The sequence below is a fragment of the Sciurus carolinensis genome, chromosome 16 (genome assembly GCF_902686445.1).
Source record: "Sciurus carolinensis chromosome 16, mSciCar1.2, whole genome shotgun sequence".
NCBI classification, from domain to species: Eukaryota; Metazoa; Chordata; class Mammalia; order Rodentia; family Sciuridae; genus Sciurus; species Sciurus carolinensis.
This window is the reverse complement of record NC_062228.1, coordinates 65,877,127-66,017,172: the sequence shown is the minus strand read 5'-3', so window position 1 is coordinate 66,017,172 and position 140,046 is coordinate 65,877,127. Positions and strand designations below refer to the sequence as shown.

Sequence of the window (140,046 nt, the reverse complement as noted above, 5' to 3'; positions counted from 1 at the left end):
GGTTCAGCATTTTCTGGTGAGCTTTTTAAGAAATTATATTTCTTCTCTTTATTGTCTGTCCTTCAGTCATTTGTCTATCTTTAGTCTTTTCCTATTAGTTTGAACAATTTCTTTGTAGAATAAAGATACTGATTCTTTGCCTTTATTATGACTGTAAATGTTTTCCCAACTTGTTTGGCATTTTCTTACAATTATTGTTTGACAGGAATTCAATTTTTTATGTAGATTTTCTTTTCCAAGCCTAAAAAAAAATCTAACCTTTGTAAACATTAGAGTGCTTTATTCTGGAGTTTTTATTATTTTAAATATGCTTTAACCATTCTTGAATTTACTTGGGAGGTTGTATGAAAAGAGGATCAGAATCACCCGTTCTCCACAATAACTGCTCCAACATCAGTAATCAGTAAATGATGAATATAGTCAGGTGGACCAGGACCTAAATCTGGACCATATGCTTTGTTTTACTGGATTTTCACCCTATTTTGACCTACATCTATATTCTTCTAATTTTTATATATTTAAGTAGTCTCCCAACATTATGTATCTTGAAAGTATATACATGTATGTTTATTTACATGAAGATTATAGTTTCATTATACTTCCATATGTAATGTGTTTATTAATCAAAAGTGGCCTTTTGATCATTGCAACTAACTTACAAATTAATTGAGATTAACACTGTTAGACTTATTCTTAGCATCTAGGAATATGAGACTATCCTTTCAAGTGTTTGAGCTTTTGTATAAATCAGTAAAGTTTTGTGGTTTTTTCTTAGAGTCAGAGTTTTCTGTGTTCATTCCTACATGTTTCTCATTAAAAAACAAAACAAATCAAAACAACATCACAGGGATGGGGTTATTTCAGCATTGCCAAAGAACTCTGGGATTTCAGAACCAGACTGACAACATTTGGTGTTTCGTTGAAGCGTCCCATGATAACCCCCAGTGCGTGCCAAATTCAAGCCAGCCAGATTCCATTCCTACAGAAGCAGAGAGCTGATCACTCTTTGACATGTGACTAGCAGCTGGACAGCCTCACTCTGACATCCTCACCCAGGTAACTTGGCAAGATGGGAGTCGCAGATGTCCTTGAAAGGATGGAGGCTGAAACCCCGCGGGGACATGCAGAGAAGCCTAGGAGCCTGTGGGCACATGCATGTGTGCGCCCACGCACCACACGCACACTTACGGTCACCACCTGTGGTCAGCGAGGGCCCCAGCCTGGGCCTCAGCTTGCACTCTCCCTTCCCTGCCAGCTTGGGAAGATCTCACACACGTGACATGACACCTTTAGCCAGAGACACATCTTCAGAGGCGCCCACGTTCCCACACGCACCCAGCTGTGACAGCTATTTAGAGTCACTTCTCATCCTGGTGCCCCTGCACCCCAGCCCACACACACACACCACTCACTCTCTAAGGCAAGGCCAGTTGCCCCTCACACAAACACCTTCCTGACCTATCACAACCAGCACACAGCCCCCTCGGACAGAAGTCACCTGCAGGTCACATGGAGCACACTGAATTCCCATCAGTCTTCCCCTGAACCTGACACAAAATCCTACTCAATCACGAATGAACACAAAATAAACCATACCCTACCCGGCTACGGTCTCCACTGAGGCTCAGACACACCAAGGGGAGGCACCCCACCAGACAGAACTGGGTCTCAGCCCCAAATCAGTGCGCCCTCCCGTGTGTCCCTTCCTAAATCACACGGTACACAACAAGCTACGCGACCACACGCCACACCGAGAACCTGCCCGGGGCAGCTTCACGAACCCAGTTTCGCAGAAGAAACGGGACCTCTGCAGAGGAGCCCCGCACAGGGCAAGACGGATGGAGGCGGGGAGGCCCGGAGTGTGCCGGGGCCCTCGCCCCTGCAGCAGGAGGCGACCACAGCTGGCTCCCGTGAGGACACTTCACTCTCCTTGGCAGGCCGTCCTTGGCCTTCCTCACCCCAACACAGCTGGAGCACCTGCTGGCTCGCACGGCTGCGCCCCCGAGGGGCACGGCCCGCGCCTGGGGCCACCGTGAGTACGAACCGCCTTCCTCCCGCTTAGGCAGATGAGGAATCTGTGTCGCCCAGGGCTCTCTGGAGTGGGCTCTGCCACACGCCTCAGCTGTCAGCGAGATGATGACCCCAGGACAGACCTGCCCCGGGGACTCCAGCCAGAGCTGCATGTGGCCGCCACTGCGGCAGAGCCCGAGGTCTGGCTGCAGGCGCTCTGCGCCTCTCGACGCCCTAGTCCGACGACGCGGCTTCTCGCTGCTCGGTTACGTCCCAGGAGTGGGCACGCAGGTCAGCGGCCCACCCGGGCCGCGGGCCGGGGTGACGTGGGAGCGCCCGCTGCCTCCCGGCCTGCGGCTCCGAGCACTGCAGGGTGGAGCCCGTCCCCGCCGCACCTCCTCCTCAGAGCGGCGGCCTGCAGCTCCGGGCGCGGGTCGTGCGGGGGTGGCCCGCGCCCCGGGCGCCGCGCTGACATCCTCGCCCTCGCAGCGGCGCCGCCGCTCCCCACCCCTCAAGCTCGCGCTTGTGCCCAGCGCCCATCGCCCGCACCGACTCAAGCGTGCGCAGGTCCCGCTGCGAGGGCACCGGACACGCGGGCTGGGCACGAGGCCATGCGCAGGCCCGCCCGCCCAGCACCCGCGGAGGGCACGCGCTGCCCGCTGCCGCCCTGGAGAGCTTGCAGAGCCGGCAGGACGAGCCCTGCCCGGAGCAGAGACTGGAGTCCGGGGGCGTCGACCACGTGGTTTCAGATCACGGCGAAGGCTCGGAAGGCTGGAAAACCGGGTGTCCGGTTGGGGAGAGGGGAGGTACTTAGCCACGTGGCTAGGAAAGGTCTTTCCAAAGAGGGGACATTTGGAATGAAGGCCAGATACGAAGAGGCAGCTCTGCCCTCCACGAGGAAAAGGTATTCTAAGCGGAGAGAAGAGCAACCGCAAAGGTCCTTGGGCAGGGAGAAGACGGGGGTGTTGGAGACCTGAGGTGAAGACAGCACCGCTGGGCATAAAAGATGCAGGGGTGGAGGAGGCTGGAGGAGGCTGGAGAGCTGGTGGGGTCCGTGGAGCATGAAGAGCCCAGGGAAGTGCCAGGGCACTGGGTGGCCACAGGGGATGACCTGGCCAGATTTGTGTTTTTAACAGAATCCTGTGGCCTATGGGTGGAGCTCGCATTGGGTGGGGGATAGAAGTGAAGGCAGAGATCAGGGAGGAGTCTGTTGTCACCACCCAGGCCAGAGATGACGGGTTCGGGTTAGTGGATTGGGGAGGGTGGCAGGAGATGATGTGGAGGTACAGGGCAGCAGAACTGACAGGACTCTGGGCGGACCAATTGGGAGGGTGGTGGAGAGAGGTGAGGGAGAGAGAGGAGAGGGATGCCTGCTAGATTTTTGCCCCGAGTGACAGATGGATGGCAGTATTGTCAACTGAAGTGAAAACTCGGGAGGCAGAGGTGTGGAGGAGAAGTGAAGAGTTGTAGTTCAGATGTGTTCGGTTTGAAATGCTGCTACACGGTCAGTCAGAATGATTCAATAACAATCCACTCATTCAGGAACCAGTCATTAACTGAACTTATATTATGTGTAGCCAGGTCGACTATATGCTGGAACAAGCCAGGACCCGCTCCTAAGAGTCAATTTGCAAATATTCAGGAATATTGTAAACTATTGGTAGCTTGCAATCAGCCATGGTGATGATATTTACACCATGGAAATTGGCAGATGCCAATTTTCCCCAGAGAACTGGTTTATCGGCTCTCCATCTAATATCTACTTTTCTTCAGTTTTCATTATAATGTTGAAGAGAGATTTTAAACTAACGGTTACATGATTAATTAAAATTGCAATGCATGTTTTGGAGAAATCTGAGTGCCGAGAGCGGGAAGGAAAAATGATCTACCTTGGCCAGCAAGGGCCGTGGGGAAGGGACTTTGGAACTGTGATCGGAAGGCATAGCGACCCGCTCAGATGTGGGGAATCGGCATGTGCTTTTTGTTTATTCGCTTGTTTGTTGAGACAGCTTCTTTATGCTGCCCAGTCTGGCCTCAGACTCCCGGGCTCCTGCCTCAGCTCCCTTATGTCTGGGACTATGGGCTCACGCCAATGTGCGCCAAAGAGTGTCTTTTTAACGGGATGTCATAGTTTGATTTGTAGTGATTTTTTTTCCTTTTTAGTGAAATGAAAATAATGGAGTATCTTTCAACCAATGAAGGCTTAGGCTCGATAGCACGCATCGATCTGATTAGCGCAGGGGTATTGAACCTGGCTTGCTGACTCCACATATCCTACACAGCTGCTGTGACTGGGGATAGGGTGGGGATCCACCTTATGTCCAGGGGTCGGCGCGCTTACCCTTGCTGACGTCAGAGAAGCTCTGTTCTTCTGTTTTTCGTGGTTTTTCTGTTGTTCTGCTTCACATTTGCTTGTTCAGAAGATTGTGTGGCTACCGTCATCCACAGTCCAGTTCTGCCAGGGCAGTGGGGTTGGTTGCAGGAAAGCCAGAGAACGTGCCCAGGGGCAGCAGAGGAGACGCGTGGTCCACGGGGGAAGGTGTACAAGTGGCAGAGGGCGTGGTGACGGCCGAACCCAGCGCCCCGCCCTCGCCGCCTTTGTCCAGGGGTGACTGGCTGGACCGTGGAGTGCGCATATCCTTCCCACCTGCCGTCACCACAGGAAAAGGACTTCACAGGTTAGTCAGTGGGGCAGTGGCATTGTGAATGCACCGCTTCATCCTCGGTGGCCGGCGTTCCCAGGAGTAGCTGCCTGGAGGAGAGGCGAGCAAGCAAGCTGACGAGCAAGTCTCCGCTGATGAGCGAGGTTCCTCCTTGGTGGTGCTCACCAAATCCCGGCCTGCCGCTCTCCTCCCTGCCTCGACCTTGCGGGGTCCTGGGAGACAGGGCTGCCTGGGAACCTGGCGTTCTCTTGTTGCCGTCCACCTTTAAGGATGAGGCAGGGACAGTGTGCTACCACTGTCCAGGGCCACAGCACTGGAGAAAACAGACCCCGTCCCTGGAGAAGACCATGTGGAGGACGAGGGAGCCGGGGGAGCAATAACTGGATGGTGTCAAGAACCCTGGGTGGGCAGCGAGTGCAGCGGAGAAACAAGCAGCCTGCAGAGAGAGTGACGTGGAGGGAGCTGCCCTCGCTGAGAAGGCCAGGGACGGTCCCTGGGAGGAGGTGACACTGGAGCCAGGAGCGGGCCAGCCACCCGGGGGGGAACACCGCGGGCGCCAGGGCTCAGGCAGTGGTGGAGCGACAGCCAGCCTGCCGTCTCCTTGACGCTCTTTTGGCTGAAGGAGAATCCCGGTAGCCCCAGGTAGCCTCCGCCGTCCCACGGGGGGGGGGGGGGTATCGTTTGTGATGTGGCCCAGGGGGGATCGCTGATGGCGCATCCTCCACATCACAGCCGTCCCCAGAGGCTTGCCTGGTGTGGCGGCTGGCCCCTTCCCTTTAGCCAATCCACATCTCTCCCAGGAGATGCACTTTATGAAGGTGATGAAGTTCCCAGGGAGTGAAGAACTGTTTGACCTTCAAGAATGTGCTGGTAAAAACCAGACGCGGTGTGCACGCCTGCAATTCCAGCGGCACACTGGGGAGGCTGAGGCAAGAGGATCGTGAGTTCGAGGTCAGCCTCGGCAACTTAGGGAGGCCCTAAGCAACTCAGTGAGACCCTGTCTCTAAATAAAATGTTAAAAAGTTTGGGGATGTGACTCAGTGTAAGTCAAGCACCTCTGGGTTCAATCCTGGGTACAGAATGAATAAAAGAAAAAAGAATAGCTGGTAGAACTGTAAACCCCTCAAAAGCTTGCCAGAGTAAGGTAAGGTCTTCAGGTTCCGGAAGGCACGCAGTGGAATCAGTTATCAGGTAGACCGTGGTTCTGGAGGGCGTGCACAGCCGTCGTGGGCGCAGCTCACGGTGGGACACTGCCCAAGCGCTCTGACTCTCATTCTCCTCTGAGCAGCAAGGAGAGTGGGGCTCCCTGGGCTGCGGGAACTCGGAGACAGCAATGTGCACACCACGCGGAGCGTGAGCCCGGCGCCCCTGAAGGCTGTGCCCGCGGCCTGCAAGGCGAGAACGGAAGCGGCCCGGTAGGTGCAGAAAGGCCAGCGGCGGCTCACCCAGGGTGGGCCGCGGGGGTGGTGAGGCTCCGCCCAGCACCCAGAGGACACGTCCCCAGCCTCCTTTGTGTGTCAGTGTGGCACGTGGCCGACTAGGCCCAGAGGTGTTGGCGGGGGGAGGTGCCCACCCTCAGGTGGCCTGTGGGGCGGTGGAGGGCGCGAGCTCCTGCCCTGCAGAGGCCGCAGAGCGGCCAGAGGGAACTCGCAGGCAGGGACGCCCGGGGCAGATGGGGCACGAACCTTTGGTGCCATTCAAGTTCCTGAGGGTCTGTTAAAGCCGAGGAGCCAAAAGCAGCCCTGGCGACACCGCGGAGAGACCCCGCAGAAAGACGACGTGCCCGTCCTCGCCGCGGGAAGCGCCCGTGAGGCCCGGCCCTCTCTGCCCGTCCAGCACGGCCTGTTTGGCTTCTGGGATGAGCGCTGCTTCTTCTGGTGAGCGCGGCAGTGGGTGGAACGTGAGCCGCTGGGAGGCAGGACTTCCCGGGAGGGCCATGGGCCTGGGGAGCCCCGGGCCTCCTCCCCGACTCGCTGTCCCGGGCACGGGTGCGAGTGACGCACACCACCTACATTGGTCCCCTCCTCCGTCTCCCCTGCACGCGTCTGGTGCCACCTGCCTCACCCAAACGCCCTGGGCTGTCTCCGCCTGTCCGACTTCCACTGGGGCCTCCTGCCTGGCTTCTCTTCATCCAAATCTGCCCCACCTTCTTGTCACTTCCTGGTCTGCCTCGTGGTTCCTGGAACCGTCCTCACCTCCAGCACGGCCACAGCACGTCCTGTGCCCGTCAGGTGCCAGGTCCTGAGAGGCGCCTGGGGGCAGAGCGTCCTGGGGCTGCGTTCACCTCCTTGCTGCTCAGGCTGCAGAAGAGCCGATTCAAGGTGGGCGTGAGGGTGCAGAAGACGGCCGCAGGTGCCTTTGCCGTGGGGCGGGACAGGCCACCGGCTGCCATGTCGGCAGAGCTGCCGGTGCCACAGAACAGCAGCACCATGGCCAGGTGGGAGGGGCAGGTGCAGCAGGCCTTTCCGCAGACCTGGAACACAGTGGCCACGATGCAGATGTGCACAGCAGGGTGAGGCAAAGCAGGCCCTGCTGGCACAGCCACTGACCGCAAGCCGGGCAGCGCAGGCCAGGCGCTGCAGAAACGGTCCTTCACACGGGACCACAGAAGAGCAAGGAGGAGGTGTTGGCCGTGCAGGAGGCAGAGAAGAGGAGCCCACTGACCAGGCCACTGCCACCGAAGAGGCAGGTCTGGGAGCCCAGGGCGGCCCGTACCTCAGGGGCCTGTGGAGGGCCACACAGGGTCGCTGGCCCCGGCGGTAAGGAGAGGGCACTGTGGAGCCAAGGCAGACGAGGGCACAGAGCTGGGGCAAGGTGGTGGGCACAGAGCAGCGTCCTCCAGGAGAGGTGCTGAGGAGGATGCGGGCGTGTGCAGGCAGGTGTGGAGGGCCACGGCAGCCGGCTCAGCCGGGCTCCCCAGGACCACGGCCGGTGGGTGAGGAGTGGCCAGCAGCTGCCACTGGGCGCTGAGAAGCCGCCGAGGACGCACACGGACTGGGCAGTGAGGTTGGCCATGCTTGTCATGGAGAGAGCTTCTGAAGGGCACAGGACACGCCAGGAGCCTGGCCACGAGAACGTGTCGGTGGACTCTGGAGAGGCGCTCACGGTCAGCTTCCGCTCCCATCTAAACCCAAACTCCCGCAGAGACCTGGTGCCCATGTCCGCTGGTCTAGCTGGGCGGGATGCAAGAGGCAGTGGTGCAGAATGTGGGGAAACCGATGTTCTGTCCACAGGAGGCAGCCGCTCGAGGCTTTTGCCAGCTGCTGTTGGTGGAGAAGCCAGGATTCCAGATTTTTCTGTAGACCTCCTGACTGTGTATTGGTCATTAATCCAAATGTAGAAAGGCGTGGGCATCCAAGAGGCCACCAGTCTTACCATGCTGCATCGCCTCCGTCTCAGCGGGAAGGGCCACCCAGGCCTCCCAGAGCTCTCTCCCCTCCCCGACAGGAGTCCGCCCTGTGCAGGGACCCCTTCTCTGCCGCCTCTCGGGCTCCCGGGGTCTAGCTCGGGAGGCGGCAGACACCTGGGTTGCTGTGTGAGTGTGTGAGAAGTGTAGAACCCCACACAGCAAAGCAAATGGAACCAGGGCGACACAACGGCACCCTCCTCTGCGGGGGCTGCTGTGGCTCCTGCCATTTCTCTCCCCACCCCACCCACCGAGCTCCTCAGGAGGAAATGCCTGCTGGGCTTCCCTCAGCAGACGCCGCTCCTGGAGAGCATCTCGGCCCAGGGAATGGCTGCACCCGCCTGTTGTCCGGCTGTGATCTGTGTCAGTGGCACCTGGAGAAAGCACCAGGCCACAGCTGCTCAGCTCTTCCTGCCTGGAGAAAGGAAGGGGGACTGCCGGAGCTCAGAAACAGTGACAGACTGCCCTGGAGGGAGGAGGAGCTGGCATTGCCAACCTGTCCCCAGGGGCCACCCAGGCCAGGGGTCCCACCTCTCTTCTTCAGCCACGGAAGGCTCCCTGCTTCCCTGTTAAATTCTTGTTGGATCATTGACTCCACTTCTTTTGACAGCAGGATCCAGCCACAGAAAAAAGCTTGAGAACCAGGAGACGCAGTGCCCACACCCCAGGGGCAGATGGGGTCGTGGCTTACAACCCACACCCCAGGGGGAGGCCGCAGGCTTCAGTCCCAGCCCTGCCACTTGCTAGCTGTGTGGCTGTGGGCATGCTACTTCACCTCTCTGTGCCTTGGCCTCCTATCTGTAATGTGAAGAACAGTGTCCTTCTCGCGAGGTCGCCAGAGGACTAAACAGGGTTAGTGTGTGTGCGCGACACCCAGCTTGCCTGTCTTCCCAGGTAGAGGTCTGCATTCCTCAGAACCCTGGGGTGCCACGGATCCGCCACTCTTCCCCTGAAAAATAATGCAGATTTCTTTCCCACCAACAGTGCAAATGAGTTTCCTTTTATCCACATCTTCAGCAACAGTGGGCATCCTCATTTTAGAACAACATGGCTTAGGCAGGCACATGGCCATGCTGCAACCACACAGCCAAACTTGCAGGTTCTGGAACGGGGGTGGTAGGGAAGTAGAAAAATAGACTCACAAGCGCAGATTTGGAAGACTAAGCTGGGGTCAGGTGGAGCTCTGCCCTCTGATGGAGATGCAGCTCTAAAGAGTCTCACCAGCAATCTTTATGCATACAGGTCTCATTTCAGGTTAAAGACCATGCAACAGTGATTCTTTCCACTCAGCAACGTCACAGAGACCAGGACATCCCTGCAGCTTTTCCCAGTCGCAATCCACAGTGCAGAGTGCACCGTGAGGAGCTTGGTGCAGCTCTCAGGAAAGCCCGTTGTTAAAGTCACTGTAAGGCGGCAGGGACCTGGGAAGTGAGCTGCTGAGACACTGTGGCTGTCTAGCTTGAGAGTTCCTTCCTTCCCGGAGCTGCGAGCCTGAGGTCAAGGTCAGAGCCCACAGGACCCTTGCACAGCCTCCTCACGCAGGGCACTGCCACAGCAGCTGGGCATCCTGTGGCCTTGCACAGGAACACCCCCAGGCACCAGGCACGCCACACCATGAGGCCACCAGAGACCCCAGTCCCAGTCACTGCTGTCCCACCCTCTGTCACCGCTCTCCAAAGCCCACAACTGTAATCGCAGCTACTAAGTGACTGAGGCAGGAGGATCACAAGTTCCAGCCAAATCTGTCTTACAATCAAAAAATAAAGGGCTACATGAAGCTCAAGGCAGAACACCCCGAAGTCAATCCTGATAACAAGACAATCTGCCCTTTGAACAATACGACACCATGCATCATTACTGATGGACACACCACTGGGCACCATAACATGATATTTAACTGAACACAGCTCAGCTCTCAGCAGGTGGCCTGTCCTGGTGTAAGTGGACACAGCTCAGCTCTCAGCAGGTGGCCTGTCCTGTTGTAACTGTACACAGCTCAGCTCTTACCAGGTGGCCTGTCCTGGGGTAATGGGCACAGCTCAGCTCTAAGCAGGTGCCCTGTCCTGGGATAATGGGCACGGCTCAGCTCTAAGCAGGTGCCCTGTCCTGGTATAAGTGGACACAACTCAGCTGTCAGCAGGTGCCCTGTCCTGGGATAATGGGCACGGCTCAGCTCTAAGCAGGTGCCCTGTCCTGGTATAAGTGGACACAGCCCAGCTCTCAGCAGGTGGCCTGTCCTGGGGTAATGGGCACAGCTCAGCTCTAAGCAGGTGCCCTGTCCTGGTATAAGTGGACACAACTCAGCTCTCAGCAGGTGCCCTGTCCTGGTATAAGTGGACACAGCTCAGCTCTAAGCAGGTGCCCTGTCCTGGTATAAGTGGACACAACTCAGCTCTCAGCAGGTGGCCTGTCCTGGGATAATGGGCATGGCTCAGCTCTAAGCAGGTGCCCTGTCCTGGTATAAGTGGACACAGCTCAGCTCTCAGCAGGTGCCCTGACCTGGTATAAGTGGACACAGCCCAGCTCTCAGCAGGTGGCCTGTCCTGGGGTAATGGGCACAGCTCAGCTCTTGGCAGGTGCCCTGTCCTGGTATAAGTGGACACAACTCAGCTCTCAGCAGGTGGCCTGTCCTGGTGTAAGTGAGCACAGGTCAGTTCTCAGCAGGTGGCCTGTCCTGGTATAACTGGACACAGCTCAGCTCTCAGCAGGTGCCCTGTCCTGGTGTAAGTGGATATAGCTGAGCTCTCAGCAGGTGGCCTGTCCTAGTGTAAGTGAGCACAGGTCAGTTCTCAGCAGGTGACCTGTCCTGGTGTAAGTGGACACAGTTTAGCTCTCAGCAGGTGGCCTGTCTGGTATAAGTGGACACAGCTCAGCTCTCAGCAGGTGGCCTGTCCTGGTATAAGTGGACACAGCTCAGCTCTCAGCAGGTGGCCTGTCCTGGTATAAGTGGACACAGCTCAGCTCTCAGCAGGTGGCCTGTCCTGGTATAACTGGACACAGCTCAGCTCTCAGCAGGTGGCCTGTCCCGGTGTAAGTGGACACAGCTCAGCTCTCAGCAGGTGGCCTGTCCTGGTGTAAGTGGGCACAGCTCAGCTCTCAGCAGGTGGCCTGTCCTGGTGTGAGTGGGCACAGCTCAGCTCTCAGCAGGTGGCCTGTCTGGTGTAAGTGGGCACAGCTCAGCTCTCAGCAGGTGGCCTGTCCTGGTGTAAGTGGGCACAGCTCAGCTCTCAGCAGGTGACCTGTCCTGGTGTGAGTGGGCACAGCTCAGTTCTCAGCAGGTGGCCTATCCTGGTGTAAGTGGACACAGCTCAGTTCTCAGCAGGTGGCCTGTCCTGGTGTAAGTGGACACAGCTCAGCTCTCAGCAGGTGACCTGTCCTGGTGTAAGTGGGCACAGCTCAGTTCTCAGCAGGTGGCCTGTCCTGGTGTAAGTGGACACAGCTCAGTTCTCAGCAGGTGGCCTGTCCTGGTGTAAGTGGACACAGCTCAGCTCTCAGCAGGTGGCCTGTCACTTGCTTGTTTCTCCATGCCATTTGTCACCCTCAGGTGCTCCCAGCACCCCTGTGGTCCTCAGCTTCGGGACAGTCTTAGGTAGGAACCCTCCGTGGGTCATGGATACTGTATCTACATGGGTATTTAGAGGCCCATTGAGGGAACCAGTCATGCCTCTTCAGCTGGACCGGGGCAGGAATCGAGCCTCTGCGCCAGGCAGACCAGGGGCCTTCCATGAGGAGCTGTACCCAGGCCGAGTCCTCGATCTCATGGAGAATGGATCTGGGAGACTTTTGGCAAAGCACCTTCTAGGGAGGGAACAGCACAGGCAAAGCCCTCCAGGTCACCTGCAAAGTCCTGAACAGGCCTGCGTTGGGGGGCGCCTACTTGTGTCCTATCTGCCTGCTATCTTCCTTTGTCCTCAGAAGAACTGTGTGAGGTAAGTCCTAATAATATACCCATTTTACAGATGAGGAAACTGAGGTGCAGGGGACTTTTTGCCCATGACTCTAACTTTAGCCATCAGGCTTCAGTGCTGGGTGAGTTTTAGGCTCTTATTCTAAGCCTAGACGGACAGTGATACCATTTATTGGAGCCGGTGAAAACAGAGCAGATTTGGGGACACACAGGCATAGCTCTGACCTGCTCCCATCAATCTGTTAGCTGTAAGTGGACGAGCCCAGCAGGTCGGGAGGGTCCATGCTGGAGGTCAGCCTTGGGGGAGTTGGCAGCACATCACCAGTAACTAAAGCCACGGACCGCGCGCCTGCGGAGGGGAAAGGTGGCATCAGGGTGCACATCCTCAGCATGGACACCGAAGCCGAGTGCTGAGTGCAGTGTCCCCAGAGAGGTGAGGGACCTGATTAGGAACAGCACCGATGCTGACAAACTGCAGACTCCCTCGGAAGTCCCTGGAGTCCCGCGAGGTGCCTCCCACTGCTCACAGAAGTTGGAAACACAGTAGCCCCAATCCAACTTAGCTCAACACTGCAAACCACTCTTTTCAGGCTAAGAAAAGCCTCATTAACTTGAAACTCCCAGGGGCTCCCCAAGGAGCCTGCTAACTGGCTCGGCACCCGGGGGGGATGCCAGCAAGGGCCCCTCTCGGTGACGCAGGGCAGGTAATTGCCTCCATCTGGCCTCCGGGCAGCCTCTGGGGACAGGGACCCTGCACTCCTCAGGCGCAGGCAAGCCAAGACTGGCCTGGGAATTGCAGAGAAACTTTCTGACTCGTTGAACTCATTAGTAAAGAAACTGATGATCTTACAGGGCCCTCCCAGGGGCAACCCGCCGTCTCTGTGCGGAGAACACACATCCAGAGCCGCCCGAGGCCAGAAAACTTTTTCCTCTTTGTATTTCTGCATATTAACTGTATGGAATGGTGACAGGGTGGCCTAGTGTGGCCGCTGCTTGCTGTGTTCCTTGGCTCTGTGAAAGCCTATTTTTCTTCTGTACAATGGGCACAGGGGTAAGGGTGGGGCCGAGCTGGGTCTCTGATCTTGAGGGTCTGGAATGGCGTCCAGGGCTCAGCACACACTCGGGAACACTTGCTGAACACCCGCATGCTTCACAGCAGTGGTTCCCGGCTGGGGCCTCTGCCCTCGAGGCCCCTCAGCAGTGTCTGCAGGCAGCTGGAAGCGGGTGCACCCGAGCCAGGATTGCTGCCTACACAGGAAGCCCCTCACCGTGAGGGAGCTGACCCAAGGTCTCGGGGGTTCCAGGTGGGAGACTCTGATTTGCTGTCATAATCTGGCTCCAGTGGCTGGAGCTCCTGACCCCCAAGAGCGGGGGTGATCTGTCTGCCTTGCTCACTGCTGCGTCTCCTGCACACAGAACTCCATCCGACAAAACGGGTTCTCCTCAAACCGGTAGTGAAAGCAGCACTGTTTACAGTAGCCAGGCCAGGGAACCAGCCTGGGTGGACACCAGCGGACCAAGGCAGAGAACGTGGAACACAGGAATGAGGCTCCGCCTGGAGGAAGATGGAGTCCTGTCGCTGGCAGCAGCATCGGTGACACTGGAGGACACTGTGCCCAGGGGAGAAGGCCAGGAGCAGAGGACGGAACCACCCAGTCTCACTCACGTGGAGCCTAAGACCACCGAGCTCGGCAGCAGAGCAGGATGCTGGCTGCCAGAGCCTGCGGGCAGGGAGTGGGAGGTGGTGGTCCCGAGCACACAGCGGCTGTCACAGGAGTAGGCAGTGATTAAGGTGGGAGGCAGGTTAATCAGCTCCACTGAAGCATTCCACACTGCCTTGCCACCACCGCGCACCCCTGGTCACAGCTGTAATGGGATGGGGACGGACGGCTCCCCCCACAGCTTCGGATTTCTCCCCCTCCCTTCCTCTTCACACGCTCAGTGCGCGTTCCCTTGGAGCAGGCCCAGGACGTGCACTGGGATGAGCGAATAACGGCCCTGGCTCTCAGGAGGTGCTCTTTCTGTGGCCAACTGGCTATTAAAAGGCTCAACACAATCCTGAGGGAAAGGCCAGTCGAGCCCACAGTGAGGTCTTCCCTCACCACAGTTAGAGTGGCCGCCATCAAAAGATGAGAGGTAGCAAGTGTTGAAGAGGAGATGGAGAAAATCACCTTGCCCAGGGTCAGCACAAGCATAGATCAGGATGACTGTCATCAAAAGAGTACGGAGGGTCTTCACAGAGCTAGCCAAGGAATGGCCACATAATGCAAAATAATCTCCCAGGTGATACGCAAGGGGAAGGGGTGTCTCAGGGAGGAGTCCACATCCATGTCCACCGCAGCACCAACACCTGGTGGCCAGGAGGGCAATCGAACCAAGTCTCCACCAGCGGATGAGCAGGCAGCTCGTGTGCATGCTTCCTGTGCACAGCAGAATGTGGTTCGGCCTTCAGAACACTGACTCCTGTTATTTCCAACATCACGGATGAACCTGGAGAACATCACGTTAAGCAAAATAAGAAAGACCCAGACACATGGTGTGTGGGCTCAATTCCATACATAATCTCTTAAATCCTGTTGAACACCTTAAACTTTCACAATTAAAAAAGAATGACTCAGAGGCCTTGATGAGAGGGTGACATTGGAACAAAAAACAAATGAGGCAAAGAGAATGCAGCCAATGTGGCATCTGGGACACGTTGAGGGAATAGTCTGAAAAAAGTCCCCACAGGAGACTGGGAGAGGAAGGAAAAACCACAAGAGAAGGGGTGATGGAGAGGGGGAGCAGCAGGGGCAGCAGCAGAGGTGGGCCTCCCAGGGCTGAGGAGACGGAGATGAGGAGGAGAGGGGACAGGAGCAGAGGTGGGCCACCAAGGTGTGAGGAGACGGAGATGAGGAGGAGAAAGGACAGTGACAGAGTTGGGTCTCCCAGGGGTAAGGAGATGGAGATGAGGAGGAGCAGGGACAGGAGCAGAACTGGGCCACCAAGGGGTGAGGAGGCAGAGATGAGGAGGAGAGGGGACAGGAGCAGAGGTGGGCCACCAAGGGGTGAGGAGACGGAGATGAGGAGGAGAGGGGACAGGAGCAGAGATGGACCACCAAGGGGTGAGGAGACGGAGATGAGGAGGAGAGAGGACAGGAGCAGAGATGGGCCACCAAGGGGTGAGGAGATGGAGAAGAGCAGGAGCAGGGACAGTGACAGAGCTGGGCCTCCCAGGGGTGAGGAGACAGAGATGAGGAGGAGAGGGGACAGGAGCAGAGATGGGCCACCAAGGGCTGAGGAGACGGAGATGAGGAGGAGAGGGGACAGGAGCAGAGATGGGCCACCAAGGGGTGAGGAGATGGAGATGAGGAGGAGAGGGGACAGGAGCAGAGACTGGGGCATTAGAAAACCTTCTGGATGCCCCTGAAGGACCAGGAAGAGAGGACAAGGCCACAGCATCAAGGACAGAGAAAGATCAAGGACTGTGTAGCATGGAGGATAGTGAAGGGACAAGGGCGGCCTGCACAGACATGGAGAAGGAGTGGCCATGGTCACCACTGCCTGTCATTGGCTCCCTTAAGAGAGGCACCTAGAACTGAACTCTGATGTTTTGGCCACAGCCGAGGGCTTTTTCCAGCCGGGGATGCCCGTTTGGTTAGTGGGGAGTGGGATCAAGGGCCCGTGCTGGGATGCAAGGTAGGCCTGCCTTGCAGCGTGGGGGGACCTGCTAGGTGCCCTCGAGCAGCCCCCCTCTCTTGGCGACTGTGGAGGAGCCAACCAAGTCCTCTGGCAGGAGCTGAGGATTCTGCAGCGAGGGAGGCAGTCTGCCTGCAGGGAGCCCAGGGGCCGCCGGCGTGAGGGACAGAAAGCCTCTAGTAGGAGCACTTGCAGGTGGGCAAAGCTGCATGGCCAGGTCCACAGGCTGGGCGTGTCCAGAGGAGGGAACTGGGCAGGAGGGGCCAAAGAGCAGGTTGTGTTAGAGGGAGGCCGTGTGACCTGGCCCCTTCTATGTCAATTGCTACGCGTTATAGACGAGGCCTGGGACTCCGGGGGACGAGGTGACAGAAGGTCCTCCCAACAGGGTAGCTGGTATTTGAGCGGAGGCTTGAATGGGGCGAGGGATCATGGGAAGGGTATTCCCGACAACAGGAACAGCAGTTGCGAAACGCTGGGGTGTCTGAGGACACAGTAGAGTCCAGCAGGAACTGAGCACCGGGAGCAACTGCGATAAGGCCTCAGGTCAGCCAGCCCGCGTTCAGGCTGGTTGAGGTTGGGCGGAGGTCTTCGTCGCTCCTTTTCAGGGCTCCCCAGGGGGGCCGCCCTGCCCACGACGCCGTCTGTTACCCGTGCACTTCTCCGCCCGGCAGCCTTCTGGACCTCTGCCGGGGCCTGCCGGCCGTCTTTCTCGGCTGAGCCTGGAATGTCGGCGTGTGCAGCCCTTTACTTGCTGGACTCCACGACCGCAGATTCACCCGGCTGCAGAAGGAAAGCGTTTGGGAGGGCGCCGCGTCCGTGCTGGGCGCACGGCGTCCCCCGCCTCCATGCCCTGGGCAGCGCGCGTGGTTGCCAGCCGGTTGTGGCAGGCCCGGCGTTACCGGAAGGCGTGCGGGTCACCCGCGAAGGCTCCGCCGCTCCTGTAAGGGACTAAGCGCCCTGGGTTTTGGCATCTGAGGGATCCTGGAATGACCCCCGATTTGTGTCAACCTAATGTCTCCCCATGGATGAAACCACAGCGGTTCTTGTGTCTACACGGGGGAGGAAACCAGCTCCGCCAATCTGGTGTCAGGGCTGAATGTTGTCCAAGAAGTGGCGAGTCCAGCACACGCCCAAGCTCACGTGCTCAGAGACGCCACCTCTGCTGGGTTTAGTTGCCCTGCACAGAGCACCCATGTCATCCAGGCTGGGCATGGGACAAGGCGAGGGGGGACACACTCGTGGCCACTGACGTGCCTGGCTGCCTGTGTCCGGTTAGAGCTTCCCAGATTCCCTCTGAGCAACCGGGGACCTGGCCACCAGCTTTGAGGAGGCTCACTCCGCCCTCGGGCCTGGGCCGCAGCGATTGGTCCGGACTGGGGCACATGATCCACGGGAGCCAATGAGCGAGTGGCGAATGGAATGGAGCTGGGGGTCGCTGGCAGCCCTGCCTCACTCAGGTTCGCCCACCCTGAGGATAGCGGTCACGCCAGCGGGGTCAGATGCCAGGTGGTGGCCATCAGGGCAGGTCTGTGTGTGCAGGACTTCCACGCGCCAGGGGCTGGACACCCGCAGGGCGACAGCGCTGGCCTCTTGTGGCTGCCAGCCACCTGCAGCGTGGTTAGCACGGCTGAAAAGCTGTATTTCAAATTTTTTTCTTTTTTAAATTTTATTTTTATAAATTTGTTCTAATTGGTCATACATGACAGTAGAATGCATGTTGACACACTGTACACAAAGGGAGCACGACTTCTCGTTCCCCTGGCTGTACATGGTGCAGAGCCACACCAGTGGTGTTGTCATACATGTATCTAGGGTAACAATGTCTGTCTCAATCAACTGCCCCCCCCCCCGCCCCCGCCATGGATCAGCATCTATTTATCAGAGAAAACATTCGACCTTTGGGTTTTTGGGATTGGCTTATTTCATTTAGCATGATATTCTCTAATTCCATCCATTTACCTGCGATGCTATAATTTCATTCTTCTTTAAGGTTGAGTAATATTCTATTGTGTATACATACCACAGTTTCTTTATTCATTCATCTGTTGAAGGGCACCTAGGTTGGTTCCATAGTTTTGCTATCATGAATTGAGCTACTATAAACACTGATGTGGCTGCATCACTGTAGTATGTTGATTTTAAGTCCTTTGGGTATAAACCAAAGAGTGGGATAGCTGCGTCCAATGGTGGTTCCATTCCAAGTTTTCTGAGGAATGTCCATACTGCTTTCCACAGTGGTTGCACCAATCTGCAGTCCCACCAACAATGTATGAGTGTACCTTTTTCCCTACATCCTCACCAACACTTATTATTGCTTATATTCTTGGTAATTGCCATTCTGATTGGAGTGAGATGAAATCTTAGAGCTGTTTCAATTTGCATTTCTCTACTTGCTAGAATGTTGAACATTTTTTCATGTTTGTTGATCGATTGTATTTCTTCTTCTGCGAAGTATCTGCTCAGTTCCTTAGCCTATTTATTAATTGGGTTATTTGTTTTTTTGGTGTTAAGTTTCTTGAGTTCTTTATATATCCTGAGATTAGTGCTGTATTTGAGGTGTATGTGGTAAAGATTTTCTCCCATTCTGTGGGCTCTCTCTTCATGTTATTGGTTGTTTCCTTTGCTGGGAAGAAGCTTTTTAGTTTGAACGCATCCCATTTATTGATTCTTAATTTTACTTCTTGCACTTCAGAAGGCTTGTTAAGGAAGTCAGGTCCTATGCCAATATGATGAAGACTTGGACGTCTTTTTTCTGTTAGGTACAAGGTCTCTGTTCTAGTGTCTAAGTCTTTGATTCACTTTGAGTTGATTTTTGTGCAGGTTGAGACACACAGGTTTAATTTCACTGTTACATATGGATTTCCAGTTTTCCCAGCACCATTTGTTGAAGAGGTTATTTTTTCTCCAAGGTATGTTTTTAGCACCTTTGTCTAGTATGAGATAACCATATTTATGTGGGTTTGTCTCTGTGTCCTCTATTTTTTACCATTGGTCTACATGTCTATTTTGGTGCCAATACCATGCCATTTTGTTACTATAGCTCTGTAGTATAGTTTAAGGTTTGGTTTTGTGATGCCTCCTCCTTCACTCTTCTTGCAAAGAATTACCTTGGCTATTCTGGGTCTCTTATTTTTCCAAATGAATTTCATGATTGCCTTTTCTATTTTTGTGAAGAATGTCATGGGATTTGAATAGGAATTGCATTGAATCTGTGTAACACTTTTGGTAGTATGGCCATTTTGACAATATTAATTCTGCGTATCCAGGAGCATGGAAGGTCTTTCCATCTTCTAAGGTCTTCTTCACTTTCTTTCTTAGTGTTCTGTAGTTTTCATTGTAGAGGTCTTTCACCTCCTTTGGTAGATTGAGTCACAAGTATTTCATTTTTATTTTTTTGAGGCTACTGTGAATGGGATAGTTTTCCTAATTTCTCTTTCAGTTGATTCATCACTGATGTGGAGGAATACAGTTGACTTATGGGTGTTAATTTTATGTCCTGCTACTTTGACAAATTCATTTATGAGTTCTAGAAGTTTTCTGGTGGAGTTTTTTTGGATTTTATAAATATAGAATCACGTCATCGACAAATGGTTATAGTTTGAGTTCTGTTCCTATTTGTATCCCTTTAATTTCTTATTGCTCTGGCTGGAGTTTCAAGGACGATGTTGAATAGAAGTGGTGAAAGAGGGCGTCCCTGTCTTGTTCCAGTTTTTAGAGGGAATGCTTTCAGTTTTTCTCCATCTAGAATGAGTTGGCCTTGGGCTTAGCGTAGATGGCTTTTACCAGCTCACCCCTCTTGAGAGGAACATGGGCTTCACACAAGTATGCTTTTGTAAAAACTTACCAAAGTTTTGTTGACGATCTGCGGCTTTCACTGTAGGTGAAGCTTACCTCCAAACCCGGAACTGTGCAGGTGTCGACGTCTAGACAATGCTGTGCCCGCTGAAATACTAGAGAAAGTAGTGATAACTGCTACTGACTTTGAAATGTGTCAAAAAGAAGCTGGTGGGCGGGTGTGCAGCGGATGGACAGACAGGAAGGTCGGTGGCAAGGCAGGCATGGCAGTGTGAATTAAGGAGCGGTGAGAGGACAGACCCGCTGGGAAACACCGTGGAGGTGTCCGCACGTTTGAAACGCTTATACAAAAGACCTGGATCCTCACTCTTTGAGGTGTGCAGATAATCGATCAGATGCCCCTGCAGCAGACGTGGAAATGCATGCGTGAGAGGCAGGCGCTCCGAAGGAAGGATGTGCTGCCCGCTGTGCGCCCGCCCGGCCGAGGTCCAGCTGGGGCTCCCGTCCCTCCGGTCCCCTGCCTTTGCCATCTTTCTTTGACCCTCTGACCGCCCCCACTTTTCCAGCTGCACGATCTAGAAGGCTCCGTCTGGCCTCTCTTATTTGAGCTGGGTTTGGGTCTCATCGCTTCTACGGGAAACCCGCGGGTCTGGGTCTGGCCGCTCTCCTTCCCCCGCCAGCCCCGTCCCCTCGTCCCGCTCCGGGTCCCCTCCCGGTCCCCTCCCGCCGGCGCCGCCGGCCTCCGGCAGTCCCTCCTCTGGACAGTAGAGGGAGCCGGCCCGGTTCTCCAGGACGGTGTGCTCGAGGCCCTTCCTCCTGGAGGCAGAGACCGCACCCAGAGCCCGTCCCTGGCTCCGGGGGCGAGGAAGGCCCCGGCCCGCGGCGCCAAGGCGGGCGCGTAGGGCCAGCGGCCCCGGCCTCTGCCGCCTCTCCTCGCCATGCACCCGCGCCGTGAGAAAGGACCCACCCGCCTACAGCCGCAAAACCTGACCCAAAATGACCACATTCTCCTAAACCAGAGCCCTGAAAGTCCAGGTCTGTGAAGGGAAGTGCCTGCGGCTGACCCGCGGTGGGGCGCCTGCCCTGCATGTGAGGCGCTGGGTTCGAGTCTCTGCACCACAGAAAAGTAAATAAGCTATGGTGTCCATCTACTGCTAAGAATATCAAATAAATAAATGGGTCAGAAGGCGGTCCAGCACAGCGCCAGGTCTCTGGTCCTGTTCTAGAGCTTTTAAAACCTCGGCTGCAAACAGCACTCCTGGGACAGCCAGACCTGGCACTGACCACACCCTGAACGGTGGGGCTGCCTGGCTGGGAGGTGTGCCTAGGAGAGTCCCCTGGAGTGGGGGGTCTCAGTGTCCGCAGCTCATCCTCAGGCAAGAGTAGTGCTTCTCCACCTTGGGAGGCTGACCCTGGGGCTGGGCCGGGGCTGGGCCGGGGGGCTGTCCTCTGCACTGTGGATGTTTGGCAGCATCTCTGGACTCTACCCAGCAGAGGCCAGTGCCCCGCCCCCAAGTCATGGCAATCACCAGTGTCCCCGGTCACAGCCAAATGCCCCTAGGGGCAAGATGGCCCCTTGCGGATTCATCCATGGGTGTTCGTCAAGCTACTATCTTACTTTTATTGTAAATTTTAAAAATTTCAAAAGCCAAGCAAGTGGTTTTAAAAGCACTGACCCTTTGAAGGTCAGTTACTGGTGCTGGACACTGTCCCCAGTGACGTGTTCCCCACACTTCCTGTTGATCAGGTCCTACATCTGCTCCCTGTGCTGGAAGGTCCGTCAGAAAACCGACAGGAAACAGGGAGGCAGCTGAGGTTTCACTGGGGTCCTGTGTTGTACCTGGGGACCTGGGAGGCCGTAGGCAGGCTTTGTCCCCAGAGAACAAGAGGTCAGCGGCTGGGTGTCCTTGGACCAGTCTGGACCTGGCCTTCCTGGTGGGGTAGCCTTGGGTCTCACTCACCCTCTCCTCATCCATGGGCTCCTCAGTGACCAGGAGGCAGTGCCCCATTATCCATCCATGGGCTCCTCAGTGACCAGGTGGCAGTGCCCATTCTCCAACCTTGGGCTCCTCAGTGAGCAGGTGGCAGTGCCCCATTCTCCATCCATGGGCTCCTCAGTGACCAGGAGGCAGTGCCCCATTCTCCATCCATGTGCTCCTCAGTGACCAGGTGGCAGTGCCCCATTCTCCATCCATGGGCTCCTCAGTGACCAGGAGGCAGTGCCCCATTCTCCATCCATGGGCTCCTCAGTGACCAGGAGGCAGTGCCCCATTCCCCTTCCATGGGCTCCTCAGTGACCAGGTGGCAGTGTCCCATTCTCCATCCATGGGCTCCTCAGTGAGCAGGTGGCAGTGCCCCATTCTCCATCCATGGGCTCCTCAGTGACCAGGTGGCAGTGTCCCATTCTCCATCCATGGGCTCCTCAGTGACCAGGTGGCAGTGCCCCATTCTCCATCCATGGGCTCCTCAGTGACCAGGTGGCAGTGCCCCATTCTCCATCCATGGGCTCCTCAGTGACCAGGTGGCAGTGCCCATTCTCCTTCCATGGGCTCCTCAGTGAGCAGGTGGCAGTGCCCCATCCTCCATCCATGGGCTCCTCAGTGACCAGGTGGCAGTGCCCCATTCTCCATCCATGGGCTCCTCAGTGACCAGGAGGCAGTGCCCCATTCTCCATCCATGGGCTCCTCAGTGACCAGGATGTAGTGCCCCATTCTCCATCCATGGGCTCCTCAGTGAGCAGGTGGCAGTGCCCCATTCTCCATCCATGGGGTCCTCAGTGAGCAGGTGGCAGTGCCCCATTCTCCATCCATGGGCTCCTCAGTGACCATGTGGCAGTGCCCCATCCTCCATCCATGGGCTCCTCAGTGACCAGGTGGCAGTGCCCCATTCTCCATCCATGGGCTCCTCAGTGACCAGGAGGCAGTACCCCATTCTCCATCCATGGGCTCCTCAGTGAGCAGGTGGCAGTGCCCCATTCTCCATCCATGGGGTCCTCAGTGACCAGGTGGCAGTGCCCCATTCTCCATCCATGGGCTCCTCAGCGACCAGGAGGCAGTGCCCCATTCTCCAGCCATGGGCTCCTCAGTGACCAGGTGGCAGTGCCCCATTCTCCATCCATGGGCTCCTCAGCGACCAGGAGGCAGTGGTTTTTCCTTCCTCTCCCAGACTCGCTTCTTGACTGTGAATCGGGCGAGACCCAGTGATGATGTCCACACCAGGGCCTCGCTGGAGTTCCATTGATGCAGACCACGACTGGTCCACGCGCACTGGGTGAGTGCTGGCTGCTGTCAGACACCCAGGCTGGCAGCCGGCTAGCCACCTCCCAGCGAGTCTGAACCTCAGCCTTGAGGGTTTCGCGATTTCTCATCTGCAAGGTAGAGCAGGTACCCCTGCGGGGTCGTTATGGGGAGATCACGCGGGACGTTTCAGAGGAAACGTAGCGCTTGGCCCCGGGAAGCCGTTAACCTAAGCTGTTATGCTTTTTTTTTTTTTTTTTGGTACCAACTATTGAACCCAGGGGCACTCAACCACTGAGTCACCTCACAGCCCTTTTTTTAAAAAATATTTTGAGACAGGGCCTCACTAAGTTGCTGAGGCTGGCCTTGACCTCGCCGTTCTCCTGCCTCAGCCTCCTGAGCCCCTGGGATTACAGGTGTGCCCCACTGCTCCCAGCATTACGCTACTTTTTAAGTTATTTTATTTCTTTCCCTGACCTTTTTTAGGGCAATTTTAGGCTTTCGGCAAAATTGTCAGAAGGAACGGAGTCCCCGTTGGCTCCGGGCTGCTCGCTCCCAGCCTCCCCTCCACCCACATGCCACCAGAGTGGCATCACTATGAGCCAGAGGTCACTCCCTCTTTCAGACAGGTCTCCAGTGAGCCCTGGGCTGGACTCTAACTTCTGGGCTGCAGCCATCCTCCCGCCTCAGCCTCCCGAGCAGCTGGGACTGCAGACACCTGCCTTGGCGCCAGCCAGGCTCACTCTTGGTGGTGCGCATTCCATGGGGTGGACGTATCCACTCTGTGCCACTCTGTGCTGCGGGGTTTTTCCGCTTCCTGGAAGCTCTCCACCCTCTGTCCGGGCAGAGCCCTCCCCCCGCTGCCAGGAAGCGCTGACCCTCGCAGTGCCTCCATCCTCTGCCTTCTCCAGACTTCCCAGGTTGGGATCCGCGGGAAGGCAGTCTTCCCGGCCGCCTCCTTCTCTCCGTGAGTGCTGTGCGCTCCCCTCACTCCAGGCCCCCTTCCCTGGAACGTGCCGGCCGCTGCATCCACCTCCTGAAGGACATCTCGGCTGCTCCCACGTTCTGGTAATCGTGAAGAAATCTCTAAAACCCCGTGTGACGTTTTCCTGTGGACATAGGTTCCCAGCTCCTGAGGCCAGAGTCCATTGGCCAGTAGGAGGACGACAGAGGGTCCCAGGGCAGCGGCGCCCCTCGGCCCTGCCTGGTCCTTCGGCTCTGGGGCTGCCAGCGCACTGTCTCAGCCTCTCCTTGGAGAGCAGTGTTCTTGTTGCTCAGCTTGCGGGTCCCCAGCTGTAGGACCTGACCGTCTTCCCAGGCCAGGTGTGGCCTGGCTTCCCTGCGGAGCTGTCTTCAAGGACGCTGGCCTGCCCGCGGCCCTTGGCTGAGCCTCAGGAGCTCCTCACATGTTTTGCAGACACCCCTTTACTGTGCCTTTTGCAAAGGTGTCCCCGAGTCTGTGGCTGGCCTCCCGTTCTCCTGAGGGTGCCGATGGACAGCAGGACCCTTCCACCTTCAGTGGCTCTGCTCACAGCTCCTGTTTCTTTGGTGTTGTACCTGCAAGTCCATCAGAGTCGAGGTCACTGACTTTCTCCTGTCCCTCCCAGGAGTGCCCGGCTGGGTTTCATCCTGGCGCCTGGGTCCCACCCAGAGCCGACCTGGGGACAGGGCAGGTGTCTGCGTCCACGGCTGGTGAGCAACTCTTTCTGAATCCTTCCACGGCTTCCAGAAAAGGGTCCCAGCCAACCGTCCGCTTCCATCCTCCCAGGTCAGACATTGACCATCCTCAGGGTGCCACATTTGGACCCGGCATCTCCACTGCAGAGGTGTGAGGAGCCCATGGCTGGAGAATGGGGCACTACCTCCTGGTCACTAAGGAGCCCATGGATGGAGAATGGGGCACTGCCACATGGTCACTGAGGAGCCCATGGATGGAGAATGGGGCACTGCCACCTGGTCACTGAGGAGCCCATGGATGGAGAATGGGGCACTGCCTCCTGGTCACTGAGGAGCCCATGGATGGAGAATGGGGCACTGCCACCTGGTCACTGAGGAGCCCATGGCTGGGGAATGTGCACTGCCACCTGGTCACTGAGGAGCCCATGGATGGAGAATGGGGCACTGCCACCTGGTCAGTGAGGAGCCCATGGATGGAGAATGGGGCACTGCCTCCTGGTCACTGAGGAGCCCATGGATGGAGAATGGGGCACTGCCACCTGGTCACTGAGGAGCCCATGGATGGAGAATGGGGCACTGCCACCTGGTCAGTGAGGAGCCCATGGATGGAGAATGGGGCACTGCCTCCTGGTCACTGAGGAGCCCATGGATGGAGAATGGGGCACTGCCACCTGGTCACTGAGGAGCCCATGGATGGAGAATGGGGCACTGCCTCCTGGTCACTGAGGAGCCCATGGATGGAGAATGGGGCACTGCCTCCTGGTCACTGAGGAGCCCATGGATGGAGAATGGGGCACTGCCACCTGGTCACTGAGGAGCCCATGGATGGAGAATGGGGCACGGCCTCCTGGTCACTGAGGAGTCCATGGATGGAGAATGGGGCACTGCCACCTGGTCACTGAGGAGCCCATGGATGGAGAATGGGGCACTGCCTCCTGGTCACTGAAAGCCCATGGATGGAGAATGGGGCACGGCCTCCTGGTCACTGAGGAGTCCATGGATGGAGAATGGGGCACTGCCTCCTGGTCACTGATGAAACCATGGCTGGAGGATGGGGCACTGCCACCTGGTCACTGAGGAGCCCATGGATGGAGAATGGGGCACTGCCACCTGGTCGCTGAGGAGCCCATGGATGGAGAATGGGGCACTGCCTCCTGGTCACTGAGGAGTCCATGGATGGAGAATGGGGCACTGCCTCCTGGTCACTGAGGAGCCCATGGATGGAGAATGGGGCACTGCCTCCTGGTCACTGAGGAGCCCATGGATGGGGAATGGGGCACTGCCACCTGGTCACTGCGAGCCCATGGCTGGAGAATGGGGCACTGCCACCTGGTCACTGAGGAGCCCATGGATGAGGAATGGGTCACTGCCTCCTGGTCGCTGAGGAGCCCATGGATGGAGAATGGGGCACTGCCTCCTGGTCACTGAGGAGCCCATGGATGGAGAATGGGGCACTGCCACCTGGTCACTCAGGAGCCCATGGATGGAGAATGGGGCACTGCCTCCTGCTCACTGAGGAGCCCATGGATGGAGAATGGGGCACTGCCACCTGCTCACTGAGGAGCCCATGGATGGAGAATGGGGCACTACATCCTGGTCACTGAGGAGCCCATGGATGGAGAATGGGGCACTGCCTCCTGGTCACTGAGGAGCCCATGGATGGAGAATGGGGCACTGCCTCCTGGTCACTGAGGAGCCCATGGATGGAGAATGGGGCACTGCCTCCTGGTCACTGAAAGCCCATGAATGGAGAATGGGGCACGGCCTCCTGGTCACTGAGGAGCCCATGGATGGAGAATGGGGCACTGTCTCCTGGTCACTGATGAAACCATGGCTGGAGGTTGGGGCACTGCCTCCTGGTCACTGAGGAGCCCATGGATGGAGAATGGGGCACTACCTCCTGGTCACTGAGGAGCCCATGGATGGAGAATGGGGCACTGCCTCCTGGTCACTGATGAAACCATGGCTGGAGGTTGGGGCACTGCCACCTGTTCACTGAGGAGCCCATGGATGGAGAATGGGGCACTGCCTCCTGGTCGCTGAGGAGCCCATGGATGGAGAATGGGGCACTGCCTCCTGGTCACTGAGGAGCCCATGGATGGAGAATGGGGCACTGCCACCTGGTCACTCAGGAGCCCATGGATGGAGAATGGGGCACTGCCTCCTGGTCACTGAGGAGCCCATGGATGGAGAATGGGGCACTGCCACCTGCTCACTGAGGAGCCCATGGATGGAGAATGGGGCACTACATCCTGGTCACTGAGGAGCCCATGGATGGAGAATGGGGCACTGCCTCCTGGTCACTGATGAAACCATGGCTGGAGGTTGGGGCACTGCCACCTGTTCACTGAGGAGCCCATGGATGGAGAATGGGGCACTGCCTCCTGGTCGCTGAGGAGCCCATGGATGGAGAATGGGGCACTGCCTCCTGCTCACTGAGGAGCCCATGGATGGAGAATGGGGCACTGCCACCTGGTCAGTGAGGAGCCCATGGATGGAGAATGGGGCACTGCCTCCTGCTCACTGAGGAGCCCATGGATGGAGAATGGGGCACTGCCACCTGCTCACTGAGGAGCCCATGGATGGAGAATGGGGCACTACATCCTGGTCACTGAGGAGCCCATGGATGGAGAATGGGGCACTGCCTCCTGGTCACTGAGGAGCCCATGGATGGAGAATGGGGCACTGCCTCCTGGTCACTGAGGAGCCCATGGATGGAGAATGGGGCACTGCCTCCTGGTCACTGAAAGCCCATGAATGGAGAATGGGGCACTGCCTCCTGGTCACTGAGGAGCCCATGGATGGAGAATGGGGCACTGTCTCCTGGTCACTGATGAAACCATGGCTGGAGGTTGGGGCACTGCCTCCTGGTCACTGAGGAGCCCATGGATGGAGAATGGGGCACTACCTCCTGGTCACTGAGGAGCCCATGGATGGAGAATGGGGCACTGCCTCCTGGTCACTGATGAAACCATGGCTGGAGGTTGGGGCACTGCCACCTGTTCACTGAGGAGCCCATGGATGGAGAATGGGGCACTGCCTCCTGGTCGCTGAGGAGCCCATGGATGGAGAATGGGGCACTGCCTCCTGGTCACTGAGGAGCCCATGGATGGAGAATGGGGCACTGCCACCTGGTCACTCAGGAGCCCATGGATGGAGAATGGGGCACTGCCTCCTGCTCACTGAGGAGCCCATGGATGGAGAATGGGGCACTGCCACCTGCTCACTGAGGAGCCCATGGATGGAGAATGGGGCACTACATCCTGGTCACTGAGGAGCCCATGGATGGAGAATGGGGCACTGCCTCCTGGTCACTGATGAAACCATGGCTGGAGGTTGGGGCACTGCCACCTGTTCACTGAGGAGCCCATGGATGGAGAATGGGGCACTGCCTCCTGGTCGCTGAGGAGCCCATGGATGGAGAATGGGGCACTGCCTCCTGGTCACTGAGGAGCCCATGGATGGAGAATGGGGCACTGCCACCTGATCACTGAGGAGCCCATGGATGGGGAATGGGGCACTACCTCCTGGTCACTGAGGAGCCCATGGATGGAGAATGGGGCACTGCCTCCTGGTCACTGAGGAGTCCATGGATGGAGAATGGGGCACTGCCTCCTGGTCACTGATGAAACCATGGCTGGAGGATGGGGCACTGCCACCTGGTCACTGAGGAGCCCATGGATGGAGAATGGGGCACTGCCTCCTGGTCACTGAAAGCCCATGGATGGAGAATGGGGCACTGCTTCCTGGTCACTGAGGAGCCCATGGATGGAGAATGGGGCACTGCCTCCTGGTCACTGAGGAGCCCATGGATGGAGAATGGGGCACTGCCACCTGATCACTGAGGAGCCCATGGATGGGGAATGGGGCACTACCTCCTGGTCACTGAGGAGCCCATGGCTGGAGAATGGGGCACTGCCTCCTGGTCACTGAGGAGCCCATGGATGGAGAATGGGGCACTGCCACCTGGTCACTGAGGAGCCCATGGCTGGGGAATGGGCCCTGCCACCTGGTTGGTGAGGGGTCCACAGCTGGGAATTGGGGCTCCGCCACCCTGTGACACAAGATGTTGGGAAACCCAGCCTCTGAGTCTGGGTTCCTGAGCCTTTGCAATGGGCTCCTCCGTCTTGTCGTGACACCCTAGGTCAGCAGCACAGCGTGCTGGTGTCTCCTCCGCAGGGGCCAGCCCGCGAGGAGACTCCTGAGCCTGCTCCCAGAGGCCTGGTGTCTTCGTGAGCTTGGCAGTCCCCCTGTGCTGGCGTGAGTCCAGAATAGGATTTCCAAGGTCTGCTTCTGAGGAGTGGGGTTCGCCGTGCGATGGCCCCTGGTGTGGGCAGCTGGCTGCCTGGCTGTCTTCTCTGGCTGTTTCAGTCAGATTTTTGGCTGCTGTGACTAAAGGACGTGACCAGCACAACTGTACAGGAGGAAGAGTTTATCTGGGGCTCATGGTTTCGGAGGTCTCCGTCCACAGGAGGCCGACTCCATTCCTCCAGGTGAGGCTGAGCCTCATGGCGGAAGAGCCCGGCAGAAGGAAGCCGCTGGCATCGTCAGGAAGCAGAGAGAGACTCCACGCTCCAGATGCAAACGCACTCCCCAGAGCCACGCCCCCTGCCCCCTCGCCCCCCACCTCAGTTATCCCGTGGGGATCAAGTCACGGGCTGGGTTAAGACCCGTGACCCCGCGGTTTCCCCTCCTAACCTTCTGCACTGCCTCACCGGGAGCCTCACATCCAGACCTTGACCCTGGCACACGGGAAGGTGGTGCCCTCGCTGCAGGATTGTTCCAAGAATTAAATGAAGCACCGCAGGGCGGGTGCTGGAAACAAGTCCTGCCACACAGAAGAACCCGCAGAGGAGTGGTGGGCCTGGCGCCAGGGCAGGAGGGCCGGGAGCGCCGGGTTCTGACCAGGGCTGTGCAGGCCAAGCGCGGGTTCAGCAGGGACTCGGCCGGCCTAGGGTCCGCGAGTTGTTTCTGAGCTCCGGTCCTGGAGTACGTTCCAGGCGTGGAGCCCAGGCCTGCCTGGCACAGGGCGGATGCTCAGCCTGCTCGCTCCCTCAGTGGACGTGGCTGGCACCTTCGTCACCCGTCACTACCACCAGCTCAGGCACCAGATGGGCATCCCCAGGCGCCTCCACGGAGCGCGTCCACTGAACACCGACCAGGACGGACCACTTCTAAACGGTGTGGTTATCAGCAGGTCAGTTACACTTCTCAGTGGGCTTGTTTTGACATGGCCACAGCTGCACACAGCAGCTGGCCCGCTCCAGGCCCGGCGCATCCTCCCTCCCCCCTCCTCCTCGTTCCCTTCCTCCACGATGGCCGGAAGACCACTCTCAGCTCCGTGGCATCGCAGAAGCACGGTCCACAGAACCTAGCTCCTTAAGACATTTGGGCAAGAAAACGAAGTCTGTGGTGGACGGAAATAGGCTTGGGCAGCAAGCGCGTGGAAGTTCACCCGGTGAAGAGAGTGCTAACCCTCAGCCGCGAAGTCCTGCGGAAGAGAACCTATGAAAAGTCCTTCATTTTTTAATCTAGGAAAGATCATTTTTCAGGTTTTTTTGTTTGTTTGTTTTTGTTTTTTTGATACCGGGGATGGAACCCAGGGGCACTTAGCCACTGAGCCACATCCCCAGCCCTTCTTTGTAGATTATTTAGAGATAGCATCTCACTGAGTTGCTGAGGGCCTCAATAAGTTGCTGAGGCTGGCCTTGAACTCTCGATCCTCCTGCCTCAGCCTCCTGAGCTGTTGGGATGACAGGCGTGGCCACCATGCCTGGCTTGTTTTTCAAGCTATACTGAGGTCTAATGGAAAAAGGAGAATTGTCCGTATTCAGGGCACACAGCTGGGGACTTGACACATGTGTGTGCCGTGACACGGTCACCACAGTCAAGTTCATTGACATGTGCATAGCCATGTGTGTGTGCATGCGCTCCAGAGTGAGCGTGCCACGCAGTGTTGTGACGAGGGTGTCGACAGAGGTGAGGTGGCGGGGTGCAGTCGCCTTCTGTCCTAAGTTTGCACACTGCCCAGATCTCTGGCCCCCTGGAGCCCCTCTGTCCTCTGCCCTCTGCTCTGTGTGTTGGGCTTCTGGGTTCCACAGGAAGTGTGGCTCAGTGGTGCCTCCCTGCCGTGACTTACGGCCTGGGCCTCCAGCTCCCTCGGGCTGCAGAAGGCAGCTCCTGGGCCCCTCTCGGGGGGCTGTCCAAGTGATTTGGCCTCAGCGGTTTTCTGGAGCTCTCTTATTAATGTCTGTCTGCAATGCCCAGCTGCACCACGTCCGTGAACAATTCTAGTGGATCTGGTTAGATGACATTTGTTTTCCAGACGAGGAAGCTTGGGTTCAGAAGAAAATGAGGCTCCTTGCCCTGGCCCACAGCTGCAGTCAGCAGAGCCGGGACTCAGGCTGAGTCTCGGATTCTAGCCAGGAGTGTTTTGAAAATACCAGGATGTGATAACACTCAAAAATAATGCATGCAAAAAAGAAGTCACAGTGTTCCTGAGAGGGCTGAATTCTCCTCTTAGTCCCTCTCCTCTCGGTCTCCTCTTCCTGCCATTTACCTTCACATGGTAAAGTCTCTGATAAGTCCTGCAGTCAAACAACCTGCAAAGCCTGGTTCAGCTACCTATCAGCTCCCAGAGGCAATGAGGGTCTTTCCTGGGTATGTGCATTTGTACGGCTATCACCAGAGAAAATGCAGCACTGTCCTCCTCTGCGCCCCTCCTCCTCGTTGTGAGCTCGGCTTTTCCCACCACATCCCTCTGCAACTTGCTCGTTCTGCTTAATGGCGGTCTTGGAGACGCTTCATGTTCAACGCTATGAACCTACCCCCTCCCTGACATCCATGGGGCTTTCTACAGCCTGAGTGGACCACTGCTGTCCCTGTGGTCCCTATCAACGGGCGTTCCAATGCTGCTCTCTGGACTTGCTTGGGAGCACCTGCCGGCCCCGAGGGAGTGCTCCCGGGTAGTGCTGAGGAGGCTTCACTTCTGACTCCAGGCAGGCTGTGGAGTTGGCATGCCCCAGGAAGCAGGAGCAGACCCTTCAGTCACACTGCCAAGGTCCAGCGTCAAGCGGGGCTGTGGGGAAGGGCCTCTGCACAGCAAGGGGGACTCCAGCCCACCTGGGGGCAGAAAGGAAAGGCCCGGCTGGTGTGCGGGGCAGGGGTGCGGCACTTGCTGGCACGCGCACAGCCTGGCCTCCAGCCCCAGCGGCCCGGTGGAAAGAAGGGGGGCACCTCCCCTGCTGCAGCCGGGCAGGGAGGTGGATAATGAGGCGGATCCCAATCCACCGTCTCCAGGGAGAAAGTACAGCCTCCAGGTCCCCGTCCGGAGGTGGATATCTCCGGGAGCCTGCCTTCCGAGGTCCTGTCCAGAGGTGGATATCTCCGGGAGCCTGCCTTCCACCAGCCTGGGCCGTGCGTGGCTGGAGGTGAGTACTCACCGTTGGGTCTTGGGGACCAATACTCAGTGACCGATGGTCCTGCTGAGGATCTCCCTGCAAATCGGAGTGTGGATGTCCTACTCTGCACATTGGTGGAGCCCTGGGCTGCCATTTCCTGCTGGCTCCATTGCCCGAGTGTGACCTCATACAGCAGAGGGGTGCTGGGAACCTGGAGTGGGGAGGGAGGATTGCTGGGCCATCTGGGCAAAGACCCACCCTCTCTGGGCTTCACATGTTCTGATCTGGAAGTCGACACTGGCTGACCTCCAGGGAAACGTGACTCTCCATAGCCCTGAGACAAGCCCGTGCTTCCTCCCCACCTCCTTGCTCCTCCGCTCCCTTCTTCCTTCCTTCCCTTTTCCTCCTCATTCTCTCGATGCTCTTCCACCACCACCTACTTTAGAAGGTAAGACAAGCCTAGGTTTTTCGATGCAGCGTTCTTTATAACTCGATGAACTCTGAGCGACACTCCACAGCTCTGAGCCGGCTTCTCCTCCTCTGCTCCATCGACTCTCAAAGAAACTTCCTAAAATAGGGTTGGCTGCGTGTCACTTGCCATCTAACAGGATATGCCCCGCGCTGTTGTTGACGTGGGAAAACGTTCCATGAGTGAACAGAAAAGGCTGTGAACGTGACTGAGCTGACTGAGAGTTTGCTTTTAAATGAGATCATTCTAAGTGGAGCACGTGCATCAGAGTGCTCAGAGTGAGCCTGAGAGTGCTCACGGGCAGCCTCCCTGAGAGTTCACGGGCAGCCTCCCTGAGTGCTCACGGGCAGCCTCCCTGAGTGCTCACGGGCAGCCTCCCTGAGCTTTAGTTCGACGACAGAGGGGCATCTGCTGAAGAGAACTTCGTGTGCTTGGCCGACAGCAGGAAGGCGAGAGCCACAGTGAACTCGTTGCCTGGGTGGGACTCTGGGTGGGCTCTGGGGCTGGTGGCTGGTGGCTCCCTTTCTGCTTTGCGAACACCTCTGTTTTCACAAACGTGCTCTGAACTCCTCACCCTATTAAATCACGATCAGCACTCAGTTCCTGGCCATTCAGGAGCAGGGCGCAGTGGAGTTAAGGGCTTTCACGCTGACCAGCCCTGTGTCCCCAGACCATCTCTACCTTGCCAAACCCCGAGCCCTGTCCCCATGAGTGAGGACACCGCCCAGGCTGGCCACCGCCACCCGCTCCGGTCCTGGATGAATTGGACTATTCTCAGGACCCTGGGCAAGGTCTTAGGATCAGACATTTTTACAGCAAGGTTGTGAGGGCTTTCGTTCTTTCTGTCCTAAGTTTCAGCAAGTTTTCAGAAGCATGATAAATGGCCATGTACAAAATCTAGAACATTCCAAGGATCCGTGCGGATGGATGTCCCTGGCTTCCCCAACTCCAGTGAAGAGCACAGAGGCGACCGCCTGGAGCGGACCCTGTGGGACATTCCAGAAGCATCCGTGGCGCGTCCGCGGCCCGCCTCGCTGCTGTGCTGCCCTGCCGTGCGTGGATCTGCAGGCTCTCAGGTTCTGCTCCTGCTCCTCAGGCACCAGGTGACTCCTGCCCTGTGCTGCAGGGTGAGCACACGCCCAGTACCTTCCCAGTCCCCTGTGAGTGGACATGAGGCAGGAACGATCCCTCTCCTCGGGCTCAGTGCACTCACCCAGCAGAGGCCCGGAATCCTGCGGGACCACGTGGGGCAGAGATTTCCTCAGGCTCGGGGGCAGACATTGCCAGTGGCCTCTGCAGATTCCTTCCAGTCCAGCCCACTGCAGGTGTGGCAGGAAGGTCTCAGCGGCCGTCCTCGCAGTCGGGTGGACAGCTGCCCCGGGAAGGTCAGCTTGAGTGACTTGGTGGGGCGTTGGATTGGCCGTGGCTTCACTGGGCTCCTGTGGGAGTGCAGCCCAGAAGTGGCGTGAAGCCCCTCAAGGTCACACAGCAGAAAGGGGAACAGGGGTTTATGTGAATGTTAGGGGTGACGGCTACTACTGAGCCCTTCCCATGCGCCCTGCACTCTTCTCCTGACCACCATCACGAGGAAGGCACCGTATCAGACAGGTGAAGCCATGTGATGACTTGGTGGGATATAAACACAGTTTCCTCAAAAGCTTAAAATTTTTTGCAAAACTAGCATTGCATGGGTCAGTCCTCTCCACCTGCAGGGGCAGGGTGACCTCCAGGGCAGAGGCCTCCTTGGTGCTGGTGACGGGTGCCTGAGAGGCCCCTCGCTGGGTTCTCCCAAGCCAGTGGGTCAGCCCATGTTTTCTCTTCAGATTACTCAGGTATGACCGGCAAGTGAGAGCTGTGTGTGGCTCACGCGCACACCTGGGCCCGACGTGTGCCAGGCCGTGAAGTAAGTGCCCTGATCACACCGGGGAACCTGTCCTGTGAACCAATCATCCACCCTCCTGCAAGTCTGGGGAGAACTGCCCCCGACGCCTGCTGAGGCCGCATCCACTCTTTTCTGAAGAAGGCCGTCCCGGCTTCTCTACCAGGGAAACACGCTCACGGAGCCCAGGGCTCCCCACGTGTTCCCTCGCACGTCCAGGGACGGGTAGGTCCCAGACTGGAGCCATGTCTGTCTGAGCTCCGCCCACGAGCCCCCGGTTCAGGGGAGTCGGGGCAGGAGCCTCGGCTGGAGGCGCAGCCCCTCTGGGTTCGTGCAGATGTGGTCACTCCAAGGGCAGTCCAGAAGCAGATTCTCTCTCTGAGGAACCACCTGCAGGTGGGGAAGGCTTGGTTACAAACACCATCGGCTTGCCGGCTGGCAGAATAGAGCTTAACATCCAGCTGTCTGTACCCGGCTGTGGAGACAGTACCACGTGATCTGAGATGGTCACAACTGTGGGGCTGCGTGGATAAGGGGGCAGCAGGGTGCCTGTGGTGGGGAGCAGTGTGAGGAGCCAGCCAGAGGCAGGACTGAGCAGTGAGTGCGGATGTCGGGGATCTGAGAGAGGGACCTGCACAGACAGCAGGGGAGATCAAATGAGCACATGTGCTCTCCGTGGCTATGCCAAAACTATTTCCCAACCTTGGTCACAAGTGCCGGTCAAGGACTGATCTGAGACCCCCCCTCCACCTGGGACCCCGGCTCCGTGCTGCCACAGTGCCTGTGCAGAGAATCCCTCCTAGCTAGGATGCGTGAGTGCCTGCGTGCATGCGGTGGGCTGGAAGTTAACTGGTGCGGCCCTGGAGGAGGGGAAACAGAGGAAAAGATCCCACCTGTCTGCGGGGGGAGGGGACAGCAGGGCAGAGGCCCTGAGGTGGGGGATGGAGCTCCGTGGAGCAGAGTCCACAGAAGCAGGCAGGCGCCAGGCCAGCGGGTGAGGTCACTCGACTTCATTCCCGGCTCCTGAGCGCTACAGGGTCTGGTCTGCCCTTGGCCGAGATCCCCAGGGCTCTGCGCCCCTTGCGCCCAGGCGGCGGTGCGCAGCAGACACAGCCGCACCAGCGCCTCCTCCTTCCTCTCCCCTCCCAGGCTTCCTCCGCCGGCCACGCGGCAGCACAGCAGGCCCATGGCCGTGGCCCGGGCGCCCCCGGGCGGCCCCGCAGTCCCGGCCTGGGCCAACCAGAGCGGCGCGCGCGACTTCGTGCTGCTGGGCTTCGCGCACGTGCCCGCGCTGCGCCCGCTGCTCGCCGCGCTCTTCCTGGCGCTCTTCCTGCTGGCGCTGCTGGGCAACGCGCTCATCGCGCTGCTGCCCGGCCTGGACCCCGCGCTGCGCGCGCCCATGTACTTCTTCCTGCGCCAGCTGGCCCTGGTGGAGCTCTGCTTCTCGCTGGACGTGGCGCCGCGCCTGCTGCTGACCCTCCTGCGGCCCGGACTTGGCGTGTCCCCCGCCGCCTGCGCCCTGCAGCTGCTGCTCGTGCTGTCGTGCGTCACGTCCGAGTGCTTCCTGCTGACCGCCATGGCCTGGGACCGCTTCGTGGCCATCTGCAGGCCGCTGCGCTATGGAGCCATCGTGAGCGCCCGGCGGTGCCGCCTGCTGGCCGCCGCCTGCTGGCTGGCGGGAGTCCCCGTGGCGCTGGTCTTCACCATCTGGCTGTTCAGCTTCCCCTTCTGCGGGCCGCGTGGCATCCGCCACTTCTTCTGTGACATCGCCCCTCTGCTGAGCCTGGTGTGTGCGGACACCAGGGTCTTCGAGGCCAACGTGTTGGCGGCCACTGTGCTGGTCATCATGGTTCCCTTCTGCCTGATAACTACATCCTACGCCAGGATTCTGGCCGCCGTCCTGCGGATGCCAGCAGCCTCAGGGCGCCTCAAGGCGCTGTCCACCTGCGCCTCCCACCTCATCGTGGTGATTCTGTTTTACGGCACCACGGGGGTCATCCACTTGCGCCCCAAGGCCAGCTACTCACCTGAGAGCAAGCAGGTGGTGTCCCTGTCCTACACCCTGGTGACCCCCATGCTCAACCCCCTCATCTACAGCCTCCGGAACAAGGAGGTGAAGGCTGCCCTGGGGCGCATGTGCCAGGGCAGATGTCAGTCCTAAGGCGGTGGCTGAGCTCTTCTGGAACACTGTGGGAGTCAGAGTTAGTGTCCACTTCTGCCCAGGATCTTCCTGGGAGTATGTGTGGATAGTGCTCAGACTTCCTCCAAGGAGCAAAATCCTTCCTTTAGCCTCTGTGGTCCTTGTAGGATGGATCACATCTTCCGCCCAAGCCAAGGTTTATGACCAAAGCCTCCATCCCCGTGGTCACCTGGCAGCTGGGGACAAACAAGTGTGTGGACCAGCAGCTGCCACTGGATCGCGTGTAACAGGCACTCAGCGCCTGAGATCTGCCACCTATTCTCGGGAACCTGCCCTCTGATGTGTGCTCATAATCCAGGCTGGGCTGCCGCTCATCAGGGTGACATTTCTGATATCCAGCAGACTTGCTCATGCAAGTGGGTGTTGGCTGGTGTCGGCGGGGCTAGCTGGAGGAGACTTTGGTCCTAGGGTCTCTCCACCTTCTGAAGAGCTGGTTCAGGCACTCTTCCTGCATTCCAGCAGCTGGGCATGCCTGAGGAGGCCCAGGGATCGCGGGATCTCCAAGACATGGTTCCATGAGTTAGCCAGTGCAAGGCACGTGGACAATCCAGCCAGGGGCAGCAGAGCACCCTCTTCCTTCTTACGGGGAAACTGCCAAGGGACTGGACAGTCGACATTCAAACGGGGACAAGTGAAGAACCTGAGCTGCTCGTAGAGTCTACCTCAGGGAATCAGATCCCAGGATCTTTGTCAGTGGACGTGCAGCTGTGCACACATGAGCCTGGGTGTCGGGAGCTACCTGGCCTGATTTAACAGGGAGTTCCTGCGCGATGATGGAGTTCATCAAAGAAAACAAGCCAACAGGGACGGAAACCAGGTTCTGATGACCGTGGAGTTCCTGGATCCCGCCACGTCTGTCTTGCCCATGGGAAGTCCTTTTATGTAACCAAATAAATTCTCTTTTACATAACCTGTTCAGGCTGGATTTTCTATCCTTTGAAGTGACCTGATTTCCTGAGTTTTATCTCTAATAGCTAGCCTGGTACAGGGGTTAATTTACTTTTTCAAGCCAGTTAAAATTTTTTTCTAAACACAAGTAAATAATCAGAGGAACAGTTTTCTCTCTTCTACTATTGGAGATATCTGATTTTTCTAGAACACAAATTCATTTTCCTTGAATTTGATGTGTAACTCTTTCTTTAGATATAGGAGCTGGAACTTGACTTCCAGCCTCACTTTCTTATAGTGAGAATAGTAACCATGACTACCACACAGCGTTATTAACATAAAGCAAAAGGATAAAGGAAGTGCCTAGATCCGTGAATGTTCTCTACTTACTATTCCCATAGCCAACCCCATAGGTTAAACCCCAAGTCTTCTTTAGAGGAGAACATCCAGTAGTATTCCCAAAAGGCTGGACTTGGAATTGGGAGACTTAGGAGTTCAGATTCTCATGAGCTTCAAAGTACAGGAAAGTACCCTGTGAAAACATGCTGTGAATTTAGTTATACGAATTTGAAAATCTGCAGAATCTGTAGAAGTTTAGCCACCATAGGGTATATGCCATGTGTTTGCTGATGATGGTGATTGTGATCGTGATGATGATGGATATGGTGGTAATAATGGTGGTGATGGTGGTGATATACTAATGGAGATGATGGTACTAGTAGTGATGGTGGTGATAGTGGTGATGATGGTAAAGATGGTGGTGGTGATGATGGTGGTTGTAGTAATGGTGGTGGTTGTAGTGATGGTGGCGATAGTGATGGTGATAGTGATGGTGGTGGTGATGATGGTGGTGGTGGTGGTTGTAGTGATGGTGGTGATAGTGATGGCGATAGTGATGGTGGTGTTGGTGGTGGTGATGATGGTAGTGGTGGTGATGATGGTGGTGGTGGTGATGGTGGTGGTGGTGGTGATGATGGTGGTGATGGCGGTGGTGGTGATCATAGTGATGGTGGTGGTGATCATAGTGATGGTGGTGATGGTGGTGGCGGTGGTGATAGCCACAATGATGGTGGTGGTGACAATTACTTTCACTATATCATAAATTGAATAATTCTGGTCTGGAAAACTACACCATCAATCTTCTCAGTTAAAATGGCTTTGGATTGAAATCCAGGATGGGTTCAGGTCAGGAGAGCCACACACATACGTTAGTGTTGGGCTCCTGTTGCACTATAGGGATGCATCGTGGCCTGTCCTTTGTCGCTGGCATTGCACTTCATTAGTACGTATGTGCAATGGCTGTGTTCTACACAGATGGGCTCTCGCGGCTCCACGGTAACCCTGGGTGGCCATCCCCACACCACGTCCCGTTCACAGAGCACGAAGCTGAGCCTCAGGGAGGAGGCGTGATTTGTCCAACACTCTGCATCCTGGCTGCAGTGCAGACCTGAACACTCTGGTTTTCTTTCCTTCTGCCCCCTGGGAACCAGCTATTTCAGAAGAGGAATCTGAGCATGTGACTGTAGTACACTACGCCATTATTGTTAGCTTGGGGTGGAGGCGGATTAGTATTTATTGATTTATTGAGTATATTAAATTTCACTCATCATACTGAAGTGTGAAACGCCGTGAACTTTATTTTCTAGAATGTGCGTACGGCTTTATACCTGTGTCATGTGATGAAACAGATGCTCCTGTAGGGAATGGAGTCACACTGGGCCAGTGGCTGCATGAGTTAGCTGTTGCTGTCCTCCTGATGGTCAGGGAAGAAAGGCAAGGCTGCCTCCTTTCCTACGGAAGGCTTGGCGCCAGGCGGACTGGTCAGGGCTGTGTGCTATTGCAGTGTGGGTCAAGAGCTGAATTTCAAGTCCAGAGGTCAACACTCCAGAATGTTCTTCCATCCTCTCTGGCAGGTGACTGCCTGGCTCACATTAACCAGGTCGACAGCAGGTCCAGAGGTAACTTCACGCTCAGTGGCTTGCCAGGGGAGGGAGCCAATTTTGTGCAGCTAGAGGATGTGGGGGCTTAACAACATTTTTCAAATACAGTAATGTCTGGCTTAAATTCTGAAGGAGAAAGGATGACCTCTGGTCAGAGGGGCAGCTAAGGGAGGAGGGGGGCAGCACAGAACGCTGGGTGGGATAGAAAGGCGAGGGAGGGCGAGTCAGAGGTTGCGTCAGACAAGACTCGTGGTTTCCGTCACATGTGGGGCTTCCTGCTGGTTGCAGGAGGCGGACATCAGTTTCACCATTTTCTGGAGAGCCCTTTGTGGCAAAGCGCGAGGACGTCGCGGCTGTGGTTCTGCGTCCTCCCTCGGGAAAGCCAGCCTTTGCTGAATGCCTGTGGAGACCCTGAAGCACTGTTTATTTCCCTGTGACCTAAGAACCTGTGAAATATGCAGTGGTATCACTCCGCACGTCTCCCTGTGGCTGGCTCTCCGCTTGGCACAGGTCTTCAAGGTCCGTCCTTGGGTGGCATGTGTGGGCTCCCCCACTCTCTGAGTCTGGACGATACTCCCAGGCGTGCCCCTGTGGACACCTGGGCGGCGTCCATCTTTGGTTTCCTGATACTGCCGCTGTGACCTAGGTGCACCCGTGCCTCCAAACAGCACTCTGGGCTCTCGCCCACCAGCTGCTCCTCGCCCCTGGTCCTCAGCCCCGTAAGTGTGGCTGGCCACGGCTTCTGACCGTCTGCATGGTGGCCGTCCGTCCTCAGGACTGATCATGCAAGCAGGAGCTGCTTCTCACTCACCCGCACACCCCGCCTCTGCACCTCTCCCCAGCCCTGCAGAACCCTCCTCTCCGCCTCTTCTGCAAGTCCACAGAGACAGGCCGGGTCTCTGAGGTCCAGAGCTCTGGCTTAAGCTTGCCTCCCGCCTCCTTCTGCTGTGGGTAGTCAGTCCCACCTCCAGGAGCCAGAGCAGGAGGAGACGCGGGGCGGGAGGGTGTGTGCCTGCCTCAGGACCCAGGTCTGCTCCTTCCAAGGACTGAAGGGCTACTCTCCCCTCCTCTGGGCAGGAGCTGAGTCCACCCAGGCACAGAGTCTCCTCTAGGTGCAACTTCAGCAGAAAAGCTGGGCACCGTTGTCTTCCCTCCATCAGGTGAGAAGACCAAGTGCCGCTCTTTGGGGTGAGGATAAGAAACAACAGAGAGAAGTCTTTTATAGAACACCCAGGGAGAATCAGGTACAGATTCCAAACACTTGAGAGACATTGTGTTCACTGGTTGAATCCTCGGGAGCAGTAGTTCCCCTCCTCTCTCTCTCTCTCTCTCTCACACAGACATGCAGCATAGGTTGGTCAAGTGACTTCCTGAATATCATATAATTAGTTAATTAGTGGTGGAGGAAATCCTATTGCTCAGAGTTACTGTCAAGACTTTGGCTTTAACTATCACTTTCTTTTTTTCTTTTCTTCTTCTTTTTTTTTTTTTTTAGGTACCAGGGATTGAAATCAGGGCATTTAACCCCTGAACCACATCCCCAGCCCTTTTTTGTATTTTATTTAGAGAGAGGGTCTCACTAAGTTGCTGAGGCTGACTTTGAACTCACAATCCTCCTGCCTCAGCCTCCCGAGCTGGGATCACAGGTGTGATCCCAGCTTTACTACCACTTTCTACTGCTCCAAAGTGTTGGCCATGTGGTTCTGGCTCTTGCAGAGAATCGATGAACTCTAGAAGGGACAACTGCAGAATGGGCACAGGAGGCTGGGGCAGGCGCACGGCGCAACCCCAGGAAGCCCAAGCCCAGGGCCTTTCGTGCCCATATGTCCCCTGTCCCTGCTGCTCTGCTTTCTCTGCACAAAGTCTCTGCCCCCTAAGTGTCTGGGGGACAGAGCAGAATTAAACATTACTGAAGCCTCTCCCCACCGAGAGCCTACTTCTACCCCGGCTCAGCTATGGGTAAGCAGCAATGGGACAGAGGTTTTAGGTGGAATGGTCTCTGAATATTCTAGTCCTGGGCTTCAGAGTGCTGATGAGACCATTGTGTGAACTCATGAGCATTTAAAACGGACATCCCAGAGGACTCTCATCCACACGAAGTCGCCAGCCAGCAGGACCAACGGTGATTCACAGGGAGGGAGGGTGGGAAGGAGAAGGCGGGTCGGAGTAGAACCGAGGAGGACACTCATGCTGGGAAACCTGGCTGGGAGGAAGAGCTGCAGGGGAGGTGTAGCCACCAGCTCGGCGGGAGGAGCCCAGCAGCCCACACTCAGCCGGGGCTAATACTCTAATACCAAGCTGGAGTCTCCTGAGAGCCAGCGGGCCGGGCTCCTGTTCCTGCTGCAGTGAGCTCCACGGCCAGAGCCAGAGCCCAGCGCCAGGAAGCCCTGCTCAGCACCAAGGACAGCTCTGCCATCCTGGAAGGTGGGGGAGGGGGTCCCCGGTGGGACCAGGAACAGGCCCGCACCTCCAGGACCGACTCAGGCCTGAACTTTCACTTATGTATGTATTTATTTATTTATTTCATGGAGAAAGAATTTTTATTTATTTTATTTCTTTTCCTGGGGATTGAACCCAGGAGTGCTTAACCACTGAGCCACATCCCCAGCCCTTTTTTTAATTTCGAAACAGGGTCTTGCTAAGTTGCTTAGGGTCTTACTTAATTGCTCAGGCTGGCTTTGAGCTTTCGATCCTCCTGTCTCAGCCTCCTAGTTGCTGAGATGACAGCCACGCACCACCAGGGGTTGGACCTGGGCTTTTATAGCCACCGACAACAGGGCTGTGTTTTTAATTTTCCCCAATAATCCCCGGAGGATTAGTGGCGAGTGACACTGCATTGTGACGGTTTGGAAAGGGTTCAGAGGTACCGGGGGAGGTCCAGAGCCGGTGGCTGGGATGAAGCACAGCTGGCACGTGGACGCGCTGCCGGGAACGTGACTGGGCCTACACCCAGGGAAGGTTTCCAGTGTACGCTTCTCGCTCCTGGCTACGTGCACACGCCTCTGAGCCTCCGCCTCCCCTCTGCGGTAGGTGAAGTGATGCTCATGCCTACGAGGAAGTTACTAGGGGTCCTCAAACAGTGCCCAATGTCCAAACCCAGCTCCCTGGAAAACCCTGATGTCCCTAGCTAGAAAGCAGGGCACAGATCTTGCACACAGGCGGCTCCTCAGGGTCCCGGCCGACAGCATTTGGGAGGCTTTGTCTCCAAAGCCCTTTCCTCCCTCCAGAAAGCATTTCCTGACTTTGGCACATCTTTTATTTTCTGACTAAGCCACTCCAGTCGACATTTAAATATGTGACATGGAAACTCTATTAGGCTAAAGAACCAAGGCACAGCGACGGGAGGGAGATAGGAGACTGAGGGTGAGAGGCAGTGCCCAGCTCAGGGCAGTGTCCTGGACAGCAACTGGCCTCCAAGCATGGTGCTCACCTGCAGCACAGCACCAGCCGCAGCAGCTCCACAGAGGTCAGCGGGTCTCCTTGGAAAGCATTTGGCACAGAGAGAGCAGGCTCTGTGGCTCTTACCATCAAGACCACCACGTGGCTACCCTTCAGCCCTGCAACGCTGTTAATGATGGGGGACGGCAGTACACCCCAAGAAATTATCTGCCTTTCCAACTGTTTGCATTTCTTTATTGGTCAGGACTTAGGACATGTGGCTTCACTTCCTGACCGTCAGTCATTTTCCTTGTAAAATAAGGAAAATGAAAGCATTCCGAGGTCCTTGAGCTGAGTGAAGTATCTCAAAGATCCCTGGTGTATGCCATGGAGCCCAGGCGCTCTTAGGAAGCCCCTTGGCCGTGGGTGTGCCGTGCGCGGTGGCCCAGGCTGCCAATGCCTCGGTTCCCGGCTGCATGTGAGCCGCCCCAGAAACCACCTGGACCTCAGGAGGGCCTTCGTGCCTGCTCTTCTGCCCACAGCACGTTCCCTCCGCCTCCTGCATCCCTGGACCTTGGCATCTTCCACGTCTCCGCCACACTTCACCGTCCCTGGGGGCAGAACTCAGGTGGCCCACCACCCCTCCACCATCCACAACTCCTGGAACCGCGTTCGAGTTGTGCTTCTGCTTAACAAACTGTTTGCTCCTGTGGAATTCGAAACCCACTGAAATTCCCGCAGTCCCGTTTGTGCCCAGCACAGCTCTGGCTGTCAGAGGCTCTGTAGGCTCTGCGTCACAGGGGCTTTTGTGACAAGTCGGTGAGATGCCACGCAGGCACTCCCAGCACCCGCCAGGCGCAGAGTACAGGGTGACGCTGGAGAAGGGCCCACAGGTGCCGGTATTTGCTAATTGCCCCAAACCCTCACCTGTTCAGGTAATGCGTGTGAAGCTCAGACGCTCTTTCAGTTCAATCCCCTCATCAGTTCATTTATTTTTATGAAAATGCAGTTTCTGTGCCAGGCGCAGTGCTGGGATCGGGGATTGGAAGGTGACTTACGTCTGCTCCCTGATCTCCACAGCGTCCTAGGAGTCTGCTCCACAATGACACAGAACTCATCTCAAGACAAATTCTTAGAAAAAAGAGTGAGAAATTGAACTCAGGGGTCAGGGAGAAGGGCAACCTTTGCCTGGACACTTTCAGTATAAACGTATTATCTTATCATACTTAGGCACCAATAAAGTGCCTACTGCTTAAGAGGAAGAGAGAGAGGGAGGGGCGAGGGATCCAGCCCTCCCCACGGGGCTGTCAGACTGTCAATCACCTCGGGGTCTGGGCCCAAGTCTGGAGGTGCAGCCTCTGACATCCTCAGCTGGACTTGGCTCAGAGAACGGCCAGGGGAGGTCAGGGGCAGTCTTCCCCGAGGGGGCCACGGAGCCATGGGGAAAGGTGATCACCATGCAGCCTGGCATGATTTGTCCTCGGGAAAGGGCTGAAGGAATTGGGGAGTTTCAACTGGAGAAGGAGCACATTAAGCGCGGGAAGCCCACATGTGTAAGAACTGTGGAGAGGAGGAAGCAGGCTCCCAGGCACCGACGGGAAACTTCCTCCCACCTCAGACCATCCCGGTCCATGTCTCCTCAGGAGATTTTCAGGCTTCTGCACTGAGACTGATAACGTGATGCAATGGAACCAGCACAGCACTGAAGGCAGGTCCAGGTAAGCTCACCTGCTCAAGGCCACAGGGCTGGGAAGTTGACTTCAGCTTGTTCCACCAACAGAACCAAGAACGAAAACAAGTTGTAAGGACAAGTTCCGGACTCCATGGCTCCTAGGAGTCTTCATGGTCAGAGTCTGGGCCTCAGTGCACCAGCAGGTTCCTCTGTGGGCCTCAGCTTCCCAAAGGACCAGTGTGCAGATAGCAGGGCCGCGTGTGTGATAGACTTTCCTGATCGGTTCTATATTTTAGAGAATACTCCCAAACCAGTGGGTGAAGTTTAAGAAGAAAATAACATGTGATGGAAACAGGACAGGGTTTGAGTGTTTTGGGGTTTTTTTGTTTTTTTGTTTTTTGTTTTTTGTTTTTTGTTTTTTGTTTTTTTTTTGGTTGTTTTGCAAAAAAACAACATGAAAAGAGTTCTAATTTTTTTTTTTTTTTTTTGCGGTACTGGGGATCGAACTCAGGGCCTTGTACTTACAAGGTAAGCACTCTACCAGCTGAACTATCTCCCCAGCCCCAAGTTCTAATTTTTATAGTAAATTTTAAACTACTCCTTCACTTAACTTCATGGAAGCAAGTGTTATTCTCCCATTTCTGGTGGTCAGATTCTTCCTGCAAGTCATATTTAGTAAGAAAATTAACTTGAGTAACCACGTTCATATTTTGTCTCTGGAGCCTACAGCATCTCTCTCGACAGTTTCCAACAGAAGATGGCTGGTCAGGCCACCAGAGTCTCCAGCCACTGTGGATACCTTGTAATTATGTTCTCCCTACTGTGCCTCTGCAGGACAGAAGTCAGCAATCTCTTTTGTCTCCAAACAGATGGCGCCGTCTCTGGAGCTGGCCAACGTGACCAGGGTCCAGCAGTTCGTCCTGCTGGGCTTGTCCACCAGGCTGGGCATCAGGGACGTCCTGTTTGCCATCTTCCTGGCTCTCTACCTGCTGACCCTCCTGGAGAACACGGTCATCGTCTCCCTCATCTGCAGCCACAGCGAACTCCGCAAGCCCATGTACTTCTTCCTGGGCAACCTCAGCTGCCTGGAGATGTGCTACGTGTCCGTCACCATGCCCACCCTGCTCCTGGGGCTGTGGATGGGACCCTACCACATCTCCTTTGTGACCTGCATGACCCAGCTGTTCTTCTTCATAGTCCTCATCTGCACGGAGTGCACCCTCCTGGCCTCCATGGCCTATGACCGCTACGTGGCCATCTGCCGCCCTCTGCACTACCCGCTGCTCATGAGGCCTCAGGTCTGCAGGGGCTTAGCCCTGAGCTCCTGGCTGGGGGGGCTGGTGGTCTCGGTGGCCAAGACCTCGTGCATCGCCAGCCTGTCCTACTGCGGCCCCAACGTGCTCAACCAGTTTTTCTGCGACGTCTCCCCTCTGCTCAACCTGTCCTGCACCCACGTGGCCCTCACGGAGCTGGTGGACTTCATCTCGGCCATCGTCATCTTCTGCGGAACCCTCCTGGTGGCGCTGGCCTCCTATGCGGCCATCGGCACAGCGGTGCTGCGCATGCCGTCCGCCGCCGCGCGGCGCAAGGCCTTCTCCACCTGCACCTCGCACCTGGTGGTGGTGGGCATCTTCTACTCGGCCGCCCTCTTCATCTACTGCCGCCCCAGCCGCATCAGGTCCATGGACCTCAACAAGGTGCTGTCGGTCATCTACACGGTGGCCACGCCCCTGTGCAACCCGGTCATCTACTGCCTGCGCAACAGGGAGGTGCACGCAGCGCTGCGCAGGACTCTCTGCGGGCCGTGAGGGCGCCGCCCGCCCGCCGGGGCGCTCCCTGGGGGCAGCGCTCCCCCTGCGCCCCACGCCCTCAGTGACCTTGAGACCAGAGGAGAGGCCAGAGAAAATGTCTTCCAGACTGAGTTCACAATGGGCAGCGTCAGCTGACCCCCGAGGCCTGGAGCCCAGACCCTGAGGAAGGAGTCGGACCTCCGCTCACGACCAAGTGCAGGTTGACGACCCACCCCTTCCACTCCCAGGAGCCCGAGGCCTGTTTACCGAGCATTCTGCGTGTTCCCAAGATCAGACAGTAACACGGACAGGGTCTTTGTTGCCTCGTTGTGTGTGAGGAAGTCAGAAGAAGCCCCAATGTCCAGTCTTGGGTGGTTTAGATATATTACATTAGTTATGAGATAAAATTGTGCTCTAAAACTAAATGGATTTTTATGACATGGAAATAAAACCAAGGTATACAAGCTAAATTTAAAAATCAAGTGAATTGGTGTGAAAACTTTTTTGCTTTACATTTTGTTTAATTTTTCACTTGTATTGAGGTGTAGTTGACAAGCAAGCGTGGTCTGTATTCAAAGTGTCCATGGGGTGCTTGGCACAGTGCGTGGTGTAGGGAATGACCACAGTCAGGCTCCCACTGTGTCTTACAGAGCCCGCCTCCCCTGGAGAGAATCCTCAGGCCTCCTCTCATCAGGTCCCCAGGGCCACCACACCATCTCCACAGCAGGGTCTCCTCCTGGCTGGATCTCTCCAGTCAGTGTCTGGTGTGAGTGCCGGCGGTGTCTGTGCCCAGCCCAGCAGGTGACGGGGCACTTGGGCTGCTCTCCTGTTGACCTGGGGAGTAGGGCCGAAGACACCGTCCTTCTCAGGGCCCTTGTCAAAAGTCACTGAGTGTCCCTGCCTAGGGGTGCTCGGGCTGTTACTCCCCTTAAGGACAGATGTCATACTGTTTTGCTGGCCAGAGCTATAGGGTGTCTTCCAGCCCAGCGGGGTGAGGGAAAAGGTTTCCGTGGGAGGGATGAGCCGGCTGTAGATCAACCACTGAGAAACCCATTTAATAGAATAGCCACAGGAGACAATGACCTTTTTTAAATCAAAGGGGGCGTGACGGACTGAGCCATGACAGATCTGGCTCTACCCAAGATGGGGAACCCACCTTCCCTGTTTATAGTCCTGCAGGTGAAGGGGCCCAGGAGGAGCTGCTTCTGAAGGACAGGATGGGTGGAGTTGGGGAGCCACTCACTCCAGGTCATCCCAGCAGGACCAGCACATTCCCAGGGGTGAGCCCCTGTGCACAGAAGGCGCACACCCCTGGCGATCTGGAACAGTCTCGCAACTGCCAGTTCCTGGAGGTCAGACTTCCAAGTCCCACGGCTCAGCCGAGCCTGATTCTGCTCCTGGTGGACGGTTTCCTGCACAGAGCCTGTAGTGCAATCTGAAACCAGGAAGTGCCACCCCCGTCCTGGCCTCCCTTCTCAAGATGGCCTTGACTCTTGTAGTCTTTTGTGGCTCCGGAGGAGTTCTTAGAATTTTTTCTATTCCTGTGAAATCTGTCACTGGGACCTTGACAGGTATTGCCCTGCATGGGTGGCTCGCTGTGAGAAGTGGAAGTTTCAACACCATTTCTTCTGGTTCGTCTCCAGGTGCCTCCGTCTCCCTGTGCCCTCTCTGACTTCTCTCATCAGGGTTTCTTCCTTTGCAGTTGGGCGCTCTTCATTCCGCTCCAGGTCGGGCGACCCTTCCCAGCACTCCCAGAGTGGACGTCCTCACACGGTTGCAGGTCCCACAGGAAAGGCTGGTGGCTGCCTTGGTCTCCGTGTCAGCTCTGGTCTTCTGAAGCATGTGGTTGAGAAGAGCTCCTTCTGTGCACATTTCTGAGCGTCTCTGTCCGGAAAGGGTGTTGAACTTCATCAAATGCTTTTTCTGCATCTACTGATATCATGTGGTTCTTGTCTGCATTCTGTCATCATCACACAGACGGATTCGTGTATGTTCAAGGTGAACTAGCCCCCGGCAGGCCCTGGCCACCGCCCACGCTCTCCTGGCGTGCTGGTGAGGTTGCGTGTGGTGCTTCCCGGGCTGGGTGTCTGTGCTCAGCAGGGTGCTGGGCAGCAGGTTCTGTTGGGTGACGCCGGCCTGCGTGGGTTTGGAAGGCCCCTCCGCTGTCACCTTTTGGAGGCACGTGAGGGCTGGGGTCAGGTCTTCCAGTGCGCTCCAGTCCGGAGACCGTCAGGTCCTGAGCCTCTCCTCTGCGGATGGTTTAGATCATGGTTCCCACTTCTTGGTGGGATTTGTTCTTCCTATTTCTTCCTGAGTCAATCTTGCTAGGATGTATGTTTCCAGGAATTTGATTAATTTCCTTTTGGCTATCAAGTTTGGCATATGGCTGTTTGCGATCGTTCATTCCAACCCTTCTTTCCGAGCTGTCCGCCGTGGTCTTGGACAGGTTGCAGCCTGTGTCAGAACTTCCTCTCCCTAAGGGCTGGACACAGAGAACCAGGTCTGGGTGCTTCCGGTGCCTGGGCTGTCATTGCTCTGGGCCTACAGGGGCCAGAGACGGTGTGTGTGTGCATGTGTGCCTACAACCACACATGTTCATGTGGCTACATGCATGTGCACTCGCATGCATGTGAACATGTGAGGACAGGGTGCACTCAAACACACCAGCACACACGTGCCTCTGTCTGGCCGTTTCTCAACAGGGCTTTGTGCGCCCTCACTACCCGAGCCTCTCCACACCCCAGGGTAAGCCCAGAGTTCTCCTCTCTCTTCATCAGAGGAACCTGGCCCCACATCGTCATCCACGCATTGAATCATTTGCTCAGGATTAAACTCAGAAACTAATTGAAGATTTCCAACCCATATCACTTTGTGAAGCAAACCAAAAAATAAGAAAAGAAGGCAAACTTCAAAAAGAAAAAACAAGAGAAAGATCGGTAGAGCAGAAGGAAGGGAACAGGGAAAGGGAGGAGGAAGGGAGGGGAGGGGAGGTACTGGGAACTGAATCAGAGCAGATTATATTCCACGCTTTTGTCAAAATAAATCCTGAGGCTATGTGTGACCAAAAAGAGCCAATAAAATTCTATATGTAAAAATATTTAAAATAAAATGCAGACAGTATTGAAAGAAAAAAATAAGAAAAGTCTAAAAACTAAGAAAAGAAAAACAAGCCTAGGAAGTAAGAAAAGACTAGAGACTCAGAAAATGCATCCCATCGAGAGCAGAGACAGATTTTTGCACCCCTGTGTTCATGGTGGCACAGTGGCCAGAGTGGAAGCAGTCCAAGTGTCCATCAGTGCAGGAATGGACTAGCAGAACATGGCACACACACGGGAATATTACCCAGCCTGGGAAGGGAAGGCCATTCTGACACGCGCCACACAAGGCTGAACCGGGAGGGAAGACACAGGCTGAGAGAGGCTAGCCTGCACTAGTGACCGCACTGTCCACTCACACAGTGTGACGGCACCGAGCTCATGGCAGGGAAAGCACGAGGGCTGTGGCTGGCCTCTGAAGCTGCAGGGAACGGGAGCTAGGGCTTGGCGGGGACAGTTTCAGTGGTGCAGGTTGGAAAACTCCGGAAGTGAGTGGAGTGACCACTGCCCATCGTGGTAAAGGCCTCGGTGCCGGAGAACCGTGCACCTAAAGCCAGCTGTGATGATGAAGCTCGTGTCGCGGGCAGTGTGCCAGAGTCGAATTTAACTGACTCGCGTGAATGCTGCTCAGAGGAGGGCACTTGATCTGAGCCTCCACAAAGGCTCAAGAACACGAGAAGCACTCAGTGAGAATCCCACACACGACGGGACGGCTCTGCACACCTGATGGCCCCCGTTGAGACTCGCAGGCCCCGAGTGCTGGTAGGCGGGGGCTCCCCCACCTCTCACGGCTGCGGGGCCTGTGAGACTGCTCGAGTGTCTGAACTACGTTTGGGTGGTTTTCAGTAATGCTAACTGTAGCCCAGAGGCCCTCCCTGGAGCCCCAGTGCCATCAGGGCCTCTCAGAGCAAGCTGTGCCCTGTGCTTCCAGGTCGGCATGCTTGCCTGCACCCAGGGCGGATGCCTGAAGGCTGGACTGGTCCCCATCGCTTGATGCCCCAGGCTGTGAGCACACAGCCTTGCACTGGGGCGGACAGCGGTCAGTGCCTGCTGACTCCAGCTGAGGGGGTTTGCAGACAGCTGTCCTCTGCAGCCTTCCTGCCTGAGTCTCTGCAGAGCATCAGTAGAGCTTCCTCCCCGCCTCTTCTGCAAGTCCACAGAGACAGGGCAGGTCTCTGAGGTCCAGAGCTCTGGCTTAAGCTTGCCTCCCGCCTCCTCCTGCTGTGGGTAGTCAGTCCCACCTCAGGAGCCAGAGCAGGAGGAGACGCGGGGCGGGAGGGTGTGTGCCTGCCTCAGGACCAAGGTCGGCTCCTTCCAAGGACTGAAGGGCTACTCTCCCCTCCTCTGGGCAGGAGCTGAGTCCACCTGGCCACAGAGTCTCCCCCAGGTGCAGCATCTGCAGAAACAGAGGGCCCCTCGTCTTCCCTCCATCAGGTGAGGACACCAGGTGATGTTCTCTGGGGGTTGAAGACAAGGAACTCTTTCATAGAAACCTCGGGCACTGCAGACAGTGACTCCACTTGGACATATTGATCAGTTTAAGCCTCAGAGAACCTGGTGACAAACTGCACCTCTGGTTCACATGATGGCAATGACCACAGCTTGGCGAGGTGGTTTGTAAAGGCCATGTGACTAGGAGACGGTGCCCCTGTGACTTCAGAGCTGGGACCTTTGGCCCTGGTGCCCCACCAGAGGGTCTGGCACGCAGCAGCCACGCCCCCTCAGAACCGGCAGAGGAGGCGTAAACAGATCCCACTCGGCTTCAGAGTCCTTCGGCACCTGAGCCCAAGCCGCGGTCCTCGGTGCCACTGCTGCGTCCTTCCCTACACACCCTGCTCAGTGGAGTCCACCTCCCCTTGGGACCTCTACCAGGTGAGGCTGCTTCCTCGTGAGGGAGGTTCTGGGTCTTGTTGAGGACGCCGGTTCTGAATGACATCTGAGCTCCAGCCTCCAGCATGTTCTCTCTCCTCCATCCGAGAGAGGCTGTGACTCAGGAGGGACCGGATCCTTACTTGTGAACGTCCTAAGCTGAAGAATGAAGAGCTTAGCCCTGCTCAAGGCTCTATCTGGAAGACACCATGACCCGAATGCCTTTCGGGAGCAGACACCAGATCTCGTTCACTGCTCCACTCCTTCCTGCCAGCGGGACTTGCACACAGCACACAGCTCGCAGTTCACAGCTCAGATCTATTTTAGGATGAAATAGCCTCTGATTTTTTTTTTTTTTAGTTCTTGGGCTCAAGGTGCTGAACTTTGGGGTGCAGTTTTGGGTAGTTCTACAGATAGCCCAGTACATTCAACTTCCAGGTCACATTAGGAAACCCTAAAAAGTATTCACAATAGAGATGAGTATAGAGGGGATGTGGGCAGTAGAAGAAAGAAGACCCGAGGCAGGGACGCAGCATCTCAGGAGGGGAAGGAGGAGGCGGAGGTCAGAAGGCTCCTCAGAACACGGCAGGAAGAAGACCAGGGTCCAGGTGAGACGGAGAATGAATCATCACTACCTGAGAGCCAGAGACTTACTCCCTGAGTACCAAAGCCAATTTCTTGAGAAGTTCATGTTTACTCAGCTTAAAGAACAGCTTCACCAGCCAGGCCTGGGGACGAGTCCTGGTCTGGGACAAAGGACAGGCCCACCCTCCAGGACTGGCACCAACCTGCACTTTTATACAAGTTCAGACTATAGCTACCAACTATGTGGCTATACTCCCTTCAGTAGCCCTGTGGGGAAAGTGATAATATACCTGCTGCACTGATTTGTAAACTGTTCAGAAAGATCAGGGAAGGACCAGAAGCCACACAGACCACAGGCTGCACCTTGCACCTGTCTGACTCAAAGCCTGTGCAAAGAACGACTGAATTTACAACAGGAAGTGGTATCACAGAGCAGGTTCTGATCGTTGCCTGGAAAATGTGGGCTTCTGGATCAGCTCTCTGAGCCTTAGCTCCCAAATGTGTATAAATGAAGTAACGGATGCAGAACTTGTATGTCCCAAGGACTTAAGTAGCTCATAATCCTTACCCTTTCTCCAAAAGCTTGTGATCTAACACTTCCCCACATCTCCAAATCTGGCTTCTCGGGAAGCTCTGACCCTTTGTGACGAGAAGGTGGTGGCAAAGGATCTTACAGGCATGGTGCTCCTCACAGTCCCTGCCAGTAGAGCAGGAAGAGCTTTCTCAAAACCCTCTGGCGCCAGCACGATCATGCAGAACAGGCGTGAAAAATCGGCAACAATTTCAAGTTCTCGTTAGCTTGTCCAAGTTGTTATTCAAACACCTGAGATGGAGACTCTTCCAGAACTAAAGGAAGGACAGGCACAGGACATGGGGGAGCCCAGTCTGCACCCAGGTCTGCTGGCTCCTGCTCTGCTCCCAGGGAAGCTGCTCATTTCCGCAAGCTCAGTTCCCCACCTACAAAGCAGGAGTGACACCAGCCCCTTCACAGAGGTCTTGTAGGAATTCGGGGCGCTCACTGGGAAGCCTGTGTGCAGGGGCTGGCTGGGGAAGGAACCCAGAAGTCCTCACCATCATCTCCATGGTGGCGGGTACCCACCTGTGCCTGGAGGGCTGGCTGAACGCGGGCTCACCAGTCTGAATTTGTCCCCTTTGCCTCACATGCCCTAGGACTCTGTGCAAATCACTTTGACTTTCTGAGCATCCATCACCTCCCTTGTGAAGTGAGAATAATGACAGCATTTTAGCATATTTTAGTGGTCCTTCAAAGAACCAGGGGGGTGGAAGAGGGAGAGAGGGAGACAGAGTAGGAAGATTGAGCCAAGGGCTCCTGCTCATCCAAGGGTCTCGGGCGCAGATCTGGGGGCGGAATCCGTGACCTCCCACCTGAGCTGGCCCAGGGGAGAATGAGCAGCTGGGGGGGCCACGTGCTGCACAAGGCGGTGGTCTTGCTGGGAGGGAGGGGGTGTTGGGCTCCGGGGCCTGCTTGGCAGAACCGGTTCACCTGGAGAGAGGACGTGGAGCCCAGCAGGGGCAGAGGCGGGCGGAGACTTGCGGCTCCTGCCCCAGCGGCTCCTGCCCCAGCGGCTCCTGAGCCTGAGCAGGTCCTCCTGCTGGACCGCCTCCCACCCTCCCCTCAGGAGGTCCCACCCTCCCGGCAGGTGGTCCCCGCGGCTCACACTGGCATTCTCCATCACTCTTCCACTCCCCGTCTCAGGGCCATCCGCAGAGCCCACCTAGCTGCTCCCTCTTTCTTCGCTTCTCCGTTGTCCCTCTTCCCAAGCAGTGACCATCTGTCCCGTGTTCCCAGTGCCCCATGGTGAAGGAGCTCAGCAGAGCCGTCCAGTGGATTCTGGGCCGTTAGCCTGCACTGAGGAGAGGGCACTTGTGTTGGCGGCTGCTCCAGCGCTCCAGTCCCAGACCTGGGACAGGGTTCCACATCCCCCACCTTGAGTTGGCGCGCCGGGAACAGAAGCCCACCGGCTCTGACAGCTCGTCCAGTTCATTCCGGACCTCACTCTCTGGCTGTGTGCGGGCAGGCTGGTGACTTTGCCTGTCTGAGCCTGCCATCTGTCTAATGGGACCAAGTCAAAGAAAACACTAGGTTTTTTGGCAGGCTCCTGGAACTTACAAAAAGCTTGCAAATTATGGAAGTTTTATTATTAGATTGTGTGTCCTGGTTTACATCAATAGTTTCTAGGCCAGGCACAGTAGTACACACCTGTAATCCCAGCAACTCTGGAGGCTGAGGCAGGAGGATCACAGGTTCCAGGCCAGCCTCAGCAACTTAGTGAGACCCTGCCTCAAAATAAAAAATAGAAGAGGGCTGGGGGTGTAGCTCACTGGTAAAGTGCCCCTGAGTTCAATCCCCAGTACCAAAACAAAAATAAAATTATTTTCTATGTGAACTGTGACTTCCTCAAGTGTAACAGGGAAATAATGTGAGTGTCTATGAGCACAAAGATTGGGTACACTTCACGATTTTCTGGCCTCCTGCTAAACATTGTTTCAGTTTTTGTGGGAATCTTCCATGACACAGAAAACTACTTCTTGTCCTTCTTGGATATTACCATTGCTGACCCCCAGTATAATATAATTCTAGAAAATAAAATCACAATAAGAGTCATGTTTTTGGAAAAATAGAGCTAACAGTCTTGCTCTACTCTGGATTTATAGATACTACTAAATTCCTTTGTGGAGTTTTAAAAGAAATTTTATATAATTTAGAAAGAACACATGTACTGCAAAGCTCAGAATGAAAAGAATTTGTGTTTATTTGTTATAGACACTTGACATTTATTGCTTCACTTAAGTAAACCACCTCAAGAAAGGGAAATGTTGTTCTCTCATGCTGCATTTGGTGAAATTCTTTCCACAGGTAAGAGATTTAGTAAAAACAGTGACCATGTACAGAGTGTGCCTCAAAAGTCCCCATTCCTCCGAGTTGCTCTTAGCAAGCAGTTTCCAGCAGAGGTTGGGCTGGGAATGTCACTAGTTTCCAGGCGATGAGAACATCCTTCTCATATTGGAGTACTGAGCTTATTCATGCGCCAGACTTTCAGCAATCTCTTTTGTCTCCACACAGATGGAGCCATCTCTGGAGCTGGCCAACGTGACCAGGGTCCAGCAGTTCGTCCTGCTGGGCTTGTCCACCAGGCTGGGCGTCAGGGACGTCCTGTTTGCCGTCTTCCTGGCTCTCTACCTGCTGACCCTCCTGGAGAACGTGGTCATCGTCTCCCTCATCTGCAGCCACAGCGAGCTCCGCAAGCCCATGTACTTCTTCCTGGGCAACCTCAGCTGCCTGGAGATGTGCTACGTGTCCGTCACCATGCCCACCCTGCTCCTGGGGCTGTGGATGGGACCCTACCACATCTCCTTTGTGGCCTGCATGACCCAGCTGTTCTTCTTTGTCTCCCTCATCTGCACAGAGTGCACCCTCCTGGCCTCCATGGCCTATGACCGCTACGTGGCCATCTGTCGCCCTCTGCACTACCCGCTGCTCATGAGGCCCCAGGTCTGCTGGGGATTAGCCCTGTCCTCGTGGCTTGGGGGGCTGGTGATCTCGGCGGTAAAGACCTCGTGCATCGCCAGCCTGTCCTACTGCGGCCCCAATGTGCTCAACCAGTTTTTCTGCGACGTCTCCCCTCTGCTCAACCTGTCCTGCACCCACGTGGCCCTCACGGAGCTGGTGGACTTCATCTCGGCCATCGTCATCTTCTGCGGAACCCTCCTGGTGGCGCTGGCCTCCTACGCGGCCATCGGCACAGCGGTGCTGCGCATGCCGTCCGCCGCCGCGCGGCGCAAGGCCTTCTCCACCTGCGCCTCGCACCTGGTGGTGGTGGGCATCTTCTACTCGGCCGCCCTCTTCATCTACTGCCGCCCCAGCCGCATCAGGTCCATGGACCTCAACAAGGTGCTGTCGGTCATCTACACGGTGGCCACGCCCCTGTGCAACCCGGTCATCTACTGCCTGCGCAACAGGGAGGTGCACGCGGCGCTGCGCAGGACGCTCTGCGGGCCGTGAGGGCGCTGCCTGCCCGCCGGGGCGCTCCCTGGGGGCAGCACTCCCCCTGCGCCCCACGCCCTCAGTGACCTTGAGACCAGAGGAGAGGCCAGAGAAAATGTCTTCCCGGCTGAGTTCACAAGGGGCAGCGTATGAGTCTGCGTGTTCCCAAGAGCAAACTGTTGCACGGACAGGGTCTTCGTTGCCTCGTTGTGTGTAATGAAAAGTCAGAAGCCCCATGTCCATCAAAAATGTTTGGATTAGCCAGGCAAGGTGGCATACAGCTGTCATTCCAGTGGCTCCGATGGGGGGGGCAGGAGGATCGCAAGTTCAAAACCAGCCTCCACAATTTAGCGAGGCCCTAAGCAACTCAGCGAGACCCTGTCTCTAAATAAAACATATAAAATGGCTGGGGATGTGGCACAGTGGGTTCAATCCCTGGTACCAAAAAGAAAAATGAATAAGAAAAAGGTTGGATTTAACTATATTATATTACATTGATTACAGGAGAAACCATGAGCTATTAAAAAGGGAAGAGATTTGTGTGTTTTGACATGAAGTATGACCAAGTTATACATGTTAAGTACCACAAACCAGAAGAGAAATCGGTCCTGTGTGAGTTAATAAAAGGCATCAAGTTAACGGAGGAAATTCTCTCTGAGCTTTGCTAGTTTTTTAACTTAGTTGAGGAATAATGGCCAACAACGTCGCGTTGGTCCGTAGGCTTGGCGATTCCATGTGCGTGTGCGGGCACCACCTCCCGCGGCTGGCTCTGGGTGCGGGTACTTAAGGTCCACTCGGTCTGAGTTCTGCTCTGCAGTATGTGTTGAAGGTACAGGGACCGCTGCACAGAGGTCTAGTTCATGCCCGTGTCTGCAGCTTGCGTCCTTGGCCCCCACCGTCTCCCCGTCCTACCCACGGGCTCCCCAGCTCTGTTCTGGCAGTCCAGCCTCTGCATTCTGCATGTAAGCCCCTCGCCCTTCTGTGCAGCTCATCTCACGCAGCATTAAGGCCCTCCACCTGTCCATCCACATTGTCCCACATTTCCTTTTTTAAGACTAAATAATTTCAATAAAGATAATCTGAGGCTCTGGAGTGAGGATATCAGTTATTTTGATTCTGAGTTCTTGTGAGGGAAGTTCCTGTGTAACTCTGGGTTTCTTGATGTTTCTGGGGCATTGTTTGTCTCTTTTTATTTAACCAAATGTCAAAAGTATGGAACGTATGAAAATATGACCCAACTGTTTGGAGGTTCTCCCTGGGAAAAGCTAACACAGCATCAGGTTCCCTGATATTTCCTTAGCACGGGTCGGTTCTTTTCTTTTAACCCCCCAGAAAAAGGGGGACTGTGATTTGAGGAGGCCTGTCTGCCAGCTCACTGCTGTGAAGTCACGCCACCGTCTCACACGTTCCGGGAGGGGGTGAGCCCTGTCAGAAGGAGCGGGAGATGCGGGAAGGCGGGCGCGGTCGGAGTGCTGAGGTGCTCCCAGGTCCAAGGTCGACGGAGAGAGCTGGGAGCATCCCCTTTGCCTGCGGCTCGGTCCGTCTTCACGTGGCTTGCTCTATCACCTGTTGACGGTGAGATGATCATAAGTGGGTTTCAGGAGACCCAGATCAAGTGCTCCTTGTCTCCAGGGTCCCTTCACCTGGTGACTGTGTCAAATTTCCTTCTTCCTCAGGATGAATACCGTGCCACCGTGCATCCCTCCGCGGCACCTGGGCTGCTTCCAGCTTTTGACTCCACACCGCTGTGAACACAGGAGTGTCTCTTTACATCTCTTCTTTCAAGGTGAAGCGCATCTGAGCCCGCATGTGTGCTGGCCCTCAGCTCCATGAGTGCCTTTCAAAACAAGCCCTGAACGTGTTTCCACACTGACGCTGACCCACGCCAGTGCTGGCCAGCTGAAGGCTGGAGCGGTTCCTGCCCATCTTTACATCCCGGGCGCCAAGCACAGGGCCTGGGGTCTGGGAAGACATTACAATACATGGCGACCTGACCGCCTGTGGCTGAGAGGCGGCCTTTCCTCTGCACCTCTCCCTAGCCCTGCAGAACCCTCCACCCCGCCTCTTCTGCAAGTCCACAGGGACAGGACGGGTCTCCGAGGTCCAGAGCTCTGGCTTAAGCTTGCCTCCCGCCTCCTCCTGCTATGGGTAGTCAGTTCCACCTCCAGGAGCCAGAGCAGGAGGAGACGCGGGGTGGGAGGGTGTGTGCCTGCCTCAGGACCCAGGTCGGCTCCTTCCAAGGACTGAAGGGCTACTCTCCCCTCCTCTGGGCAGGAGCTGAGTCCACCCAGGCACAGAGTCTCCTCCAGGTGCAACTTCAGCAGAAAGAGTGGGCCCCTCGTCTTCCCTCCATCAGGTGAGGAGACCAGGTGCTGGCTCAGTGCTTGGGGGTGTCCGCTGTGAAGACAGCTGTGGGGGCACACACACTGTGCGCACGGCCATTCACGGCGTGGCTTCCTGAGGCCGCAGGCGGGGAAGGGAGAGAGCCCCTCCGCCTGACTTCAGTCTCTCATTCAGCCGAGATTCTCCTCCATCCCTACGAGTCCAGCCCGCAACGGCTGCTATCACGGCACCTACTCTCCCTCAGGAAAACTCGTCACCTAAGGGTAGGTGAGGAAGAAGGGGAAGTTATACTCCAGGTATGCTGCGTACGTCGAGATTCATTCTGCTGTCATATGTAACTGGAAAGGACGAATCAAAACTTTAAAAAAAGAAATGAACCAAAAAAAAAAATCAGTAGGTGAGGCTCTGGGTTTGGTCCTCAGCAGCACGTAAAAAATAAATAAATAAAACAAAGTCACTTTAAAAGAGCAGGAGAAGTGGGTCTGCGGGTCAGGAATCTCCCAAGCGTCCGATGGCCCCAGGCTGCGGCTCAGGCCCCGCGTGCCCGCGTGCCCGCTGACCCTGGCGCTCCACAACTCTTACCGGATAAGCTTTTGTGGAATGGAGTGCAATTAAAGACGACAGAAGATTTCCTCTGGTCGAGAGTCTGTTTCCTCACGAGGAAACGTCTGGGTTTTGTTTCAGACAAGGGGTTCCAGGCCCAGTCCAGTACGCCCTCTGGCCACCAGGACTCTGTGTTCCCTCCCTCAGCAGGGAAGTCACCTCCGTGCCAGGCAGACTGCGAGCAGCACTAACTCTGCAAGTCCACTGAATCTGAGGCGTCCAGTAGCCTGCTCGAGGGACAGAGCTGGGAAGGATGTGGAGGCAACTCCCCTGGGCAGCAGAGCCAGGCTCACCGGCCCTCACCTTCGAACCTAGTGCAGGTGTCAACGAGTAGTTCGTGGGCAAGCTTTGAGGTGGGACTGGCTCTCAGCACCCTGGTGCTGGACTCGAGGTGCTGGGGTGACCCTTGGGGTGCACCTGTAGGTATTTGAATGGACTTTCCAGGAGTGCCTCATCGCATCTGAAAGCATCAGCCGGGAAGAGCAACCCAGGAAAAGACTCGGGGAGGAGCTGAGCATCGGAAGGGTGGAGGGGAGAATGAGGGGCAGAGCCGGGCCCGGAGGAGGGCTGTCCTCAGGGAGGCACGGAGGGGAGATGGAGCCCTAGCCACAGCCTGAGCCTGGACAGGGACAGCTGGTCCAGGAGGACAGCTCCCCTGTAGTGTCAGAGACCAGTCGGTGGGAGCTCCCGCTGTCGGCGGCAGAAGGACCCTGCCCGGGCTCTCCAGTGGACGTGGGCCCAAAGCCCAGCTGCACTGTATCTGGGCGATGTGAGGTGAGGCCTCCCCCGCATCTCGCCCTGCCTGGCTCTCCAGACCAGAGCCACGGGATAGCACCCTGGTCCTCAGCAGGTAATCGGGAGGATGCAATTAAAAACACAGCCACACAGTGGATCACTGTTAAATTTGAGGTATTTTTAGGGTTCGGGGGAAGTATTTAAAATAATGATCAATGAATGACTCACATTTATAAAGTCCATCATTGTTGTTTTTTATTTTTATTTTTTATTTGTTCTTTGAGATCTTCTCGACAGTAGAGTGTACTTTGACACATTATACATCCGTGGAGTATAGCTTATTCTAATTAAGATCCCATTCTTGTGGTTGAACGTGATGCGGAGTTACACTGGTCATGTATTACTATATGAACATAGGAAAGTTATGTCTAGTTCATTCTACTCTCTAGCCCATTCCCATCCGTCCACCCCTGCCTCCATTCCCCTTTGTCTAATCCGATGAACATCTATTCTTCCCCACCTCCCCCCTTTGTGAGGCAGCATCTGCATATCAGAGAGAATGCTTGGCCTTCTGGTTTTTGGAATTGGCTTATTTCACTTAGCATGATAGTCTCCAGTTCCATCCATTTAGCAACAAATGCCATAATTTCATTCTTCTTTATGACCGAGTAATATTTCATTGTGTATATGTACCATTTTCTTTATCCATTCTTCTGTGGAGTGTACCTAGGTTGGTTCCATAGCTTACTATTGTGAATCGAGCTGCTATTAACAGAAATTTATTAGAATACTAATTTCATGGAAAATGCTTTTGTGTGTTGAGATAAGATAATAGAGCATATAGTTAAAGAGAAGTCACTTTCCTAGGACATGTACACACATACACATGCACACACCCTGGTAGATGATCTAAAGACAGCAATATTCTGCTTGGATCTGGCCTAGATTTTTCAGTTGTTTATATTCAACATAGCCAACTAATATCACTGTTTTTCTTATTGAATAATTGAGACTTTAAAAGAGAATTGGCCTTGGGGTAAAAAATGGATTCTTTATTGATAATTCTAAACAACAGATGGATGCAGTTGGATTTCCAAATGAGTCAGTTGACATGAAGAATGCAGCTGAAAGAGAACCGCTCTTGGGTCATTTCGAAAGTGCTAAAAGTGACTCTTTTTTTTAATAATTTTTGATCAGTTCTGAATTTTGGATTTTGGGGAGGCGTCTTTATTCAATGAGAGCCAGTTTGCTTCTGCACCTGTGGCATCGCTGGGTCCTGGGCAGGTTGCTCATGTCCCAGTCTCGACTGGCCACCTGCAGCAGAGGCTCCTGTGGAGGTGCCCTGGGCTCCCAGGAGCTCAGCCCCGACCAGCAGCTCACAGGCAGCCAGGGCTCCTGCTCGGGGAGAGGGCTCGGCTGAGCTCCCCCCGACCTTCTCTGTGGCCAGCCGAGCGGGGACAGGCCACTCCTAGCTCCAGCCTACAGTGGGCACCGTCAGCAGTAGGGCAAGGACAGCATTGTACCCGTCCTGGACTGAGGGGAGAGGGGCTCAGGGCTCCACACCTCACGGGTGGGCAGGTGCAGGCTGGAGACCCGGGGACCCTGGGCCCAGTCGGTGGTGGGTCTGGACGTGACCTCAGGCTGGTCCAGCAGCGGATGGCCAGGAAGAGCTGCATGCCCGGGTCCTCCTGCTGACCACCTCGGGAGCGCAACGTCCATCCCTGTGGAGAACCGGAGGATGGTGCAGGAGGAGGGACCCGGCCGCTGAGTGCTTCCCGGAGAAGAGACGGTGCCGTGAGCCCCGGGGAAGAGGCGTCCGGTCAGAGCGCATCCCCAGGGGGCCACCCCGGGCGTCCAAGCCATCGTCCTCCCCACCTGTGCCTGCCTCCTGAGTTCATCCTCCTGCCGTCCTCCTCACCAGAGTGGGATCCCGGCAGGCACTCCACCTTCAGGAGGACCGTCCAAGCCTCGCGTGTGAAGGGAGGTCAGCCATGTCACTGGAGGACCCGCCCTGAGCCCTGAGCCCTGAGCCCTGAGCAGAGAACCGTCCGCTGCTGTTGTGCTGCACTCTGCTCAGGTGTGGTGAGCGGCTGCAGTGGCTCAGGCCAGCTCTGAGGACGGCCGGCACCTGCTCTCCCCCGGGCCTGCCTCTCGGCTGTGCAGCTGCTGGTAATGAACACACATGTCTGAGCCCCAGCCTGCCTGGCCGAATGGACCTGAGGAGGTGGGCTAGGTTGTCTGCAGGCCCTGCAGAGCCGCAGTCCACTACAGAAGTTTCTCCATGAGACCACATGCCCGTTTCTTCTGTGGGCCTCACTCTCCGCACGGAGAGCATGAAAAGCAGGAAATGTACACAATCGCGTAGACCAGCACAGGACGCGGGGTCCCCACCTCCTGCCCGCACAGGCCAGCCTGTGTGGGAACCCTGCTGTGACTCTGCAGACACGGCCTCCGTGCTCCCCTGGGTGACACAACACAGGGAAGGCTGGAAGATGCAGTTCCACTAAAAAAGGAAGCATTTGGGGACAAGGGAGCTGGCCACGTTGCTCTATGGGAGGGTTTCATACCTGGATCGTAACAAAAGAAACGCATCTAAAAGACCACACGGATTCCAGACTGAGGAGAGGTGACCCTCCGTCCCATGCAGAGCAGCTGGCCGTCAGTCACTTCACCTGGTATATTATAACAAACTCAGGGGCAGCAAGTGCTGGTCTCCCAATGTTCAGATGGTTGAATCGTTGTATAAGGTCACAGGTTTAATAAGAAAAGCCACGAGGCCTCATGCTCAGAGTTTGTCCTGGGATTCTACCAGAAGGACAAAATGAAAAGCCCCAGCACACAGACCGGAAAGGCACTGAGTCCCCACATGCTGAGCAGCCCCAGTACACACACTGGAAATGCAGTGAGTCCCCACATGCTGAGCAGCCCCAGCACACACACTGGAAAGGCAGTGAGTCCCCACATGCTGAGCAGCCCCAGCACACACACTGGAAAGGCACTGAGTCCCCACATGCTGAGCAGCCCCAGCACACAGACCAGAAAGGCAGTGAGTCCCCACATGCTGAGCAGCCCCAGCACACACACTGGAAAGGCAGTGAGTCCCCACATGCTGAGCAGCCCCAGCACACACACTGGAAAGGCACTGAGTCCCCACATGCTGAGCAGCCCCAGCACACAGACCGGAAAGGCAGTGAGTCCCCACATGCTGAGCAGCCCCAGCACACAGACCGGAAAGGCAGTGAGTCCCCACATGCTGAGCAGCCCCAGCACACACACTGGAAAGGCACTGAGTCCCCACATGCTGAGCAGCCCCAGCACACACACTGGAAAGGCACTGAGTCCCCACATGCTGAGCAGCCCCAGCACACAGACCGGAAAGGCACTGAGTCCCCACATGCTGAGCAGCCCCAGCACACACACTGGAAAGGCACTGAGTCCCCACATGCTGAGCAGCCCCAGCACACACACTGGAAAGGCACTGAGTCCCCACATGCTGAGCAGCCCCAGCACACACACTGGAAAGGCACTGAGTCCCCACATGCTGAGCAGCCCCAGCACACACACTGGAAAGGCACTGAGTCCCCACATGCTGAGCAGCCCCAGCACACACACTGGAAAGGCACTGAGTCCCCACATGCCGAGCAGCCCCAGCACACACACTGGAAAGGCACTGAGTCCCCACATGCCGAGCAGCCCCAGCACACAGACCGGAAAGGCAGTGAGTCCCCACATGCTGAGCAGCCCCAGCACACACACTGGAAAGGCACTGAGTTCCCACATGCTGAGCAGCCCCAGCACACACACTGGAAAGGCACTGAGTCCCCACATGCTGAGCAGCCTCCCCGTTTGGTTTCCACTATGCATCTCCAGGAACCAGATGTCGACAATCTCTTTTGTCTCCACACAGATGGAGCCGTCTCTGGAGCTGGCCAACGTGACCAGGGTCCAGCAGTTCGTCCTGCTGGGCTTGTCCACCAGGCTGGGTGTCAGGGACGTCCTGTTTGCCGTCTTCCTGGCTCTCTACCTGCTGACCCTCCTGGAGAACGCAGTCATCGTCTCCCTCATCTGCAGCCACAGCGAGCTCCGCAAGCCCATGTACTTCTTCCTGGGCAACCTCAGCTGCCTGGAGCTGTGCTACGTGTCCGTCACCATGCCCAGCCTGCTGGCGGGGCTGTGGAATGGACTCTACCACATCTCCTTCCTGGCCTGCATGACCCAGCTGTTCTTCTTCATAGTCCTTGTGGGCACAGAGTGTATCCTCCTGGCCTCCATGGCCTATGACCGCTACGTGGCCATCTGCCGCCCGCTGCACTATCCGCTGCTCATGAGGCCCCAGGTCTGCAGGGGCTTAGCCCTGAGCTCCTGGCTGGGGGGGCTGCTGGTCTCGGTGGTCAAGACCTCGTGCATCGCCAGCCTGTCCTACTGTGGCCCCAACGTGCTCAACCACTTCTTCTGCGACGTCTCCCCTCTGCTCAACCTGTCCTGCACCCACGTGGCCCTCACGGAGCTCGTGGACTTCATCTCCGCCATCGTCATCCTGTGGGGTTGCCTCCTCATGACCTTGGCCTCCTACGTGGCCATTGGTAGGACTGTGCTGCGCATGCCCTCGGCTGCTGCCCGCCACAAGGCCCTCTCCACCTGCGCCTCGCACCTGGTGGTGGTGGGCATCTTCTACTCGGCCACCATCTTCATCTACGCCCGCCCCAGCCGTGCAGAAGCCATGGACTTTAACAAGGTGCTGTCTGTGGTCTACACGGTGGTCACGCCCCTGTGCAACCCCGTCATCTACTGCCTGCGCAACAGGGAGGTGCGGGCAGCTTTCCGCAGAAGCCTGCACTGACCTGAGCTTGCCCTGGTGGCCTCGGCTGGGCAGTCTCAGAGGGCCAAGCCCCTGCTCTTTTTAAAGATGTGATTCGCATGTCATAAATGTCACCCTAAACACACAGAATTCAGTGGTGTGTTTAGTAAGCTCACACAGTTGTACAACCATCACTGCTGTCTGATTCCAGAACATTCCCATCACCCCAGGAGAAACCCGCGTGCATTAGACATCATTCAGAAGATCTTCACACTTAGCACTAAAGAGGCTTTGGAAAAGTGGGCACTCTCTCCCAAATGTTGATGGTTTTGGCAAAAAAATGTTAGCCCCTTCTTGAAGAGCACCTGGTGGCGTCACTGAAAGTACAGGGAGCCGGCCGGCCTTCCAGGACAGGGCACCTGGGTGAGGCCAGTCAGGGCCAGGGAGTCTCTTAGCTGCTCAAGAACTGTCTTCGCTCTCAGGATTTGCTCTGCACATGGCTCGTCCGAGTGCCTGGCTCTTTGGTGAAGTTCAGGCTGACTGATTCCGCTGGTCAGGAGGAAGGAGACAGGACTGGAATCCAGACCACACATGTGGCTTGCTCTCATAGGCACCCTGTTCTCTTGGCCTCTACAGACATGAGCATCAGGATCTTAAGATGAGCAAATGCATCTAGAGAACCTTCATGGAAAGGGGAAGCCAAAAAAGGAGGAGAGAAAGGAAAAAGAAGCAGTGTTGGCCCACTGAGAGAAACTCTCTTCCTCCGTGACTATGAGAGAAAGTATTTTCCTTCCCTGAGTTAGAGGAATATGAGCAGCCTCGGTGTAGGTGACGGCGGGGACCGACTCTCCCTGTACCGAAGTCCAGTTCAGTTAAACGGTGTCTGGCTGCTAGGCCCAGTGCTGCACACCTGGACTCCCAGCAGATTGGGAGGCTGAGGCAGGAGGATTGAGAGGCTGAGGCAGGAGGATTGGGAGGCTGAGGCAGGAGGATTGGGAGGCTGAGGCAGGAGGATTGCAAGGAGCAGACCAGCCTCAGCCACTGGGCAAGACTCTGTCTCACAATTTTTAAATGTGAATTAAAAAGGTCTGGGGATGTAATTTAGTGGTGAAGTTCCCCTTGGTTCAATCCCCAGTACCAAATAAAATAAAAAGGTGCCTGGTTTCTTACACACACACACACACACACACACACACACACACACACCCTGCCTGAACTCTGAGCCAGCATTGCCACTGTGCGAAGACCTCGCAGGACACGGAAGCCATCGTCAGTGAAAATATTCACATAAAAGTATCTCCTGCAGCATTGTTGTAAATGCCTCAAACTGGGAAAATCAATAGGTTAATGACTTGGTTAGTTATGATAAAACTCCATGATGTGAATTATTAAGAAGCTATTTTGAAAAGAATCGTTTGTATCTCTACATTTACCATGAAGTCCTGAAACATGGTAACTTTGGAGTAAAGTTCTAAATGCTTTGCTGAGGAAGAGCTCGGGGACAGGAAGGACATTTGCTTTCACAAGGAGGAAATACAGGCTCTGCAGTCACCATTTAAAACGTTGTTTAAAAGCAAAAGCTGCATACATCCATGAATGTTTTCATGGGATTTCTAGAGGATGCATGCACTCAAAAATTAAAGGAAAACAAGAATTTTTTATAAATTTCAGTAGCAATAAAAGCAAAAAATAAAATAAAAACCATCACTCCTTGTCCTATACCCAAAGGACTTAAAATCAGCATACTACAGAGATACAGCCACATCAATGTTCATAACTGCTCAATTCACAATAGCCAGACTGTGGAACCAACCTAGATGTCCTTCAATTGATGAATGGATAAAGAGACTGTGGTACATATATACAATGGAATATTACTCAGCTATAAAGAATAATAAAATTATTGCATTTGCAGGCAAATGGATGAAATTGGAGAATATCATGCTAAGTGAGATAAGCCAATCTCAAAAATCCAAAAGGCGAATGATCTCACTGATAAGTGGATGATGACACATAATGGGGGGTTGGAGGGGAGTAAGAATGGAAGAAGGAGGGACTGTATAGAGGGAAAAGAGGGGTGGGAGGGGTGAGGGGAGGAAAAAAATAACAGAATGAATCAAACATCATTACCCTATGTAAATGTATGATTACACAAATGGTACGCTGTTACTCCATGTACACACAGAAACAACATGTATCCCATTTGTTTGCAATAAAATAAATTTTAAAAAATAAATAAATAAAATAAAATAAAAATAAATAAAAACCAGCTGCCGGCCGCCTCCCTTACCGAGTGGGGCAGGTGGCGAGCTCACCCTCCCGTCCTACGCGGCCCTCGGTTCACACCAGCTGGAAATGCAGAGCCAGCCACCCTGGGGCAGCATGTCCCTCTGCTCCTGCCCGGAGCCCCACTTGGAGCAGCGTCTGGCACACCCAGGAGCTTCCGGAGGTGGTCGGGACAGGGATCACCTGCTGAAGGAAGGCCACGTCCTGGATCCTCAGGTGCAGCGACTGCCGCCGTCCTGGCACCCACTGTTTCTAGAGAGCTCTCTGGACTGCTGACCATCGGGGGGTCACCAGGCAGGGACGGCAGGCGGAGCCGCTGAGCACCTCGGCGCTGCTGCTCCTGCCGAGTCTCAGCAGAAGGCCCTCCAGGTCTCAGCCAGGACCCCAGCCACTCAGAGCTGCCCGGGCCTCGGGGCAGGACGTGACCCCAGCATGAGCAGGAGCATGGCGACCCCGCCCACACACAGAGGGACACTCCTGGACACTGCCAGCTCCAGGGCTGGCCTGGGCCCAGGATGGAGGAGCAGGGAAGGGCCGCATGGGGGGCCTCGCAGAGCCTGGGCCTGAAGCCAGACCTGGCCACGTGTGGACCGTGAAAGGAGGGGACACCCACAGAGAGGGCAGCGAGGACTCTGGAGCCCACCCAGGTTGGCGCCAGGCTCCTCCCCACCCTGGAGCGTCCCTGACGTCCTCCACGGTGGTGAAGCACCGCCATCCTTTCAGCTGAGTGGAAGTGAATTTGAAGGTTCGGATGCACCCTGGCCCATTAACTCCCCTGCCTCCGTCTGTCCTCAGGAATATTCCCACTCGCGGCTCAGACGGCTGTGCGCGGTACCAGGGCCAGCGCCACGTTCCTGACCACAGCCTGCGGTCCAGGACGAGGTCATTCCTCGGTGACCCGGGCCTGCTCTCCGTGGGACACTTCCTCCTCCACCGCTTTTGGACCGTAAATCCCGATGTTCGTGGTCCAGAATTCCAGACTTAACATGGAGGGAAAGCTTTCTAGGGGTCAGGGCTCCTGTCTTCAGCTTCTCGATCCTCAGTCCACAAACGTTTCAAAGACCTACTGTGAGCAGACCTTGAAAGGAAGGCACGGTCCCTGCTCTGAATGAAGTCACAGGTTGCTGGTCGCAGAGAAAAGTGAGCAAATACGTGCAGCACAGGTAACACCAGCCGGCCAGTCAGGCCCGGCGGCCTCCAGCCCTGAGGGGACAGCGTCGCGGACCACCTCCCGGCGCGTCCTCACCTACGAGGTGGGCACTCGCTTCCTGACCTCCGCCTGGTCTCTGAGAGGCGAAGGGACCCCACCTCACAGCTCTTCGTGACAGCAGCAGCCCGTGGCTGGGCCCCTGGGGTGCTGGGATCGGGCCGGGGCTGGTGAGGCAAGCTCGCTCTGCGGGACAAGTCCAGACGAGCTCCGCCGTCACCTTACAGGTGCCGCCAAGGACACGCGATCGTAAAGGTGGCTCAGGAGCTCAGATTCAGGCTCTCACGCTCCACGTGACCAGCCACCTCTGCAGCGTGGTTTGGAACCAGACATTCGGTTGGCTTTGGGTACCTGAGCGGGAGCACGCCATTTCCACACCAGCACGCAGCTCCCTCAGAGCAGGAAGGGACCTTCGGTGTCACAGAGGAGAGAGCCGAGGGACACTGCTCTGAGAGGTGCAGCTGCTCTCCAGGGGTGAGCGGGGTTCCTGTGGGGAGGGGAGAGGACGTGGGGCAGAGGGTCCTCACGGGCACAGTGGGGACACGAGCAGAGTGTGTTGGTGTGTGTGTACATGTGCGTGTGCATGTGCAAGTGTGTGTGCTTTGTGTGTGTGCTAGTGTGTGTGTGCTCATGTGCATGTGCATGTGTGTGTGCATGTACACGTGTGTGCTTGTGTGTGTGCTTGTGTGTGTTCATGTGCATGTGCACGCATGTGTTCATGTGCATGTGCACGTGTGTGTGCTTGTGTGCACATATGCTTGTGTGTGTGCGTGCTCGTGTGAATGTGTGTGCTGGTGTTGTGCGTGTGTGTGTCGTGTGCATGTGTGCGCTGGTGTTGTGCATGTGTGTGCGTGTGTGTACATGTGTGTGTACTAGTGTGTGTGTACGTGTGTGTATTCGTGTGTGTGCATGTGTGTGTACTTGTGTGTGTGCTCTTCTGTGTGTGTTCATGTGTGCACGTGCTTGTGTGTGTGTTGGTGTTGTGTGCATGTGTGCGTGTGTGTGCATGTGTGTGTACTTGTGTGTGTGCTCATGTGTGTTTGTGCACATGTGCTTGTGTGTGTGCTGGTGTGCACTCATGTGCATGTATGCTCATATATGTGCTCATGTGTGCATTTGTGGGTGTGCACTCATGCATGTGCTCATGTGCACGTGTAGCAGAGGCAGGGGGTGGTGTTAACCTGACCCGCAGAGGCAGGCGGTACGGGGATGCAGGCGAGGACCCGGGCCACACCTCTGCCTCGTGGCTGCTCGGCTGCACAGACTGCAGCATTGGCTCCTGAAGGCATTGGTAGTCCCTAGAAAACAGCTACCCTAGAGTCAAAGGCAAAGGTACATAAAAGGGTTTTATTGATTCAAAAAGGGAAAATAATAACATTAAGTTTGATAGCTAAACTGAGTTGACAGTCCAAATTTTGCATTCAGTGTTCCAAAACAGAGAAAATACCCGTGGGAGCCCCAGCGTGGAGGGGAAGGGAGAGGTCGCACTCACACAGTGCTGGGAGGGACCTGGTGCAGGGAGCTGTGTGCCCGGCAGGCTGTGGGAGACCTCTGGTCTTCTCCGAGCTGGTGGGATTCCTGCCTGCCTGTTTCCCTCCTGTCTCACGTGGGGCAGAGGTGACCGTGCAGCACTGGCAAGAGGCTGCGCTGGAACACCCTCCCACAGCCCTCCCCAGTTTCCAGGCTCCCCTCGCACACTGGCCTGGCGCCACTTTCTGCAGGATGCTGCACACGCCTGCCTCGGGCTCAGAATCCCTCAGCACCTGGAGCAACCTGGGAGCAGGAGTCCAACCTCAGCGACTTCCAGACGCCAGCATCCAACCGAGTCCTGGCTCCCGTCAGGGGTTCTCAGCTGCAGGGGAACTGATTTGGAACCAGCATTACCTTTGGGTCACCTTCCCAAGCCCCACATGCACTCATGAAAAGTTTTCACCTGGACGTCTGGTCTAAATCCACAGAGAGCAGTGGCCCTCCAAGGCCCAGCTCCTGGGCTTTAGTGGTCCTTCTCTTGCAGTTGATTATAAGAACCAATCTCAGCAGCTCGGGGCTCACAGAGGCAGAACCACAGGGAGAGGCGTAGGGCTCAGGCAACCTCGTCCACCACCTCCCAATGGGGAGAAGTCCTGGAGTTCGCTGGCTGATTTTCAGGTCGCTGCATCTTCACCTATTGGGAGGAGAAGCAGAATCTTTCTGGTCCCCAGAATTTCCTTCAGGAAGGAAAAGCAGGACCTGCCTCACCTTAGCTGAGAGGTAAGAAAGTAAGATCACTTGGTTTGGGGAAGAAAAAGGAGAGGCAAAGGTTTCCCCGCCTATAGGCGGCCTGGGTGCCACAGAGGCCTCACTGGGTGGACCCCACACAGAGGAGAGAGGTTAGCGGTATCTCAGGTTGGAGACGGAGGCACAGGCTCAAGGCCAGAGCCCTTGACCAAGATCACAAGCCAGCTGGGGTCACAGCTGGTCCAGAACTGGTTCTGACTGATCACCATGCTATTCCTGATTGGACGACAGTATATTTTAAATGAGATTCAAAAAATGAATTTATTGGGTCAATACTAGCATTTAAAATGACCAGAAAAATAATACCAAAATATGGAATTAAATTTAAAAACGACACAGACTGCAGTGTGAGCGGGAAGGTGGAAGGACTCAGGGGAGGCGTGCTTGCCCGTGGGTCACAGGGTCTCATCGGTACTGCGAGGCGTGCTTTCTGTCCTGAGCATGGTGGAAGGCCTCGGGGCTGCTGCCCAGTGGAGCCCCCTCGGCACCCCACACGCAGCAGGCAGACCCCAAGGTCCGGCTGCTCCCACGTGCCCCATTTGGGCTCCCGAGGCACATGACCCACAGGTGACAGGCAGCCCAGGCCCGGAGAGGCTGAGGACCTTTCAGCACAGTCCTGAAAGTTGTGGTCAGGGTTCTCTGGGCGGCAGAGGCCAAGGGTCTCGGGACCCGCCTGTGGGACTCATGCAGTTCAGCTGTGGCCAAAGTGTGCAGATGCGGAACCCTCGCATTGGCCCCACATGGCCCGGTGCCTTTCCACGCTGGTCCAGCAGGCTGCCCGGGGACACCCTAGGGTGCCTGAGTCATCAGAGAGGCATGATAACACAAGGGAGCCCTGGGGGCTAAGTCAGGTACAGGGGTTGACTTGGGAAAGGAGGGCAGAAAGGACCAGCACAGAGCTGACCCAAGAAGGACACCAATCCAGCCCAGGAGGGAGAGTCCTCAGGCGGCTGGCAGGAAATTGTTCAGTACTAAGGACAGCACCATCACCCAACACCGGGGGCAGCCCAGTGGGGCAGAGTCCAGGACAGGACCAAGCTGTCCACCAGGGCCAGGTCCAAACTCTCCACTGTGGGCAGGACCACCCGCCTGTGCACGGTTAAGCCCTCACCCAGCAGCACAGACCTGGTCCTGAAGGCTCCCAGACCAGCTTCTGCAGACTGAGACCTGGGTCTGGTATTCCTAACAGTCTAAGGACAGGTAGCCCAATGGGAGCCCATTCTGCACTTAGGGATGCTCTCTGCCAGGGTGGGCTTCCGAGGTGGCCTCCGGCGACATTAGAAGGGACTCGCTCACTCGCGGGCAGAGTTTCACCCCACGCAGAGAATGCAATGCTCTCACCACTCCACGGGCACCGGGGAAGCCTTGTTTTTGATTCTTGCTGGTAACGGGGGGCTGCTGAGATCATTACTCCGGGCACAGGCTCAGGGGTAGACTTCGGGTAGTCGCCGTTAAGTCTTACTCGGCAACACCCAGCTCGTTTTGAACGGGCTCCTGGAGCAGGGCTGAGATCCCCGCTGTCCAGCTCAGGAAGCTCAGGGGCTTGTGCTCCTGCCCATGCTCTGGCTGTGAAGTCGCTTTGCTTTTAATTTCTGCCTCCTTGGTTCTTAACGAGATGAGCCTATTTTCACGTTTTTAATATTCTTCAGGTGTTTCCCCCATGTTTCTGCTGAAACACTATTTTGCACATAGACTGGTAAATGTCTCCAGACAGTCTACAGAGGAAGCCCTTGTCACGTGTCACATAAACATGTTTTCTGGTTCCTGACTTTTAACTGTTGTGGTGGTCAGACTTTCTTTGGACGATCGGAATTTTTCAAATTTAAGGTGGACAGGTTTAAATGACTTTCTTTTTTGTTGTTGTTTCCTAGGTATCCCAGGTCATAAAGAGATATATCGTTTCCTAAGACCTTAGGGATTCTCACTTCACATTCATATCTTTAGTTCACCTGGGACTGTGATCATGTGGTGTGATGAGGTGTCCAGCGTGGATTATCCGAGAGCAACTCACTGAGGTGTCCACTGACCTGCCCAGCCCCAGTGCATGCCATAACAGAGCCAGCCAGTGGGCAGGTGTGCCTCTGGGCTTCACTCCATCTGTTACTCTGTTTACCTGTGAGGTCTAATTTTCACTGGGAACATGTAACGGGAAGAAATAAACACCAGGAGAGGCTTAGAACAAGCTGGGTGGAGGCGCAGCATGGTACGGGGAAGCAGGGAGGAGACAGAGTCCCCCCCCTCCCTCCTCCAGCCTCCCTCCTCCAGCCTCCCTCCTCCAGCTGGGCTCCTTCCTGATGGGGTTGCACTTTCCTGCACCTGGAAAGCTCACCCACCCACTCAGGCTCAGTCAGGGGCAAGCTCCAGGCCCAGTCCCGCCCCTACGTGCTCTCTGACACCCCTCTGAAATGGACCCCTCCAGACTGGCCCATCCACTGCTGTGCTTCTTCCTGACCAGTATCACCTGAGATTCTCTCTTTGCCTGTTTCTCTCTCTCTCTCTATCTCTATCTCTCTCCAGAGTATAAATTTCTAAAGATCACAGACATTGGTTTTGCTCCCTGTTTCAGGCACCTGATACTTAGTGCATACAAAATGACTATTCCATATTGAATACATGTGATAAGGTCACAAATGTGCCCAAATATCCTACTCCGAGTGTCTCACGTTGGATCCCCATGGTAGTGGCACAGAGAAGGAACGTGCTTCTACACCTCCATCCCTTTGAATAAGGTCCTCACTGCCTGAGTCACACGTATGGAAAGAGATTGATCTCTGCGTTTAGAAAGCCCAGAATAGGACACATAAGTGAAGCTCAGTGTGTGTAGTTTCTCTCTTTCCTTCCTGGACGGAGCTGCCTTTACAAATATTCAGGGAGGAAATTGCTCATGGGTCTTTTTAGGAAAACATTACTTCTTGTGCCTTTTTCTAACAAGCATTGGCAAATTTGCTTTGGAAACTAACCCAGGTAAGAGGGGTATGTGGTCAGAAAATACTTGTGAGTCCTGCTTTATTGAAGACAGCGCACACAATCTCTGAGGTCCTGGGAAATTTGGGAGGGAAAACATCCAGCCAGGACACACCACTTAGGGTCATCGGAAGCAATGGAACGAGGTTCCCCCACTGGGCAAAGCTCCTCCTCTACTGCTGTGGGTAGTGGATTCACCTTCACTTTACAGACACAGTGACTGAGGCTCCTCCAGGCTAAGGGTCTTGCACCAGATGACAGGCGCAGCAAGCCCGGGTGTAACGTTTCCATTTCCAGCCCCAAGAATTTGCCATGGTTCCTCCCCACAGTGGTCAACCCACGGCAAGTCCCGGGAATCTTCAGGGGTCTGCCTTCACGCTGCACAGGCAGGGTCCCTACACACCTGTTTCTCCCTCACTTAGATGGAGCGGTCTCTGGAATCGGCCAACAGGTCCAGCAGCCATGGCTTTATCCTGCTGGGCTTGTCCACCAGGCTGGGCGTCAGGGACGTCCTGTTTGCCATCTTCCTGGCTCTCTACCTGCTGACCCTCCTGGAGAACGCAGTCATCGTCTCCCTCATCTGCAGCCACAGCGAGCTCCGCAAGCCCATGTACTTCTTCCTGGGCAACCTCAGCTGCCTGGAGATGTGCTACGTGTCCGTCACCATGCCCAGCCTGCTGGCGGGGCTGAGCGCCAGTCCCTGCCGCATGTCCTTCTCAGCCTGCATAGCGCAGCTATTTCTGTTCATCTCCCTCATCTGCACCAAGTGCACCCTCCTGGCCTCCATGGCCTATGACCGCTACGTGGCCATCTGCCGCCCTCTGCACTACCCGCTGCTCATGAGGCCCCAGGTCTGCAGGGGCTTAGCCCTGAGCTCCTGGCTGGGGGGGCTGCTGGTCTCGGTGGTCAAGACCTCGTGCATCGCCAGCCTGTCCTACTGTGGCCCCAACGTGCTCAACCACTTCTTCTGCGACGTCTCCCCTCTGCTCAACCTGTCCTGCACCCACGTGGCCCTCACGGAGCTGGTGGACTTCATCTCCGCCGTGGGCATCTTCTGCGGGTCTCTCCTGGTGGCGCTGGCCTCCTACGCAGCCATCGGTAGGGCGGTGCTGCGCATGCCCTCGGCCGCCGCAAGCCGCAAGGCCCTCTCCACCTGCGCCTCGCACCTGGTGGTGATGGGCGTCTTCTACGCGGCCGTCCTCTTCATGTATTCCCGGCCCGGCCGCGTCGAGTCCTCAGACCTCAACAAGGTGCTGTCTGTGGTCTACACGGTGGTCACGCCCGCCTGCAGCCCCATAGTCTACTGCCTGCGCAACCGGGCCGTGCGCACCGTGATGCAGCGGGTCCTGCGCCCCCGCCTAGTCTCACCGGAACTGCCGCCCGCTGCCCAATGGAAGCGCCAGGTCAAGAGCGCGGGTGGAGGTTTCTAGGCAGGTAGCAACCCTGAGGAAGAAAGAAACGCCGCAGGAAGGACCTGAGCGGAACACGACGGATGAAGAGACCGCGGGCGGGAAACACGAGGCTCGCGGCCTCTGCCCCGGGAGCGCGGAGACCGCCGGCCGCCCAACACCCTTCCTGCGCGGAACAGCGCGGCATCCCGCGGTACCGCGGGGTTTTGGGAAATGACTGGTAATGACGGAAGTGACCGCCAGTAGACCAGTTAATACATCCACGCTTCTCTGAAAACGCGCAAGCATGGACTACTAAAGCAGACCTGGGGTCACCGACGGGGGAGGCGACCAGGTGCGTCCTGGAGTCAAAAGTAAGAGATGCGCTCAGGTGAGCAGACAGGGCGGTGACGCAAGGGTGAGGACGGGGTCCCCAAGGGCGCGGCCCACGTGCATGCACGGGAACCAGCCCCGACGCCCGCGGGGCAGGGGCGGCAGGTCAGAGAGGGACCCCAGGAGCTTCGTTTCTATTTTATGTGTCGAATACTTTGGATTGCTTGTGTTACCCTTATAACTGAATAAATAGATCATCAGAGAAAAGGGAAGCAGGAAGACTGAACTTTGTTTAAGGGAAGGTTCATGCTGACGCTGCCTGGGGTGAATGTGGGTGTCCGGGGCTGCCTGTCCTGGTGGCACATTCTGTTGGAAGGCAAGTTGTTAACATCCCAAAAGGCAAGACGCTGAGTGCCCTGGACTCATCAACCCCACGGCAGAAATTCCTCCAGATGCAAAGAATAAGGCAGGGGCTGGCGGGTGGGGTGCACCGGCAGCTCCAACCTCTGTGACCACGTGCTCACTCTCACTCCCACTGCAGTGACCAGCGGGTCTGGACACCGAAGAGCCTGAGGAGGTCTGAGGCTCCTGGTGTCTCCAGCCCTCTGCCTCCAGGCACAGTGTAGGGTCGGGCCTCCTGGACCAGGGAGGACAGGTCCTGGCTCTGGCCACTGATGTTGCTTCCAGGCCAAAGCACTTAGCTGCCGTCTTCTGTCCTGATGGAGATGTCAGAGTGATCTGTGCCTGCCTCTCCACGGGAGCTCCGGCCAGTGGCTGGCAGAACCCTCCACACCTGGCCACCCGCAGTGGACAGAGCCATGCAGAGTTGCAAACTAGGCAGCTGGGGTCCAGGATCACAGTTCTCAGCACCCCCCGGCCTCCCCAACACAGTGCACCTGAGGTGGACGTGGGTACTGCAGAGACTCTGCAGGGCAATTCGCCATCACAGAACGCTGGACACAGGGAGGAGGAGGAGGAGCCGGGGACTCCACACCCAGGAGCCTTAGCTGGGCAGGGGCTTCCTCCTCCTGCCTCTGCTGCAGACACCTCTCTCGGGGACAGCAGGCTGCCAGGGTGTGCGCTGGGGCAGGGGACAGTGCAGGGCTGGCTGTTTAGGAGTATGTGGGCTCCCCCGACCTGAGTGCAGAGCACTGTGTGGGTTTTGCCTCAGGCAGCTGTCAGTCAAACATGCTGGGGCAGTACCACCATGATCCCAGGGCGAAGAGGAGCCCGAAGTTCAGAGAGGGGCAGGAGCTCCAGGTCACGTGGGTGGTGCTCTGCAGCCATGGCCACTCCAGTGCCCATCTGCCCTTGTGGTGCCCAAAGCGGGGCCAGGCCTGTGACATTGTGGCTCCCAGTGAGGAAGGGCGCCCCGTCTCTGCTCCCGCGTCCCTCCTGGAGATAGCGGCTGCACCTCCGGCTTTTCCATGGAGTCTGTGGTGCATCTCTGACACGGAGAAGACGTGGTGGCGAGTGAGGACAGGTTGGTCCCCGAGGGGCAGGGCAGGGGGCAGGCTGCAGTGGCCTCAGGACCCTGGCTCCTGCCCCCGGCACCCGGGCTCCAGGTTGGGGAGGAGCCTGGTGCCAGCCTGGGTGGGCTCCAGAGTCCTTGCTGCCCTCTCTGTGGGTGTCCCCTCCTTTCACGGTCCACACGTGGCCAGGTCTGGCTTCAGGCCCAGGCTCTGCGAGGCCCCCTGTGCGGCCCTTCCCTGCTCCTCCACCCTGGGCCCAGGCCAGCCCTGGAGCTGGCAGTGTCCAGGAGTGTCCCTCTGTGTGTGGGCAGGGTCACCATGCTCCTGCTCATGCTGGGGTCACGTCCTGCCCCGAGGCCCCGGGCAGCTCTGAGTGGCTGGGGTCCTGGCTGAGACCTGGAGGGCCTTCTGCTGAGACTCGGCAGGAGCAGCAGCGCCGAGGTGCTCAGCGGCTCCGCCTGCCGTCCCTGCCTGGTGACCCCCCATGGTCAGCAGTCCAGAGAGCTCTCTAGAAGCAGTGGGTGCCAGGACGGCGGCAGTCGCTGCACCTGAGGATCCAGGACGTGGCCTTCCTTCAGCGGGTGATCCCTGTCCCCACCACCTCCGGAAGCTCCTGGGTGTGCCAGACGCTGCTCCAAGCGGGGCTCCGGGCAGGAGCAGAGGGACGTGCTGCCCCAGGGTGGCCGGCTCTGCATTTCCAGCTGGTGTGATCCGAGGGCCGCGTAGGACGGGAGGGTGAGCTCGCCACCTGCCCCACTCGGTAAGGGAGGCGGCCGGCAGTGGGTCTGGCAGGGCGAGGAAGGGCAGGGTCTCCTCGCAGGCGGAACAGCAGGTGCGAAGCCACCAGGAATGTGGAGCAGGCGCACTGGGAAGGCTGGTGCCGCGGAGCTGAAGCTGACCCCCAGCAGGGTCCTCCATGCCCAGTGAAGGGCTCCACTCTGTCCCTGACAGAAGTTGTTTTCAATATTACAAAGTAAATCTTTCTTCCCAAAGCAATACGTGCTCACAGAAATTGTCAACGGCCAGCAAAGGAAGAAGCACAGCCAGGCCTGCGAGGTCCTCCACACCAGGAGGGTCACCCCGAAATGTCGCCACACTGATGACCTGATGTGGCAGGCAGAGTGGAGCACAGCGTTGGCTGTTTTCAACCTGACTTCTCCACAGCACAACACGCCTCTCAGTCATAAGCTCATTTCATAAGCGGCTCTTGGTTGCCCGGGTGGACGTGCTGGTCTGTTTTAATTGGCTTGGTCGATGCACAGAGAGCTCTTTCCACCGTCCTCCATGAAGGGCACCAAGCCTTATGACATTCTTGACGACAGTCATCAAGAACACCCTTCACTATTTTTCTTTGCACGACGTTCTTGTAGCTGTATGCTGCGTCACGGTTCATACACACTCACGCGTTGCCTAAGCGCCCTTGAAAACATCATGCCAATTTTGGTTCATAATTTAGTTACAGAAATTTACCAAAAATCCTCTCTCTCCCTGAATTATTTCTGTACCTTCCAAAAACCCTATGCCGATATATGCGGACATATATAGTTTTTATTTAAATGCTTCTAATTCAAAAATTCAATGACTCTTTGAAATTATATTCTAAAATTCTCATTTTGATTTATAAATACAGTCTGGCTTTCCACCAATACGTAGAGATACAACTGATTCTTTTTTCAGTAGCTTCAGGTTTGACGATATGGAGGTGCCACAGTTCATTCACATTTTACTATGATTAGTGATTGTCTACGCTCCTTCTGGTGTGTATGCCTAAAACAATGTGATGCAGAACAGCTCGTTTATTTTTATGGATGATGCTTTGATTCTTTTTTTTTTTTTTTTTTTTGAGATATTTGCAGAAGTGCAGGCCTGGGTCAAAGTGCAGACACTATTTAAAGCTGTTAAGTGATGCTAGCAGGTGGCCAAGAAGATTCAGGTGCTCATACCAGCACCCAGGAGTGCACAGGGGCTCTCCCAAGACCCCTCAGCACTGGGTGAAGCCGGGAGGACGGGCCATGATGTGGTTTGCTGTTCCACCAGGACCCGAGAGCTTGGCTCATGGCTGCAGCCCTCAATCTCCTGTTTGTGACACCCACCTGCCCTCACAGGGGCATCTTAATATCATTAAAGCATGGTATTGTCCACTTTGGAAAAGGGTCTGGCATTTCCCCAAAAAGTTAAGTGGAGTGCTGGAGAGTTGGCCCTGTGGTGGAGGGCTTGCCCGGCACGTGCGAGGCCCTGAGTTCCATCCTCAGCAACACTATAAATAAATGAATAAAATAAAAGACCCATTGACAACTAAAAACAATTAAAGAGAAATGAACTGGAGTTAACCCATGACCCAGCACATCCACACCCGGCAGGAACTCAAGAGAACGGGAGCCCTGACCGCCCGAAAGCTCATGGGCAAATGTGCACAGCAGCATCAGCCCCACAGCCAAGGCTGGACGCAGCCCCGATTCTGTCAGTAGCTGATGAAAATCAGACTATGGAGCACCATGGAACATTCCAGAACGTAACTCAGTCCTTAGAAGGAATGAGTACTCAGCACCCTGTATACACAGGAACCTCAGACGTCACACCAGGGGACGATGCGTCACCAGAAGCACAGATGATGTCTGGTTCCATCTCCACAAGAGCCCAGGCAGGTGCCTCTAAAGAGCTGGCAGGGGGACAGGGGGTTCTCAGGGAGGGACCTTGAGGCAGCTGTTGAGAATGACGTCCTTCCCTTAGTTTCTTCCAAGGCAGCGAGTGAGACAGTGGTGACGGTGCAGGGCTGTGAGAAGGTAGGTGTGGGGAGGGCGCGGCTCTGGTGTGCCTCACATCCCAGGGGAAAGCAGGGGCTTGGCCCTCCGAGGCTGCCCAGCCGAGGCCACCAGGGCAAGCTCAGGTCAGTGCAGGCTTCTGTGGAAAGCTGCCCGCACCTCCCTGTTGCGCAGGCAGTAGATGATGGGGTTGCACAGGGGCGTGGCCACCGTGTAGATGACCGACAGCACCTTGTTAAAGTCCATGGCTTCTGCGCGGCTGGGGCGGGCGTAGATGAAGATGGTGGCCGAGTAGAAGATGCCCACCACCACCAGGTGCGAGGCGCAGGTGGAGAAGGCCTTGTGGCGGGCAGCAGCCGAGGGCATGTGCAGCACAGTCCTACCAATGGCCACGTAGGAGGCCAGCGCCACAAGAAGGGAGCCCCAGAGGATGACGATGGCGGAGATGAAGTCCACCAGCTCCGTGAGGGCCACGTGGGTGCAGGACAGGTTGAGCAGAGGGGAGACGTCGCAGAAGAAGTGGTTGAGCACGTTGGGGCCACAGTAGGACAGGCTGGCGATGCACGAGGTCTTGACCACCGAGACCAGCAGCCCCCCCAGCCAGGAGCTCAGGGCTAAGCCCCTGCAGACCTGGGGCCTCATGAGCAGCGGATAGTGCAGCGGGCGGCAGATGGCCACGTAGCGGTCATAGGCCATGGAGGCCAGGAGGGTGCACTCTGTGCAGATGAGGACTATGAAGAAGAACAGCTGGGTCATGCAGGCCACAAAGGAGATGTGGTAGGGTCCCATCCACAGCCCCAGGAGCAGGGTGGGCATGGTGACGGACACGTAGCACATCTCCAGGCAGCTGAGGTTGCCCAGGAAGAAGTACATGGGCTTGCGGAGCTCGCTGTGGCTGCGGATGAGGGAGACGATGACCACGTTCTCCAGGAGGGTCAGCAGGTAGAGAGCCAGGAAGATGGCAAACAGGACGTCCCTGACGCCCAGCCTGGTGGACAAGCCCAGCAGGACGAACTGCTGGACCCTGGTCACGTTGGCCAGCTCCAGAGACGGCTCCATCTAAGAGCAAAGCACATCAATGACACACTCTGCCTAGTTCTCTGCATGTTGCCTGGCCCCGGAGGGAAGTCGCTGGGTAAAGACTCTGACCAGCTCTGCCAGCTTCAGACTCGCCCTCTGTCTCCTTTCCCACGTGGCTGCCCACGGGGTCATCAAAGACAGGGAGCACACAGGGCCACTGCTCTCCGCTGAAGACTCTCGTGGGTCCCCATTGCCCTTGGGATAAAGAAGCTCCTTCCAGGACCCTCTTGGCCTGCGTGCTGATGCCCGCCAGCTGCCGCAGGTCCACCTCAGACCGTGCTTCTTATCCCCCACTCCCCGACGCCCCACAGCCCTCCCGTGTCCCCAGAGGTCCCACGATCCTCCACCCCAGCCTTAAGGAATTCCAGTGAGCAGTCGCTTCTGTCTAGAACACTCTTCTGCCCACACTTGCTTTTCCCATTTCTGGAATTCTGAATTTCCTTGGCATCCATTTCGATGCTGGATCCTCAGATAAGCCCTTCCTGAAAATCCTGCCTCGTCCTCCTTCTTCCTGTCCCCACTATGTCCTTTCAAAGCAGTCAGCAGGTAGCCTTTCAAGCACCTGCCCGTTCATTGGCATTTCCGTTGTCTCTCCACTTGGGTGGTCAGCCTCCATGCCAGCACAGGGCCTCTGCCCTGAGGTCCTGTGGGAGGACCGTGCAAGCCTGTTGAACAATGAGGGTTGGGTCAGGCCGGCTCCTCAGGAGGGGCCACGGCAGGGACAGGGCTGGGGCACACTGTGATCCCAGCCACTCGGAGGCCAAGGCAGGAGGACCAAAGCTCCAGCCAGGCTCAGCACCCCAGGGAGACCCTGTGTCAACATGAAAGTAGAAAGGGCTGGGGGTAGTTCATGGTACAGCACCCGGGCCCATCCCCAGTGCAAGGAAGGCGTGGGGCGGGAAGTCGACACGAAGGAGTTATCGCTTTAGATGACGATGTTTGGTGGCCCTGAAAACTCTACAGTGGGTGTCCGAGGTTCCCCTGGACCTCCTGGAGTAGAGCAGATTCTCTTCTCCCTCACTCTGAGTCTGATTATCTACTGGTTCAATAGCGACTAGCGGTGAAATTTACCATTTATCAGAGGAAAGAATCAGCTATGTCGCTTTTCTAGAGAAGCCAATGGAAGACTGATTTCTGCTTTCTTCTGGAGGGGGCTCTGTCTCCCCTCCAGAGACTCTGGGTTTAAGATGCTGATGGTCACATACACCTAAGCTTCTGGCATAGAGATGCTTGAACAAATGCTGTCGATCGTTTCTCCATCCCTGCAAAGCAGGTGGCTTTTCCCCAACCCCAGGTTCCCTATGCTACGGTTTTAAAGAGAAGACACTGGGACGTTTCAAATCAGCTCCACCTGGTTCCCTAACCAACCGGTGCCTCCTGTAAGTACACTCTTTGCGAACGGGGCAGCAAGGCTTTCAAAGAACCGAGTGTCTGGTGTGGTCCAGGACCTCCTCTCGCAGGGGCTGGACCGACCGCGTCGGCACCAGCAAGAGCTCTGTGGAGGTGCAGACCCAGGAGCCTCCTCCTTCCCACCGGTGGAGCGCGGGGGCATCCGCACACAGGGCTCCGTAGATACTGGTGTAGGTGGACAGGAAAACCATCCCCAGCAAAGTCGGGAAGACCCCTGGCCGTACCATCCCCTAGCCACCCAAAGCTACCGAAGTCAAGCTCATCCTTGCCACTGCGCTGCTGGCTGGCATGGCCGGGACCGAGAAGACGGGGCCGTGTGGTTAATTGAAATGCCAGGAACCTCACCATCTGATTTTTTTAAGCCTTGAAATTATCTTGAAAGAAAATTATATTTCCCTGTTTACATTTTAATTGACTTAATTTGAGAGATTTTTAAGTCACAGATATAAAAAATGGAAAACAAAAAATGGAAAACAAATGACACTGCAGGATATACAAGGAAAGACAACGCTCCCTCCACTTTTGCTCTGCTTGGCAGAAGGAACGGCCCTCACTAATTTCTGGTGCATCTTTCCTAAAATATCCAGGGTGTGAGCAGACCGCAGCTGTGAGCCACGTGAGGTCGCAGAGGCAGGTCCTCCCGCACCCAGGAAGAGGACCTGGCCCCTCCACAAGGGCACAGGTGCCTGCACCCAGCCTACTCTGTCCTCTGCCTCCACGGGTTTTCCTAAGTCGGTCAGGCACGTCGCTGGGTCCTGGACATGCCGCTTCCCCCCTCAGAGGCCCTCCAGGAAATCACTTAACCTCGGGCCCCGGGACGCCGTGACCCTGAGATTCTGAGGGTCCGCGTGAACCTGGAGAGAGGACGGTCCCGCTTCTCGGGTGCACCAGGTGCCAGTGACGGGGGCTCATGACCACCCACACTGGTACCTCATCCCTATCTCAGCCCACAGGAGCGTGTCGGGGCTCCCATTCTAAAGAGGTGGAAGCCCAGGAGGAGGGGCCCAACCTCCTCCCCAGCACCCATAGCAGCATGCGGAACAGAGACCACCCACCGTCTTTGTTTTTGAAACATGTTGGCCCAAGTGGACAAAGGAGTCATTCTCCCACCCCAGGAGGGGAGCCTTGGGCTGCAGGGGCACTTGAAGGCCCTCAGCGCGATATCCCCACTTTGTCGAGGTGGAAACCAAAGCTGTGGACATGGAGCAGGACCCAGCATCCTGCGCGGAGCTCCCTGCACCCCTTCACAGGGACAAGGGAGGTCTGGTGTGCTCCAAGCCTTCACATTGTGCAGCTGCCTGCTCAGCCCGGTCTGCAGGGAGACGCATCTCAAAGCCACGTCTAGGGGCCTTGCTTCTCTGGGGGTGGACTCCCCTGGCCGTGAATCTAGCTGCAGATAACTGCGAGCAAAGCAGCGAGGTTAATGCGCTTGGCACACAACCAGGAGCTGCCTTCAGCCTGTGGAGCCCGGAGCAGACCACGTCCTGAAGCAAGCGATCCCTGTCCACTCAGACTGTCCCCATGCAGGAGCTGTCCAGGGCCTGGGTGTGGACATGGTGGATGGGTGTGGACTTGATGGACCTGGGTGTGGACATGGTGGACCTGGGTGTGGACATAATGGACCTGGGTGTAAACATCATGGACCTGGGTGTGGACTTGATGGACCTGGGTGTGGACTTGATGGACCTGGGTGTGGACATCAAGATCTGGGTGTAAACATCATGGACCTGGGTGTGGTCATCATGGACCTGGTTGTGGACTTGTTGGGCCTAGATGTGGACATAATGGACCTAGGTGTGGATATGCTGGACCTGGGAGTGGACATTGCTGGACCTGGGAGTGGACATTGCTGGGCCTGGGAGTGGACATCATGGACCTGGGTGTGGACATACTGGGCCTGGGTATGGACATCATGGACCTGGGTGTGGACATCATGGACCTGGGTGTGGACATCATGGACCTGGGTGTGGACATTGCTGGACCTTGGTGTGGACATGCTGGACCTGGGTGTGGACATTGCTGGACCTGGGTGTGGACATGCTGGACCTGGGTGTGAACATGCTGGACCTGGGTGTGGCCCCAGTCCCACGTCCTTGGCACTAGGTGACCCCCTGCGTTGTAAGAACTCCTTGGCTGCCCTTGTCCCCTCTCCTGTCCCTCCCGGCCCCCTCCCTGCCCTCCCTGTAGGACTCTCCCGTCCCTTCTGTTGGGAGCTGTCCTCACCAGCTGCAGACTCACCTCTTCCACGATTCAAACCTCACAGCCAGTTACGTGAGATGCCAAGAGGTGATTTGTTTTCTTCCTGTTTTTTTCTCCCCTTCTTATCTCACTTAAGAACCAAGCCATTGGGGCTGGGCTGGGGCTCAGTGGTGGAGCACTTACCTAGCACGTGTAAGGCACTGGGTTCAATTCTCAGCACCACACATAAGTAAAATAAAGGTCCATCAACAACTGAAAAAAATCTTTTTTTTAAAAAAACAAGACCTTTACTTTCAAATGCTCCTTCTGGAATTCTTCAGTCCAGATGGGCACTGGAGCACGGTTAGAAGGCTCGCCTGCCCCTGGAGCGCCCATCCCGCAGCGCTGTGTGCCCGCAGCACAGTGGGGTGGGTGGTGAATTGCTTGTCTGCCTACAGGGACTTTCCCCTCTGCCTCTTGCTGGCTAAACTCTAACAAGCTACTCAAGCTGTATGCTCCAAGAGCCTCTTCCGGAAAGAAGGGATGGAATTATCCTCGTCATAACTCCAGAATACGCCTGCCACTCCGTGAGGGTCAGAGAGGGCCAGCTTTGAATCCAGACCCTCCAGTTCACTGCGGCAGACAAGCCTGCAGCCCTCCAGAGCCTCGGGTTCCTTCTGTGCCCTCTAGAGCGGAGGGGTTAGTTCCTGGGGAGCTGCTGTCATCGATTTTCTGGTTCATGGCAAGCAATAAGTATCATCTGTTAGTATGAAGTAATATGCCATCCAATATAGGCATGGACTACAATGGATTCCTGGTTTTACTAGCCCAGGAGAGTGAAGCATTGCTGTCTACCTTTTGCAGAAGAGAAAACAGTTCAGAGAGGTAAAGACTCTTAACAGAACTCAGAGTTACTAAGTAGCAAATCCAGCAACCAGACCCGCTCTACCTGATTGGGAACCGTGGTCATTCCTCTTTGACTGCAGCAGGTGAAAGACCTTGCACAGGCCTGAACTTGTGACTCTGTCCTTTTGCCTGGCCTCAACTAGGTGCCCTGGGTGGAGCAATTTAATCTGCTCTTGGCAGAGGCATCCCGTAAATGGGGAACAGAAAGGCCTGGCAAGGCTGGAAGGCGTAGGCACTTCCGAAGGGCTGGGAAAACCTCACGCAGATGCCGTCTTTGCTGGCCTGAGAGCTGGAGCTTGGGCAGAGGTGGGTCACCAGGGGGAGCGAGGTGCCCGGCAGAGGCAGGTCGGGCACCCCGGAGTCCCAGCTAGGGAAACCCAGCAGACTTCCTGCCCACCCAGCAGCCCTTTCCAACCTTGTCCTGGAGAAATCCCGGCATGGTCGAGAGAATCAAGGCTTTATGATCGTGGACCGAGTCTCCACTTCCAAACCCTCCCCTGCCGACTTCGACAAGAGCAAGCATTAAAAACACACAAATAAATAAGCTGCTCTTCAGGAGAAAGGCGGTTCCTCCAAGTGTAGAATGAGAGTCGAGCGTTCAGCCAGTCGCAGGAGCACCCGCGTGTCCCCGCGGGCAAACCTGGAGCCCAGCAGGGCGGGCAGCTCCCCTTCTCTCGGGTGTGGAACCCTCCTCCCGCCGCGGGACTCCCAGCCTCTTACCCCAAGGGCTCCAGCAAGATGTGCCTCTCAGACAGGGGCAGGTGGCCTCTGTCGGCCACCGGGTCTCTGGTCAGTGGCCAGCGGCTGGACGCCCACTTGAGCTCAGAATCCTGAGCAGCGGCTCCAGGGTCCCCCGCACCCCCACGCCCCGCTGTCCCCGTGCTGTCCCGGTGCTGAGCTGGGCCTGCTCCACGCTCCTCACTCCACGCCCCGTTCTGAGAGCCTCTGGAGTTGCTAGGTCCCCACCCCACCGCCAGTCTGCAAGCAGGGGCGAGCTTAACCTTGAACCACAGCAGAGGACTCCTGAGGCCGCCCTGATCCCTGAGGGATTAAATAGGAGGCAGGAAAGATTTTTTTTTTCTGAATCTTTGTTGGGTTTGAGGGAACAGGGCCAGGGCACTCCTAGCATGAAGCCCATCTTCAGGCCCCATTGAGAAGCATGCGCTGATAGGATGCCCGCTCTAGAACGTGCTGTGTCTGCTGAGGACATAAAACCAGTTGGGCGTTGTTCCTGCCCCGAGGTCTGCATATAGGTGGATGTGGAAACAGATGGGGCCAGGGAGTGAGGAAGCAGAGGAAAGTCACTGGTCAGGGCCTGTGGGGACTTCCTGGGGGAGAGGGGAACGGAGAGGCACATCCAGGAGCCCTGAGACTGCCTCCCCTCCCCACAGGTCAGGAGCCACCCATGCCAGGCACCCTGGGCATGTGGAGGAGGGTACAGCAACCTTAGTATGAACTAGGCTCCGTCCACGTGGCCCTCGGGCCCCACCCGGCCCAAGCCAGCTGTCCTGCCTCCTGCTGTGGCTGTCTGCAGGCATGTCCCCACTGCTCCCACCAGAACACCCCGCTCGCCTCCGAGGTCACCATGGCTCCTTCTGATCCTCGGCTGGAGAGCCTCCCGCCCTTCCCCTCGAGTCAGTCACCTGGAGGCTGAGATCTGGAGGAGCTGTCATTACCTCCTTCATCTCTCACCCCAACCCCCTTTTCCTTTCTGGGTTCCTTTACAAGATGGAAAACCCACTGAGCAAGGCTGGCCCTCGATGGTCCTTGAGCGGTGGTGGCGCCACGCGCTCATACTGCTCGGCCACCATCATCACCGCCCCCGAGGCTCCTCCTATTGCAGAGCTAAGATTCTGTACCCGCCCAGCGCCCCTCGTGTCCTGAGCCCTGGCAGGCACGTCCTGCCCTGTCTCTGTGGATGTGACTCCCTGGCCACCCCTGCAGAGGGCGTCCCCTGCAGCTGTCCTTTGAGGCTGCTGGTGGCACTTGGCGTGGTATCTCAGGTGGTCTTAGCATGGGTGTGGCTGGATAGCACCCATCCAGGTGTGTTCGCCCTCTTCTGCACCCACCGTCCGTGTCCATGGCTGGACACTTGGGCTGCTTGCACCTTCGGTCCAGTGTGAGTTCTGCTGATGTGACATTGGCATACAAATGCCTCTCTGAGACCCGCTTCCAGTTCTCCTGTGACCCTGTGCCCTTTCTTCTGATCGTCTAAAAATGAGGGCTGTGCACTTAGACAGAGGTTGTTCTATTTTAATTGTTTCACTTACAAAACAAATATTGGCTTTTTATAACAAATTTGAGTCTTATGGAAATAAATACAGGTTGAGCGTCCCTGATCTGAAATGCTCCAAATTCCAAAAAGTTTCGAGCACCAACTAGACACCACTGATGGAAAACTCCACACCATGAAACCGTGTCCTGCACAAAAATATTTTAAATAGTGTATCGATTATCTTCAGGCTCTGTGTCCGAAGTCAATGAGAAATGGGTGGTCTTTGGTTTAGACTTGAGTCTCACCCCAGGAAACCTCACTGCACACGTATGCAACAGCTAATACTCCAGAATCCAGAACAATCCAAAATCCAACAGTTCTGGTACCAAGAATTCCTGATAAAGGATACTCAGCCTGCATTCCCTCCCTTCCAAATCAGCCAACCAGGGGTAAAGCAGGAAAGGACTCATACCTCCCCAGAGGTCTTCCTCCACAAAGGTATACAGCTTTCTATACCTTCATCTTCCATAAACAGTCACACTGCCCACACTGTTGTAATGACTTTACTTAACTTTATCACAGTTTGTCTTTTCAAACCCATACATATCGGTCTCCTCGCCATTTTAACAGTTACATAGCACCCACTGCATGCTATGCATAAGGGGGAGGAGGGAGGAAGGAAGGAAGGAGGAGGGAAGGAGGGAGGAAGGAGGGGGGAGGGAGGGAGAGAGGGAGGAGGAAGGAGGGGGGAGGGAGGGAGAATGGAGGGAAGGGAGGGAGAGTGGGAGACGGAGGAGTAGAGGAGAGGGGAGGGGGGAGGGGGGAGGAAGGAGGGAGGAAGGAGGGGGAGGGAGGAGGGAGGGAGGGAGGGAGGGTTCTGCGCCAAGGTAAGAGTCAGAAATCGCCCATGCAGATCAGGTGCGATGAACGGCTCCAGCAGGGTCCCCACAGCTGACCAGTGTGGGAGCCGTGTCTCCCACAACAAGGAACAATGTGTGAGGGGCAGCTGGCCAAGGGCAGCAGGGTAGGGCAGGGCACCTGTCACCGCAGGGCTGCCTGCCGTCTCGGGCACGGTGCCCAGGGGTATTTGAATGGAGACATCGAGGGGCAATGGGAGGTACCAGGTGTGTTGCCAGGTGGCAGAGGTGACAGACATGTTGTGGTTCCAGGGCCTGAAGTTCAAGATGGAGACTGGAGGTGGCGGCTGTTCCAGAGCTTCTCCCTTGGCTTCAGGTGGCCATCTTCTCTGTGTCCTCCCATGGACTTTCACTGCGGCCACCTTCATCCTGCACAGAAGGGCCGGCAGGGCCCCAGAGGGCACTGATCTGCGGGCGCTGGAGCCATTAGGTGATGTGGCCTGCGCCTGCCTGTGAGCCTGCGCACTCCTGCACAGGTGGCGGCCTACCCACACAAGGTGACACTGTGCAGAGAGCTCTCGCTCTGTATTCGGGGCAATAATAACGAGAAAACAGGCACGAGGTGTTCAGTGCTGACACTTCCTTCAAGTGTCCAACCCAAAGTGGGATCCATAGACACAGAGCTCACAGGTCCAAAGGGAACTGCATCAGCAACCGAGTCTCGTCTTACAAGGACACCACTCATACGGGATCAGGACTCATCCCAAAGACCCCATTTGACTTAGCCAGGTCTTCAAAGGGCCTATCTCCAAGCAGGGCCACGTTCAGAAGTCTTGAGGTTGGGACTTCGACATATGAATTGGAGGATGGAACACAGTTCAGCCCACACTACCCAGCAAAGGGGGTGGGAGGGGAAAGAACGGCCATGGAAGCCCTGCAGTGGAGAAAGCGGGAGTCACGGGAAGATCAAGATGGCCAGAGTGGCAGGAGAGGGGGACGGGCGGATGTGGACCTGGCTCTTACTGGAGGAGGCGGTGCAAACAGGTTCAGTGATGCAACAGGAGGATGAAGCAAACGAGCCCTGGGGCTGTACCCCGGCCCGAGTCCCGTTATTAGCTTCTGTGCTGTGATTGCGTAATGCCTTTCCTGGGAGTCCATCCTGTATATGGAACCACAAGTGTGCACACAGCTCAGCGTGCCAGGACGCTGATGACCGCTCCGATCGGCAAGACCGTAAAACAGGTGACCAGTTAAGTAGTGCCCCAGGAGGGGAGGCGGTGGTCAACACAAGGAACAAATAGCACACCCCGTGATTAGTACAGGGAAGGGTTGCGGACACTCGGGGGAAGGAAGCACACACAGGAACTGGGCATACCTCTTCTTGATGAAAAAATCCCAACCAACAGTAGCTTAAGCAAAACAGAAATGTATTGGTTCCTATCACTAGGATAGGAACTCAGCGTGGATCACGGCCAGATTTCTCTTTTCGTGGTTCATTTATTGTGAGATGGTCCTGTTCTCAGGGGCAAGAAGGCAACAGAAGTTTTGTCCCTAATCCCAAGTTCATGTACGTTGGAAAAGAGGTCAGGTTTTGTTGGTCCCCACAAAAAGGATGAGATTCACACCAGCTGGTCTTGCAGGATGGTTCTCCAGGGGGCCTTGGACCAGGGCACTTCCCCGCTTTCCTTCACGTGGTTCTCAAGAACAACTGTAGGATGTGCGAGATGGGAAGCTGCAATGGGAACAGCTGCCCAGAGGTAGATCTACCTGAGGCATCTACCGCTGAATCCAGCTCGCCAGCACAGCGTGGAAACTGCTCAGCTCAGATTCCTCAGGGTGCTTTTAGTTTCAAGGCTGGCTCTCAAGGGGGCAAGTACAGTAGGGAAAATAACCCTCCCTTCAAGATGTCCAAGTCCTAACACCCATGGCCTGTGATCATGGCAGAAGGGACTTTGCAGGCGTGCCCAAGTTAAGGGTCTGGTGATGCCGAGAGATGCCCTGGGTCATCCTGGTGCGAGTGATGTCATACAAGGTCCTCGGCAGCGGGGAGGGAGGCAGAGGTCAGAGAACATGGTGAGGACTCAACTCCACACTGCAGACTCTGAGGATGGCAGTCAGAGGCCTGAGCCAGGGAACGTGGCCACCTCCAGAGGAACCCCATGGTTCTTCCCCAGGGTCTCCAGAGGGGGCCCAGCTCTGCCAATACCTAGATCCTAGCCCAGTGAGACCATGTCAGACTCTCGGCCTCCAGAATGGTGAGATAATGAGTGCATGCTGTTTTAAGGCACAAGACTGTTTCATGGGGATGGTCACAGAAACGAGCAACCCTCCATGTGGGCATGCAAGACTCTCAAACAAGCAACGAGATGCACTGACACTCAAACCAACCTCTCCTAGATCTGAAGTCACAGTTCAACTGCATGTCCTGTGTGTGTGTGTGTGTGTGTGTGTGTGTGAGAGAGAGAGAGAGAGAAAGAGAGAGAGAGAGATTCACTAACGCTGGCAACAGGGCTTCCACAGCAAACATACTGTCTCCAAGCTTTTGACCTTGGGTCCAGCTCATGGTCCATCAGCAGGAACAGATCCTAGGTGATTGACACTTGGAGCCCAGGGGAAGGATGGCTGGGTTCAGGGTCACTGGGGAGCCCCAGGAGGAGGCAGAGTTCCCTCTGGTGCACAATGGGGTCCCTACAGACTACTAGGGTGGGGTCACTAGCAATCAGTTGGGTGAGTGGAATCAGGGACGGGGTCATGGAATGTGGGTACCTCTTCTCTGACCACACAGGCGCCCCAGGGCAGCTTTCACCTCCTTATTCCGGAGGCTGTAGATGAGGGGGTTGAGCATGGGGGTCACCAGGGTGTAGGACAGGGACACCACCTGCTTGCTCTCAGGTGAGTAGCTGGCCTTGGGGCGCAAGTGGATGACCCCCGTGGTGCCGTAAAACAGAATCACCACGATGAGGTGGGAGGCGCAGGTGGACAGCGCCTTGAGGCGCCCCGCGGCGGAGGGCATCCGCAGGACGGCGGCCAGAATCCTGGCGTAGGATGTAGTTATCAGGCAGAAGGGAATGAACATGATCAACACCGTGGCCACCAACACGTGGGCCTCGAAGACCCTGGTGTCCGCACACACCAGGCTCAGCAGAGGGGCGATGTCACAGAAGAAGTGGCGGATGCCACGGGGCCCGCAGAAGGGGAAGCTGAACAGCCAGATGGTGAAGACCAGCGCCACGGGGACTCCCGCCAGCCAGCAGGCGGTGGCCAGCAGGCGGCACCGCCGGGCGCTCACGATGGCTCCATAGCGCAGCGGCCTGCAGATGGCCACGAAGCGGTCCCAGGCCATGGCGGTCAGCAGGAAGCACTCGGACGTGACGCACGACAGCACGAGCAGCAGCTGCAGGGCGCAGGCGGCGGGGGACACGCCAAGTCCGGGCCGCAGGAGGGTCAGCAGCAGGCGCGGCGCCACGTCCAGCGAGAAGCAGAGCTCCACCAGGGCCAGCTGGCGCAGGAAGAAGTACATGGGCGCGCGCAGCGCGGGGTCCAGGCCGGGCAGCAGCGCGATGAGCGCGTTGCCCAGCAGCGCCAGCAGGAAGAGCGCCAGGAAGAGCGCGGCGAGCAGCGGGCGCAGCGCGGGCACGTGCGCGAAGCCCAGCAGCACGAAGTCGCGCGCGCCGCTCTGGTTGGCCCAGGCCGGGACTGCGGGGCCGCCCGGGGGCGCCCGGGCCACGGCCATGGGCCTGCTGTGCTGCCGCGTGGCCGGCGGAGGAAGCCTGGGAGGGGAGAGGAAGGAGGAGGCGCTGGTGCGGCTGTGTCTGCTGCGCACCGCCGCCTGGGCGCAAGGGGCGCAGAGCCCTGGGGATCTCGGCCAAGGGCAGACCAGACCCTGTAGCGCTCAGGAGCCGGGAATGAAGTCGAGTGACCTCACCCGCTGGCCTGGCGCCTGCCTGCTTCTGTGGACTCTGCTCCACGGAGCTCCATCCCCCACCTCAGGGCCTTTGCTCTTTCCCTGGGTGTTTGCATCACTGTCCCCCTTTTACAGGTTCCTGCCTGGGCTTGCTCTTGGCTGCCTCTGTCCCCATCTCCTTCCACTTTGGCTTGCCAAGCACAGTCGTGAAGAACCTCTCTTCTGTGACCCTGCCATTTCCTTCTTGCCCTGGCCTTCGTACCTGCTCCCCCATGCCCCTGAGATGCTTCTCCTCGGTGCTTGTATTACTGTCACTGTTTCCTTCTCTTCCTGCCAGTGTCCACTGAGATGGCCCTCCTCCTCTGTCCTTTCACAGTGACCCTCTTGAAACATCTCCCCAGCACACACAGCCCTCCCGTGGCACCACCTGGATATTTTAACAGAAGCCTGAAGTTGCTTTGTTCATCTCCTAGTTGCCAGGCTGCCTGCCCCACTCGGAGCACACAATGGCCAGAGGGCTGCCCTGTCTGGCTCTGGCAGAAGAGTGCTAGCACCTAAGAGGTGCTCAGTGGAATTCAGTCTGTTAAAGGGTGGAGTCCCTCTTCCAGGGTGGCAGCAGACAAAAGACTCCCACACAGAGCAGTGAGATGTTCACGGAAGGCGGAGAGGTGCACACCAGGGCTGGGGAGTGCCTCCCTCGCCCAGCTGGGACAAGACACCTGGAGCTAACAGTCAGGCTGCCCTGGGCCCCATGCTTTGACCTTGGGCTTCCGCCTGTCCTTGTTGGTCCTGCATTGCCCTGTCTCAGCAAGCGTCCTGTTAAGTCAGCTGGAAGAGAGTCCCCTGCCCCAGCATCTGACAAATTCCTTTTCCATCCTAGGTGTCTGGTCACCCTGATGTAGCCTCAGCAAGAATCCAGAGTCAGCTTAGCCAAATGCCCCTGTCACCTGAGGTCTCTCAGTGGCTCTGTCCACTGGCCCACCTGTGCCTTGGCTGGAAGTCACCACCTGTCCATCTGTATTCAGAACTGAGCCTGGTTCTGCACTGGGGTCTCCTTCCCTGCTGCCCTTGCTCCTGCGTGAGGTCTGGTTCTGCGGCTTTAACTGCCCAGCCCTGGTTCTCCTGTAACACCAGGAGCCAGCGCTTCAGCCACCACCTAGGAAGCTCTGAAACATGGAAGCTAGTCCCTGCCTTCCAGGGACCCAGGTCCACTGTGATGCCCCAGGACTAGAGGCTGTGCAGAGAAATCAGCACACTTCACACCACCAGCCAGCAAGTCCCCTTCCACTTACGCCAAACCCTGAAACGAGGGCTGTGGGGAAACCAGTACCCTAGGGTGCCCAGTGCCGGGCATCCTCCTGCTCCTCTGAGTTCTAATCTGTCCTCTCTCATTTTGTAAGCGTTGGATTCGACCCTGTACATTGATTGTTCTCAGCTGGGGATGAGTTAGCCCCTTGGGGACATTCGGCATGTACAGTGACATTTGTTGGCTATTACGACTGGGGTACCGCTGGCCTCTGGTGGATAAAGGATGGGATGTGGGTAGCATCCTACAAAGCACAAGATCCACCAGCCACTCGTTGGCTCTACCCAAATGCTGGTGGAACAAAGGCTGAGAAACCCAGAGTGATTTTGGCCTCCATCAACAGGTGGATATGAAAGCCCAGGGAGACCTAAAGCTTGAAAAGAGAAACACCAGACAGACAGCGAGCCACGGACGGTCAACGGGAGGGATGACAGGTGGTGCTGGGCAGAGGGCTCTCAGCCAAGGGAGCCGACACAAGGCTCAGCTTTGGCCAGCCCTGCAGTGCAGGAGCCAGGTCACGTGCACCCCTGAGCCTGTCTTCTTGCCCCAGGTGGTGGCCATGGGGTCCCCGCTGTTTCTAAACACAACAGCCCCGCATCTGTAACAGAAATCAAGTCTGCTGCGCTCTCCCTAAAATCAGCGCCGTGGCGAGGAGTTCTCGTGGGCCTCACTCTTCTCTAAGTGCAGAAGGGGTTAGTCAAGCTGGCAGTAGGTCTGGTGGACCATGGAGAACTCTGCACTGCAGTTTCAAAGGAATGCATTCTGGAAACAGTTACGTGGAAGATAATCAGAAGTGTTATGTCCCAGAAAAGCAAGCGGTGGACAGAAGGAAGTTCTGACCTCACTCACATTAAACGCCCCCCAGAACCGTCTTTGTTTTTTCCTTCAGCCCCAAATATATTTATAGAAATGCACAGAAAGTGTAGGAAAGAGCATTTCCCAAACCAAGGAGGGAGGTTCCCTCAAAGGGGAGGACTCATTGGTGGTAACAGCCAGGGAGAACTTCAGACTCGTCCCTTTTGTGTTAAGAAAAGGTATTTGCCTGTAACTGCAAAATTAAAAATTCCCCTGCTCTCTATGGACCTGGGCAAAGAAGGACAGCAGCATGAGGCCCCGGCACAAGTTGCCATCCATGTCCAGAGGGCCGTGGCCGTCCTGGTCAGTCAGATGGAGCCCCAGGCTCCTTCCGCCCGCAGCCTGTCCCCCTGCCCTTCCTGGGAGCCTGCTTACCCTCTGCAGCTCTGTCTGCCTGGTGCTGAGGAAGAGCCCCAGCCACCCCGTGATCCGGAGCTCCCGGGATCCCAGCCACCCGAGATTTCAGTCTCAGGCTCTGGACACGAGGTGTGCACCCTGAGGATTTGCCCCTCAGAGGATGTTGCTCATTACCAACTCGGCGCCTCTGCACCTGTGTGGAGGCAGAGGGAGGCGGGAGTGTGGGCCTTGGTGGCCCTGGGACTTGGCCCTCACCACACTTCCTGTTTCCCAGGCTTTCCCCTCCCGGGTCCCTCCTGGTCTGCTGGATCCACTCCGGTCTGACCGGGAGAAATCCACACTCCTTCCCCTGGCGGTCGGCCAAGGCCCCTGCAATTCACGCTGACCACCCCCATCCTCATGTCTTCCCGTTTTACCACACTCCCCCACACCCCAGCGACGCCTGGCTATGCCTGGAACTCTGAAGTGGGGTTCAGGCACATGTGGAGCAGTCCACAACCTGGGTAGGTGGACGGAAAGCCCACATGATGCTCAGCTCTGGTTCTGCTGGTGACTGAATGAAGGGAACCGAGGGAGGGTGTGGGAAGGCCACTGCAGGACGCCTACTGGGTGAAACACAAGCAGCCCTGGTTCCAGGTCAGGGTCTCCAGTGTTGGTGAAGCACGGTGGGTAAGAGGCCACCTTTGGAGCAGGTCCGTGTGCTTCTGGACCCGGCTCCACCACTTTCCTGCTGGGTGATCCTGCAAAGTGACTTCGTCGTCTGTGCCTCTGTCCTCCTATGATCAGGGTTCACATAGGACAGACTTCACAGGGTCACGGAGTGGGTTCGGTCGACCTTCAGAAGTGCCCAGGACAGTGGCTGGTGCAGGGTGACAGGATTCCTGGGGGCTGCTCACTAACAGCCTAGTGGAGATGCGCCTCTCAGGACTTCGAGTTGACTTTGGAGCTTTGGCTCTGGAGCCGTTTCCGCTCCGGCTGGGATGGCAGCGCTGACGTGAACGCACACGTGTTTCTGTGCAGGTCCGTGCTTCCTTTCTCTTGCTGTACCTAGGAGGGGATGACTGACTCACGCGGCCCCTGTGGTGACCTGCAAGGAGCCATGCTGTGCTTCAGCCTCGCCCGCCCTCCAGGCACCACGGCAAGCCCACCTGTGCCAGCCTCGGAGCAGGGCGCGCCCTCCTGACCAGCCCTGTCGAGTTGCCAGAGTCCTCCTCATGGTGGACAGGGCCCTGCTCCTTGGCTGCCCCTCTCTGGAGAGAGGACCACAGCCTCGTGTCTGGCTCACGGCTGTGCCGGGCTCCCTCACCTGAGCACAGCACTGACCGCTCGGTGCTTCGTGAGTTCCCGCTGGACTCTCACTGACCTCCCCGCACCTTCTTTTTGTGGAGCAGTTTCACACATCCTGAGGACCAGGGCCTTGCTGTCCACCTGCCAGTGTCCGCCCACCCTGCAGTGCGCTCTCCTCCTGATGCTGACTCTGGGGAGCAGCAGTTATTAATTGTAGCGTGGCTGCTTTTGTCACAAAGCTCGAAGCTGGTCACCTCTACTCCTTGGGGCTAGCTAAGGGGGGTACCTGGCTTTGGAAGGGGGTGGCAGGGGACTCGGAGGGCACCCGGAAGCCGTGGGGTGGTGTCCACAGGCTGCCTCACAGGAGCTCCATGCCCGAAGTTTGTGCTCTTCCCTGCAGAAACGCTGTGCTTCAATGACAAGTGGCAGAAATCACCCCTTAAAGGATTGTGTTGCAGAAAACAAAAATCATAACCACCAGCTATGGCGGGTGGGCGAGAAGATTCGGCCGTCAGACTTCCCCAGATTGGTCATAGCTTTTCTTTTTTTCTTTTCTAAATTGAGCATTAAAATATTCCTACCTGAGAGCTACATGTGGGGGGGGAGTCGCTCGTGAGTGACTAGCACACTCACACCACCACTGGTGTCCCTGCACACCTGGACCCAGGGTGGCGCCTCCCTCCCAGCCTGCAGGCCTGTGTCCTCTTGAGAGTGCTTGTGCGTGCAGGGTGATGAGTGAGTGGCGAGATCCCAGGCACTGGGCTCCCACCTTGCAGCTGACGCCTGTTTACAGTTGTGCCAGCTGTGGTCACGGGACTGAGTCACAGGCTGCTTGACGACAAGGCACAGCAGACCCAGCTGCTCAGGGCTTATCGGATGTTTCCCTTACAGCCACAAATATGATCCTTCTGGATCCGTGTCTGTACACAGGACCACACTGAAATCAATGCCCAGGTCCACATTAATGCCCACATCTACACATTAGAGATCTGTAGAAAGGGGACAGGGGGACGCATAGGGGAAGGACAGTGGGAGGGGGAAGAGATGAGGTTAGAGGGGGTGAGACTGGCAGGAGGTCGAGGCCACAACCCAGAGTCCCTCTGCCTGGATCTGACTCTTTCTCCTCACCTCCAGCTACACTGTCACCTAACTCCCAGTGCCTTCCTTTTGTCCTGTGTGAAATGGGGGCGGCAATGCAGCCTCAAGGTCAGCCGAAGCCAGAGCTGCAGTGCCTATGGCCCTTACAGGAGGCCCTGGCAGGAAAGGGGTGCTGCCTGTGACATCCAGGTGGCCAAGAAAGTGACCATCTTACACTGGATTGAGGTTAAAAAATGATGCACGTCACAGCAGAGACACTTATTTATTTAATCCTGACAATAATCTTTCCACATCCATCTTTGCCCCCTTTAGGGGTCACCAAGTCCAGGTCTGCTATGTAAAACTGGCTTTTGTATTTTCGAATGGTTGGGGAAAGAATCAACAGAAGAATCATATTTTGTGACATGCAAACATCAGATAAAATTCACATTGCGATGTTCACAAGTCATGCATGCCCGTCCCTCTGTGAAAACTGCTGGCAGACCCCTCTATAGTTCACAAGGGTGCACAAATGGTTCCAAGGAGTGGGGCAAGGCTGGGAGGTCACCCTGTTTCCAGCGCGGCTGAGTCAGCCCAGCGCAGCGCGGCGGCCCCGCAGTCGGGCCAGGGCATGGCGCGCTGCCGCGTGGACCTCGCGGTTTCGGAGGCTGTAGATGAGCGGATTCAGGACAGGCGTGACCACAAGGTAGAAGACGGCCACCAGCTTGTGCTGCCTGGCGGGGAGGGCGCTGGAGGCGCGCGGGCGCAGATACATGGCGCTCACCGTGCCATAGAAGAGCCCGACCACGGCCAGGTGTGAGCTGCAGGTGGACAGGGCCTTCAGGCGGCTCCTGGCGGAAGGCAGCTTGCCCACCGCCACCAGAATCGAGGCGTAGGAGGCGAGGATGAAGGCCAGGGGCACCAGGAGTGTGGGCACGCCGAGGCCATAGATCAGCCTGTGGTTGGCGGTGGTGTCTGCGCAAGCCGTCCTCAGCACCGCGGGCAGCTCGCAGAAGAAGTGGTCCACCGCCGGCCTCCCCGTACAGAAGCGCAGGCGCAGCGCGGCCGCCGCGTTGGGCACCGACAGCGCGAAGCCCAGAGTCCAGGCGGCGCCGGCTAGCGCGGCGCACCGCAGAGGGGTCACCAGCGCGGTGTAGCGCAGGGGCCGACACACCGCCAGGCTGCGGTCAAGGGCCATGGCAGCCAAGAGCAGCGCCTCGCAGCTGCCCAGGGAGAGGCCCAAATAGAGCTGCGCCCCGCAGCGCGCCCGCGAGAGGCGAGCGCGGCGCGCGGCCATGTGAGCCAGCGCCTGGGGCAGCGTGGTGCTCACGTAGGCCGCGTCCAGCAGCGCCAGGTGCGACAGCAGGAGGTACATGGGCCGCTGCAGCCGCCGGTCCAGCGCGATCAGCCCCACCAGCGCGCCGTTGCCCAGCACGGTAGCCAGATAGGCGGCCAGCAGCGCGGTCCACAGCAGGGGCCGCAGGGCCGGTGGGGCCCACAGCCCCAGCAGCACGAAATCCGGGGTCCCAGATTCATTGCCAGCGGCCGGGTCCATTCTGCCGGCAGAGGACGCCACCATCACTGTAGGGCTAGGTGCTGGCGCTGGTCCTTTCCTCTTACTGCAGTCGCATGGCCCCGTCCCCCTCCGTCCCCCTCCTTACTCCTCCCTCTCCCTCTCCACCCTCCCTCCCTCTCCCTCTCATCCTCCCCACCCTCTCCATCCTCCCTCTTCCTCTCCATCCTCCCTCTTCCTCTCCATCCTCCCCCTCCCTCTCCATCCTCCCCTCCCTCTCATCCTCCCCACCCTCTCCATCCTCCCTCTTCCTCTCCATCCTCCCCTCCCTCTCCATCCTCCCCTCCCTCTCCATCCTCCCTCTTCCTCTCCATCCTCCCCCTCCCTCTCCATCCTCCCCTCCCTCTCCATCCTCCCCGCCCTCTCCATCCTCCCTCTTCCTCTCCATCTCCCCCCTCCTCCTAGTACTTCTCCCTCCTGCCTTGGCTACCTCCCCTGCGTGGCTGCCTGAACCTCTCTCCCCAGATGACACTCCCTATTCTCCCTCCTTGCTCCAGCCTCCCCCTATGCTTCCCCTACCTCAGCTCCATCTAAGTCCTCCTAAGACCCTGGGGCTTTAATGCCTTACCGCTTGCCATTGACCTTTGGCTCAATGTCTGGACTTCCCTGAGGGCAGTGTCAGGTGGCAGAGGTGTGTGGGGGCCCAGTGGGGTCACAAGGGCCCCCTCCCTGCCGATGAGCGCCCTAACTTCAGTCATGGGCTGGGTGGTCAGCGGGTCAGCCTGAGGCTGTGGTTCTCCTGCCCTTTCTCTTCCCCACCCCGCCCCCGCCCCTTTCTGAAGTCCCTTCACCTGCTCCCTCTCCTGCTTTGTGTGCCAAGCATTCTGACCTGGGGCCCAGGGCTGTGCTTGGAGCCTGTGAGCCTCCAGGCTTGCATCATGAGGGGCCCTCGTACCTCTGCTGGGATGTCCTCACGAAGTCCTTGTCGTCTGGAGCTGCCCTCTCCTCCTCACCAGTCCTTTCCTCTGGTCCCTCCCAACCCTGCACGGCCTTCCTGCGCCTTCCACCCTCCCCTCCTGATGGTCTCTCTGTGTGTCTCTGTCTTCTCCTGTCTCTACCTGACCCCTGGCCCTTGCCCCTTGTCCTCTGCTGTCCTCTCCCCTGCGGCTCTCACTGCCCCCTAGCCCTCCTGCTGCTCAGTCCCTGCAGACAGGCTGGCTCCAGTGCCTCCCCCAGGCCCCACTCTGCCCCTGCCTCTGGGTTCCCTCCCTCCTCCTCCCTCCTCAGCCTCCCTACCTCTCTCCCCTCTCCCCTCTCACCCTCATTCTCCTTCCTCCTCTGCCTCCTCAGAACCAGCGGCTGGGTCAACGGCGGTCCATTGTGAGTGACAGCTGGTCTCCAGACCTCGGTCCGCAAATCCTGTCCAGCAGCGGGGTTGGAAGGAGCAGGGCCAGTGCAGACGGTACATGGGCAAAGCTGCCCGGTCCTCTTCTGCAGGACCTCTCCAGGAGGACCACAGGGGGCACCACCTTCCAAATCCTTCACACCTGCGTCCCAGGCTGGCCTGAGCCTGGCAGTGAGGAGGTGCCCAAGAGACATTTGTTATAAGAACATTTGTCAGTAGCTGTGGGTCTCTGCAAGCGACCTGCTATGTACAGCTGCTGCCTCTCTGGCTGTCTCCCACCCCCGGGGAGGGCAGTCTCTGCCCTGACCCTCAGACTCCTTTGGAGAATGAGTGCCACTCCTTGGGAGAAGGGGCCCAGAGAAGTGCCTGTCCAGTGGAAGGGCCCACATCCATTGCAGTTGTCACCGATGCTGTGATTTCTGTCACATGACCTACCTACTGCTAGTGTCCCTCCACACCACGCTGTAGCCAGTATAGGCCATTTGTTCTCTGTAGTCCACCCAAAGACAAAAACCTGCCCCCAGAAAATATCCTGTGTATCAGACTTCACATACGAGTTCAGGGGCGACCGATCCTTGAACCAATCCTCAAAGGCCCCGAGGGAAACCCGTTCAGTATGTTTTGAAACCGTGCTTTAGGGCAAGTGCTGAAACAGTCAAACGCACTTTCACTGGTGATACAGAGGCCCCAGGAAGAAGTATGCTAAAATGTCCAGCAGGCAGACGTCTTCCCTGAGGTCCAGGGTGGACTCTCATGAGCTCCCTTCGATGAAAAAGGGTGCTGCTGAGTGGTCAGGAGCCTGAGGTCCTGCCCTCCTTGTCCTCCTGCCTCACCCCACCTCCAGGCACAGCGACACCAGTGCTCACAGGCAGTGTATGGATTGTGTCCTATCGTACCTCTCTGGAAAATCCCAGACACCCTCGGGTGGTCCTTCATAACCTGGAACCCCTGCCAACCTCCCGGCAGCACCCACTCACTCTCAGCTTCTCAGACCATGTGCTCAGCTGTTCACCCATTGATCCAAGTGTATTGGGCACCCGTGGACATGCATAGGAACTGAGCTGGGTTCCAGGTTCACCAGAGGCTGCAGGTCCTGCCTCTCTCCAGGTTCACTGAGGCTGCAGGATCCTGCCTCTCTCCAGGTTCACTGAGGCTGCAGGATCCTGCCTCTCTCCAGGTTCACCAGAGGCTGCAGGATCCTGCCTCTCTCCAGGTTCACTGAGGCTGCAGGATCCTGCCTCTCTCCAGGTTCACCAGAGGCTGCAGGATCCTGCTTCTCTCCAGGTTCACCAGAGGCTGCAGGATCCTGTCTCTCTCCAGGTTCACCAGAGGTTGCAGGATCCTGTCTCTCTCCAGGTTCACCAGAGGTTGCAGGATCCTGCCTCTCTCCAGGTTCACCAGAGGTTGCAGGATCCTGCCTCTCCCCAGGTTCACCAGAGGCTGCAGGATCCTGCTTCTCTCCAGGTTCACCAGAGGCTGCAGGATCCTGCTTCTCTCCAGGTTCACTGAGGCTGCAGGCTCCAGCCTCTCTCCAGGTTCACTGAGGCTGCAGGCTCCAGCCTCTCTCCAGATTCACTGAGGCTGCAGGATCCTGCTTCTCTCCAGGTTCACTGAGGCTGCAGGCTCCTGCCTCTCTCCAGGTTCACTGAGGCTGCAGGATCCTGCTTCTCTCCAGGTTCACTGAGGCTGCAGGCTCCTGCCTCTCTCCAGGTTCACTGAGGCTGCAGGATCCTGCTTCTCTCCAGGTTCACTGAGGCTGCAGGCTCCTGCCTCTCTCCAGGTTCACTGAGGCTGCAGGATCCTGCTTCTCTCCAGGTTCACTGAGGTTGCAGGCTCCTGCCTCTCTCCAGGTTCACTGAGGCTGCAGGATCCTGCCTCTCTCCAGGTTCACTGAGGCTGCAGGATCCTGCCTCTCTCCAGGATATCAACAGGGGTCACTGTTGGGGAGACAGAGCCAACAAGCAAGCTTATAATTAAAGAGCCCAGGTTTTCAGGGTGGCTGTGTCTCCTGAAGGAGTCGTGAGTGACACCTGGTAGACCAGCACCAGCAGTGATCAGAGGAGCTGGGGAGGGGGCCTTGCAGGCCAGGTGGCCCAAGGCCAGTGGCTGGGTGTGGAGAGTGGAGGAGAGGCAGCGTGGACGGCAGGAGGGGCAGGCAGGGCCGGGCCGGCAGGGAGGCGTGCCCGGGAAAGTGCACTCAGGCTACCTACTCTGGTTCACAGGCCCTTGGCAATCTGAGAAGGACCTCGGGTTCCAGCCTCAGTGTGTGTGTGGTCTGGTCCTGGGCCCGTGCCTCATGCAGTTGCGTGAAGGGTTCCGGGATTTCACGAACCTGCAGCTAAGAACCCTGTCCACGATCGCTCACCTTGAGGAGGGAACCCGGTCTCGGCTTGCTCCTTTCTCCAGGTCCTGTGGGGTCCACAAACAGCGTCTCCAGCAGGCAGCTGGACATGTGGGTTTGGAGCTCAGGTGCCACGACTGGACCTGAGATTCCAGGGGGCCCGGTGCCCTCAGCCGTTATGAGCCGACTGAAGTTGCATGCAGGGAGGCCAGGCGGCAGAGCCGGCTGAGGAAGCAGCACGTGCCTCCCGGCCACGAGAGCCTCTGAAGAGGGGAACACGGGCCTCAGTAAAACCACCCCTGCGCGCTTTCACCCACAGACCCCCTTCCACGTAGGATCCCTGAATCCCAGCACGCCTCGCGGTCCACCTGCAGGTCTCCCCGGGAGTCTGCCAGACTCGCCCACTCACAGAAGCACCTCCTCTCCCGCTCCAGAGCTCACAGCCGCTTCGTGGGCAGGGAGACACTGCCCCAGCTCAGTGGGCACCTGGGCTCAGGGCTCAGAGGCCAAGGTGACGGCAGGCTGTCCCGGCTGGGCTCACACAGATGAGTTAAAGCCTCAACCTGGTTCCTCGGAGAGGCAGGCCAGGCAGGGGTTGGAGGAGCCGTCTCCAGATCCCCACTGTCTGTGCCTCAGGACCAGCTGCCCACAGGGAGCCCTAATTGGCCACTGTTAATGATGCTTTGTGGGAGATCCTCGCCCCTGAACACAGGCTGACCCAGCCCCTGGGGCAGGCCTCCCTCCTAGGGGTGCGGAGCAGAGACCTCGGGGAGGAGAGCTGGTTCTCGCTGCCGCCTCCCTCCCGCCCCCCTCCCGCCCCTCCTCTCCTCTTCCCGTGGGCCTCTCTAAACATCTCAGTCCATTCTCAGCTTCCTCTGCCCTCTCCTTGTGCTCTCGTCTGCTTCCCTTCTGTCCATGTCTCTGCCCTCCTGCCCCATCCTCTGCTGTGGTCTTCCCAAGTGCCCCTGCATGTCCTCCTGCCCCGTCCTGCCCAACTTCCTGTCTGCTCTGACCCGCACGGTGGCAGATGTCCAGGGCTGGCCTCCTCCCTCTTTCCCTCCCTGGCAGCCCCTCCTGTCTGCATATGCGGTTCTCCCTCCCCAGTGTCTCCTCCCTCTCTCTCCTCCCTTCCCCCACAGGTCCACCTCCCCCTCCTCCTCCTCCTCCTTCTTTTTTTCCCAAGTACTGGAGCCTAAACCCCAGAGCACTGTTATGGTTTGGATGGGAGGTATCCCCCAAAGCTCAGGAGTGAGGCACTGCAAGAAGGTTTGCAGTGAAATGGTTGGGTTTTGAGACCTGCACCTAGTCAGTGCATTAATCCACTGGTGGGCACTAACTGGGTGGGGACCGGAGGCACGCTGGGAGTGGCTGGAGGAGGAGGGTCACTGGGCTGTGCCTTGGGGTTTGTATTTTGTCCCTGGTGAGTGGGGCTCTCTCTGCCTCCTGGCTGTCATATCCTGAGCCTCCTCCACACCCTTCCACCATGATGTTCTGCCTCACCTCGGGCCCAGAGTTATGGAGTCGGTGGATCATGGACTGAGCCTCTGAACCATCAGTCAAAACAAGCTCTTCCTCCTCCACACTGTTCTTGTCAGTCCTGTGGTCACAGTAGTGGAAAGCTGACTAGAGATGAGTAGAAAGAGAACACAATATCAACTGAAGTTCCTTTTAACAGTAGAATCACCTTTTGGCATTTCTACAATGTCAAAATACACACGGACACCAAAAGACTCCCTGGGACACACTGTGTGGAGAGCCTCTCCTCCTATGGATTCCCGCTCTTTCTGTTGCCCGTGCTGTGCAGACATCAGCTCGACTGCTAATGGAGACATTGCTCTGTGGTTCTTTTGGTCTTCCCCGTGACTCAGGTCCCAGACCAAGGTCACCTCCTTGGAGGGAGGCTCCTCACCACCACATGCAGAGAGTCTGGGGCTGCTTTCAGGATAAAGGACACACCGGAAACCCGAGAGGCAGGCTGGGAGCTAAGGAGGGACACGGGTCCCCTGGCGCTTGGAGGAAGTCATTGGCTTATTGAACAATTCTGCAGGCTGGGAGGGTGAGGCTGGGAGGGGTGCACCGCCTGGCCCCAGGGAGATCTTTCCCAGCTCTGGGAAGGCCCGTCTCCCCAAGCAGGAGGGTTGGGGTCGGAGCCTTGGGCTTGCGGTGCAAGCACCCTGCTGTCTGGAACTTTCACGCTCTCGTTAGTTCATTCCTTAGCCCCGTGGGCTCCTCGGACTCTGCCTGCTCTATTTCTCTCGAGTGGCCCAGCTGGCAGCAGGACACACACAAGTGGACGTGTGTGGGCGGAGAAATGTCCAGACACGCGAGCGCACCTGCCCGCCAGGAACACGGGGCAGGCGGTTCTCCGGCTGGGTTTATTGTCAGAGAGCAGGGAGCTGCTTCCTGGGGAGTGGCGGGGTCTGTCCCTTGGGGGTATGAGAAAGAACTAGCCTGGGATTTGGACTGTGCAGGGCGATCAATCGGGAGAAGGCTTGAGGAAGCAGGCTTTGCCCTGCGCTGTCGGGAATGGGGTCACTCTGTGACGGGAACCTTAATGTGCTACCCACAGGGAGTGCCCGAGGGCAGGGGCCGCACTCTGGGGGCTAAGAGCAGCCTGCCCACATCAGTGGGAGGGGAGAGGACCTGGCACCGCAGGGCTGGCTGTTGTCCAGGTTCACCTAGTGGGAGCGGCCTTGTCTTGTCTCACCCCATCGAGGTCACGGGTGGTCTCCCCAGGCCATGGTTTGGCGGCATGAAAACACCAGTCCAGCCCTGAGTGCCCGGAGGCTTCTGAGCGGCGGCGGCAGCTCTTCTCTTCCTCCCACCACACCAAGCAGCCTCCTCACTCCACACCAACAGCCCTTTCTGGGCCAAGACAACAGGGAGCACTTTGTCCATTTCGCAGAGAGGGAACGTGGTCCTGGGGAAGGTCCCATGACTGACTGGCTGGGGTGCAGGCATGCAACCACGTGGGACTGTGGTCTGTGAACACCCGCAGCCACCTGCACACTCGAAGCCCAAGGAAACTCACACCAGTCGTTCCTCCAATGGCTCCAAGAGAGCTGGAAATTTCTCCCACTTCTGGGTCCAATCTACTGCTGATAAGCACAAGGTCCTCCAGAGACTGCAGGGAGAAGGTGGCTTTGGATTACTCCAGCTCTCCCTTGTCCTCCGTCCTTCCCTTGCCTGCTCAGTCCATTCCCATGAGATTTTCAGAGAGACTATAGGGGACAGAGAGAGGAAGAGAAAACAGTCTACTTCTCCATTTCTGGTTTTGAAAGTTGTTAGACACAAGACTGCATGAGCCTCCCTGCAAGGGCTTTCTTCTGTTTTAGGTCCTGTGACAGACTGAATTCTGATTGCAAGTGAAATAAAGGAGCCTGAAATTCCTGGATTAGACTTCTGTTGTTTCCAGGCGTGTTAAGGAACATGGGAGGAGAGCAGAAAGAGAGTGTTTACCTGATACAGTTTTATCTTTCCATCCATCCATCATCCATCCTTCATTCATCACCCATCATCATCCATCCATCCATCATATATCCATCATCCATCATCATCCATCCATCATCCATCCATCATCTGTTCACCCATCCATCCATCCATCATATATCCATCATCCATCATCATCCATCCATCATCCATCCATCATCTGTTCACCCATCCATCCACCCATCATCCATCATCCATCCATCCATCATCTGTCATCTCTCTATTCACCCATCATCCACCCATCCATAATTCTCCATCCTGTTCCTTCTCCTTAGATATTATTTCCTCTCCCTCTTGGACAGGAAGTAGGTCACTTTTTTCCCCCAGCACTTTCTTCCTTCACTTTCTAAGGAAGATCTCCTTTCCCCTCAGAATAGTGAATGATCCCTTTTACTGTGATCACAACCTTCAATGCCTGCAATCATTAGACAAGTGTTATAGACATGGATGTTGGGTGAGTTTAGGACAATGGGGAGACATGGCACCTGGGAAGGGCCTGAAGATACTCCACTGTAGGCTCCCAGGAATCACAGCTCCACACCCACCCAACGTAATAATCATACAAATGTAGGTTTGTACTATTCTATCTTAGCAACATTTATTTTTCCTCATGAAACAGTTTTATTTTTTTCTAATTTTATTTATTTATTGTGGTGTTGGGGATTGAATCCAGGGGTACTTTATCACTGAGCTACTCCCCAGTCCTTTTTATTTTTATTTTTTAAATTTTGAGACAGGGTCTCACTAAGTTGCTGAGACTGGCCTCAAATTTGCAATCTTCCTGCCTCAGCCTCCTGTTTAGCTGGGATTAAAGGTGTGCACCACAATGCTTGGCTAAATTTTCTTTTATTTCTTTTTTTTTTTTTTTTTTTTTTTCAGTGTTGGGGATTGAACCCAAGGCCTTATGCTTGCGAGGTAGGCACTCTACCAGCTGAGCCATATCACCAGCCCTCTCTTTTAATTTTTAAAGTAAGTTTTGTTTACAGTCAGTATATGGATGAACTAAGTTTTGTGCTCAGAAGTCTGATTCCAAACTCCAGGTTGTCAACCAGTTCACTCTTCTGCCCATATCTGACTGTGTCCTTTACCAAACCCTGAAACTTTCAGGAATTTATCCTGCAGATACAGTCATGTGTGAAAAATGAGAGATATACAGAATCACTTTCAAATACATGTTTAAAAAGCATAGGTTGCATTTCAAAAGATGGAGAACAGCTTAAATATTGATAAAAAAGGAAGTGGAAAAAGCAACTATGGTCCATCCATGAATATTGTTATGACCCTCTCTCTAAAACAGAAATAAAAATCACATGGAAAATCGTACTGATATGTTCGAATTTCCAATATATCACCAAATTTAACTTAAAAGGGTGCAGCTGTGATGTGGGGTAGAGACGACAAGTATAATAGGGGCAATGAATACACCACACAGTGACGGAGAGAGGAGCGTATAGGTCACAGCTTCCAAAAGGTGAGGGAGAATAAATGTGTGCCTTCGCCTCCTCCTTTACCCTGACACCCAAGCTGAATGCTGTCATTTTAAGGGACAAGAGATGACACCTCTATAACTTGAAAGAAGGCGTTTCTCTGGGAAGGAGCACAGTGAGAAAAAGTTCCCTAGATGTGCAGAGGCACAGGTGAAAAGGACACGCATTTGTTCAGCATCCAGCATGAACCCGGCTTTCTGCCTTGCTGCTCTGTGTCGTGAGTCCCTCCCCCACTCCCTGCCTGGGGAGGTGATTCTTCTCAGCCCCACCGAGGGGACTGGTGGGTGGTGACTCTGGCTCCAAGGCATGCTGACAACTCCTGTCAGGGAGGCTTCGCAATCACTACCCTGGAGAGTCCTCTGGCTTAAAGATGCCTGATGTCTCTTCAGGTGGCAAACATCCAGAACTTCTGGTCCTAAGGTTCCACTGAAGGGCTTTGTCTATTTATCGCACGCTTGTTGCTGATATCCATGACTCCACCCCTAACTGGAAAGGGTTGAATTCAGGCATTTTCCCTTCCGTGTCATGTGCCCCTGAACCTAGAACAAATTTATGGGAGGGGATCCAAGACGGTGGGCTAAAAGAAGGCTGCACTCCGAGTCGCTCTGTGGCTCAGGAGCCAGGCAGCAGGAGTACTGCTTCTCTGAGGGGTGGGCGAAAGAGGAATCTCTCTAAAACTCAATACTGGACAGAGTGTCTTAGAGACTCAGAAATTTGGGTACATCCAACAAAGAAGAAAGGCCACGCTGGAGCCAAGCAGTTGCAGTAGCAGTGCAGCAGAGGGGGTGGCCCTGGTCCAGCCCAGAGGAAGAGAGAACGCAGAGGAATACGATGGGCAGATTTGATTTGGAAAGTCCTGAGGTCAGAAAATCAGACTGCCCTTACCTGACCCAGAGGCTTCACTGCGCAGTGGTGCTTGAAGAGTGCCCCAGCTGGCCTTAGAGACCTGAGGCAGAGCCACCCGAGGTGGCCACACTGCTGCTGCTACAGCGAGCCAGGAGGTCAGAACACTGCTCAGCTCTCCCGGAAACTGCCTACCTGGGGCCTAGGGTGAACCTGGCAGAACGGAAGTGAAACAAGCACGGAGCAGATTCCACTCGGGGAGATTCCAGTCAGAAAAGCAAAGGGGAGCTGCTCGCTTTCTTTGTGTCTGGTGGCTCACAAGACCAGCTGCAGTGGGCCGGGAATCTGAAGAAGTCGGTGCGAACACACTAGGGACCGAGCCTGAGAAGGCTGTGCTCATGGGCAGCCAGGGGGTAAAGGACTGGGTTCCTTACCTCATGAGTAGAGTCCCTGGGAGGCTTCTGAGACCCAGACTCCCAGCAGAGCTCACCAACTGCCAGGCCCTAGGGGTTGTTGATCTAATCTCTCCCCAGCAGTGACCACCCAACAAAGCCCCCAGGCCTGATTAGGCCTAAGCCCCAACTGCCAAAACTCCACTCATAGACTCTGCAGTGGCCCCACCCTGGGCATGCACCCATCTGATCTGTGATTTTAAAAAATTCAAAAAAACTCCAGTGGACAGAACTTCCCATCCCATCCCGCCTCATACTGCTGAAAAGGGAAGCTGAGACTTATTTCAACCAGCTTCAGGTTTGGGCTACTCCATGGGCAGCTTGGTGAGCAAACAAAAAGAGGAGTTGGTTCACCGCGCTGGTCCTTGCTCTTGCTCTTAGCACATAGCTCAGGAAGAAAGGGAAGGAGTCAGGCAGACAGTGACTACCCACTCTCACTGACCATTTTGACCACCTCAGTGGCAATGATTCCTTAATTTCTTATTAAAAACCTCTTTATTTTTTGTTTTGTTTTGTTTTTGTTTGTTGCTTTTTGTGTGTTTTTGCCATGCTAATGGTTCATGGACATGTATAGGTGTACACATTTGTTTCTTTTTTTCTCATTTTTAGCAGTTTTAATGTAGTTATTTTTCCTTGGCTTGTCTTTTGAGGGTTAGGGTTTTTGATCAGTATATTTTGGTTTTGTTTTGTATTGTTTTTATTTGTCTGTTTCTCTTGTTTCTGTTTTCTTCTGCTAACAGCCAAATTCTATTGTTGTTTCTTTCACTCTCCCTGTACTTTGTTACTTCTATTTTTTTTCCACCTTCCTTATACCATCACATGCTACATCTCTTCTGCATTCTCCCTGTTAATTTTTTTAAATTGTAAACTCTTTTTACCTTCCTATCACATTTTCTTTTCTCTTAATTAACTGCATTTCATCTTTGAGCACTGATTGCCCCCACCATTAATGCTGTTGCAAGTACTAATGCATAGATGCATAGATGTATAGGTGACACCTATCATTTGCTTTAATACCAGATATAGTTCATGGTTACTTATTGTTTTTGCTGTTGCCAATTGCTGACCCCTACCATTTCTGTATTTTGTGGCAATTTACTTTGTAGATGCCATAGTAGGAATCAAGTACTTAGTTTAATACTGTTTATTGTCTGTATTGGTTGCTGCTATTGTTTGTTTCCCCCTATTCTGTGAGGTGCTATACTACAAGTTCACAGAGTAGAAACTGCTGTTGAGCTACACTCAACCAAAAGACAGCACACCTTCCTCCACACACAAATTAACGACACTCAATCTTCAGTTATATTTTAATTCAAAGCACAGAAGAAACAAAAACCCAAATGAAAGATGAGGTCCCAAGTAGAAATGACTATGGTGGGCCCCCAGTTCCCCGCTATGCACATCCATTGGTATAATAAAAACAGTCATAAATAACACAAAGGCTGTGGACACCACATCTATGAGGGAGTCTCAATAGATCACTCTGGGTCACTTTGGCAAGTGAAGACTGTGCCCTAAAAAGGTCAACACATTAGAGCAGAAGAGAAATTCCTTACAATAGATACATAAAACAACACAGGATATCAAGAAATATGAAAAAAACAAGTTAACACAACACTTCCTAAAGTTCATAATTCACCAGTAAATGACCCAAAATATCGAAGTGGGTGAAATATCAGATAAGTAATTCAAAAGAATCATTATAAAAATGATCAATGAATTCCAAAAGAACACAGAAAAACAACTGAATGAATTAAGGAAGTCAGTACAGGATATGAATGAGAAATTCAAAAAGGAGATAGAAATACTGAAAAGACCCAAACAGAAATCCTAGCAATGAATGATCCAATAAATCAAACAGTTCAGTTGAAAGTAGATCATGCAGAAGACAGAATCTCAGAGCTGAAGACAAAGTGTCCAGCCTTGAACATTCAGACAAGATTAAAGAAAAGCAAGCAAGTCGCCATTATCAGAATATATGAGAACTCTGGGACAACAAAACAAGGGCACATGTAAGAATCATTGCAATTGAGGAGGGCTGTGAGATATAGGCTAATGGAATGGATAAACTCTTCAGAGAAATAGTTAAGAAATTTTTTTAAACTTTCAGAATGAGATGAACATCCAGACACAGGAGGCATTCAGAACCCCAAATAGACAAGACCAAAAAAGAACCTCTCCATGACACATTATAATTAAAATGCCTAACATATGGAACAAGAATAGAATTTTAAAAGCCTCAACAGAAAAACATCAGGTAACATTTAGAAGCAAGTCTATCAGGATCACTTCTGATTTCTTAGCACAAACTCTACAAGCCAGTAGGACTTGGAATGATGTGTTCCTAGTCCTGAAAGAAAGTAACTGTCAACCAAGACTGCTATAGCCAACAGTTATCATTAAAAATCAAAGATGAAATGAAAATCTTACAAGATAAGCAGAAACTAAAAGAATTTGTGACTACTAAACCAGCACTACAGAACTTACTTAAAGAAATACAGCACACAGAAGAAATAAAAAACCTACCTCAGACCTCACAAAAGAATAAATCTCATTTGAAGAGTACCTGAGCAAATAAGAAACAGAACCAATATGAACATGATAAATAAATCGAAATGGCAGGAATTAATAAACATCTCTATAATAACATTGGATGTAAATGGTCTCAGTTCTTCAATTAAAAGGCATAGGCTGGCAGAATGGCTTTAAAAACAAGACCCAACTATATGTTATTTGCAAGGGATGCACCTTACAGGCAAATAAATCCACAGGCTGAAAGTGAAAGGATGGCAATTGATATACCATGCAAATGGAAGCTCAAAACAAGCAGGAGTAGTTACTCTCAATCTCACAAAGCAGATTTCACATCAAAATTAATCAGAAGAGACAAATAAAGGTATTTCATATTGGTAAAGGGAATAATTCAACAAGATGATATAACAAAAATAAATATTTATGAGCCAAAGGTGGGTGCAACTAATTACATTAAAGAGACACTACTCAAATGGAAGCCTCAGCTAGAACCCAGTACAATAATACTGGGTGATTTCAACAGGTATCCATCACTATTACTTAGATCACCCAGACATAAACTCTGAAGGATATGGAATACAACAACCCCCAGGGAAAAATGGGAACAATTCCCAAGGAAAAGGAGAACAGCCTCCAGGGAGAAATGAGAACAATGGGTCCTGGGAGACAGAAGGAAAACAATGGGCTCTGGACTTTCACAACTGTCCCCCCTGACTGCCCAACCAATACATTCTGCTATGATTAAGCCTCTATGATTAAGTCACACTAAACCTTCTGTTATGTTTAAGTCTTCATGATTAAATCTCACTAAAGTCTATAAGACTCAAACCTCTATAGTTACCAGTTGATATTTCCTTTCCTAAAAATGTGCCATTCTGCTGCTTAATAAAGAAAGCATTGCTGATCCATTGAGGTCTCTCCCCATTTTGGTTACTTTTCCTTTCAAACTCAGGGAAGATTCTTTAGACCTGAAAAATATTATAAGTAAAATGGCATTAACAGACATCTATAGAATATTTCATCCAAGAAGAGTTGAATGCACTTTCTTCTCAGCAGCTCATGAAACCTTCTCCAAAATAGACCATATTTTAGGTAACAAACCAACTCTTAGCAAATACAAAAAAAATTGATATTATTCCTTGTACCAAATCATAATGGAATAAAATTACAAATGAGCACCAAAAAGACCTACAGAAACTATAAAACACATGAAGATTGAACAATATTCTTTTGGATGATGAATGGGTGATAGAAGAAATCAGGGGAGAATTTTAAAAACTCTTAGACTCAAATGAGAATAGTGATACAACATACCAGAACTTCTGGGATACTATGAAGGCAGTTCTAAGAGGAAAGTTACAGCTCTGAGTGCCTACATAAGAAAATCAGAAAGATCACAAACAAACAATCTAATGATGTATCTCAAGGATCTTGAAAAAGGAGAATAAACCAATTCCAAAACTAGTAGAAGGAAGGAAATAATTAAGATAAGAGCTAAAATCAATGAACCTGATAATTTTAAAAAATACAAGGAATTGAAGAAACAAAGAGTCGGTTCTTTAAAAAAAATAAGATTGAGAAACCTTTAGCCAAACTAACCAAAATAAAGAGAGAAAAACCAAATTATTAAAATTAAAGATTAAAAAAAAGGAGAAATCACCACAGACATCTCAGAAATCCAGCGGATCATTGGGACTATTTTGAAAACTTACAATCCAATAAATTGGAAAATATAGCATAAATGGACATTTCTAGACAAATACAATCTGCCAAAACTGAATGAAGAGAACATAGGAAACCTAAACAAACCAATAATTTATAATGAGATACAAGCAGTAATAAAAAAACTTCCAACAAAGAAAAGCCCAGGATCAGATGGATTCTCAGGTGAATTCTACTAAACCTTTAAAGAAGAACTAATGCCAATATTCCTCAAATTATACAATGAAATAGAAAGGGATTGAACACTTCCAAATTCATTCTATGAAGCCAGTATCACACTCATACCATAACCAGATAAGTGCACATCAAAAAAAGAAGACTACAGACCAATATCTCTGCCTAATGAACTGAGATGCAAAAACTACTTAATAAATATTAGCAAATCATATTCAACAATACATTAAGAAGATTATACACCACAACCAAGTTGGTTTTATTCCAGGGACGCAAGGATGGCTTAATATATACAAAGCAATAAACATAATTCATAACATAAACAGAATTAAGGACAAAAATGACTTTGTGTTCTCAATAGTTGCAGAGAAGGCCTTTGACAAAATTCAGCATCCATTCATGACAAAAACCCTGAAGAAACTAGGGATAGGAGGAATCTACATCAATATCATTAAGGCTATATATATATAAAAAAAGTCAACCTCATAATAAATAAGGAAAAACTGAAAGCATTTCCTTTAAAATCTTGGACAAGATGAGGATGTCCATTCTCCCCATTCCTGTTTAATATAGTACTAGAAGTTCTAGCCAAAGCAATTTAGGCAAGAATAGAAAAATAAAAGGGATAAAATAGGAAAGGAATAAGTCAAAATTGTCACTGTTTACAGATGATATGATCCTATACCTAGAAGATAAAAAAAAAAAAAAAAAAAAAACCTCCACCAAAACACAGTTGGAGCTAAAAAACAAATTTGGCATAGTAGCAGGTTACAAAATCAACAGACAAAAATCAGTAACTTTCCTATTTACCAACAATGAATCTACTCAGAAAGAAATCAGGAAAACAATTCCATTCACAATAACCTCAAAAAAATACCTATGGATGAATCTTCATTGAAGAAAGACATTGAAGACCTCAGAAGATAGAAAGGCCTCCCGTGTTCATGGATAGGCAAAATGAATATTGTTAAAATGGTCATACTAACAAAAGCAATATACAGATTCAATGCAATCCCCATCAAAATACCAATGACATTCTTCAGAGAACTAGCAAGAAGAGTCCTAAAGTTCATTTGGAAGAATAAAAGACCCAGAATAGCCAAAGCACTTTTAGGCTAAAAAAGCAATGCTGGAATCATCACAATACCTAACTTCAAAGTATACCACAGAACTATAGTAACAAAAAAATGCATGGTACTGGCATAAAAACAGACACATACACCAATGATACAGAATAGAGGACACAAAGACAAACACACACATATAGGGTCATCCGTTCTTGACAAAGGTGCCAAAAACATACATTGGAGAAAGGATAAACTTTTTAACAAACGGTGCTCAGAAAACTGGTTGTCTGTAGTAGAAGACTGAAACTAAACCCTTCTCTCTCACTCTGCACAAAAATAAACTCAAAATAAATCAAAGACTTCAGAATTAGATCAGAAATTATGCAAATCCTAGAAGAAGATGTAGGGTCAACATTCCAGGATATAAGCACAGACAATGGCTTTCTCAACAGGATCCCTAAAGTTCAGGAAATAATGTCAAGAGTTAATAAATGGGACAGCATCGAATTAAAAAGCTTCTGCACAATAAAGGAAATAATCAGGAATGTGAAGAGAGAACCTACAGAATGGGAAAAATCTTTACTAGCTACTCTTCTGATAGAGGATTAATATCTAGACTATACAAAGAGCTCAAAATCTTTACACCAAAATCTCAAATAACCCAATTAATAAGTGAGTAAATGAATTAAATAGATACTTCTCAAGAGAAGAAATACAAATGGACAACAAATATATGAAAAAATGTTCAATGTTGTTAGCAATCAGGGACATGCAAATCAAAACTACACTGAGATTTCATCTCATACCAGTCAGAATGGCAGTCATCAAGAACAAAAATAAATGCTGGAGAGGATGCAGGGGAAAGGCACACTATTACAAAGTTGGTGGGACTGTGACTTAGTACGACCACTAAGGAAATCAGCATGGAGGCTCCTCAAAAGGCCAGGCATGGAACCCCCATATGACCCAGCTGTACCACTCCTTGGTGTTTATCCTGCAGAATTACTGCAGTGACACTACACTCCCATGTTATAGCGGCACAACTCACAATAGCCAAACTATGGAACCAGCCTAGGTGTCCTTCAGTGGATGAGTAGATGAAGAAAATGTGACAAATATACAATTGGAGTTTCATTCAGCCATAAAGAAGAATAAAATTATGTCACTTGCAGGAAAATGGATGGAACTAGACACCATCATGTTAAGTGACATAAGTCAAACTCAGAAGGTCAAAGGTCCATGTTTTCTCTCAGAAAACATTTTCTCTCAGTGCAGAAACTAAAGAGTGAAAAGGAAAAGGTGGGGTGGAGCTCCTAAAAATCACAGGGAGATCAGTAGAGAAAAGGGACCCTGGGGAGGGAGGGCAAAAGTACTGGGGAGTGATATTGACCAGATTGTATTGTTACATTGTGTGCATGTACAAATATGCAACAACAAATTCCCTCAACATGTGCAACTATGATGCACCAATAAAAAAAATTGAGGGACAAACATAAAAAAAGATTCTGGGAACAGATAGCAAGCCTCTGTGGAATTCACGAGTAAATGAATGAGGGATGGAGCTTGCCTGTTCCTTTTATATTTCATCTGTATCTGCACTTTGCTGTGAATATTATTTTAAATATCTGTCCTTATTTTACAAGGGATTTTACTTCTTGATAGTCATCCTAAGGAAATAATCTTAGAGGTGTGCGAAGATGTATGTACAATAAGGTTTAAAAAGATACTTTATTGTAGTAAGAAAAAGGAAATAATGTAAATATCCACAAATCAGGGGTTAATTACATGCTGCATGCACACAGCTCAGTGCCTCCGAATGGACCATGATTTGAAGAATCAGCCAAGTCTGGGTGACCGAGGAGGAAGCGCGGCAGGGCTGCGTGGAGGAGCCTCGGCCTGGACGCGTGGCGAGTGCGCTCAGCACGCCTGCAGATCCGTGGGGAAGGCAATGGCTACGTCTGCTAACGGAATCGGGGGTTTCTTTGAGTTTTTAGTTTTCCAGGGTCTTTTATTTCTCCGAAACTATTGAACAAAGTTCGTCGCAACTGGAGAACAGAAGCACAGCTGCGTTTCGTCGGCGCCTAGCAGTTCCGCGCCGGTGCGGGGCACCCCGCACGCGGCCCTGGGCTCTCCCGCGCCTCTGCGGGAAGATTCTGTACTTACCCTGCAAAGGCTCACGATCGCCAGGCTCTCAGGGCTGCACCCGCACCAGGGGCGCGGACTGAACCGTGGCCTTGAGCGACTCCTGAGGTCTACACAGCACCGGCCCCAGGCGGCGGGCGGCGGCGTGCACGAGTTAAAACTCGCACAACCGAACACCCAGAGCTGGTTTTATGTGTGTGAATTTTAAAATTAAAAGGCGAATTAGTTCACCTCGACGGAGTGACTGGACGAAGACCTGCGCTCGCCCACATTTCGTTGAGAGGAAGGAAAAAGAGAAGATTTCTGCTCGACGGTGACTCGCGAACTCAGCACGGAGGCCAGAAGGGTAAGTGGGCGGCGGCAGAGGCAGGAGTAAGATCCCCAAACTCCAGGGAGACGTGCCCGGCAGGCGGCCCATTTCCTGGGCGTTCCAGAGGCGGGCACGCCAGGGCGAGACCCCTCACCTGCGGAAGGCAGGTCCGCGCTGCCGCTCTCCATGATTTGAATGCGGTGCACGCAGGAGAGCTACACTTGACTCGCCCGGCTGCTTCAGATCCTCCTAGTCCGGGGACTCCAGGAGGACACAGCCTGTGGTCCCTGCTCACGTCTGGGGCTCAGCCTGCAGCTAGTTCACAGATGCTCTAAAGTGTGTGCTGAATTAAACGAATCAACGAAAGAAACAAAGAACAAATCTATGCCTGAACAGACTCGTGAACTAAGGACGATTACAGACGAATGAATGGACCAAGCCACCAAACATACGGAGGAATCAAGAAGTGAAAGGCTGGACCCTCCAGGTCCATCAATCCACAAAGCAGGCGGCTGCTGCGTGGGGGACGCAGTGCCGAGGAAAGTCCAGAGCGCAGGACAGGCTCCGAGGACACCTGCAGGCCGCCCAGGAGCACAGAGCCCTCGCTGACTTTGAAGAACCCCATCTTGCTGAGGTAACACTGCCCCTTTCTGGACGTCCACCTCCAGCTGGACTTTCAGACAGCGGGACAGCCGGTCGGCACAGCGTTATACAAAGCGGAGACAGAGCTAGATCTGTTGAATGAACACCATGTCTACTACCAATAATCCAGAAATCCAAACTAAGGCCATGATTCTTACATTTTGACATCTCAGAATCCTTTTCTACTTTTAAAAACTATTGAGTATCCCAGTAGATTCTGTTCAAATGGTTTATATGCATATTTCCTCATTATAAATTGACATGAAGAAAAGGTTTTCATGTGTAACTTAAACCCATAACAAACTCTAATGTATGAAGACAACACACTTTTATGGATAACAGTTATGATTTCCAGACAAAAATAATAATAAAAGTGGTGTTGGTTTACCCTTTGAGGATCCCTGTAATTTTTCCTCAATAGAAGAAATGGATTTGCTTTTCTGTCTTAATTTGAACACTCACAACATCACACACAGATATACTGAAAAGCAAAAAAGACAAGATCTTAATGCTCTTAGGAAAAAGTTTCAGAACCTGTGGATTTGCTGAAAGATCTTGCTTACCCAAGGGATCCTTAAACTGAATTTTTGAATTGACTGGGCTAGAAGCATAAATAATACACATGAAATTCCAAGTGCAGACTGTCTGAATGCACAAATGAGAGATGGTAAAAGAATCTCAGGGCCAGGCACAGTGGTGCATGCCTGTAATCCCAGCAGCTCAGGAGGCTGAGGTTGGAGGATCAGGATCACAGGTTCTAGGCCAGCCTGAGCAAGTTAGCAAGACCCTAAGCAGCTTAGTGAGACTGTCATCATCATCATCATCTTTATCATCAAAAGTTTGGGGTGTGGCTCAGTAGTAAGATGTCCCTGGGTTCAATCCCTGCCACCAAGAAAAGAAAAAATAAAGAATCTCAGGCACAGGCCCTTCCCTGTCTGGCTCTGCAGCTGGCTGGGCTGAGGCAGGGCCCTCCCCCTCCCCTCCCCACTCTCTTTCCTGATGACTCATCTCCAGGGATCCAGTGTTGCCTGGCAACAGACCAGCTCCTGCATCCCCCCTTCCAGGGAGGACCTGCTGCACCCATGTTCCACCCACAGCTGCAGCTGCCTGCAAGGTGGCTGCACACCAAGAGCCAGCCAGCCATGCTCCACAGCTGGCACGCGAACTGCCAGCCCTGTGGCTCCAGCTCCACCTCAGGTCTCTCCACGTGCCCTTTGCGTGTCTTTGTGAAGCAGGTTGTCAGTGGCTGCTGTGAAGAAAAGCAGGCACCGCATGCAGTCCGTGTGTGAGGGCATGGAGGGCAGCATGCTCCACCAGGTGCCAGGGTTTGAGGAGTGCAGCAGCACCTGTGTGCACACAGCCCTTGTGCAGTTACTGCCATCACTGAACAATGAAGTAGCTTCCTTTACAGAAGAAGCAGAAGTCACCACATGCACATTAGCACGTGGAAGCACGTGCCGGCAGGAGGAGGACCAGGAACACTTGTGCACCGTGGAGTGGGGAGGCCATTTGATACAGCCAGTGGGGGCAGCTCCTGGCAGCACCCCACTGAGGTTGAGACAGCAGAACATGTGGCACAGCAGCTCCACGCCGAGTGCACACCCCCAAAACTGCAAGCACATACTGAAGACACGTGTGGGCTCTTCTGTTCACAGCAGGCAAAGCAGGAACATCCCAGTGTCCATTGAGAGCCAAACCAACAACGGGTAACCAAAATGTGGCATTGACTCTTGGTGGAAGGTACTCGGCTATGGGGAAGCACCTCAGCCACCTGCTATGCATGGGCACACCTTGGGCAGGTGAAATCACGGGGCCAGCCGCGGTGTGGTGTTTCACGGAAGCTTCACGAACTGACCCAATCCACAGACAGACACAAAGTGGAGTGGTGGGTTCCAGGGGCCGGAAGGGGAAGGAGTGCCGAGGCTGGTGGTCCAGACTGTCGGCTCCGCAGTATGAAACGGTTCTGAGGGTGGAAGGCGCTGGTGACCTCAAAACAGCGTGAAAGTTAATGCCAAGGAACCGTGCACTGAAAAGGATGAGATATAGTCATGCCCAACATGCCCTGACTTAAATATCAAAGTGTAGAATTTGCAAGACTATGTATAACAATCAATACAAGTAAACATTCCTTAACATAGTAAATGTATGTTGTGTGTATTTTATCGGAATTAAAATGTAAAGCTGGAGTTGCGCACCGCAGCGCGAGCAGAAGAGAGGGGCCAGCGGAGCGCGCAGCGCCGGCCCCCCACGCCCGCCCGGCCCCGCGCCCCCGCGCCGCCTCTGCTCAGACGCTAACGGGCCGCACGACTTGGTGATCTGGCTTTAGATTCTCTCTGTAAGGCCGTTTCTTTTCTCATTGGCTAATCTGACAGGAAAGGGGATTTGCCGTTGGCGCTTCGGCCTCTTGTTCATTGAGAAAAAGAGGAAATAACTCGGCGTGCGCTTCTGGAAGGGGTGTAGTCTCCAGCTCTCAACACCGCAGTGTTCATCGGCGGGGGACTCGGCTCCGAATTCTCTCTCGATTTTTCTCCGCGATTGTTGGGAAGTTGAACTGAAGCAGAGTTTGCAAAGAAGAGGAAAAGTTTGCTTCAGGACTGGACTTATTTGTACATCTCTGAAAGAAAATTCAAGGGAGAGGGGTTGATGCCAAGCCGCGCTCTCGGAGTTCAGATGTGTTCCAAGTCTACTTCGGTGACCGCATTTCCACGGCCTGATGGAGGCCAGCGCGGCCACGGGTCTCAGCCCTTGCTGCAGTCCCCGGGTGACAGTGGCAGGCAGCGCGGGGAGCCCGACCCTAGAGACGCACTCTCCCCGCAGATACACGTCTTGTCTCTGGACCAAACCAGAGCCATCCGAAACACCAATGAGTACACAGAGGGACCGACTGTGGCCCCCAAAGCTGGACTCAAGCCTGCTTCTCGCCCCGCCGCCGGGCACAAACCCGAGCGCCTCCGCGGGCTGCCGGAGCGCCGCCCGCCTCCCAGGCGCCAGCACGCGCAGGTTCGTCCTTCTACGCGAGCGCCTCGATCCAGGTCCACCCGCACGGTCCGCTCCGGGCCTCCAAGCGGTACGCGGGCAAGCGCCGGCAGCGGCTCCTCTGAACTGAGACCGCTGGGACCGTCCTTCTCCTCTGGTCCAGCTGCTGACGGGATCGTCCGGGTGCAGCCCCGATCCGAGCTCGGGCCAGGTGAGCTTAAGCCGCCGGGTGAGGAAGATTCGGGCCTGCACGCCTACAGGTGCGCGGACTGTGGCAAGTGCAAGTGTCAGGAGTGCACCCACCCGCGGGCCCTGCCGTCGCGCTGGATCTGCCGCCAGCGGTGCCTCTGCTCGGCGCAGGCCGTGGTCGACTACGCCAGCTGCGTGTGCTGCGTGAAGGGGCTCTTCTACCACTGCTCCGACGACGACGAGGACACCTGCGCCGACCGCCCCTGCTCCTGCGGCCAGGCCCGCTGCTGTGCGCGGTGGTCGGCCATGGGCGTCCTGTCCCTCTTTTTGCCTTGTTTATGGTGTTATCTTCCAGCCAAGGGTTGCCTGAAATTGTGCCAGGGGTGTTATGACCGGGCTAACAGGCCTGGATGCCGTTGTAAAAACTCAAACACAGTTTGCTGCAAAGTTCCCCCTGTCCCCCCGCAGGCACGCTGAAAACCCGAGGTAGCTTGATTAATCAGGAAGATCACAGTACTTAGGATCGTTCTTTTTTTTTTTTTCTAAAGACATATGCAACCAACTAAGCAGTTGTAATCTTGGCACTGTTCGTAGAGGGTTGGGGTAGTCTTTGCTGTTTTCGGTGACCTGTTTTTTGTCCGCGTGCCATTTTAACTGATGTGCTTGTTAGAACTCAGCTAGTGGAGCTCGAAGTTAAGGGATGTAGAACTTGGGTGACCCACATATTGCATAAGCAACAGACACTCCTAAGCAGTTTTTGTTTGTGAATAGTCCCTGCAAAATTTGTAACTTAGCAAACGACTTTTTTCCCATTGTTTTCTCCAGAGATAATGTGCTATATTTTTGTGTATACAATAAAATTGGCAACTGTGAAAAACAAGTGCCATACTACATGGCAGCCACAAAATATTATACTAATATGTTGTACATTCGGAAGAACGCGAATTGATCAGCATGTTTTTAGATTGTTTTTGCCTTATAGGAAGCCTTTATTGGAAGACTCTGATTTCCCTTTGAACTTCATGTATATTGTAGTTACAGTAAAATTAAACCTTTATTTTCTCATTTTTTCAACATGTTCAGTGTAACTAACATTTATTTGAAGTTTTATTATTTTATAAAAAAGAATATTTAAGAGGTATCTTACAAATGCTGACCCTTTCATGAGGCTGTGATAGTCTCTGCAGACCAGGGGCTGTAGATACACATGTTCAATAGAAAACAGAAAAATCGATTAATGTTTGAGGCTGGGGATGCGGCTTGGTGGTTAAGCATCCCGGGTTCAAACCCCAATACCAAAAAAAAAAAAAAGAAAATATTTTAATTTTGAAATTAAAAATTAAAAATAAAACGGCAAGCTAAAGAATGTTAACGGAGGGCCTATTTCCTCTCCCGCTAGGCAACAATGCCATCTAGTGCCGTGCGCTAGTAAAACAAGATCAAAGCCCCGCAGAATGTGCCACCCGCCTGGTGGCAAATGAAAGGGACCTACTGCGGGACTCAGGGCTGCTGTGGGCACTCGCCGGTAGGCCTGGTGCGCGGTTTTGCTGGGGGTCGCTGGCTTCGGTGGGCGGTAGGACTTGGAGGGGTCCGTGTGACACGGGAGTCCCTCAGTCGTGGTGTGGACACAGCTTTGCAAAGAGTGCAGGCTGGATTTCACACCGGCTCATTTCCCTGGCCGGTCGGACGGAGGCAGGACCAAGTGAGCACCTTCGTCCTACGGTCCTAGCGGCAAGACCGGTCCCGGGTGACTGTCTTATTAGGGGATCGCGGGACTCAGAGCAGGTCCGGGCCGCCTGGCCCTGAGCCCACACCGGCATCACCAACCCCATCCTGACCACCCCGGGAGGTCCCCGGCATGTCCAGCAGGCACTCCGGGCAGCAGGCCTTCTCCCCGCTTGGGTTTGGACACTCATCCTGGGCACAGTCCTAAGAAGGCTGATGGGGACAGAGAACGTGGCCTGAGCCTTCAGAAGCCCACAGGTCTGCGGGTTTCGGTGAAAGAGACCAGTCTGTGTCGCGCCTGCTGCTTCTCTGTCCCGCACCGCACCCAGCCTGTGCGGGCGGCTCTGCTCCCGCCTGGCTGTGCCGCGTACACAGCGACTCTCCTCCATCCCTCCCGCCACCCCCTCAGTGGGACGCGAGGTCGCCGGGTGCTCCGTCCTCGTCCTGATGCCAACCCAAGAACAGTGACACCGTTTTGAGAAAAAGGAAAAAGGTTTATTGCTTTGCTAGCGAAGGAGCAGCACAGGGAGTCCTGTCCAGAGGCTGAGATTCTGCCCATCAGGGGGACCAGGGGGCTTTGAAAGAGGTGACTCAAAGGCTACACCGCAGGTGTGCCCTGGCAGGGGTCCCAGGATTCCCTGACGGTGTGTTGAGATCCACTGGTTAATTTGGAGAGTCATTTCCCATTTCTTCTAGGGACATAACCCCGCTGTGGAGGACGGATAACCCTGGGCAATCTTGCTCTGGGCCCCCAGGTTAGGGAGGGAGGGAGAAGGAGAAGAGGAAAGAGAAACTGGTCCCTTTCAAAATAAGCAGCAAGGGCCCTTTCAAAGGGAAGTGGACACTGCTGCAGCCGGCCTCCCTGACCCCCTGCGCACCGCCCCAGGTGCGCTCCAGCACCCGGGCTTTCCCAGGCCAGCGGAGGGGTGTGCAGATCTTAGATCCGGGCCTCTGGGGCGACCGCCCAGTGCTGAGCAGCAGGCAGGGGCGGTGCGGGACTGGAGAGGCTCCTGCGCTCTCCAGGAACTCAGCACAGGGAAGAAGGGCAACTGAACAATCGGTCAGACCTCCGTGGGGCAGGACAGAACTGCCGCCTACTCCGACGTGAAAGGGGTCTGTTTTAACAACTAGGCACGCGCTCACTGGAGACATTTTCACACACAAAAAAGTGGCTTTCTGTTCTTACTGACCTCCATCTGCTCATATCCATAAATTATATTTATTGCAGCAATGCAAAAACCTCCCGGCTGCTGCACGCAGTCACCTCCCTGTGGGCTGCCTTCTCACCTGCCTCAGGCCCCGTCCACGGGTGCGATGAGGCCCAGGACACTGGCCCAGTACTGAGTGAGATCCCAGGGTCCTGGTGACTGGAGCCCAAGTGCAAGTCCTTCACTGGCCTCAGCTCGGGAGGGAGCCTGCAAGTGGACAGGAGTGAGGTTCAGGGCATCTCCCCAGGAGGAGGATCAGTGAGACAGTGGCAAAGTGTCACAGCGACTTGGCACTGTGCAGGAGAAACCCTGAATGTCTGTATTCCACCGGAGAAGCATAGGCAAGGACAGAACCTAAGATAGCTGCCATGAAACCGGTTCATCTCAGGAGGACTTTCTGCCCCTGAAAACCACCCAGCACCCCTCGGAGGATGTTTCTTCACTGGTTCAGATCCACAAATATCATATTAAAGTAAAGCTGAATGTTAAACTTAAGAAAAAAAAAAAAAACCACCATGTGTCATGGTTGTATTTGCTACACAGAGACCAGTGGCATGTTTGACATTTTTGCAAATCTCTTGATGTCCTCCATCACAGGGAACAGCTGTATTCGAATTCATCTGGGTGTCTAACTCAAACACTTGCAATGTGCCATTCTTCAGAAAAGCTGGGGAGGAAGAGGGTAAATGACACCTTTGTGCTCTTAGCAAAATAGTTTGGAAGTGTGTGAACCCCTTAGGAGGGTCTTGGTTCCCTCCAGGGAGCCTTGAACTACATTTCGGGAGCTACTAGTCTAACAGGCATGCGAAGGATAATGAGATCCTGAGTGGAGGCCATCTGAATGCACAATGGGCAGTGACTGGGTAGAGGACCTGGGTGCAGGCCCTTCCCCGCTGGCTCTGCAGCTGGCTAGGCTGAGGCAGGCCACCCCCCCCACTCTTTCCTGGTGACTCATCTCCAGGGACCCAGGGTTGCCTGGCAACAGACCAGCTCCTGCATCCCCCCTTCCAGGGAGGACCTGCTGCACCCATGTTCCACCCACAGCTGCAGCTGCCTGCAAGGTGCTGCACACCAAGAGCCAGCCATCCACGCTCCACAGCTGGCACGCGAACTGCCAGCCCTGTGGCTCCAGCTCCACCTCAGGTCTCTCCACGTTTTTGCTTTCTTCTCCATCTTTCAATGTAGCTTGATATTTTCAGGAAGGCTGTTTATTGAGCAACCAATGAATATTACGTACAGGCACTACCCTATCCCCCTGGGGAAACAAGACCGTGAGCTTGGCAATGGTCAGCTCAGTACACCCAGGGAACTCAGGCTCCCAGAACACACAGCAGATTCCTTTTGAATGCAGGGATCATGTACACATTCTGCACCTGCTCTGTCCCCCACACTGTCCTCATCACCAGGCACATGCTAAGTGGCTGTTGAGTGACAGAAGAAACACATGGCCGGGCTTTGTGTGGCAGTACGGCCATCCATCCGGCACTTGAAGACTTCTTCTCTCCTTGTTTATAGAGCAGTGAAGCTTGGCCTCGCTTTGCACCCTAGACGGTCTCAGTGGAAACCGGCCACCTCCCCTACCTTCCAGTGAGGCCACGCTCCCGGGGTTTCCTTCACGGTCTCCTCTCCTGTCCGTGGACAGGCCTTAGTCACTGCGGGCTTACGCGGAGACTATTCACCTGCCTAAAGCGCTGGTGGGACAGCCCAACACCCGGGAGTTCAGGGACTAGGGGGAGCAGGCAGTTATGTCAACAACAGAGATGGGGACGGGAGGACTCGAACAGTTACCACAACAGCACTGTTTCCACAATTGTGGATACGGAAGTTCGGGGGAAATTCCGCAGGAAGGTGAAACTTGATTCTTTCCGATCCTCCTTTACCCAAATTATTAAGGTTTTTCATAGTTACTGTACAAATAATTCAAAATAGAAACATGCCACAATTTATTGTATCAAGCTCTTTTCCATCTCGGGCCTCACCTCAAAGGTGCAGAAAGTGGGGCTCAGAGGGACCTGCATCTGGCCCAGGGTCTGGAAACTTGGCTTCTGCCTTCCGCCCTCTCTCCTGAGAACTCTGAACTCACCCCTAGCCAGGGACTCTGGATGTCCAGCCACTGGGCTCAGCACTCAGCCACCACCTTCCTTCCCTGTCACAGGAGGCAGCCCTGAACAGCCAGGAGGTGGACGGATGTAGACTTTCTTTCTTTTCAGATCGACCTGAGGGGCGCTTAACCACTGAGCCACATCACCAGCTCTTTTTATTTTTTATGTTGAAACCACCTCTCAAGAAGTTGCTCCGGGCTAAGGCTGACCTTGAACTTGAGATCCTCCTGAGTGGCTGGGATAATCGGTGTGTGCCACTGTGTCGGGCAGCAGACTCTATTTCTAGTGAAGATTTAGAGCAGGAAGAGATAAATAGCATCAGGACAACTGGGCATCACTCCGTGTAACCCTTAAATATGTGTGCGCTTCTTCAGCCAGCAAACTGCATCCTGGAAATTCACCTGAGACAGCCTTTCCTGTCTGAACCTCATGCTTTCCAGGATAATTGAGAACCTAGAATAATTTCTCTTTGTTTGACTTATAATTATGTATATTTACCATACTATAAATGGAAGCTGGATATTTTTAATTTTAAAAACTTTAAAAAGTAAGAAATCTATTAAATATTAGCATAATATACACTGTATGAAAACAACTGTGCTTTCCAAATATTAATTATGAATAAAGATATCCAACATTTTTGCAAATCCCTTCAATGTCCTCCTAGGTAGAGGACAGCTGAATTCTCACACCTGCTTCTTAAATTCAGCACTTGCATGTGATGTCATGCAGAAAAAATGAGAAGAAATAGACCAGTAAAATCTAAACATTCTTAGATGATTTGGAACCCCTAGGCCTCCTGAGAGGGCCTTGAGTCCCTCCAGGGAGCCAGGAACTGCACTTGGGAACTAGGGGCCTAACTAGATGAACAATAGAAATGATTGTGAACAGCAGGCAACAGAGCAAGCAGCAGGAACACGCCCGGGCCAGGGGAGTGAGCCCACGGGCCAGGGCCAGGGGAGTGAGTGAGCCCACGGGCCAAGGCCAGGGGAGTGAGCCCACACGCCAAGGCCAGGGGAGTGAGCCCACAGACCAAGGCCAGGGGAGTGAGCCCACAAGCCACCCGCCCCGCCGGCTGTGCCGACCCCCACATGCTTCCTCTTAAAGCAGCCCAGCCTGGTTTGCATCAATAGGACGGGTTACATTCCCCAGCAGACTACCTGTTACCTGCAGGAGAAGAACACAAGCTACCCTGGGGTGGCGGTACAGACCAAGTTCGAGAACTCAGGGAGGTAAGGATGTTTGCCCCTGACCTTAAAATCTGTAAGAACAGGTCCAATCAGAACCAGTCAGCATGGGCCAAAGGGACCCAGAGTTGCCCTGGACCCTTACCACATGCAGTGGAGACTTGAAAGTCTGATATCCTTCTGCTGTCCGTTAAAAGTCAAGAGCGAGACTCTGGAAACTTCCCTGGGACTCCAGTGCAACTGGAGGGCAAGAGGGGCACTCCCTCCTCTCTGAGACCCGCTCTCTCCCTGGAGAGTGTCCCCTTTTCTCCTTTTCCTATGCCCCCTAATGAACTTTGCTATTTTTTTTTTTTTTTTTTTTTTTTTTTTTACTAAGTCTAGAGTCTCGCCTGGAATCTTCTCAAACAAGAACCAGAATCCAGTAGGGTCCCCTGCAGCCGCCCTGATCTCCATCTGGGGCTCCACCAGTACATCTCCTCTGTGACAAATACACAGATGAGGAGTTGCCAATCAAAGACTCTCAGGCAAAGGCCCTTCCCCCTCCTTCCTCTCTGCTGGGCTGAGGCAGGCCCCTCCCCCTCCCTCCCCACTCTCTTTCTTGGTGACTCATCTCCAGGGACCCAGTGTTGCCTGGCAACAGACCAGCTCCTGCATCCCCCCTTCCAGGGAGGACCTGCTGCACCCATGTTCCACCCACAGCTGCAGCTGCCTGCAAGGTGGCTGCACACCAAGAGCCAGCCATCCACGCTCCACAGCTGGCACGCGAACTGCCAGCCCTGTGGCTCCAGCTCCACCTCAGGTCTCTCCACGTGCCCTTTGCGTGTCTTTGTGAAGCAGGTTGTCAGTGGCTGCTGTGAAGAAAAGCAGGCACCGCATGAAGGTCCGTGTGCGAGAGGAAATGAGAATCTGGTTCCAAGGAGTGAGAGGCTGCAGGGGACCAGCAGGCGCATGGACCATCTACTAAGTAACTGTCGTTACTGAACAATGAAAAAATACTATTATTTATTTTTGAAAGAAAGAAGGAACCACCACACATCCATGCCCTCATGGTCACTATCCAAATAAGTAAGTAAGTAGGTAAATAGAGAAAATAACAAGGCCAGCAGGAATTAGGCAAAGGTGGTGGAGCTCTGTACAGCGTGGGAGGGAGTGTGCCACCACGCATTGACCGCGGAAAGCTGTGTGGAAGTCCTGGCACCTTTCACACAGTGCGGCAATGCCAAGGGAGGACATCTACCCCAAAGAACTTCAGCCTCCAAGGGATAGTGCACACCGTGTTCAGGGCAGCAAGGCTCAGGTCTCAGCAAGGGGAGGCAGCCCAGGCCCTGGGCAGATGACGGCCTTGCAGGGGAGACAAGCCTACACACGCTGCGGCAAGGAGGAGGAGCCGAGCCTTCCTGCCACCCAGCAAGCCTTCGAGAGAACCCCGCACACTGCCTCTTATGTGAGCAACCTGGGGCATCAGAGTCAGCCGGGACGGCGTGGGGAGTCTGTGATGGGTGTTGCTCAGCTCTGCAAGACTAAAGAGCACGGCAGGCAATGGGGGTGCCTGTGGGCCCACAGGGGTGCAGTGTTGCCCACGTACCCTCAAACAGTTAAAACGGCGAGTACCGAGTTAAACAGGCAACGTGAACTTCAAAGCCCTTGTTCGAGGGTGACTGTTAGTGAAAAGGTGACTCCTACGTTACGTGCATTCGGCAAGGCGGAGTTTCTGGACAGCGGTTTTCTGGGCCGAGCTGTCATTCCTTACCCCACAGTGCCATCTAGCAGTGACAGAGGCACTTGGCGAGATCGCAGCCTGGCCTCTGAAGCCAAAGCAAAACAGGACAACGTGTTTTCAACTGGAATCCTGCAAGCTTTTCTTTATTGAATAAGATTTACCCCGAGGGGCAATGAACGCATGCTTGGCTCTGGTGGTCAGTGCATGAGGGTGGCCATCCCACAGCCCTGGTGTGGACGTGGACGTGAGGTCCAGCCAGATCCCACACCCTGCTCTTCTCCCTGAGGTGGGGTAGAGGAAATCAAAGAAACAGGTAGGAAGGAAACATAAAGGAAGGAAGTTCCTCATTGGCTGCCATGACTCTCACTGCCTGACACATGCTTGTCAAGCCCAATTTTCTGGGAAATCTGTTAATTTTTTTTTTTTTTTTTTTTTTTTTTTTTTTTTTTTTTTTTTTGGTACTAGGGATTGAACCCAGGGGTTCTTAACTACCGAGCCATCTCCTCAGCTCTTTTTTTTATATTTTAGAGACGATCTCCATGAGTTGCTTAGGGCCTCACTAAGTTGCTGAGGCTGGCTTTGAATTTGTGATTCTCCTGCCTCAGGCTCCCAGCTGCTGGGATTACAGGCCTGTGCCACCACGCCCGGCTATAAATCTTAAAGTTAACCATAAATTTGCCCATTTATAAAAATCACCCTGTGCACTGTTAATAATCCCACCAATAAACAGATTAAGCAAAGAGAGATCTGATATTTTGAGACGCCCATATATAATTCAGGGGACTTTGCAATGTTTTCTATCAAATAATGGAGACCACATCCACCTGAGGATCCTGAGATGTCCAGAGTGAGGTCCCCCCACACTTTCCCGTGCCCCACAAGTTCCTCTGGAAGAGCCAGGAACCCTGACATGAGTCTGTCTTGAGACGGACTAAGTCCTCCCTGAATGTGTTTCTAGGGACATATGCTGAAATTCTTTTTCTATCACGGATGTTAAGGATCCTGTGGTCCTAAGACCAGTTCCCTCCTCTTTCCAGGAACTCCTCAGGACCCTCTTTCTGAGGCATCTCTTCCGCATGATGCTTGCACAGGTGCCCTAGTGGACAGTAAAGTGAGCACAGCCGTCCCCAGCAGCCCCAGCTGTGGCGAGCTGGGTCCTGAGCATCTGTGTTTTAGAGGGGACCACCGGGCTCACAGCAGGTTTCTAAGTTATCTGGCCCTGAGCCCAGGCCTGCATGCCTGGCCCAGGCCCGTCCCTGAGCTCCAAGGGAGGTGTCCTGGGCTCCTCCAGAGGAGGTGCTTCAGGGTTGCCCTCCTTCTCAGTCCTTGTGGTTGGGCATGGGGGTTTGGACTGCCCTGATTAGGTGAAAACGGGCCTGCATGTAGTTTGTTAATGGAGCCCTCTCCAGAAGTCTCCTTCAATGCCCCCAGCCCACACACAGAGATGTTGAGAGACACCTGGATGATCAAGGCCTCCCACTGTGCCAGTCAAGATGTCAAGCCCAACAGTTAAGCAGATGGGAAGCAAAGACCATGTTATGGGTTAGCCAAGAGGAGGGGCTTGGCAAGCCCAGGTGGACCACGTGGGGGAGTTTGGCCAAGGCCAGGACCTAATGTGATGTGGGGTATCCTGACCTAGTTGCTTAGCCATTTTGTTAAAATAGCTCTGCTTTATTATTTATTATTTTTTCAGTAATATCTTAGGGGGGTTAAGTACAGGGTGTCCCCCTTTTTTTAATCTGAAAATGCCACTTTGAGGGGGGGGTCTTGGGGATTGAACTCAGAAGCGCTCCCCCCCTGAGCCACATCCCCAACCCTTTTTATTTTTATCTTGAGACAAAGTCTTGCTAAGTTGCTGAGGCTGGCCTGGAACTTGTGAAACTCCTGCCTCGGCCTCCTGAGTCGCTGGGATCAGAGGCGTGCGCCAACGCGCCCGGCAGTAAAGGGTCACATCCTCTCCGAGCCATCACGCCCGTGTCACAGGTGTGGCTAGATAACCCGCCCGGGACACAGCTGGTGGCGGCTGGGCGCAGCATTTAAACCCAGGACCTAGCCACCGCAAGGGCGCGGCCTGGACACCAGGCGGCCCCGCACTCATCCCCTCAACCGGCGGGTGGTGACAGGGAGCCGCGCGAGGGCAGCCAGACGCCAGCGAGGGCTCTGGACAGCGCGGGCGCGGTCCCACGTCGTCAAGACGACCCTCTGCCCCTCCGCGCCGCGCACCTGGGCTCGGGAAACGCGCTGGGGAGACGCAGCGACGGCGCATCCCAGGGCGTCCCACAGCGCACCCGCCGGGCGCTGCAGACCAGCTCCGGCCGCGCCTGGGAGCCTCCCGCGCGGTCAGCCCCGGGCCCTGTGAAGGCGGGTGCCAGCGGCGTCAGCGCTTTCCGGGCAGCAGTGCCCGCGATGCCATGGATCCTCGCCGGGCAAATGCGGGTCGGCCTGTGCGGGTGGCTGAGAGCAGTTAGCTCCATCTCGGTTTAGGCTCGCCTAATGCACTCACTCGCCGCCCTCTCATTCCTTTCCCTCCTTCCCTCCCTCCTTCCTTCTTGTCCTTCCTTCCCCCTTCCCTCCTTCCTTCCTTTCTTCCCTTCCCTCCTCCCCTCCCTTCTTTCTCCCCTCCTTCCCTTCTTCCTTCCTTTCCTTCCCTCCTCCCCTCCTCCTCTCCCTCCTTCCTTCCCTCCTTCCTTTCCCTCTTCCTTCCTTTCCTTCCCTTCCCTTCTTCCCTCCTCCTTCTCTTCCTTCCATTCTTCCTTCTTTCCTTCCTTCCCTCCCTTCTTCCTTTCCCTCCTTCCTTTCCTTCCCTTCTTCCCTACCTTTCTTTCTCCCTTTCCCTCCTTCCTCCCATCCTCCCCTCCTTCCTCCCTTTCCCTCTTCCTTCCTTCTCGCTTTCCTTCCCCTCCCTTCTCCCTTCCTTTCCTTTCCTTCCCACCTTCCTTTCCTTCCCTTCCTTTCTTCCTTTCGCTCCTTCCTTCTTTCATTTCTTCCCTTCTTCCCTCCCTCCCTTCCTCCCTCCTCCCTCCCTCCCTCCCTTCCTCCCTCCCTTCCTCCTTCCTCCCTCCCTCCCTTCCATGGCCGTCTGGGAGTTGTAGTTTTGACCGCACAGACACGACCAGTCAGTTGATTGGTGCGCAGGCGTGCGCGCACGGCCTTCTGGGAGTCGTAGGCTTTGCGCTGGGGCCGCACCTCTGCTTATGCGCAGGCGCAAGGCGCGCCGGGTCGACTTGGTCGTGTGTGCAGCGACCTAGGCCTTGGCCTTGGCCTCTGCTCTGCTGAGGGAAGTGGGGTCCCCAGGATCTGCGAGGGCCAGGAAAGGCTGCAGACCAAGGGGAGGCTGACCGGACTCCGCCCGGCTCTGCGGGAACCGCCAGGGGCCTGCGGTGGTGGTCCCAGTAGGGGGCCACCGCTGTTATGTGCGCATGCGCGAGAGCGTGCGCGGCTGCTGGTGCACGTTCTGAGCTCTGGCGTGCACCCGTGCAGGTGTGACTGTGTGTGACAGCGCGAGCTCGTCCCCACGCGTCCTTGTTTACACCTGCTAACTCCAGTGAAGTGACCTGTCTGCAGGTGAAACAGGATGTGTACCTTAGCATATGTGCTTGCATTTGGGCATCTCTGCATATTGCCTCGGCACACATAGTCACACGGGTGTGTGGCTCACTGGGCACGTATGGAACTTGCCCTCCAGGGTGCGAGGTGTAGGATCCCCCGTCTGTGTGTCCAGGTGTGCTTGCTAGCACGACGCTAGGTGGCCCAGTGTGCCTGTGTCACTCTGTACAAAGAGGGTGCAGGTGTCACTGTGTGTTTGTGAGACACAGGGCAGGCACGCAGTGTTTGTGATCTTCACATGACGAAGACCATACCCACGTGGACCATGCCCACCAGACACGACTGTGCCTGTGGCCAGGTGTGCTCCTGTGAGAAGTTTCCCAGTACGTGACCTGCCTGTGTGAAGAGGATGGCATATGCAACCTTGATTCCTGAGTGTACCTGTTCACTTGGGGACAGTACACATGGGATGGCAACCTGTAGCCACCGGTGCCCCAAGTCCCATGAGCAGGCATGGGTACTGCAGGTGCCTGTGGGGACCCATGTGTTCCTGCATGTCTGTGTACATGCATGTGATAGAACTGGCCCCTGGGTTATGATTATATGTGCCTGTGAACATAATGTATGTGCCTATCTGTGATGTGAAGTGAAAAAAATTTGGTCATTGTCCCCAGTTCCTGGCATAGAGCTTCTAAAACTGTATTTCCTTAGTGATGGGGTAAGAGCAGCATCTTCCATTATTCACAATGCCGAAACCCCTTTCAACCAGCCCTGGGTTTATGCTAATAAGTTGACTCCTGGTGGGCCTCTGGGTGGCCTCGGGTGGAAGCCCACTGCCAAGGACCCACCCTGATTGAAGCGTCACAACCTTCTTCTCCAGCCCCCAACCACATGCACACACAGGGGCTGGAGGTTGAGGTCATCACCAGTGGCCAAGGGTGGAATCAGTCACATCTACATGGTGAAACCTCCGTAGAACCCTAAAGGTCAGGGTTTGGTGAGCTTCAGGTTGGTGGACACAGGGTGCACACCAGCAGACAACATGGACGCTTATGTCCCACCCAATGTCCTCTGCCCTATGCATCTTCCGCCAGGCTGTTCCTGAGCCAGATCCTTTACAGTAAACAGTGACAGTAGGCAAAGTACTTCTGAGTCCCACCGTCTGATCAGGCAGACTGTCCGCCCCAGGCAGGGCTTGTGGGAAGCCTTGCCACTGCTCCCCGCACCTTATGGCTGGTTGGCTCGTGTGCCTGCAGCCAGAGGGGCCTAAAGAACTGGTTTTGGTGTGGGGAAGACTCCCTGTGAGTCTCCTCTACCACGCTGAGCATGTCTGTGTCCCCTCTCGGGCTCCTGCCGCAGGTTCACCCAACTGCTCACCATCCTCACATCCTCACTCGCCACCTGTGTCTGCCCCAGCCTCTACCTTCATGGTCCCCGTTTCTTTCTCCTGCAGATGCCAGCTGGACCCACTGAGGCATAGCAGCCACAAGAAGGGCCACACCTGCAGTGATAGAACCTGATGCTCCTGGGACCTTGAGGTGGGCATCACTGCCTGCTTTGGAGCCCCATGTGCCAGTGGAGCCTGGGGGTGGTCTGTGGAGCTGGCATGGGCACTGGGACCCACCCCGCCCAGCCCCCACCACAGGGCCTTGCTGCTGTGCATACAGGGTCCTCCGACCCTCACCCCTGCCAAACGCCATCTCCTGTTTTATGCCTTGATTGCTCTGCTCCAGCACACCCCCAACCCCACACACAGTAGACCCGCATCAGGAGCTTAGCACGTGAGGTCCTCTCCGCCCGGACATTCACTCCATTCTCCCCAGCCCGAGTCTCCAGTCAGAAGACTGCTCAGTGTGACCCGAGCTGGGGAAGGGCATTCCAGGCACAGCAGACAGCCCTTGCGAAGGGCAGGACCCTGCAACAGGGAACCCAGGCCCGTGGCTCCTGGACAGCAGATGCGTGCCCCATGGTTCTGGGACCCAGAGCCTGAGGTCAGGTGCAGGGGAAGGGCCCCTTCTCACGGTGTCCTCCTGTGGCAGAGAGGGGGACTCCTCTCTTACAAATCCCATCTTAGGCTCCATCCTCATGGCCTTCTCTGCCCAACTCTCCAAAGCTCCAAGGCCCCACCTCCAAAAACCGTCACCTTGAAGGTAGGGCTTCAACATAGGCATGCAGGTGACATGATCCAGTCTGTAGCACCAGGTCGCAGGTCATGTGTAAGATAGGTTGTTTTCTGATTTTTCTTATTTTTATGCTTTTTTTTTTTTTTTTTTAATTTGAGGGGGCCAGGGATCTTTTTGAACTTGTTTTCATACCCCCAATTCCGTGAACCCCAGCCAGGGACAACTTCATCCCAGGAGCACCTGGCAATGTCTGGAGACATTCTGATTGTCACAGCTACAGAACACCACGGCATCCAGAGTGGGGAGAGCAGGATGCTGCTGAACCTCCCACAACCCACGGTGAACACCAGGGCGAAGAATCGCTTACCCAGAGTGTGGGGGAGACAGGTCCCGGGAGCCAGCTCTTACAGTCCCCAGCCCAGGGCAAATGGCAGCTGTTGAAGTTTTTTCTTTCAGATCCAGAGAGGACCTAGAAGATCAAGGCAGCACCCCGGGAGCAGGATGGAGGGGATCTTGAGTGCGGCCCTCCAGGGCTCGAGCTGGGAGGTCCTTGGAAAGAGGAAGGCGAGTTTGAAGACCCACAGGAAAACCAGGAGAGCTGCCTGAAGCCAGTGGCCCACAGGGGAGAGGTGCTGGGGAGGCCGTCCAGGAACACGGAGCGCTGGGCCGAGCTGCAAGAACATCAAGCTCTGCCGCCACCCAGCTGGGCATCCCCAGCGCGCCAAGGAAGGGCCTGGAGCAGAAGGACACTGGTACTGGCAAAGGGGAGCGAGGTGGAGGCCCGGGGAAGCCGTGGAGGAGCGCGGACTGCGGGAAGGCCTTCAGGTACTGTTCGGCATTCATCCTGCACCAAAGAATCCACACCGGGGAGAAGCCGTTCGCCTGCCCTGAGTGTGGCAAGGCCTTCAGCCGGGGCTCCGACCTGGTGTCGCGCTGGCGCACGCACACCGGCGAGAAGCCTCACCACTGCGGGGACTGCGGCAAGGCCTTCACGCGCATCACACACTTGGCGCGGCACCGCGCGGGCACACGAGCGAGCGGCCCTCTGCCGGCGTGCAGTGCACCGAGGCGTTCCGCAACCGCTCGTGCCTGACTGAGCGCCAGCGCATCCACACGGGCTAGAAGCCCTTGGAGTGCTCACAGTGCGCCCGGGCCTTCCGCTTCTCCTCGGCGCTCATCCACCACCGGCGAGTCCACACACAAGAGAAGCCGTAGGGCTGCCGCCAGTGCGCCAAGGCCTTCACGAAGACCGCGCCCGACGCAGCACCGGCGCACACACACGGGGGAGAAGCCCTTCAGCCAGAGCGCCCCGCTGGCCGAGCACCGGCGCCTCCATACAGGTGAGAAGCCGTACACCTGCGGCCGGTGCGCCGAGGCCTACACGCAGGTGTCGCAGGTGTCGCATCTGACGCAGCACCAGCGCGCGCACACAGGCGAGCGGCCCTACCAGTGCCAGGACTGCGGCCAGCGCTTCAGCAGCCGCTTGCACCTCCTCCAGCGCCACGTGGTGCACACCGGGAGCGGCCCTACCGGTGCCCGGCCTGCGGCGAGGCCTTCGGCCAGGGCTGTCACCCAGGCTGCACCAGCGCGCACGCGGACGCGCGGCCCTACGCCTGCCTGGAGTGCGGCGAGGCCTTCCGCAGCCGCCCGCCTGGCCCAGCACCACCGGGTGCACACCGGGAGAGGCCCTTCGCACAGCGGCTGTGGCAAGGCCTTTCGCTTCTCCTCGGCCCTCACTCGACACCAGGGGACGCACACCGACAAGAGGCCCTTTTCCCCCGCTGCCACGCCGAACTCGACACCTGAGTACTCACCAGGAGAGGCCTGCCCTCGGCAGTGACCTAAGACACGGGTGTGGACATGCAAGAGAGTAAGAGCTGAGGCACGTGGAAGGTCCCTTACACCTCGTGTTTACACCTCACTTCCAACCTTGGCACTGTGGGACACAGGCTGTCCCACATGTCCCCATGGTGCCCTGTGGAAGCCAAGGTTCAGAGAAGCTCGGTTACTTACAGAGGTCACACAGCAAAGAACGCAGGCTGGGACTGAACCCCATGACTGCCAGAGCAGTCTTAACCACCTCCTGGCAAACTTGTGAATGTGCACAGGCAGGCGGCCCCACGGAAATGCCTCCGAGTCTCTGGCTGGCCTTTGAATCGTTCACGTTATGATCTAATAGGCATTTGTCCAATAAATTTGATTTAATAAGTGTGAGTAAGAGGTTCAGCTCCTTGGGTGAAGTTGCATCTTTACTAAAGGAGCAGTCTGAAAAGGACATCTGGATCTGAGATAGGAAGTGTGCTCAGAAAAAATGTGCAGGAGGAACCCAGAGCGGGAACGGCCTGCCAGGGGGACCTGGTTCTCCCCACACACCTGCAAGGTGGCTGGCTCTAGTCCCGGAGGGTGCAGCGGGCCACATTCAGCGTCCCCCTGGTGACTCACATCTAAGCTGGGTGCGTTCTCAGGGCCTAGAAGGGTGACAGTGGACCAGGCAGCACAGTTCCAAGCTTCCCAGAGCAGGGTAGGGGGAAGCCTGTCCCGGAGGAGTGACGTGGGAATCGTTAATGCCACCCACCTGCCACGAGGGTGAAATAAGAGTAACAATCTCCTCACTTTACAAGATCTCCTTTCACTAAATACATTTTGTGTGGTTTATAATGTACAAGAAATGTAAAAGAATGTAAAAGGAATGTAAAAGAAAATCTTATGCCTATGGCCCCCGCTATTGTTACCTTCACTATAATAAAAGTTTGAAAATGATATAATTTATCAAAAAAACAATTTCAAGGCTTGAAAATAACCAAAACACACTTTGTTTTTAATGTGCATGATGGGGAAAGCTAAGAGCCACTGACACACAGGGAGAAATCCAGAGAGAAACAGGCTCCATGAGCACTCAGACCTGCACACAGACAAAGCTCGGGCACATCAGTACAGACACCGCCAGCTTCTGCCGTCTTGGAAGCTGGAGCCAGAACTGGGGGGCGGAGGTTGCTCTGCTATTTTTTGTTTCTAATCTGCATCCTGACATCCCCTGCACAGGTCTTGGCACACAGGAAATGTCAGGCTGAGGAATTAATAAGTCCAAACCTTTGTCCAGGCCCTGTTGCCCTTCAGGGACCAACAGCTGGTCCCTCCCTGTGACCCACACATCACAGCCCAGAACCCAACACACAGTATATTCTCAAGAATTGCTTTGGGGCTGGGGAGTAGCTCAGTTGGTAGAGTGCTTGCCTTGCATGCACAAGGCCCTGGGTTCAATCCCCAACTCTACCAAAAAAAAAAAAAAAAAAAAAGAATTGCCGAGGATCAGAATGAATACTTGTACATCCCCTGCACCAGAACCTGAGCCATCCAGGGTCAGGGACAACACAGTACTCTCTTCCCTATTCCCCATACAGCCCAGTGCTGTCCTGGTGAGGTCCTCATGAGATGCCAGATAAACAGGAGAATCTCCTCAGTACCAGCACAGGAGCCAGCAGGGTGAAGAACCATATAGTCTGATGCTTCCCTCCCACCCAAACTTTGTCCAGTCCAGGCCTCAGCACACAGTAGGTCCTCAAGAAATGCCCAAAGTCCTAATGAATAACTGTACACCCCCAGCACCAGCCCTAGAGCCATTAAGGGTCAGGGATCACAGTGGTCTCCTCCCTGTGCCGCCGGATACATCACCCAGCCTAGAACTCAACACACAGTAGGTGCTCTGGAAATGTCGGGTGGATGAACGAATGAGTGAAGTGGAACCCTAGTTTACAGTTATGGGCAAAATCAGGTCCCACAAGACAGTGGGTGAACCTTCAGCCAGCGGCTGGACCTTCAGCGACCACCACAGGCTGAGGGCGGGGGCGGGCTGTGGAATCCTTTCCAGGAGCAGCCTTGTGGGCCCAGGGCGCCTCTCCCCTTGAGCAGGCGTTGGGCTGTGTCAGCAGGCTGGGGGTTTCTACCCAGAGTCCCTGGGCAGCAGGTGCTTCTTGGGCACTGCCTGCCTCAGTGTTGACTGACCCGCTGGCGGTGAGCTCCTGGCCCTGCAGGGGAGCAAGAGTCTGCCCTGAATCCCTCCTGCTGTTTAGGGTCTTCGAGTCTCTACGGCTGTAGAAGGACTGTGGAGGGAGCCAGCCTCAGGCCTCCAAAGGAATCGTTCTAAAAAGTACTTCCGAGCTTGGGAATCTCGAGGATTGGCAGAGAAGTTGATGAGGAAAGGGAATCCACGTGTGCTGATCGAGCGCAGGATGCCAAGGCGCCTGGAGCAGCGTACAGCAATTCACAGCCCCAAGCTGCTGCTCCACCCTCAGTCTGTCAGTCCCAGAGGCCTCCACGGGCCAGGGATGGGCATCCCGCACTTCCCTGTGACCTCGGCTTGTGGAATTCCTGGCATCCCCTGTGGACGCTCCCCAGACGCCACATCCTGATGCCACTCTGGGTACACGACCAGTCTCTCACGAAGCCACCCGGGGCCACTAACCAGGGAACCGGGCTAACGTGGGGTTTGGGGCTAAAGTTGCCCCAAGCGGTGAGACCAGCGCAGGAGGCACGCGGGGGGCATGCTGCCCAGGGGCTGGAGCCTCTCTGCGGGGAGACCCGAGGTGAGACCAGCTCCTGGGAACAGGCGCCGTGCGCATGTGAGAAGCAGCTGGGAGGCTGGTTTGGCAGGGAGGAGGCCACAGAGAGGGAGCAGGGAAGCTGGCAGGAGCAGGACAGAGACCGGTGTGAGGACTGCCGCCGCAGGGGCTACTGGGAGACTGCAGGGATGAAATCGTGCCTAATGCCAGCATCTGGCTGTGGTGCGAAGGACCACTGGGCAGATGCTCAGCACCCAGCCCAGGGACCAGCACGTCTGCTGCGGCTTCCTCACGGTCCTGAGTCTCCACATCCACAGCCTCCGCCGACACCCGGCGCTGTGGCAGCCCACGGAGCGCCCAGGGGAAAGAAGATACACACGCACGCATGCACCATGCACACTACTCACACCACATGCAGCACACACATCACACAAACAACACACATCTCTCTCACACACACACACACACACACACACACACGATTTTTAAAAGAGCAGAATGATAAGAGCAACCAGCATTAGATGAGGATTAAGACAAGGGCTGAGTTGAAGACAAGCCTTCATATTTGATAGAAGACTCAGGGTCAGGTTTTAACTGACATTTATTGAGCGCCTACTGTATGCCTGGAACTGTGCTTGATGTATTACATTATTGCCCATTTAGCTAAGACAGCAGTGCTGGACTTATTTGCATTGATTTCACAGCTATTGAATACATAAAGCCAATATTATAAAAATATATTGATAAACAATGGTACTAACAGATTTTCCCACAATCTTATTAGTTTCTGACAGATGCAGTAGACCAAATCAAGTAACATGTGGATCTGAACAACACGACTGACAGCGCCTGGTCAGTTAGCAGACACTGGGAGTTCGGATCCCACAGACACAGGACACGTGTCCATCCTAAATGTTTCTGAAACTTGACAAAAATTGGACATGTCCTAGGCTACAATAACAGTTTTTTACAGTGTCTTGAAAGCACATATATTATAGGCCACATTCTCTGTTCACAGTGCAGTAAAACCAGAAACCAAACTATTTTAAGCAAAACATTAGCCAAATCACTGAGTTTCAAAGTGCTCTCTAGGAACACTAAGGGAAAAAAAAAACCTACATAAACATGAACATGAATCATCAAACTTTGAGATGCGGCCAAGGCTATATCCAGACGAACATTTATATTGTTAAATATTCTATTATTGCAAGAATAAAGAGAATATAGATTAAGTATTCAACTTAAAAGTTGAGATAAGAAATAAAAACAATAAAAATAAACACAATATATTTAAAAATGAAATGCAAATGAGAAATAATGGATATAAATAAATAATACTGACCCTTTGAAAAACAGTAATCAGTCTGTTAAAACTTTGACAAATCAATTACAAGTAAACCACAGAAGTTGAAAGGAAAATGGGGATAGAACACCACAAAGAGAAAGTTTCTGTTTAATTTTAAAATAGGATGCATAATTAAGGTAGCTCTCTGAAAAAGTCTATGGAATGAAAAACCCTGTAGGGGATAAAAGGCCACTGCAGATCATCAAAAGGAAGCCAAGATGCAGAAGCTCTGAATAAACGGACATCACAGGGGCACAGAGAAAGCCACCCAGGAGTGAGCTGACACCTCCCTCCATGGCTCAGGGACCTGCCTCCTCTACTGGTGGATTCTTCTCAACTGCCAAGAGCTTGAGACTTCTCAAACTGGAGAAGGTATTCAAAAGCACAAAAAAGAGCGAAACGGACTCAGGTCTTCCTGTGATGCAAGCTCGTCATGATGCCGAGACTTCATAAAGATAGCACCAATCTCACTTGTGAACAAGAGCCCCCACATAAAACACAGAAACAGAACTTAGTGTAGAAAGACTGGTGCACCACAGCCCTAAGAATGTACAGACCTGTGGTGTTAGGAAGTCACCAGAGTCCACAGACCTAAGCTGTTTTCACCTTCTCTGAAGTTAGCAGGAATCTTCTGATTGGTGACATTTTGCAATTAATTACAATTTCTCTTTCTCAGTGGTATACAAACTAAAATGTGTTTTACAATCAATGAAGTCTTAATTTCAATGAAATACAGTAATGCAAAACCTCATACCAAAAAGTTTTGTTTTGTTTTGTTTTTTAAATCATCTCAATGGATGTTTGAAAGGCATTTGATGATATTTAATACTCATTCCTGATTTTTAGCCTGGACACTTCCTTAAAATGACACAGGGTATCTAACTTAAAACAACAGCCACTGTTACAGCTAAATGTGAAACATCATGGGCATCCCTGTCAAAACCAGGAACAGAAACAGCACACACACCACCAGGACTATGGTCGTTTGCTGTGGAGCTTTTGACCACTCCACAAAGCCCTGAAACAGAAGAGAAGGAAGTGTGAACACCAGAAAGGAAGGGGCCACCACTTTCACTTGCAGGAAAATAGGATTATTTGATTGGA

The 140,046-nt window shown here is 54.8% G+C and overlaps 9 protein-coding genes and 1 pseudogene across 10 annotated transcripts in view; 6 read left to right on the top strand and 4 right to left on the bottom strand.

Annotated features, from left to right (window-relative positions):
- The first annotated feature begins 35,306 nt into the window (after positions 1-35,306).
- On the top strand, positions 35,307-36,281 carry LOC124966236 (olfactory receptor 10A7-like). The gene has a single exon (XM_047527272.1). It carries the CDS (start codon positions 35,307-35,309, stop codon positions 36,279-36,281), a length of 975 nt encoding a protein of 324 aa, XP_047383228.1.
- Positions 36,282-45,052: 8,771 nt separating this feature from the next.
- Positions 45,053-46,006, top strand: LOC124966757 (olfactory receptor 5-like). Its single transcript, XM_047528413.1, has one exon. The coding sequence runs from the start codon at positions 45,068-45,070 to the stop codon at positions 46,004-46,006; it is 939 nt and encodes a 312-aa protein (XP_047384369.1). The 5' UTR covers positions 45,053-45,067.
- Positions 46,007-54,607: 8,601 nt separating this feature from the next.
- Positions 54,608-55,561, top strand: LOC124966756 (olfactory receptor 5-like). The gene has a single exon (XM_047528412.1). It carries the CDS (start codon positions 54,623-54,625, stop codon positions 55,559-55,561), a length of 939 nt encoding a protein of 312 aa, XP_047384368.1. The 5' UTR covers positions 54,608-54,622.
- A 7,555-nt stretch (positions 55,562-63,116) lies between these two features.
- LOC124966758 (olfactory receptor 5) lies at positions 63,117-64,064 on the top strand. The gene has a single exon (XM_047528414.1). It carries the CDS (start codon positions 63,132-63,134, stop codon positions 64,062-64,064), a length of 933 nt encoding a protein of 310 aa, XP_047384370.1. The 5' UTR covers positions 63,117-63,131.
- A 9,114-nt stretch (positions 64,065-73,178) lies between these two features.
- LOC124966235 (olfactory receptor 5-like) lies at positions 73,179-74,186 on the top strand. The gene has a single exon (XM_047527271.1). It carries the CDS (start codon positions 73,179-73,181, stop codon positions 74,184-74,186), a length of 1,008 nt encoding a protein of 335 aa, XP_047383227.1.
- A 4,651-nt stretch (positions 74,187-78,837) lies between these two features.
- On the bottom strand, positions 78,838-79,770 carry LOC124966747 (olfactory receptor 5-like). Its single transcript, XM_047528399.1, has one exon. The coding sequence runs from the start codon at positions 79,768-79,770 to the stop codon at positions 78,838-78,840; it is 933 nt and encodes a 310-aa protein (XP_047384355.1).
- Positions 79,771-90,106: 10,336 nt separating this feature from the next.
- Positions 90,107-91,535, bottom strand: LOC124966234 (olfactory receptor 10A7-like). The gene is made up of 2 exons (XM_047527270.1): positions 91,524-91,535; positions 90,107-91,186 (listed from the first exon to the last, which is right to left on the bottom strand). The coding sequence occupies exons 1-2, from the start codon at positions 91,533-91,535 to the stop codon at positions 90,107-90,109; spliced, it is 1,092 nt and encodes a 363-aa protein (XP_047383226.1).
- A 5,197-nt stretch (positions 91,536-96,732) lies between these two features.
- Positions 96,733-97,698, bottom strand: LOC124966233 (olfactory receptor 2G3-like). The gene has a single exon (XM_047527269.1). The coding sequence runs from the start codon at positions 97,696-97,698 to the stop codon at positions 96,733-96,735; it is 966 nt and encodes a 321-aa protein (XP_047383225.1).
- A 21,234-nt stretch (positions 97,699-118,932) lies between these two features.
- On the top strand, positions 118,933-120,034 carry LOC124966231 (protein sprouty homolog 2-like; annotated as a pseudogene).
- An 18,146-nt stretch (positions 120,035-138,180) lies between these two features.
- Positions 138,181-140,046, bottom strand: part of Smim17 (small integral membrane protein 17) — an 8,689-nt gene continuing 6,823 nt past the window's right edge. For both annotated transcript variants that reach the window (XM_047528408.1, XM_047528409.1), the window contains exon 4: positions 138,181-139,960. In XM_047528408.1, coding sequence (XP_047384364.1) covers positions 139,850-139,960 — 111 coding nt within the window. In that variant the 3' untranslated portion in view covers positions 138,181-139,849. The remainder of the gene's footprint in view (positions 139,961-140,046) is intronic.

What these genes read in the sequence shown, in the direction of transcription:
- LOC124966236 (XM_047527272.1), top strand. Translation starts at nt 35,307, where the DNA reads ATGGCCGTGGCCCGGGCGCCCCCGGGCGGCCCCGCAGTCCCGGCCTGG.
- LOC124966757 (XM_047528413.1), top strand. Translation starts at nt 45,068, where the DNA reads ATGGCGCCGTCTCTGGAGCTGGCCAACGTGACCAGGGTCCAGCAGTTC.
- LOC124966756 (XM_047528412.1), top strand. Translation starts at nt 54,623, where the DNA reads ATGGAGCCATCTCTGGAGCTGGCCAACGTGACCAGGGTCCAGCAGTTC.
- LOC124966758 (XM_047528414.1), top strand. Translation starts at nt 63,132, where the DNA reads ATGGAGCCGTCTCTGGAGCTGGCCAACGTGACCAGGGTCCAGCAGTTC.
- LOC124966235 (XM_047527271.1), top strand. Translation starts at nt 73,179, where the DNA reads ATGGAGCGGTCTCTGGAATCGGCCAACAGGTCCAGCAGCCATGGCTTT.
- LOC124966747 (XM_047528399.1), bottom strand. Translation starts at nt 79,770, where the DNA reads ATGGAGCCGTCTCTGGAGCTGGCCAACGTGACCAGGGTCCAGCAGTTC.
- LOC124966233 (XM_047527269.1), bottom strand. Translation starts at nt 97,698, where the DNA reads ATGGACCCGGCCGCTGGCAATGAATCTGGGACCCCGGATTTCGTGCTG.